Genomic DNA, 144,179 nt, shown 5'->3' with positions numbered 1-144,179 from the left:
CAAACATCCCTCTCACCTATTTTTAGGGATACTTTCAAGTGTTCTAAACTAGTTGAATAATTAAGGTTTTTTTCTTGGCTCCTGAGTTGCGCAATTTTTTTTTGTTCTGAAATACTTTCTTTCTCAAACCACAATCTCATCCTACACCAAGCAGGGAGCATTACCAAGGTGAGGGACAGGCTGTTTAGGAGCTGGCTTAGGACAGGCACTGGGCATCTCTAGAGCATCCCACCGATTTCTCACTGGCCAAGGGAAACATTCCCTAAGACGCTTGTTCTAGGAAGGCCAGGAAAGTTTTGACAGCTGGTCAAGGGGCAAAGGAGATATTTTGGTAGCTGAGAGACAGCTGGGTTGAAGGTTTTATCCTAGCACTCGCAGCATGCTTTTGAAAGCAGAGGAGGGCTGAGTAGCAAATGGGTGAACATAACCCCCATAGGGAAAGTTTCAACTCGCCCCCAGAACTGCCACTGCCGAAATTCTCCTGCAGTGGCCTCTGCCCCACACACTGAAACCTGGCCCCTCCATCGGGTGCTTTCCTGCCATGCACCAAGAAAACAGCCTAGAAAGCTGGCTGAGCAAATCTAACCCCTTGCTGCAACAGCTTCCAGGCCATGCAGTCCCTCCTCCTCTCACAGCTCAGCTCTGGGTCCTCACCTGGCTCCTCTGGGAGACAAGGCAGCTCACTAACCCAACAAAGAGTAAACAAAGCCCAAAATTCTACCTTCTTTTTTGCTGGATTAGCTCTCTGCTGGATTACTGGCCTGAATCAGTGCATCAAGGACTCAGACGAGTAACAGAGCTAAGGCAAAGGAGTGTGCAGAAGGACAGAGCCAGGAGCAGGGACACACTCTCAAGTGTGGGTTTGGCAAATTTTAGCCGGGTTTTTTGCCTTTTTTTTGTTCTAATATTACAGCTGGCCTTCTGACAGCTCTATCCAGCTTCTGTTGTACCAGAGGGCCAGCAAATTAAGGCTCACCATGTACTTAAGCTGTTCAGAAACAAAAGTGCTGAAAATGACCAGTCATAACCGATTTTTGTGGAACACTGTTCTAAGGGTGTAGTAGGGAAACTACATCCTTCCCACCACTGATCAGCTCCATAACTCATCCACCCATTCTCACAATGTACCTCCATCTTCCCATCGGTGAGACAGTGAATGCCTTGTAGGGATCAGGGAGGATAACAACTGTGTGTAAAAGATTAGTCCACAAAACCCCTCACAAGCTTCCCAGTATGAATCCAGATTGTATTGATGTAGAAAGTTAGCCTGACATTAACCTGTACTCGAGATTTTGCTGGTTTCGCTGGACAATTGCTCAGCACCTGGGATGATTTCAGCCCAAGAGTTGATTCGAATTGATGTGATGTTCTTTCTGGGTTTGTCCTATATTGGGCAGAGCATGTTGTGCTTGTTCTGTTGGCTATCTTCATCATGGGCAGCATCACCTACTAGTAGCTAGGAGGAGGCTGGTGTGAATTCACACATTGAAACTGTAAAGCATCTCAGTGAATTGGACTGCCTTCAATGCTATGATATCCTCAAAATGAGCTATCGTGCTGAAAAGCTTCCCAAACATACACTATAATTTCCAGGGGAAATAAAAGTTACCTGGGTCCAATTTTGGAGGCACAGCTCAAATACGCAGTGCACTGTCAAAGTAGTTTCCTTACAGAGGAGCTTCTTGGACTCAGATTTGGCAGCTTTACTGGCAATAGCCACGTAAGCTCCTCTGGTCTCTAGCATACACACTTGGAGATGTGCTGTTTCACCCAATTAGCCTTTATTTTCCAGTGCTGATAGCTGAATTCCTACCTTTTTATCCATCAGCTGATGCAGGTATCAGAAAGCCAAGAAAGCCTGCGGTGGCAGATGCAACGAGGTATTGGATACCAACACAGCATCAGTCCCTTTGCTCTTTACCCACCTTTGGAGTATGCTGAGCCTGTGACTGTGTGGTTAAATCAGAAGCATCTGCGCTGTTGTGCTCCTGACCATGGCACTGGGGTGTGTGGTGGGGAGAGCTTATTCAAGTCAAGGAGTACAGGAGACAAGAAATCTCACAGGGAAGCCTGGGACCATCTGCCTGCTGTCCTCCTGAGATAAGTAATTTTCTGAGGCCTTCTAAGCAACTGAAAGCCGTGGGTCACAGAAAAAATAGAAGTCTCCCAAGAAGAAACATTCTTGCTGTTCACAGAGTTAGGAAGTTCAGGAAAACATTTGTGATAAATATTCAGTTCTACCAGGTATGCAACTTGGTTCACAGGAGATGTTTTTTTCAAGCAACCTGAACATCCGACATCACCACGCTAAAGATGTGCTCACAGACCTGGCAGAAACGCCAGAGAAGGGGATACCCACTCTGTCACAAGGATTGGGCTACAGGGCAGGTACCAGCAGAAGGTGCACCCCACCAGCCCAATTCCCAGCCCTTTTCTAAGTTTGGCACTGCAGTGGACTTGGGGGGTTCACAGACCACAGACAGCTGAGCTCCAGCTCACCAGCCCTGTGAAACGGTCCTGGTGTGGACACAGCAGTCCCAGCACTTCACTGGATGTATCAAACCATCCTGCCCTCAGCAAAGCCAGTCATTCCATTGTGGTCGCTGAGCTGCAGTTCCAGCAGGATAATTACAGCTGCATTTGGCGCTTCCACTTCTGTCCTCATCGTATCTCCTCACAACCCGTACCCACTGGCAAAACTCTCTAGTGAAGACTTGACCCGAATGAAAAGGCTGATATAAATACATCCGTAGGGTTCTGCCAGCAATTAGGAAAGAGGGAGGGGGGAAATCCCTCCTAGGAATCTCACAAAGCCAGGAAACCTTTTTAAGCAGAACCAGCCTATCAGAGTGACAGAGTTGACATTTAAGGTTGGATGGACAATAGCGACATGAAAAGTGTTAAATGACCTGTTCATCTCACCAGCATATTCATTAGGTTAGTTAGGGGGCTGTTTCAAAAGCCTTCAGTGTGGACCTAGCTTCTCCCACCACTGACCTTCTGTGTTAACATGCAATGGAGATGAAGAGGCTCAATTAACCCTTCTCTAACTGGTATAGTCAAAAGCTCTTTGCAGAGGTTTGATTTACAAGTCCAAGAGCTGGGTTTTTTACTTTTAAATGAAGAGTTTGACTTCAGCAAGACAAGGAGGAATCCCTCCATACAAAACCCTCCCAGTCTTACAACATGTGGGATTTCCACACATGGATTTTCTGATGCCCACGGCCTGAGGCTGAATTCCAAATCCCGTAGCTATAATAAAATATTTGTAATTGCTCACTGGGATCTCAGCCAGTTAGAATATTTCCTCTTTAACCTATGAAACAAAAAGAGTTATCTTAAATACATGCTGAAAGTAGAAAATAACATTAGCAATGCTGTTTAAGGAGCTTGGCAGCATGCAAGTTCAGAGAGACAGAGGTTAATCTGGTACCAATTCAACTATGAGAAACCTAATGTTCCAACAATTAAAATATTAGTCCAGATGAACAGGTGACACCCCAAATTCCCTAGTGGGGTGGCACAGACTGTTATCCCCTGTAGCCATATCCCATTAAGCTGACACCTCTGCAGGAGTAGGATACGCTCCCAGTTGCACACACAAAATTAATTATTGTCAAACGCACTTCATGGGGACTGAGGTGAGAAATACAAGTTAAAATAATTGACAGCCATGCTAGGCAGCAGTTCAAAACCTCCTTGCAGTATAACCACAGGCAAGATAAACAGAAACTCACGGTTACCTTCACAGGTGGGCTCCCCCTGTGTTTTGTCATCTTGTCCACATTCCTCTTGGCTTTTTCCTGCCTTTCTCCTCTCCCTGTTTTTGCTTCCCTTCACACCTCGGCCCTGGCTTGTTCCCAGCACATGCTGCCAGGCTGCCCAGGGGGTGGCAGGCAGGCAGTTTGCCCCTGCACACCTGCTCCATGAGATTTGCCACCGCAGTACAGCACCTCCTACGCTACCAGGCTCCTGGAAATCGAGTACCCCCTGCATACTGCCTCCTTACATTCCTGGCTCGTCTCTGCTCCCTCATCTAACACATCCTTCCTGCCACAACACACTTTCTTCAGGCGTCTCCTTCCACGCTCAGCTGCCACAGGACCATCTGCTTTCACGTATCTTCTTTTTAAAGATGCACTATCCCGAACCTTGTAAACCCCAAACGACCTGGTGTAAGAGCAGTGAGCAACACTCAACTTCAGAAGAGCCTTTCTTCTTCCATTTTCAATGCAAAAAAATCACACACACACAAAAGAAAAGCTATTAATTGAATTTAAAAAAATAAAAAAATAAAACAGTGTATTTATCTACCTACCCCACCAAGCCAAAGACTAAAAGTAGGAAGACAGGACAACTGGAAACAATCTCTGCAAGTTTCCCACAGCTTTCAGAGGAGACAGAATCTAGATGTAATTTTAAAGGAGAAGATTGTAAGTGTTTCCCTTGCACTTTAATTGGCAAGTAATCAAGACCACATTCAATGCAACACAAGTTCTTGCAATCACGCTGTGACAGCAGACCAAGAAACTCTATTAAGAATCCAATGCAATTACAACCCAAGAGCAGTCCAGCAAAGGGCTGGATATAAAAGGAAGCATGACCCCACATTAGAGAGAAGCCAGTGATGATACAGGTAAAGTGTAGTTCAGACACCACTGATGTGACACTAACCAAAGCAATCAGAGCGTCTGGCACTGGGACAAGAAAGCTGCACTGGATACTTATTTCACAGTCCTGAAGTCTTGCTATAAGGACAGCTGCTTTCAGATCACCAAATAAGTGTTTCCAAAGCCATGAATACCTGCCCCTGCCCCCACCCCACACCCAAGCCCCGCACTCAGCAATATCTGAACTCCAGGGTGCATCCTTTCCTCTTTGGCCACTGACCACCCTTCCAAACAGGACCACGGCAGCGCCCGGCATACAGATGAGATGTTGTACTACAACCACTCACATGCAGATGAACGAGAGAGGAGAATGTTCTGCAGGAAGCGTAATCCTGGTGCTACGCTGTCTCACAACACATTTCTGAATGAAGCTTTGGGTCTGGCCACGGTTTGTAACTTTTCAAGACCAGCTGCCTGTCTCCAGACGCCCGTGTCACTGTGAGACAGGGAGTGACATGCAAAATCCTTGGCTGGAGAGGAGGAACAAGTTCTATCCGCAGGAGCTGTGAACTGAGTGCTTTGGTCTCTTCCCTGCCTGGGCAGGCTGCCGGGCAATCAGCTGCGGGGTTGCATTGCACAGTCCAGCTGCTCCAGCTGGTATCTTAAGTAGGTTGAAGGTCTGGGTGCTAAGAAAACAAGGAAAGCATTGGGTGATTCCAGACAGGTGGGGAAACATGCTGCCAGCACAACAGGGCTTTAGGAGGGGTTAAAAATCTAATTGTCAGAAATATAGGTCCTGCAAAGTGGAGAGTGAAGCAGGTTTCTTGGTCTGTGATCTGCACTACACTGCTGGGACATGAGATCTGAAAAACTGACTGTAAAGCTAAGACATTAATACATTCCCATATGCAAACTCCCAAAAAGCAAGGGGAAAATGTGAAGTTGTAAGTATTTACAATTTAGGAGAATATTAAATTGGTTGTAAAAAAAAACCCCACCAGGGTGACCCTGCACAGGATGATTCTTGGATTTTCTTCAAAGGGTGGGGTGGACCTTCAGTTAAAAAGCAAAGGAGAAACACTGGCTCAGGAAAGCCCTCAAAGTCCCTTAAGCTTCACCCAGTCTTTCCCATGACCTCTCTTTCCCCTATATGTTTTTTTTCTTCTTATAAATCTGCTCAGAAAATATCGCTTCCTTTTTGGTATCAGTTTTGTGCCATCACTTCACCATAGCAACAGACAGCAAACAGCAGCTCGAACAACTGGAAGTTGTTGGCTGACTCAGGTGGGCCCTCCTGCCGCAGCAGCCTTGAGCGACTCCCTGGAAAAATCAGCAGTCGGATAATTCTAGGTTTATTTCCACTAAAACAGAATATACACAATTAAGTAAATGCCACCGATTAAACTATCAGCAGAGACAGGAATGTTTTCAGTAGTGCACTTGTGTACAGCTACATTGTCACCAAGGTATGACAGCAGCTCCCATGGCATACTAAGCTGCTTTTGATGTAACTACCTCCTGGAGACACACCTGGATCACAGCTCCTGCAAGGGCAGCTGGGTCCATCTTAGGCAGTTCCCCTGCATCCACCTCTGTGCTGGCATGGGCCAAACTGCCAGCAATGCCAGAGCTACCAGAGCCTGGGGGTGACATTTTGGGAAAGACCAGAAGTCCAGGTGACTCCCAGGTGATGCCCAGCAGTGAGGATGGATCTGAGCAGAAACTGAGGCACGTGAGGCTCAATCCTGCTGCTGGACCACGCAGGTGTTCCTCTCAGCAGGGAGAGAAAGAGGTCAACAGGATGATAGAGCAATGAAGGAGAGGAAAGGGAATGTTGCAACACACAGTTGGGACTTACATGAATACCTTTACATCACAGAAAAGCTCAGGAGAGTCATAGACTCTGACAAGGTATCCAACTCAGGTTGCTACCAGCAAGTGCTTACATCGATCCTTGATGATGTTGAAGGAACAATTGATTTGGGAAAGGAATTTAATAATAAAGGGTGTAGATTTCTGCCAAGTTCTCCTGAATTCTTTCTGCTTTACATTCACTGAACATCTGTTTTGTTAATATGTTTAATCCCTGTTATGCATAGGAGTGTAGAAACATTACAGTGAGTGAATAGAAAATATATTTACAATGAAAATGTTTTTTAAATTGTTTAATTTATGCATGCACATATTCTTTATAGAGGCACACATATGTAAACACACACACATTAAGAATCACTTTACAGTTAAAGGAAGGTGAACTTCCCCCTAAAAAATTGCACTGTTTAAATTTTCTTTTAGGTTTGTTAGCCCATTTCAGGTTTAAAAGACATTGTCTATTGAGACTGGGGTGTGTATTGTATATCTATAATTAACCTTTTTAATTAATTACAAATTCTCATATCAAGACAAAGGTGGTTGATAAAATTGTTCCAAATGTCTCAGCTTTGTGCTTTTCCCCAACTAAAAGTAGACGCCTTTCAAAGAGAAACAGCTTCAATGACAAAAGAAAGACAAACATACTGAAAAGACTAAAGCAAAATAAAAAATCTGCCAAACTTCCTTCCTTGTATCATCAGAGACTTTTAGGATATCAGCAGCAGCCCAGTGTATATTTAAAAATATCCAAATAGTGTAGACCCTGCACAGGCCCTGCTGTTCTTTGATTTATAAACTAGTGTCCAAATCCTGACCTCTGGTTACAAAACCCCACTGAATTCAATGGAATTTCACAGATCAAATTCAGGACAGAATTCAACTTTGTGTTGCTTAAGCATAATTGGCCCATAGTATTTTTGCTGTTGGGAGATGTTTTTTTCCCACCACTGCATAAATTGGGGAGGTAAAAATGTTTTCCAGAATCCTGTTTTACTGGGGGGGGAAAAAAAAAAAAAGTGTAATTACATGTAAATGGCAGTTATTTGATCTTACTGTGAACATAGTAACTGTGGTGTCTGGGTTGTCTTGTGCTCTTTTTGTCCTTCAATCAGCTCATTTGTTTTCCATGTGGCTGCTTGTGTACATACAATTGTCTCTGGTTATCATATGCTGAACATGATTGTTTTGCACTCAGATTTATTCCCAGCATGAAAATTATTTGAAAACGGGTGGAACGAGAGAGAGAAACACAGCCATCATTTGAGGAACTCGCACAGTAGAGTGCTCAAGAGCTCCCTTTCAGATCTGCCTTCCCTGCCAAGAAAAGGCATTGTTACAGTGACAGCCCAGAGGCGTGTGTTACAACAGGAAAATCATATGGGATGCAAAATTAAAATCTCAATCACAGGTGAAGAATCAAGGCAGCAGATGAGTGTATACACAGAACAGCTCTTTTTTTCCTGCCTCCTAGAAGAAGGTGCAGATGCCTTGTCCTTACAGAGGTGACACTGTGAGATGGCCAACGCCTATCACAGGGTAGCCAAGTGCCGTGTCCCAGCACCGTGTCCCTTCTCAGCTCTGTTCAGAGCAGTGACTCTCTGGGCACCAGACACTGAGTCTTGCCTGTGTTCCCCCACCCTGGGTCCCTGCTCCTCTAGCCAAGCTATCACCCACCTCACCAAGTGCCTGTCTCCCAGCTCTTTGCGCTGCTCAGGAGGGGAGACTGCACCCACTGCAGGGGCAGCAAGCAGAACGGGTCACCCCTTCCACCAAGCTGGCAGCCCCTTCCAGCCCCCAGCTCACAGCTGGACCTGTGACAGGTCCTCACCAGTCAAACCCATCGAAGGCAGAGTGCGATTTTCCGATGCTCCAAACCAGCGTGGCCACGCCGGCGGGATTTGGCAGCACGTGTTGAGTGTCAGTGTGACTTGTACTCTGCGCTAGGGTTTCCACAGAGGAGCACAGGGCTAACACCTACACTCAGCTGAGGATTTGAATCGCGCCTGATGACAATTTAAGTCAAACTTGTCAAGCCTGTGTTGATCCAGACAGAAATCAGGTGGGATTTCTCCATGCACAGAGCACCGTATTTCTGAATGGAAGCTGCTTCTCAGCTTCCTCTACTTCCAGCTACTCAGTATTTCTCCCCTCTTGTAGTAATTTTGGCCAACAACCGTCACTACTACTTACCCTCTTTGGATAATCACACCCTTACAGTACCTCTCACAGCCTAATGTTTTACAATGAAACCCGAGAAGCTCTGAATAATCCTAATAGCAGTTCGGCAGCGGCGCTGGCACAATTATTGTATAAAAGGTAAGTGTGCTCCTACCAGCTCTCCATTTAAATTTATAGTGATTGATTCCATACAGTAACACGGCAAATGAAAAACATCCCCTAGCCTTTATGTAAGAGGTTTATAGTAAATAAATAAAATGCCGAGGGTTGCGTGTTGGCCCCCAGCCTGGCAGCTCTCCGTGCAGGAAGGGGATTCAGGCTCCCTTTCCTAGGCACACATAAAATGCCGGGTGATATATGGCTCTGCTCCCCGAGGAGTGTGGCTGCAGCAAAAGCCAGAGGAAGTCAGGCTGCTGGTCCTAAGGAAACCTTCTCTGCAAGCCTGGGCTGGGAGGGCCGAGGCAGAAATCACCCATGTTCTCCTGCAGCCTGCTTTCCAGAGATACTCCAGCATCCTTCCAGGCTTTGGTGATGCACTGTTTCCCAGGTATGAGGCAGCATGGAGTTGAATCCGTGATTAATTTGGTACACAGTGCCCTTATCGTATCGATCAAGGGCTGGCCACTGTCAGCTGGAGCAAGTACTGTCTGATTTTTTTTTTCTACAAGCAGCACAGACCTTGAGAAGGTTTTATATCGTCTCCTGAGACTAAAGGTTGCTCTGTTGTTCTGAGTTTAGACTGCAGGGAAGACAGGTCTTCACTCATGAGATTTTAATTTCAGTACCTGCACAAGTTCCTTTAGAAAATACACCTTGGCTCTGACCCTGACTCTTAGTGAAGTCAAAGGTCAAGATCCTGTGCAAGTTAATGGGAGGAAAGGTGTGATTCTTCTACACAAAGCCAAGCATGTGGGGCATGCTCAGCCCTATCCTGCTGCAAAGTTTGTCGCTCCTGGGTGAAAATACCAAGGTGCCGGTTGTTCTCCGTGCTCCTTCCCTCTGAAACCACCCTGGCAGCCTGCAGGTCCCCCCTTCTGCCCCTCACCACCTGACCTCACACCACAGCCTTGGGGGAAGAACAGCCAGTACAAGCCATACTGGCCCAAATTCTTTCCATATGTGGGAGACTTTGGAGGTACTGATGAGTGAGAAGGGACCATGGCTGCTCTCCTCTAACTGGCTCCAAGAAGGGTCCTGCAGCTGAGTCAGCCAGTACAGCAGGTACCAGAAGGGCCTTCATCACCTTTGCCCTCCCAACATCACCTGTGCATCACCCTTACGCTGCCCAGAATTTCCTCCCTTACCGTGCGCCTGCATTGCTTCTCCTGGTGAGGAAGGGCAGATGCTTCAGGTTTTCACACCTTCATCAAGCTGTTTCTCCACCAGCACTCAACATCCTTGCCCTGCTGTGGTGTCCTGACACTGTTTTCCCCTCATTCCTGCCCATCCATTTCCTCCTTAAAATAAATAAGCAAAGGAATGCTTTGCTGGCTGAGCCTCAACCCTACACAGCCCATACTATTGACAGGTCTCTGCTGCTTCATGGTGAGACCCCTCTTCCCCAGAGCTGCCAGACATAGCATACCCTGGCCTCTCTCCATCACCCTGGTGCAGACTTTCCCCTTGCACACGCACATTAGTGACATTGCCTGACTCCTTATTTGCTGAGATTCCTCACCAAGAAACAAATGCCAACATGTCTGTGACGTGGGAGAGAGTCACCAGCTGCGCAACATCCAGTGACAGATCCCAGCTCCCGGCCTAGCCGGTCATGGCTGGCATCTACCTTGCAATCACTTCATTATTACATTTCAAGACTCACTCCGTACTTAGAGAAATTCTCCCTTCTCTGCAAGAGGACACAAAGCAGAATTGACCAGTTTGCATCTCTCAAGGCATATGGGGCGGGGGGTGTCAGTGGCGAGTCTGAGCACAGGGAGGGGTCTGCAAAACTGCCTTTGTAAATCCCTCAGTGGAAAAAGTTACAGACCCCCCCTCCCCCAGCTCAGAGGCTTTACACTCCAGCGGCACACTCCCAGTCTGCCTTGCACATCTGCTGAACTAAGGTAAAACTGGACACTGCAGAGCTGTGATTGATGTCACCAGGCTGAGGCACTGCCGGAGAGATCCCTCCCTGCTGCAGGAGGAACACACACACACTTCTCTTTCTCTCCTCCGCATCTCGCCCTTGTGATCCTGGCACTGCTGCGGAGCCGAAGCCTGTTGTGAGATTGTCACTGCTCCTTCTCCTCCTCTTGCAGTGCCCAGATATTGCAAGGCACGTGGCTGCTGTGCCACCCTCCCAAGGCAGAGGAAAGGCTGGGCCAATCCCTGCTACAGACACTCCACACTGTACCCCCAGACCGCCGTGCTGTGGAGCAGCTTCGGAAGCTTCATCTTTCAGGAGCTCTAACTGGGACCTCGAAGAGCTCCAGCAGAGCTGGCAGCCAGCTTGGCCACAAGAAGAGTTAACTCAGTGGAAGAAGGCAGAGGAATAAAAGGCCTTCCTTTCTCTGTTTGTCAGGCAACAGGTCACACATGCTTGCAGACAGATCCCAAAGCCTGTCTCTACTCTCACATTTCCTCCCTTCCTTTCTCTGACGCTTTCCTGACACATCTTCTTGTGCACTTTGCTCAGCTTTTGAAGTAACACTCCTCCCTGCTTGTTCTCCTTCCCACTCCTTGTCACTGAAGTCCTGCTGCTGTCATCACACTCCCATCAGACTTCTCCTTTCAACTGTGCGTTTCCACGCTGTCTCTCCCAACTGTCACATACGCTTCTGGTTCAAACATCTGTTCCTCCCCCTCCCAGGGAAGTTACTCCAAAACAAGCTGCTTTCTGTCTGAATGGCAGGGAGGATAGATTTGGTTGTACGTGTGGCACCGTACAACCATCGTACTGCCAAGTGAAAGGCTCCTCTTTTGTGATTTGGTCACATCCATTCCCAGGGCTACAGGCTCAGGCCTTTCTGATTCTGCCAGGATGAAGAGAGAGAAGCCTGTTTCTTGCATTCTGGAGCCTGGTTACTTAGGGCTAAGCCTCTGGTGTGCAGGAAAGCAAAGGAAGGGGATGCTTGCTATCCTGCACAGAGGGAAGCTCTGCACGATCATTCTCTGTAACGAGAATGATCCTGATGCCATGGGGAGGGAGAACAACTGGTATCTGGCCTTTTCCTTGCTCTGTCCCCATGCACTGGCTGGAGGCAAGGCCATTGTGCAGGAGCAGGCTGCCTCAGCAGCATTACTTTGCCTCCGTGCCTGGACAGACAAAACCCCAGAACCCAGTTCTGTGTAAAACCTCAGGGTACAAACAACATTCCAGGCAGAGGGAGGACTGCAAGCCCACACTGTCCATCCACCATCACACCAGCCATGGCTCCTGTGACACCCCAGCTCAGCCATCCCTGTGAGCTGGGGATCAGTTCCCGGCACATTTTTGTTCACCACCTGTGAGCGCCCAAGGCCACTCCACATCCATGGCTAGCCTTGGAACAAATGGGGCAACTACCTGGGTTAAGGCAGGTGAAGCGTCTGTTCCTCTACCAGTGCAGTCACTGAGAGTCTCTCCTTTCACAGGGAAAATTGGTATTTCATGGGCTTCAGGCACATCACCAAACCAGGTGTCAGAACTTAGAGAAGAAGGTTCAGAGGGGTTTTATCAGCAGTAGGCTCTGCCCTCAGCTGCCCATAGTGAATCTCAGTGAAGAAACAGAAATGTAGTTTCTATTCTATTCCCTTTTCAGCTGCTTGTACATTTCTCTAACAGATTCCTATTCAGGGTGAAATGTTCAGTGCTTGGTCTCAGCTCAGAGATGATTTCTTTTATTTCCCCCTGCAGGAACTGTGAGCAAAATACTAAATGGAGTAGATTTGGAGTTTGGGGAGCGTGAGCAATCAGATATTTCCCCCTTGTTCCCTCTGATACCATATGTTCCAATTGGAAATTTTACACTTGCATACTGGTAACTCGTAAATGATGGAAATGATAGACTTCAAATGTTCTCATTGAGAGGCAGAAAACAAACCCAGATTTAACAAAATAATTGGTTCAATACTGTTAAGATGAGTTTAAAGAATTCTGATAATGCTTTCCCCTTCCCTGGTGTCCCAGGAGGGACAAGTACACACATTTTACTTTAATCTATGTGCTATAATTTTAAGGATAGCTGACACAAGGTGGTCTTTGTTAAGATGTATCTATTTGCTTTGAAATCTAAAGAAGTTCAGTGCTTACAGGCTGCCAGAAATCACAGACCTATTATTCACAGAACTTTTGAGCTGAGCTGTCAAACCCATCAGAAGTCTGTAAGCTGTACAGTTCCCATTCAATGCATTTTTGTTCTCATTTACAAACTCTACAGTGGGACTGCTTGAAGCTTTATTCCCCTCACTCCCAAACTCACTCACAACCAAAGGCAGAGAACCCCAGTGTTCTTGTAAGGCCATGTTTGGAAACCCAGCCTTCCAGAAGCGATGGCATCCCGATCATCCTCACCAATAGTGTCAGCTATGTCACCTTACACGTCAGAATCTAGCAAGTTTTTTACTTCGAAGTCAGTCCTGCAAATCCCATGCAAGCTTTGGATAACCTGTTAATACTCTGCATGTTGGTATAAATACAGAAGTTTCAAGACACAGACAATGAGCTTTAAGCACTGGTAGCTCCTGACCACAGGTGATCAAATTCATGTATGCACCTAGATGGTTATATACATTATCTATTCCAGGGGCAGGTTTACTAAGAGGATGTGGAGAGGCAATATCCCTGTTTCCTTCTCCCATTTCCACTGCACAGCATGGCTGTCCTTTCATCTGTGGCTGGGGAGACACCAACAGCTGCCCAGCCCATCCTGCTTCCCCTCCTCCACCCATGGTCCTGCTCCCATCACTTACAGCTCGCATGTATTTAACAGCTTGGGCAGCACATCACTACCATAACAGCCTAGCACATCGTGGCATAGTAAAACAGCCCACAAAATCACCCAGTTTGGGCAAGGAAGTCTCATGACCTGGAACTCACCACACACCAGGGCTGGCAGTCCGTCGAGGAGGCAGATGATGGCTCTCTTCCAACCCCACTGACCAAAGTGACCCAGCAGCCACCTGGAAAGCAGCAAGAGATGAAATCTCTTTGGCAAGCAGCTCCCAGCCTGTTCTCTGCCTCCACAGCATCTGGCACAAGCTAATTTCACCTCTCAAGCTGCTGATCTCTTTGATCTCCCAGATAGTTATGTACCTTAATGATTCATGATTGTTACTCGAGTCCCACCTGCAAGCAGGGAAGTCTCCACACCGGCCTAGAAAGCTTATGGGATAGCTGTGGGCTTGCTTCCCCAACCTCCTGGGAGCTACTTCCTTACACCAGCCTCAGAGCATGGTGATTCTATTAAGTGCTATGGAATTCATCATGATTTATGCCACTTGGAGGGAGAGAATAACCAAGTCCTGTGTCCTCACCTTCTGAGCTACTGGTACTGCTCTGATCTTGTTCGTACTTTGAAGTGCGTTATTCCGGCCAGGTTGTTAGAATTACTTTGTTCCTGTATCCTTAAGCTCTGGTCATTCTTTGCTGTAATTCCTTGCAGTGGTTTCTGGAAAGGTGTTTTTCCTCCCTCCACTCCCTGCAATAAATGAGTTTGTCACTTGAAATATACTGCCAATGTGTTACATGTCCCACAGTGTTTGTGGTTATATCAGAAGTGTTTGTTTATAGCACCATAATTCAGCAATATCTTGATTACGGGAGAGATGGTGTTGTAACTCACTGTGGCTAGAGAGAATATTATTTTTCTTTTCCTTTAATATAAAATGTTGATTTTCAGTCAATACACTGGAAGAAAAAAGTGCAGTTGTTGCCCTAGTAACCAGCTGTCTTGTAAACCATAAGATGTTAGGAGCACAAGGTGTTAATTGTTCCAAGTGCTGCTTGTGTCAGGGATAAAAGCTAGAAGGGGAGAGATCACAAGAAACATCTGGGAAGATAAAGTCAGCTGGTCCCTGGTTGGAGAAAGCCTAGACAACAGCAGGTAGAGACGAGGTGAGGAGAAATACCATGGCCACCAGAGAAGCAGAATGAACAGAAGTGGTCACATGTAAAAGCATCTCTGAGTAAAGCCCCTGTGAACACAACATGACTTGGCAGCCTGATGGGCTTTTACCTGGCACACTAAGGGTTCAGCATCTCCATCACCAGATGTAGCAGCTCTTCCTGACACTGCTCATTCCCTACTCTGGACCAGACCCATCTCCATTTCCCCTTCTGTTCCATATGCTCTATCCCAGGAGGTTCCTTCCTTCAGCAAGAACTGAGGCTTGTCCACCACCTCCTGCAGAACATCTCCACTAGTGCAGGCCTGGCCAGAGCACCCTTCCTGCCACAAACCTACCTGGGCTGCAACAGGCCTTCCTTGCCCTGCTGAGCAGCTCCTGGCATGGCCCAGCCCAGGACCCACACCTTCAGTGGGCAGCTGATGGCCAGGAGGACAAACTGAGCGCAAAGCATCTGTGCCTTTGCCCCAGCCCAAATCCAGCGGGCTGCACGCTGGGGCTGAGAAGCAGCGCCAGGAGGGCTCCTTCTGCAAGAGACCTCCAAGGGAGAAAGGCTGCACAGTGGCTTCTCTCCCATCTCTCCTCTCTCAGGCGAGGGCAAGCTGGCAAGGCAGCAGCCTCAAGCTCTGCAGCATCTGCCACCTCTCCGCTCTCTCCCCCTGCCCAGCCCCTGCAAACCGGAGAGCAAACAGGAATATTGTTAAATCTGGGCAGAAGTTTTCTACTTTCTAGCCATTTGTCTTCTCTGGATGCTCACTGAACCCGCCAGGACGCGCATTCCCTTAGGAAATAAAGGCAAGGAGCACAGAAAAAGCACCGTATTTGCAAGCTAAGCCCCTCCCCGGGGCAGGGTTATGCTAACCAGGAGTCTCTGCCCCAGCATGGGACGCGGATTACATCTACGAGACAGCAACATAAGGGGAGGAGGGCTCACGTCCTGCACACTGCTCTCCTCCCGCACGCGTGGCTGGGGGTTCTGCGCGACACCTTAGCCCGGCACACAAGAACAGGAGAGAAAAAGCATGGACCACCTTTCCCCCCTTAGACTCCATCTTCCAAGGATGTATTCCTGATGTCTCATTAATTTCGGGGGGGGGGGGGAAGGAAGGGGGAGGGCAGTTTTTCCCCCCTGTTGTTTTTATTTACTAACTCTTGGTGTTTACACTGGGTGATAAAGCTGTGTATCACAGTGAGCCACACCACAAAGCCCTGTGTGCAACCTGACGATGTGTCACACTGGTGATGAAGCCTACTTCTAACTAGAGGGTTATTTGCTTTCTCTCACTTCCCCTGATACAGTTTCCCACGATAATGCAGCGACCTTCACCTCAGCACAGCCAAACACAGACCTCTGCTGCTGACCAGGGCTGGGATTCCTGCCATTCATCCTTTACACTAAGAAAACACAGTTTGAGCGAATAAAGCTGAGAAACTGTGAATTTTTCCAAGCAGAGCGTGCCTGGGCAGCACTTCAGATAGCAGAGCTGCATTTAAACTGGGATCTGTGGGAAAGACTGAAAAATAAAGATGAATGAGTTTGGTTCGGTAATTAGATAATAAAATTGAAGGCTCTGGAGTTTAGCCCAGAAATATAATCCAGTATATGTGGCTGGCTTCCCTGCTCCCACTCCTACTTCTAGCAGCATCATTTTAACCCAGCAAGGAGATCTGACCTTCAGAGTCCAAAGACAGAAATGCATTTGGGTAGCACAGGATCAGTAGCACAGGATCAATCCTACCCTCTGTCAGTCTCCCAGCAGCTGGATTTATTCCCCACATGTGAAGCAGGGCTTCAGGACTCAAAGTGGGCTTCCCACTGCCCCAGCAGGGAACTGGACACAGCACCAAGCCTGGCAGAGTTCAAGGAGCATTTGGATCATGCTCCCAGGAACATGGTGGGGTCCAGGGGCTGTCCTGTGCAGGGCCAGGAGTTGGCCTTTGATGATGATCCTTGTGTTTGTGGGTCCCTTCCAATTCAGGAGATTCTGTGATTCTATGAAGTCTCATGCATATCTCATGCCAGTAAATACTACCATGGCTCTGTAGAGGGTGGTGTTTCAGGGTAAAAAGGGCAGCAAAGCCAGTCTGAAAGGAAAACTGAGAGTGGTTTCACTTTCTGGAGCGACTGCTTTCCTAAATTCAGCTTTCAAATTGCCACAGGGCTGAAAAGCAAAGCAGAGGCAAGTTCTCTTTAACTTGGGAAATCCTTCAAAAATAAAACAAACCCATTTTGAAAGGCAGACTTTGCAAGCTGCCCTATTTTTAGGATTGACTCCTACAGGTCCTTCCTTCAATGATAGCAGTTTTGCCTGAGCAATGACTAGGGACTGCAGGATTTAGGCTTTTAATAAAGCAATTGTGTAATTAAAAATAAATGGGTCTCTAGTGTCACTATTTAAAAGAAAAGAAAACTTAGATCAAATAAGGCATTTCTTTCTTTTTGGTTTAGTCTGCTTGGATCATGCAGAGCTTTAATGACGCAGTCACAAATGTTGTATTTAAAAGGCCTCTTAGTTGCTGAGAGGAGCCCCAGGAGAGGGCTATTAACTGGCCAAATTAGGCTATTTATTTTTGTGAGTTTTGCAAGTTTGAAAAAGAGAGGCACATTTTCACTTAGGAGAGTGATATTTCAAATAGGTCACAGGAAACTCTGGCAGGCGGGGAGCAAAGCAGAGCGTCAGTAGGAAAACATTAACCAGAGACATTTTGCAAGTGCAAGTCGACATTTGGGTTCCTAATGGCTTCTGAAGTCCATTCAAAAATCTTTCAGTGAATGTAAAATAGGGGCAAGGCTCTGCAGCTGTGCAGGAGCCCCAGCCTGATCATGAGAGCCTTTAAAATGGCTGAGCCCTGCCTGGGGTGCTGCTGCGACAGGGCCCAGGGCCATCAGCACCGCTGGCAAGCCCGTGGTTTGAAGGAGGTGGACTCTGCCTGTTGGTCAGGAGGCAGCTCCTGCTTGTAGGGGCAAATGGTCAGTCCTGAAACCTCACTGCACCTTTCCTGCCTTCAGCTTTGATTTGGATTCTTCAGACAATCCACGAGCTTCATTTTCCTCTCACTTAATCACAGCCCAGAGCAAATCAGGAGTGACTTCAGTAAATCCTGTAAAGCAAGCTGCATGTACACCTTCAGAATCAGGCACAATACTTTTTACAAGTGGGTTGGAAAACGCCCCTCCACACTACCTCAGTGGGCACAGCACATGCTTGCCAGTAGCATACCTCTTCCTCCTTTTCAGCCTTGCAAACAGGATCAGTCAACTTAAAGCCCACTCGGGAATGATTCATGAAAAGTTACTTTGAAGGACTGGTCCATCTCCCATTGCCCTCAGCAGCTCAGGATGAAGTTACTCAAGGGTTAAAGAAGTCTCTGGGGCAACACTGGGCTGTTGCTGGGTCCTGTCCTTGCTCCAGCAGGGCTGTGCTCCTTTGAGCTGCTGCCACACAAGCGAAAAGAGCACCACTGCATCTGGATGTAAAAGTTTTGCAGGATCAGGATGAGAAAATAAATGAAATATTAAGATAATAAAAAGCAGTGTTCCTAGAAAGTGAGGTCTAATGGGTTCCTCTTGGTGGACTATAAATCCCGCAGGCATACGTGTCATAAAACAAAACCAAAGTTAAAGTAACCACACACATATTAGAACAACCTTCCTCAAGTTTTTTTTTTTTCCTGTATAAACCAGGTAATTGAGGGCTCAGAGTAGTGGTATGTTGGAGGCTGTGCCTCGATCAGTGAACAACAAACCTCTACCAAAACACCTTTCCTTGGCTGTGGTGGCACAGGCTGTCACTACCATGTCCTCCTCTGACTGGATGACCATTCTGAAGCTGCAGGTGCTTTGTGCCCAACAGTTCCACAGCAGTGAGGGAGCCAGTGAAGGGAGCTGAAAGGGAAATAAGGAACGTGCAAATTCACTGAAAGCCTTGTCAGTCGATACACAAAATGTCAAAAGGGCCCGACCCACATCTTTACTCTTCTTGTAATCACAGTACTCTGTCACACTAACACAAAACAGCCCATCCCACCCCAGACAACCACAATCAAGAGCAGGAGGGCTTTCTGGCATGGTGAGGCCATAGGCTGGACTGTGAACACTTCTCAGCAAGAGAAAAGCAGGGGTAGAGAGGGTCCCTCCAGCCCTGCCACAGAAGAAACCCCTGTTCCAACCCACGTCACAGGTGGTGTGTGACAGGGTGGGCGTGTTTTTCAGAGGTGAGGAGGGAATTTATAGGTATGGGTAAAGAACAAACATATAGCTTGCCCATTTGGCATGAAAGGAGCTATAAATACTGTGACAATTGCCTCCAGGAACCCAGGACAACCTCTGCACTGACTCGCAACCACACACTGTCCCTTTGGACTTTACTGAAACCATGCAGGTTGCAAGTCTCCAACTCAGTTGGCTCACTTGTCTGTTAATTCCCATTAAAGACACTCCAGCAAAAACAGTCCTTTCCAAGGAGATAGAGAGGCTGGTTACCTGTCTCAGACTAACCTGCTGAAGTCCCAGTGTCAGTCATCACCCAGTTGAACAGTACAGCTCTCCAGCGGATCTTTTGTCTGTTCCACTGTGGTAATGCCTCCAGATCTGCTCTGTGTATTAGCTTAGCCCAGCAATATTTATTTAGCAGATAAAATTTTGATACTGCTCCTGTAGAAATAGTTTGCAATAAAAAACAAGGCCATAATATCAGTTGAAAGCATTTCTCATGTGCCCTCAAATGTTTGGTGTAAAAGAAGCAGCATATGCCAAAGGTCACAAAGCAAATTCAGTCCTTAAGAGAAGTTAACCATTAGATAAAGCAAGAGGATGAAGGTGATCTGGGGGAACCATAAACCACTCTTTCCTCCAAGACCTTGCTCATGCTGCGTATAATACACGCAAGGTTACTGCTTCAAATAATTAAATATGATCTAAGTCTGTCCAGACACAAAGAAATAATTCATCCTTTTCCCATGGACAGGCACAAAACAAACCATGCCACAGTGCCATGCCAGGACAAGTAAGTGTTTCTTGATCAATGTGCCTGCATGAACTCCCACTGCCCACCTGGCCAAGATGGGGCTTTCAGGAAGGCTTGCAAGGATTTGGGTCACTCTTGCTCTCCATAAACCCCCTCATCCCATCTCTCCCCTCCCAGGAACAGCCACAGGCATCAGCACCCAGCTGACATCAGTCATAAAGTGACACCTCCTGTCCCCACTGCCAGGGCTCTTTCCCCAGCAAAGGGCAGACACTTTCCTCGTGGTGATGGGGGGCTGGCAGTGCCCACTGCAAAAACCTCCCCTTGGCCTGTTTTCTTTTTGTCTCTGTTTCCCCATTCAGGAAAAAGCTTCTGTCACAACAGCTGCTGATTCATTTTCTGACTTGGTGCCGAGCGTGCCAGACATAACATTCGTTTGCTGCCAAAGTGGTAAAAACAATGACTTACCAGCTCATTTTTCTTCAGTTGATTATGTTGGAGAGAGAGATAGGAGCTTTAATTAAAATTAGATAAGGAATAGAATAAATCCACTGAGATGCAAAGAGCAAAGCTCTGCAAGGCAGGAAAGGAGAGAGCATCTGAGGCGGTGCAGGAATAGCCATCATCAAACAAAGGAAAACAAAGGAGCCCATGGTCACTGTTGAGGGACTTTGTGCTCTCTTGCTGCCCTTCACCAACTTCTCCTTCTCTCTACTCTTTCCACCATTCAGGTGCCAACAGCTTCCCAGGTCAGTACCTCTCAGATCCAACAGGATTGCCTTCTGAACTGAGAGGAAGGAAATCACCTAGGGATGGCTCGAGTTAAAGCAGAAGAATTTACTGGTCTTTGATAATTCCATCTTTCTTCCCTGATTTATTTTCCTGAGATGTAGTCCTGCCATCAACATTTATTTGCTTCTTGAAACACTGACTAATGATTTTCCCAGGAGATGGAATCCACATCCAACCCACATTTTGGAGGCGTTCAGGGCAGTGGTGACTGGAATGAGATTTTGACTTGTGTGTTATATGTTAAGAGACAAAAGAGCCAAGTCTGGACCCAGTGAGTAAAATCTGACCTGTTCACTGCCCAATATTTTTCCCAGCGTTTGACAGGGTGCTTTGGATACATGGGAATTAAGCTGATCCATATTCCCTGACCCCAGTCATGTTCCACAGGTTATATTTTGAAACAGCTCACCAGGTCACTAACTCTCACGGCAAACATCCAAGGGAAGTTTAGATGCCAAGAAAACAATGGCACAATGAAGCCTGACCACAGTATTGTCTTACCGATGTAAGTAAAAAAAGCTGTTCTCCTCCTCCAAGTGATTCATTCCCATGGGGTTTCCTTCAGCTCTTATTTGGAAAGGAATGGGAGTCAATCAGTGCAAGGACATGCAGAAGAGTCTTGGTAACCAGTGTCAGGGTGAGGACCAGCTGTGGAAGAACTATCCAAAGCCATTATCCCAACACTACCATCATCATCATCGCATCTGGTGATAAAGAAAAGGCTAAATCAGAGCACCAGAGGCTACAGGACAAATTTTTAAAGCAGCTGAGGAACAATCATTCCATGTTACAAGAACACCCACCAAGAAAGATTTCTCTCTCCCATTACCTTTTGCTGATTCAGATCCCATAGAATGCAATGCTGCACTGCAGAGCAATGCTCAGGATGTGGATCAACATATCTGACCACACAGTGACACCCTGCTGTCCCACCTGCCCTCCTTGGCTTCAGCTGGACCTGTAGTTTCTCAGCACCTTTGCAAATTAGGAACTAACACATTAAATTGTATTGCTGTATAAGGACCTTCATTTCCAGATATTGCCATTCTATACACCAGACCTGTTTTTGTAATACTATGGTTCATCAGAAGTTTTTATGTTAATACTGAATCAGAAATAATACACATGTGATTCATAATAATCTAGCTGAATAGCTGCACTGAATGTATTGTAAGAAATTTTGGTTAGGAAAGAAACTCATTAAAGAAATAGTGACTACTATTATCCCACTGCATATATTGTTCTACTGGAAAGTTTCCTTGAGTAGTTTCTTTAATTAGCAATTTGATATTTTGAAATAGTGTGATCTCCACCACACACAATTTGTAACACAGACTTGGCTGGCAATACAAAGGAAAACAAGCAATCTTTTCAGAGTTTGCATCTCTAGGGTATATCTTGTCATTTGCTGCTGTATATATGTGTATAACACAGTGACACTGTTCTTGTGGGATTTTGATTCTTAAAAGTTACATAGATAAAGAGCATTTTAAATTGGAACAGAATATATTGTCTTTTTCTTTTTTTTTTTTTTAAATCCACATAAAAATATTTGCATAACTTTGGGCTATTCAAATAGAAGATGTTGACCCCAGCTGTGTTCTAGTGAATGAATCATTTATGTAGGAGCTCATTGCACAGAACGTATGGTATTTTATCTTTGCTGGTTTTCTGCCAAATGCAGTCTGTAACAATTTTTCCCCTTTGCCACATTTACTGCTTGATATCTTTTAAAATATACCAGCTCCAAGTGTGAGAAAGCAAAACAGATTCTGGCTCGGTCTGGCTGAGAGTTGTTTGTATGGATACCCCTGCTCTGGCACTGAGGTGTCCTTGTTTTTGGAGAACATTCATTCCAGATCCGGGAATCTCCTTGCACTGACTGCTTTTAATCAACATTGATTCAAAGTTAATTTAAACCTGTAGGGAACTGCAGAAGCTCGGGAGCAAGGGAAAACAGGGATTCTCTTCATATTCAACATAGGAGTTGTCCCAGTGTAGAGTGACAAAATTCCACAGCCTCGAACATCTTAAGCTCTGCCTCCACAGGGAAAGCCTGGAGTAAGGGAGGATGTTTCTGCACAGCTCTGCTCAGTTACAACTATCCTCCAGGTATCACTTAAGTGGTATTTGGGCAAGACATATATCTACCCAGAAGGGCAGGGAACAAGATTATTTCATTAAGTGACTGAGGCACTGCATGGCCAAAGCCACTATTACACCAGGTTTGATTTGAAACGGTAAGCAAGAGGTCAGACTCTCTCAACAATGATCTCCCAGGGGAGAAGAGATAAGGCAGAGTGCTTAGATTTCTACGCTCCCACATGAGTAGATAAGGTCTGAATGAGCAGCCTCATCCATAGGCTGCTTCCCTAAGCGTTTTTCATAGCTTACACTGGAAACTCTCATACCTCTCTACGCTCAATCACATAATTACGGTTTCCACGAGAAATTCAGAGCAGGATCTCCTCCCACAAAATTTCCTCTCACCTGCACTCCTTTCATCACTGGAGATGACTGTTTGTCAGCACTACCTCTGCTGCCGAGAGAGTTCACATGCAGCTCAATTTAGCAGCTGATGGAGGTAAGGATATTCCCCGATGTGCAAGTTTCCCAAACTGTGTTTGTGTGGCACGAGCATCTCCACGAGGAACCGTTCATTCAGGACACACCTGCAACCTCGTTGTGTTGACCCTGCTAAGCAAGGAACTGCTTTAACAACAGACAACCTCCATCATCTGGAGGTTACCTTCCATTTTCCTGGGAAAGCCTTGCTCAGATGGAGATGTTGCAGGCGGAACGCAGCCCCATTAATCTCTGCCACCCCGGCTTCCTCACGTCTGAGCTGTTCCCCGTCACAGGAGGCTTCCTCCTCATTACACCCTTCCTCCCACGTGCAACAGGAACCTCATAGCCCCGTTAAACCTGACCCTGGGTAAACACTGAACACGGACAACACACTGCTCTGAAAGTCACCAGTTATTTCACCTTTAGAAGCAGATTATTTCTGATGCGGAACGTTTGCTCCCATGCCCTCAAAACGGCAAGCTGGGATTTATCACAGCTCTGCAAGAAAGTTCTTCCTGAGAGAGTCACCCAAGAACTTGCACTGACACTGATGACAGTGTTCCAGGCAGAGTTGAAAGTGCTGCTGTAATTACAGGTGACTGTTGAATACACTCCAGTTTTGGTTGCTCATAATTTCATCTATAATTAATTGTTTTGGTTGAAAATTCCTCCAGCTGGATTTGGCCTTGGGCTAAACCCTTTCATTTTGGCTGAAATGGCTTGAGTCTTTCCCAAGAATATGTTTAAGGAAAAAGACTCCTTTGCCCCCTGTTAAAAGGATCTTTTTGTAATTTACTGAAATGTTCTCACATCTCCGTGCTTCTAAAAGCAATACCTTGAAATACTGGCAGACTTGACTGCTGTGAAACACGTCTCTTCATATTCTCAGGGTGCAAAAAGGATCACAGTTTGGCTGTTTTCAGCCTCAGACATATATACATCCATACAACTTTGACTACCCTCAGTGCTGAGCGAGCTTGGTTCCCCACTGTGCCAGACACACTGCCAAGGCAACACACTCAGCATCCAGCAGTGGCTACAGGGTGTGGGGGGGCTTTCACTGCAAACTTTTGTTGCCCTTTGGTTGCAGGATCTCTGAGGTACCAGGCCAGAAGAGAGCTGGGAGGCAGGTCAAGCTGAGGGGACACGGACATCACATCTCAGCGAGCACCGGAGAAGGAGCTGCTGAAAAGAGCCTGTGATCAGCCTGGCTACAGAGCAAGGTCTGACCTGCAGACGATGAACACAACCCTGGGTGCACAGGGAGCAGCAAAGACAAGTCAAAATGTTCAAAAGTAGTTTAGTAAATAGCTTCTGGCTACTCTGAAAACAGATAGAGGCATCTCTACAGAGGTCTACTCTACAAAGAGACAGAGGTGGAGAAAATGAGTACGTGAACACTCATTAAAAAGAGCACAGCACAGTGCAAAGGGCCTGAATGCAATCTGCATGGACAACCTCAAGTTTCCTTCCTCTGAAATATCTGAACTTGAAACCTTGTAACAGGCTAAAGATGTTGTACCTACTTACAGAGGGGCCAGTGATGTCTGGCCATGCAGAAAACACGCAGAAAGCACATCTCTCTGTAGAGAACAAACCCCAGAAACATGGGAAGTCCTGAAAAATATGAATAGAAAAGCGAAAACTATTTCATTAAAATCTTTACAAATGCAATAGAGTCCAGAGATGTCATTAGGAAAAAGAAACCCCAGCAATCATCTGCCTCTGAAGTAACTGGAAAGCAAAATGGGCCCACTCTAACTAAGAAATTAAAACACTTACAGACAGTTCTTACTACTCTGTGAACATGAGTCAGTACAAGTGAAAATGGTGCACAGATGGGCCAGCACAGAAGCAACAGAAGTGCCGTGATATTTACAAGGGGAAAAAAAAAACCTCTTCCCTTACAAGTGTAAATATACCAGAGAAATCATCCACTCGCAGCACAAACCGGGCTTTGATGTAGCAAACACTCCCACCAGGGACAGCACCGGCTCCGCCGGGAGGAGTAGGGATGGTAGACGTTGCATCTGGAAGACAGTAGGCTGAAAGCACGGAGCTTTTCCAGGGAGTCACAACACACACAGACACACCAGATGACATGGGCCATTTTATAATCTTCATGCAACCAGCAGCAAGGGGCCAAGCACCATCCCAGGCCACGGAAAGATGCTAAGAAGGAAATAACTGCGGTGAGTGTTGGCTGCAAGAGCTGGGAACAGTATTGTGAGAGGCCCACCAACCTGGGCTCTGATGCCCACAGCCCGTGCACCTCAGCCCAATCCAGCCCACAGCCAGCCTAAAGACTCACGGATCTGTGTTCTGCACAGAGCCAAGTAAGTGGCACCTGAAGTATTGTGCCCAGCTCTGGGGTCCTCAGCACAGGAAGGACCTGCTGGAGCAGGACCAGAGGAGGGCCACGAACCTGGAACACCTCTCCTACAAAGACAGGCTGAGAAGGTTGGGGTTGTTCAGCCTGGAGAAGAGAAGAATCCAGGGAGACCTTACAGCACCTTTCGGTGCCTAAAGGGGCTACAAGAAAGTTGGGGACAGACTTTTTAGCAGGAGCTGTTGCGATTGGACAAGGGGTAAAGGTTTTAACTGAAAGAGAGCTGATTTCCTCAACTGTAAGGAAAAAGTTTTTTCACAATGAAGGTGCTGAAACATTGGCACAGGTTGCCCACAGAGGTGGTAGACGCCCCATCCCTGGCAACGTACAAGGTCAGGTTGGATGGGACTCTGAGAAACTTTATCTATTTGAAGGTGTCCCTGCTCCGTGCAGGGGGGTTGGACTAGATGACCTTTTAAAGCTCCCTTCCAACCTAAACCATTCTATGGTTTTGGGGTCCTCTAGCCTCTCCCAGAGCAGCAATAACACACAGGATCTCTTTCTCCAGCCTCTCACAGGTCACCCCATCAGTGCAAGCTGCTCAGTTCACAGCATGGCCACAATGCTGAGCTCTCTGGACTAATTACATTTCTCCCCACATGTCTTCCCCTCACCTGTAAAACTGCAATAACAATATTTACACTTCTGCAGTTGGCTCAAGATGCGGGAATGAAAACTTAATTATCATCAGTGCTATTTACCTGTGAGGAACAGCTCATGGATTGACCACAGCAGGAATGAACGGAGCCCAGGGACCAGTGGAGCTCCCAGTGTGGAGCCACAGGAGACAGCACAAATCTCATCCTAGCAGTTAAAAGGTCTGGCAGTTTTGAATAGGAAGAAACAGCTTCCCCATCACTTATGAACCAGCTTAGAGTGAATTATCACAGAATTTCATAATGGGTTTCCAAGCAGGTCAAGCAAACTCCTACCCATTCAGCTGCTCTGACCGCTGACTCCGCAGTGACACATGTAGTTGTGATCTACATGAAAACCATTTTTAAACAATAAATCCAGCTTTCCAAACCTCTCTGCTCCCCTGGGTCCCTCTAACAACTTTTGTGGGTTTGTGCTACATTGTCTCACTCTCCAAAACCTTTTTTTTTCCCCAGTGTTGTGTGAAAGACCCGAGCACAGCAGGAGAATTAATTAACTGAGCAGACAGCAACTCTGCCATCAAATGAACAAAATGAAAGAGTAACAGAGACTTACACTTATAGTCACCCCTAAGTGTTTCACATGACAACAGCAGGGAAAACACAGTCCAGACTGTTGTTTTAATGTTGATAATATTCCAAAATCCACAGCGCTTACCAGTTTCTCAGTGGAAATAAAACCTTTGACATCAGTGGGAATTCTGTCTGGGCATGAGAGTTGGTTGTTACATTATGATCCAGCAATAAGAGTCTGTTTTGATTGTAAGATCTTTAGCACCGTTCCTTGCTAAGCCTGCCCAGAGCACCTGGGCTGACAAGCAGAGGACAAAACTTCAGTCAAATTGCGTTAGACTCGAATAAATCCATGCGCTCACGAGCTTTCTGCCAAGGCTTGTGCTAGCAAAGGGTTGATTCTGTTCTCCGCCACGGGCAGGGTTTATACTTTGCAATCACCTCCCAGCAGCTGGAGGGCTGCCCGATGTGTCAGCCCGCTCTGCTGGAGAGCGCTGACTGTTTGCATCTCAGCGGGCTGGTTATTGCCACGTGCGTCCCGCACGGTCACAGACCTGGAGTGGACAGAATGAGGCTCGTAATTTCTCCCAGACCCATGAAGATGTTAAAGAATACGGGAGGAAAGTGTTATGATGGCAGCGACAGCAAGAGGGAAAAGAGTTAAAATGAAGACAGGAACAAAATCCAAAGCTACACGAGTGTAAGACAGCATCACTTCAGGCATGTGTCAAAATAGTGTCAGATTTTTCTCTGTTCATTAAGTCAGCAGTTAAACACCCACCAGCTCTGCTTTTTGTTAGCCCTGGGGTTTTACTACACCTGGAGATCCACTCTGTGGCATCAGCAGTAGAAACAATTGGGTTTGTCAGCAAATAAGCTCTTTCAAAAAGAGGTTGAGTGACCACTTCCACTCGTGTCACCTTGAGGGCCACCAGCAGGGTTCAGGTCACATACTCATTAGGGTGACCAGGCCAAGAACAATAAAAAACATGGAAAAAGGGCCTGAATTTTATAAATTTTTCCTAATTTTAAGTCACACATAGCAGCATTTCATATACAGCCCCAGATTTTGATAAAAAGAAAATTATCCCCATAATACTAAGTTAAAAACATCAAATTCATATCTATCCAGCTAACATGGTAGAAATCACTAGTCTGTGGTGAGCCTGAATGATCCCAACAAGTGAACATCTGTGCACTGGTCTGAGAAGAACTTGCCCATCTCCAGCACTTGGGGTTGTTAACTCTCCCATTTACAGAAGAGTCTCAGAGAAAAAAGCAGACACAAGAGCACTTTTCGATGGGGTTTTGAACCAGTAATAATATTTCATATGAAATCACTGCCAAATTACAAAATTTTATGACGCGGTTAAAGAAAACTCAAACAAACTACCTACACACAATAACTTAAGAATAATCCCAAACTTCTTGAGTTTTATAAGCATTAATTTCCTTTTCTGTATATAACTTCTGTTCTACTTAATGGAACTTTTCCATTACAGGTAGAAGGATGAGTAAACAAGCAAACCCTTATTTACAAAAGAGGAATAACATTGTCCAAGAGAGACATTAGACTGAGATGATGGTAATTTCCTAGGACTGTATTTAGATGAAAGAGTCTGGGTTTTTTAGTGGTTTTGGCCTCAAAAGCCTTCCCAAAGGACATGTACAATTTCGCTGTGCTAAAAGTCTCCTCTAGGTTTAGAAGCCAAGAAGACAGTCATCTCTCTTCTCCAAGAGCCAGCATTTGGCAACAAAACATCCAGAATTTGGCAACAAACACACTTTCCTCCCAAGCAGTATCAGCCCTGAGTCATACCTGCTCCATTATACCAGCCCAGCCACATAGATCACCCCTGTCCAGCCAGAGGGAAAAAATCCCAAGCAGACACCTTGATTGCCCTGACACTACCTGTTCTGCACTCCAATTTCCACGCTTCTCAGTCTGAATAAGGCAGCTTTTTATGCACTGTTTTATTACTGCAGGTAACACTGCACACTCTCAGCAACAGGAGCAAAGATTTTGGTGAAAGCAAGTTTGTTTGTCTGAGGGTTTGGTTTTTTTCCTCTTAAAAAAAAACAAAACCAAAAAAACCCTCCTCATTTGTAACTGCATATTCCTCGCCAGCCCTCACCTCAGTCAGCCAAAAATCACATGAGGTCTTTCTGAAAAACTAAGTTCTGTGCAACAAAGTTATTAACTGCTGGGAAAGGCAGGAAAGCTTTTTTACAGCTGTTCATTGATCCACTGAACCTCACCTGACACTCCGTAGCCCCTTTTGGATCCTGCAGACTTCTGGAGTAGGCTGAGTAAAAACAAAAACCTTGGCCAGAGCAGTTATGCTGCTTCTTGAGTCATGTTTTTTTTGGGTTCAGACCTCAGATTCTCAGCCAGCAACTTCTGTCCCTGGTGGAAAATTAAAAAGAAACAAAAAAAAAAAAAAAAAAAAGAAAAAAATCAAACCACCAGGTTTTTCTGCTTTTCAGGAATCGAGAGAACAAATATGAGTTTCTAAGGCCTTTGCAAATGATGCGGATTGATCCCAATGCCCCGGTGTGCTTCCATCCAAGAAGGGAGTTATTCTGATAAAGTCCCAACCATCTCTGCCTGCAAGTCCTGCCATCAGAAGGGCAGAGCAGCACCTGGCTCCGAGCGTGCTCCCAGCCACACGCTGCTGGGAAGCGGGAGAGGAGCAGCCTGGCCGTGCCAGCTCCCATTCGGCACCGGGGCCCCCCAGGCTCCCTGCAAGGCACATCCTTGTGCACACGCAAGTCGTGCTCCCACAAAATGGGAGAGCTTGGCCCACCTGATGCTGAAGTCTCCATCACCGATGCTTGAGCGTGTCCATGAGCCTTGGAAACCTTTTACAAGGGCACTACAGCTTGTGCCAGTTACTCCGGTTTCAAACGGGCACACGTAAGCCTTGGTTTAGGGAACTGGCTGTCATCCTGCAATGAGCAAGGCCAGAATTAATTTTCTCTATTTAATTTATGACTGGATAGTTTTATTCTAAAACTGTACGTGGATGCTTGAAGACCAGCAGGTGGATTTCATCTGTACATGAACCGTACAGAAGCAGTACTGTTCCTGTATGCTCTCACAGGAGCACACCATCCCTCACGCCCAGCCTGCTGCTTATCTTCCTTTCCTCTTTCCCTTCTAAATGGCACAGACAGCTGATGAAGAGCCAGGCACTCACCTTGACCCAGACTCGAAGCTCCATCAGACTTTCGCAGCAGGAACAGTGAGGTTTGAAATGAGAGGAAAAGCTTGGCAGGTGCTCCCGGGGGACTGGCCAAAAATAAATGCACTCTCCAGTTAATTTCCATCCGAGTACTACTAACATTTCTCCTGTAAGAGTGCCGCTAAAGCATTTGATTTATACAAGGCGATGCAGTTCTGTATTTGTTTGCAGTCACAGCGGCAGACCCAGCACGCAACAGGGAACATTCAGAAACATTTTAATCACCTGTGTAAGGTGTCCGTGCTCCCCATACAGACAAGGGATCTTTTAGGGTGTGATTCGCTGTAATTAGGAACCTAACTCTCACCTTTGATTATAGCAGGAGTCTAGACATCTAATGTTGGCTGAGAAGTGACAGACTTAAAATAAGCTTGTACAAATATTCCCCAGTGCATCGGTTCTGCAAGGAACCAGACCGGAGGCTCTCTGGGAAGAGGGTTATAGCGAGTAGTGCTCGGCACTTGGCAGCGATGAGCAGCAGGTAAGTCTGTTTACAGGGAGCTCTACTCAGGCGTGACTTGCACAAGGCAAGGCACTGCAGCCAGCACAGAGTGCTGGGGGGAACTGAGCCCCGAAGCCGCTTCCCTCCGCTCAGCTGCTGGCACTGAAGGAGGAAAAGTCTCCTGGATCTCAGCTCTGGCGCAGGACCAGAGCCGGCAGCGTGGCGACCCGCCAGCCCATTGCCCGGGAAAACACTCCTGCCTTCTCCACGGTGATGCAGCTGTGACAGAAGAGCCAGGGAATATCTCAGAGTCTGGTAGCCGTGGGCTACAGGGTGTACAGGGTGGTGCAGACTGAGGGCTGCTTGTAGCTCTGCCATCTCATAGTGCTGCTCGTTTTTTTTTTTCTTTTTCTTTTTTTCTTTTTAAAGGAACCACTTGGATCATATTAATCAAGACTTTAGAAAAAAAAAAAAAAGGCATCTAGAAGATTTGACCAGATGTGGTCTAGCTTCGTAAAGGAATTTAGAAGACCCCCAAATTAGCAATTTTTTTTTTTACTTAGAAAAGAATTGTATCTGGAAACAGGGCTATAAAACAACACCTTAGGCAGGAGACACTCACAGGTGGAAACGTAGTTCATCCTCTGAAATTGCTCACTTTAAATTGTGTATTTTTATTTTCCAGATAACTGTGTGGCAAGGCTGTACATTGCTACATGACAGCTCGTTCTGCTTTTAAAACAGCAGCACTTCAGTAGCAGCTAAATTGATGCTTTTTATGTGTCCATCACTTACCGAGGGTAATTGATTAGTGCCTGTGAGGGGCTCTGAGATCTAACGGTTTACACGTTCTGAGCCTGCTAAATTATTTGAACAGATTTAGGAAGAAAAAGATTCTAAATCAGATTTTTTGTGTGACCCAGCATTACCTTTCCTAATCAGTGCTCCCCCTGCCCATATATTTTGCTCGGATAGACAAAAGTGTGCTAAGCCCAGGGAGCAGATGTTCAAAGGCAGCAAAAAGAACTGAGCATGATACCTGTTAAAATATAACGGGGAGTAATATTGTCCCACTGAAAGTTTCTCCGATGGCTGTTTATTCTGCTCCTCAGAGATTACAGCTTTAATCTAGCTCAAGGGAAGAAAATGGAAAGGTCACAGCTCCGTGGAGCTTGGAGGAAAGCGATCCAACAGGAAGGCAGCAGTGCAGCCCTGGGAAACATGTTCGAGGCTCAGCCTCCCAGCACATCCTTTGTGGTGAAACTGGAAGCATTTAAGCCTCGGCTGCCTTAAACACCGCCCGAACCAAGAATAGCCTGGGCTCCTGGGCGCAGGTCAGGCGATGCTGAGTCACTTGCTGGCCAGGCCCCAGGCTCTCCAGCTGCCTTGGGCTCAGCCTCCCTTAAAGACACAACTTGTGCCTGCTGCACACAGCCCCAGCTCCAGCTGGGCACGGCCAGCCAGGGATGGCACCCTCGGATGCCAGGAAGTTTAGAGACAGAAGCATTATTCCGATACGAATTCCTGGTTCGTACCGCCCTATTTCCCTCCGGCTTCGAAGCGCAGCACTGCTGCTGCCTTCCTGCCCATTCAGTGCTACATTCATACATCTCTTTGTAATTATGAATCAACTCACAGGCAGCGGTGCACAGCCTGGGCTCACACAGAACGGCAAACAATATACTGTCACGGGTTGCATCAGCTGCACGATGCTCTCTCATGCCTTCAGGCTTGCTAAAGCTGATCCAACGCTAATATAATAATAGCCTTTTTACCCGCCTCCTCCCCCAACAACTACCAGAGGCTTGGAAAGCCATTGAAATGCAAATAGCACATGGAGAGGTTATTGGGGAACCAGGCTGGGAAGGTACAAATGCTGTCCTGCTACTTTAATTTGCCTTGAACGGGACTGAAATCCTGAGTTTCTCTTTGTATAAACAGGGAGAGAGGCAATATCGTGAATATACAAATGTCCTCGTGTAGCAGCTGAACTGCATCTCCTCCAGCATCCCTTCTCTGTATCTGGGACCCTTGTAACTCCCCTTAGTTCCTGCACCAGCAGAGAGAATTGCACAGCACAGAAGCAGCTGCGATGGCACGACACCAGCCTGCCCAGCTACATTAACTCACCGAAACCCGTACCCAGACCTTCCCCCGGAGCGTTGGTGGAAGGCAAGGCACTGGGGAGCCTGCAGTTTGCTGTGTGGCCATAAAGTCAGCAATAATCATCCCTCCCCGTTATCCCACCGCATGCTTCGACCCAGGCACTGCTAAGGAGGACAGTAACTCCCCCATGGTCATGGTCTGTTTGCCTACCATCTTTTCAGGTAATGTATCCGGTAAGGACAAAAATGGGCTTTCTGGACCCAAGGCAGCCCTGACACTTGGCTGGAGCAGCCGGGAACAGCGCTGTCTCCCAGCTGCTGTGAGGTGCCTTGGGACTAGGATAACCCAAACACTTCTTCAGGCTCTCAGTCCCCACTAAAGCTTCAGGAATTCCTCCATAAAATAGACTGCATCCTCACCCCCTATTCTGTAGCAAAACAAACTATAAATATCACAAAGAAGATATTTACCGTGCTATTAAAAAATTCCCTACCCCCGTTCAAAAGACCTAGAGAGAAGAGGGTCCAGCCCTTGGTGCACAAGGGGCAGCTTGCTTGCTTTGGCGAGGAAGCGGCTGAGGACAGATCTATTAGCAGTTTACAGCTACTCAAGGGCAGTTATTAAGATGACAGAGCCAGCACAGCTGGGGGTTATGATCAGTGGGAGGGGCAGACTGAACCCAGGAGAATCTTCTTCACAAGGCAATGGGGCAGCACAGCCGTCGGTCACCCAGGGAGGTGGGGCAGCGTTCAGCCCTCGAGGTTTTCGGCTACCCCCCCCCCCCCGAGATTTTCGGCTGATGTAACCTGGTGTCCGTGGGTCCCGCTCCGAGGGGGCCTTTGGGTTGGAGACCTCCAGAGGTCGCTTCCAGCCAACAATTCCATGGCTACGTAACCTCCATGTTAAACACTTGGCATTAAAGGGTGAAACTGCAACACCTCCTTTTCCCATATTTTCCCTGGAGCGGCGCAAAGCACCCACGCAAGCACCATTGCTCCATCCTCGGCGATCCCCCCGGGGAGAGAGGGGGGGGGCCGCGGGGACTCCGCGGGGCCGGCGGGAGGAGCGGGGGGCGGATGCGCCGAGCGCCCGCCCATCCCCGGCGCGTCCCGCCCCGGCGGAGTCGGGAGCCGAGCCCGCGGCAGACGCAGCCCCGCCGTGCCATGGCCGGTCGCCGCCTCCTGGGGCTGCTCCTGGCCCTGTCGGCGCTGCTGGGCGCAGGTAGGGCACGGCCCGGCCGCGGGCACCGCGGGGAGGGGGCGGCCCGGGGGGAAGGGGGGCCCCGGGGGGGCGCGGCGTCGGGCCCGGCCCAGGCTCGGCGGACCCCCCGCCCCTCCGCCCGGGGTACCCCCCGCGGGATGCACCCCGGGAGCGGGCGCGGGGGTCGCGCACACGCCCCCACGCCCCCATCGCCGCCGTGGGGGGCTTCTCGCGGGGGATGCTTTCCCCGCCAGCGCGCAGCCTCCCCCCGGGGGTCTCACGGGGCCGGGGAGATGCTCCCCGAGGGGCGTCGTGGGCTGGGAGGGTGCACCCCCGGGGGATCGCCCCGGGTACCCCCGGGGCCCCGCCTTGCGCAGGGCACCCCGACTCCGCAGCGGATGGCGGGGTGCCAGCCTGTGCATGGGGCCGGGCCGAAGACGATCCTTGTCCGCTCTCCTCCTTCCGACCCCCACCCTGGGGTCTGCCCGCCGCCGCCACCCCTGCGTCTGTCGCCCCTACTCGCTATGGGGCCGGTCCCGCACCGGTACCCACAGATAGGGCGGCTCCAGCCCGGCGTTAGGTGTCAGCGATGGTGACGAACTCATTCCGGAGCGTCTGCCTCCGGGTGACAGTGTCACAGCGGTGCTTAGAATGTGCGATGCTGCAGGTATAAAGCGCTGGAGCAGCCTGGGGCTCAGCTGATCCCAAGCAGAGGGATTCATGGAGTCATCGGGAAAGGAGTTTGGGTTTGTCTCTGTGCTCACTGAGCTGTTGGATTAGCGGATTCTCTGTGTGACCCAAATTTGTCGGGCTGCTGGTTGTATCCTCACTCGTTTTTAGTCCCACTGTTATTTCTGCAGAGCAGAATAGTCTAACCCAGAAATCAGTCCCAGCTGAACAGCAGCTAGGAAGATAGGGAAAAAAATACCCTTTATTTTGTGGGGGAGGGCGAGGAAGGAATTAAAATCAATGCAAAGCTCACCACAACTCTTTGTTTCCTTAAAAAAAAAAAAAGGTACTCTTAAAAAGCTGTTTGTGTGAATAGAAAAAAAAAAAAGCCCTTTTAAAGGTTATTCAGAGAAAATAGGCAGTTATGTAAAAGGCTTCGAGAAAGTTTTTCTAAAAAAAAAAAACCTCTGCTATTAGCCAGGAGGCACCTGGCAAACACAGAGTGGTTAGAGGACGTCATCATCAAAGTGAATAGTGAACTGAAACCCAAACAGCTTTTGCTGTTGGACTAGATTAGGTTTTCTATGAGTCAGCCTGGAATTAGTTTGTGTTCGGTACTTACCTGTTCGTGCACCTGGAAGGGTAACAGTGTAGTACAGAGTTGCTTATGCTGACCAGGTTAGCTGCTGCATTTTTAATTGGTGGATATCAGACTGACAGGCTGAGCTGAGACTGTGCATAAACTCCTGATTTTAGGTTAAAGTAGTAAAAAAATCTGCTTAGTCAACACTAAAGCTATTTGCATTCTGTGCCGTTTGCAATGTGAGCAAACAAAAATGCCATTCTGTTTCATTTAGGAGCTCTGGGCTGCAGGGTCCAGCTCTTAAATATCCTTGGCTGTGTTTGTATCAAAATGAATTTCACTGAAACGTCCATAAATCATTTCTGCCAGCGTGAGGCTTCACAGGTAATTGAACAACATTAAGTTCGTCTCCTCTCTGAGCTGCTTTTAATTGCCTCTCCGTGGCAATCACTATATAAGGGTAAGCGTCTCTGGGCTCTGCACTCTCTGCACTCTCCTGTGCAGAGCCCTGCCGACACGGGACACACGGAACAGAGGGGCTGGTGCGCGGCTTCAGCCTTTCCACGTGGCCTCTGGTTCCTCCCCCGGCGTGTCAATATCCCGGTAATGGCTCTCCCAACCCATGAGTGGGTGTCTGCTCCTCCCTCTGTCTCTCCCAAACGTGTTGGAGCAGCTTTGTAGCTTCCTGTCAGAGACTTGGGAGCCCTTACCCACCTCAGCACTTAAGTGGCCTTTCGGGTACCAGGCCAGACTCCCTGCCGTCATCCTGTACCCATGAGAAAGTACCAGGTGATGGGAAGGCAGTGGGTTTCTAAGATAGGGCTTTCTATCCCAGCTCCTCAGTACAGCATCAATAGAAACCACACTTCTTCATTGCCTTTATTCCTTGGCTTTTCTTTTTGCTGCTTGTTCTGAAACAGTTGCTTCAGCACTGCCCAAGGTGGGTGGTGGGCAGCCCAGTCTCTTGCAAGCTTGAAGGTTTACAAATTACCAAGAACTGAGGATAACAAACAACGAAATCGGTACTTAGTGTGATTCCTGCAGCTGGGGTCCGGATCCGCTGCTGACACAACACTGACGTGTCTTGTCTGTGGCTGTCCAGTAAAGCAGGAACAAACTCCACTTTTTAACTGAAAAAAGAAAAAAGAAAGGGTTTCTCTTTGATCACATTCCACTGCGTTTCCCTTCACTTGCATGCTTCAGCGCCGGGTGGACTGTTGGACACAGCCGCGCTGATCCGTCTGTACCCCCGAGCTCCTGTGCTCCCTCTGTTCCACAACCCATCTGGCTGCAGGTGCAGGGCTGGAAACAGGCATTGCTCACACGGCACCAGACTGTTTTCCAGTGCCACTTAACTCTGGCTTATTCCCACAGTGTGGCTGGGGCAGAAGCATTAAAGTACTTTGAGGTGGTGGAGGAAACCAAACACCCTGCAAAGCCTCTTTGCTGCAGCCAGAGGCAAACATTCCCTATTGCCAGCACGTTGCATGATGTTGTAAATGCACAGATCTTTGGCTTTTCCAGAAAGTAGTTATGTTTGAGTCATCCAAGGTTAACCACATACTTGTGCAAAACAGTAAGACAGTCAAGCAAGGAGCTTTCCACAGTTGTTTTTTCCCCTCCTCTCCTGTCCTCTCGTGATAAGCCAGTACAGGAGTGCACTGATGTGTTTTCATGGAAAGATGACAAATTAGACATCTGAGGTCAGTGTTCTTGCAGGGAGCACAAGGTTACCTCTGGCAGGCCAGGCAGAAGGGGCACGTGCAGGATTTTATGCTTTATGTTGTGTGAGAAAAGATTGGAGAAAAGCTTCACGTTACAAACCGACGATAAGAGCAGTTGGGCGCATCCTCCAAAGTTGCCGTCTCAGCAGTGACGAGCCACTCTTCATGTTGTCACCTGTGTCTTCACAGACAGCGTCTCACAGATCACCTCTCCTCCTGAGTGTGCCTACAATATCCCACCAGCAATTACAATAATCACTTAAATGTGAAAGTAATACCAGACAGTGTAGATAGCTATATATAACTGTTACACAGATGGCTGCAGTCACTGCAGGCGCCTCCTCTGCACCGGCTCGGCATGACACGGTGCCCAGCCGAGAGCACGGAGAAAGCAGAAAGGAGCCATCTCTTTCCCAGATGTTTTTTCAGGTGTCCAGACTCTGCAGTGGGCAGCCATGGATGCAGTTGGCAGAAAAGCGGGTGCCGGTGCCAAGTGAGCCTCCGTCTCTGTGCCCATGGCTTGCCAGGGTCACTCGCCATGGGTGTGCTGGGAGAGTTTCAGGGAACAATTACTTGGAGTAGAAGAGGAAGGTTTGGTTTGGCGTTGTTGTCGAAACTGAAGGAGATAGCAGTATTGTGTAAAGCTGCTAAAAATCTTTATTATAATAAATTATTATGTTATTAAAGTTATAATTACTAGGTATCAGCAACGAGTCAAAGTAATACATTTAAAGTATAATTTTTACTTTGATAGTGTCTTTAGCGCGTACGACAAAGCAGGAGAAGCCAAATTGGTTTTCTTACAAATTATCTCTGATCTGTGAACAAATACGCATTAATTAAATGTGCCGTGCCCAGATATTTGTGTACATAGCTGTGGAAATAATTAATTTTCATACTTCGGCTTGTATTTTGAAATTTTTTCTTCTATCAGCCTGATATCTGTGCTTGGAAACGGCCATTTAACTCTCGGGCTTCTTTTCCCCTCTACAAAAATGTGATTTTTTTCCTTACATCTGTTGCAACCATTTCAGCCCTTAAAGCACATAAAACAGAACTGTCTATTGATCTCCTGAGTTGACTGGAATAAACTTTTAGCACTGCTTGGTTTAAAAACAAATTTGTTTCTCCTTGGAAAAATATGTCTTGGAGGTTTAAGGCATTGACTTTACAATTAACTAAAGGAAAAACTGGGGTTTTATTAAACAGTGCTTCTGAAGCCACTCTAATAACAAAACATATGTTTAATAAACTACATAGCATTGATGGCAAGGAGAAAATCTTTGCAATAATTCCTTTGTAATCCGATTGAAATTCACAATCGGTGGAAGAGCTTGCATAGAGGAAAATGGGAGAAGATGAACGTGGCACATCAAAACGCAGAACATGAAAGGACTTTGAAAAGGAAACTTCAAAGTTGGGGATCCAGATGCTGGAGTCGCTAGCTGTGATTTGGGATGTGAGCACAGGAACGTGATTTCTAAAGGGAGCAGCGCTTTTGAGGAGAAAACAGAAAGTCCCGATACCAGCCCGTCAGCTGTGGCAAAGAGAGAGGTGAACGCTGCCTGTACACTCACAGGGATTTCAGCGGAGCTGCTCAGGGTCAGATTTGGGTTTGATCTGAGAGCTCAGCCTGCTGGCATGATGGGGATGAAGTTAATGCTAATGCAGATTTACAAAACTGCCTTGCAGTGACTCCAAAATCCTTTTCAAATGCTTTTCAACCTTGTCTAGGAAACACAGAAACTTAGTGTGGAAGGAGAACTGGGGCCACAGGCAGAAAGCTGATGCTGACTGCGAGCTCCTCTTCCCTGAGATACCCAACCACATGAGCGTCATCTTCAGAGAGGGAGGTGGCCAAGTTGCTGTGGGGATCCGGTGCTGTCACAGCACATGTGTGTAAAACAGCCAAAACAAGCAAAACCAGAGGCATTGGCAGGATTTTGGAGGCAGTGGCTCAGACAGGGAGCAGGGACGCTGAGAACAGCATCACTGCTGTTGGAAGGCTCTGCAGGCTGGCACAGGGTTGGCTCCAGCAAACAAAAGTGCTGGGAGAAGAATGCTGTTCAGCAGATTGCTTGCCCTTTGAAATGTGCTATTTGCCCATGTGCAAAGAAGTCTGGATGGAAGGAACTTGGCAAAGTTGGAAAAATCTTACTGAAATCCCCCTTCAGAAGGATGTGTTCCGGGTTGGGTGTTTTGGCGTAGCCACAGCCCTGGCTCTGGGAGGGCAGGAGGCAAACGCTAAACAATCAGAAGACGTTTCCAGCCCCAGCTGTGAGTGGCAAAGGAGGTGCTTGTGCTGCAGAAGAGATGTTAGATATGTGATAAGATTTTGAATAGCACAGTAATCTGTGACCATGAAGCATTGTCTGCTGTCAGAAGTAAGCTTTAGGAGCAAGAGCTTGGGGAAAATCTGTGTGTCAGGTTTCTGTATGATCTCCATGTGGGATGAAAGCAAGCAGCTTGGTGGAGCATGAATCTCTGTGGTGATCAGCCACCTCCATTCAAGTGTCCCTGCTACTGCAGGACTTGGGTCATCTTTCCAGACAATAAAATCTGATCTAAGCTAATACCAGACTAATGTAAAGTCCCTCTTCCTCATTTGGAGCAAAAACCTTCCCATCCTGCCGTCTGGCACATAGCCTTTCTCTTGGAGCTTTGCATAATTTCCATTACCGAGCCTGAAGAGGTAGAAAGACCTAGAATTGGTAAAACTTCCCCTTTGCCCAGCACATTTTCCCACCCTGGAAGTTATTTTGGCTAGAGAATCACAGAATCAATTAGATTGGAAAAGACCTCTGAGATCACTGAGTCCAGCCTTTCACCAAACATCACCGTGTCAATTAGACCGTGGCACTGAGTGCCACATCCAGTCTTTTCTTAAACACCTTCAGGGACTGTGACTCCAGCAGCTCTCGGAGGGGGTGGGGAGGGGGGGGCATGCCAGTGTTTAATCACCCTTTCTGTGAAGTAATTCCTCCTAATGCCTAACCTAAAATCCCCATGCACCTTGATGCCAGTGCAGCTCTGGGCATAAGAGGTTGCATCTCCCCACAGACACAAAGCATCCCAATCAGTGTGATCCTTCCAGCAGGTGCAAGCCTGCCCTGAGTCCCCACTCACCCCCAGGCAAATCCCTGCTTTGTGACCCAGCCACAGCCTGGGTTCTGCCCCAGGAGCTTCATCTGGGGTGGGTGTTCAGCCTGGCCCCGCTCACTGGGCACCAGCTACTGCTGCTGGTGACAGACTGTCTCACGCGCTGTCAAGAGACACTGAGCCCATGCCATGCAGTTTCTGTGCAATTATTTGCCAGGAAACTGGAATTTGTTACTTCCGCAGGACACCACTAAGCTTTGAGCTCATGGGTACTTTTAAAAACACCCACAGTTCCCCAAACGGGTCTTTGGCCTCTTGCAGAAAATAGAGTGTCTTTAAGTGAGGTTAAACATATATTTGAAAAGAAAGCGTGTTATTCCTTGTTTCTTTTTTATAGTGATGGTTTTAACTGACTGAATTATTTAGATACTTTCACAGAGAAAATCTGAGAGCCACAACGCTTGAATTAAAGTAACAGTTTACAGACAGTTGGGTTTGTAAGTGTTGGTGCTATTTCCTCCGCAAGTACAGTCAGAGAGAACAAGAGACCTGTTGGTGGATTTCTCTTTCAACTCAGTGAGCTCCTAGTTTTATGTTTAAATTATTTCATGCCCCATCAATGCCACAGAGTGCTCTGGTTGTACAGCACCTGTTCCCCTGGTGATGGGGACACAGCCTGTGCTATGCACAGGAGGTAGCAAAAGCTTGATACACACCCCAAACTCCACCTCTCAGGGGCTTCTCCAAACAGCTCTATGAAAGCAAGGAACCAAACTCACCTTATTGAAAATGAGCCGGTGCAGAAGGCTGGGGGATGTGGCACAGCTTCCCGCTCTGTGGGTGAGCCAAGAGGGGTGGTCTCACAGCTGCCTGCTGGGTGGTTAAAAATCACCACCAGTTCCTGCACCACCTGCTCAAAATTACCTCCAGCAGATCTCTGCTGCTGCCTCCTATTTGGCTGGTGCTGCTGTCTCTCCATGCTGGCTCCTTCCCATGGCAGCACTGCCTGGATCTGGGATGCTCCGGGAGCAGCAGAGCCGAATCACCCAGAACTGGGGGAGAGCGGGAGTGAGGGAGGAGGAGGAGGGTGCGGACGGCGAGCAGCAGGGGCTGGAGTCTCAACCACCCCCCACCCGACCTGGACACCCCGTGCTTGCACGGGAAGGTGCTGTGGGAAGGCAGGGATAGCAGCAGCCAGGTGGGAGCCCCGCAGTGCAGCTGCAGTGAGAGGGCAGACAGATGCCCTGAGCCGGAGGAGAAGGCTGAGCCCCCCATGCTCTCCCAGAGCCTCCCTCCATCTGTCAGCACTGCCCAAGTCTTCATTCCCACTACTGCTCTGCTTCTGGTTTTAAATAGCACAGTATGACAGGAGCATCACGTCCCAAGTGATGAACCAGCATTTTTACCACACAATTCCCTATTTACCTACTTTTAACTACAGCATCTTCTCTTGATCTTTATCTGATGAGAACAATCTTTTTCCATGGGGAATCAGGTGATAAGGATTTAATCTCTCGCTTCAGTTTTCTTTGGGCTCCTGCATCACAGACTTCTGTCATCAGTTGTTCTGCACTGGGTTATGAAGAAAATGCTTTCATGACAATTTTTTGTCTGGTTGATAAACAGGCATATTTGGCCCTAGGCAAATTCATAGACATTATTTAATGTGTAAGCAGAAATCAAGTGACTAATGTGAACGTACACTGTAGTCTTTCTGGGTGGACAGCAGGCAGGAAAACATGGAAGCAGCTGTTGTGGTTTAATCCCAGCTTGCAGCTCAGCCCCACACAGCCGCTCGTTCACTTTCCCCAAATTGGGATGGGGGAGAGAATCAGAAGGGCAAAAGTGAGAAAACTTGTGGGTTGACTTAAAGGCACTTCAATTGGTAAAGCAAAAGCCACATGCACAAGCAAAGCAAACAAGGTATTCATTCACCATTTCCCAAGGGCAGGCAGGTGTTCAGCCACCCCCAGGACATCAGGGCTCCATCACATGTAGTGATGACTTGGGAAGACAAACACCATCAGTCCAGGTGTACCCCACTTCCTTCTCCCCTGCTTTATATGCTGAGCACGACCCATATGTTCTGGGATATCCCGTGGGTAGTTGGGGTCAGCTCTCCCAGCCGTGTCCCCTCCCGATTCCTTGTGCACCCCCAGCCTCTTGCTGGGGTGAGGAGCAGGAAAGGCCTTGGCTCTGCACAGGGACTGTTCAGTGGTAATGAAAACAGCCCTGAGTTATCAGCAGTGTTCTCAGAACAAATCCAAACCATAGTCCCGTACTATCTGCTGTGAAGAAAATTGCCCCAGCACAAACCAGCGCACCCCGCAGTGTTCAGCCCTGCACTCACAGTTATAGGAGAAAAAGGAACTTGCTGAGTTTTTTGACCTTCGCCAAGAATCACAAACCAAGTGAGTTGGGATTTCCCACCCTACACCAGTAAGGCTGGGTAAAAGCTGGGGGCAGCACACCCAGGCACAGGGGGTGCCAAGGCTGCCCCCAAAGTGGTGTCAGCTCAGATCCTGCCTCGTGCTCCTGGCCTGTCCTTCCCAGGCAGGGCTGGTTCTCAGGAACACTGGACTGGATCAAGCCTCTCTGGTGGGAAAACAGGCTGGTGCCTGCTTAGCATCAGGGTCACAGCACCCCCACATCTCCCCTTCCCTTGCTGCCAGAGCAGTAATCCAGTTATCCAGCAGACACCTGCACACTGCATCTGGCAGGGAAAACCTGAGCCCAGAGTGACACTGTTGTTTTTTCCATCACTGAAAAAGTCACCTTTAACCATTCCCTAAGCTGTGCAGTGGGGTCAGTGCTAATTTCCCCTCTGCCACTTGCAAAGGGCTTGGGGTCTGGGAATAAAGAGATTATGCTGTCCACATCCTTTCCAAAATCAATTGTTCTTTCTTAAAAAAAAAAAAAAAAAAAAAAAAAAAAAGCAAGCAAACAGCAAGAAAGTGAAAAGGAAAAACAACTCCCTATCTTGTCAGATGCACCTTTGAGGTATTGAGAGTTACCTGGGGCATTTTCCCAGAGTCCCAGGGAGGGTTAGAGGTTTGCAGAGCTCCTGTGAGGGCTGGCACAGGCTAAGCTCCTTCTGCCCTCCTTAGTCCTTGTCCGCAATGTCTTGGTACCCAGCCTAGGCACAGAAAGCTGGGCATCATCCCATCCTCATCACAGGTACAGCTGGGCTCACACACTCCTCAGAAGGGGAGGAACCTTAAATATTGGTGCTCTAAACCTTTCAGCCTTCACCTCCTGATGCAATTCATCTGGGACTAACTGGAAGCAGGTTTTGGCAATGACTCTGATGTGGTAGAGCCCTCTGTGGCACAAACCTCAGTTATCATAATAAAGTTTCTTAGAAAACATCACCCGCTCTATGTGCAGAGATGGCAGAGAGCCCTGGAAACCTGGAAAGCTTTGAGTGCTGATACTGAGGAAAACTGTTTCAATTGGCACCTTGTGTTGCCAGAGCAAGGCTACCTGCTCTCTGACCATGGGATGGAAAAGATGGTGAAACATTTGTTTCATGTAGGGTTAGAGTGAGGATGATGCTGTGGAGCCAGAGATGGGGCAGACCTGGCCAGTGGCTGCTGGTCCAGGCATTTCAAGGGAAGCCCTCATGTGAAGCCTTTCCTGCTGTGGTTGTGCTGCCCTTGATGGGGCTTTGCTTTTCCCTCTGAGCTGTTGAGGGCTGCTGCCAGCTCCCAGAGCTGTTTGTCTGTCAGTGGTGGGGGTACTCCTCTGGCTGGTTGCTTTTGTGGGGTTCAAGGGCTTGCTGGTCTCCCTTGGAGCTGAGGGCTCCAGTCCAGCATCCTCCCAGGGATCAGACACCTTCATCCAGCAGATCAGTTCAGTGGTCCCCGCACAGAGCTTGCTGCTGGGGGTGATGTGATGCATCCAAACTCCTCCTTGGGATTGTCCCCAGAGAGTGAGGTGGGAATCACATTAAAGGTGATGCAAGAGCCCTTCGCTGTGCCACAAACGCCGGGGCTGCAGCCCGTGCCCAGCCAGCCTGCCGTGACAGGATGGTCCCCCAGGCATTGGGGCTCCTCCTTGGCCCTGCTGCTGCCACACCAACCCCTGTCACACTGCGTGGCAGTGGCTGATGGGACGTGACGTGTGGTGCAGGCCCTGGGATGGGCACCCCCCCCCAAGACAGATGTTGTGTGGCTGCCCACGGGCACTCAGGACGTCAGCCCAGGATTAGGGTGTCTCTAGCAGAGCCGCAGTGTCTCGTGGCCAGCTGGTGCCTGCAGGCCTCCCTGTGCTCGCAGCTTTAGCTCGGTGACACACCGACACAGAGTTTGATCTGTCACAGACTGGGATGTGGAGAGAGAGCTCTTTGCCACGCTCCTTCCTGCAGGCTCCAAGCTGGCAGCCCCACGCCGGCTGGAAAATCAAAATCGAGTGGCAGCAACTGAGCCACTCTGCTAATAGCTTTTCTTGTCTTGCCTTCTTAATAAAATGTGGAAATACAGTAATCACCACCAGTTTGAGTGGGACTGGAAGAATCAAGGGGAAACGCTGAGGTAAAGGAGTATGTTGGGATGAGAGTTCAGCATGAAGAAACACCTCTGGACTGAGGGTGCTTTCTGCCCCTTTGGGAGCCATCTGGGTGTTGGTGGAGGCTGCTGGGTTTGGTGGTGGGAGCTGCCATTGATCCAAGAAGGACAATGCTGGGGAATGAGCAGCCTGGTGACAAAGGTCATCCTCCTGCAGGCAGGTCTGGAGGACGGGGTCTGTTCACATGCCAGTATTCAGGAAGAAGAGGCTAGCACTGGTCCTTAGCCCTCAGCTTTCAAGATTTCCTTGCAGCCTCCATGGTACATACGGCAGGCTCTCTGTGAGCTGGTTACCAGATGCAGCTGTTGGGAGAGAGAAGTCGAGGGCGCTTCCCTCTGGGGTTTTAAATCTTGCTGTGGAGGAGCGAGAAAGGCTGTGCGAGATGGCAGCAGATGAGAAACTCCTCCCTGCTGTGTTTTTTTGTCTGGTCTCTGCAGAGGGACCTGCTGGCAGCTCCTGGTGTGGCGGCGGCAGCAGAGGCTGAGCCACCGGCTGCTCTCCCAGGGCTGTGGGACACAGCAGGGCATTCGGGGTGGTGCTGCTTCTTCGGGGGCTTTGGAAGAAGCCTGGAGGTCTGTCCTTTCACCCCAGGTGGGGAAAAAATGTGCTGAGACCTTCATGCAGCACTCAGCAAGGTGCAGGGTGGATGGGCACTGCGTCTCCTGAGGGTCCAGTGCCTGGCAGGGCAGCTCCCAGCAAGGGCTCATGTTCTGCTCATGGAGGAGGCCTTTTGGGCCCGGCCCCACATCATGGGGCTGCTGGTGTCCGCTGAGAAGGAGCCTGGAGCCCACCAGATGCAGGCTGGTTTTGCTGGTTGCACTTTCCTCACCGGCTCCATCCCTCCTGCTGGCTGTGGAGTGTATCGTGTGCTGCCACCGAATAATTTAAATTATTCCTGGTAAGCCTTGAAATCAAATTGCAACAGACACCTGCTCTTCGTCCGGCTGCCCCGGCGCACAGAACCTCAGCGTCGTCCTGTGGCTCAGAGCCCAGGCGAGGTGTATCGCCCCGAGCTGCAGCCAGCAGAGCTCACACTGGGGCCACACTGCCTGTCCTGCCCCATCCCAGAGGACGGGGCAGAACTGGGATTCTTGTGGAGCTGAGACTGCCGTGGGGATCTGTGAGCAGGGAGGGCAGCGTAGGCGACGGAGCCTGCACGGGTCAGGATGGCAGCGCCCTGGCTGTAGCAGAGGCTTTTAGGCATTTCTGTTAATAGGTTTCAAACACAACCACCATCAGTCCCTCCACAAAGAGAAAGTCTTCATTATGCAAATTCTCATCTTAAAGCTTTATTCATGTGCTTCCTGGCAGGCTTTCCTTTAATCTCAAGAGCGAGATTGCTTGGAATTACCATATACCCTTGTTAATTGCATTAAAAAAAAAAAATTCAGCAGAGGTTGTTTTTGCCATAATCAAGAGTGATTTTTGATTAGTACTTCTGGAAATCAACATGTTTCGCTGGGAAGAGAGAACAAGGACAGCAGCATTCCCTCATCCCCTACGGGTAGCAGGGGCCATCCCAGACAGGGGGCTGCATCTCCCTGCTCTTGCCTGGCCATGCCCCAGAGTGGGGTGATGTACCCCTGACATTAGATGTTGGTCCCACTGCTGTGGCAGATGCAGAAGCCTGAGTTTCTCCCCCTCTTTGCTTCCCAGCAGAGCCCTGCCACCCCCTTGCCCCAGCGGGCTGCCAACAGCTTGTTTGTGCAGGGCATGTCCCTGGGCAGCCACTCTTCCCTGGCAGCAGCTGGGGAGCTGGAGGAAGTTCAGTCTGCTTTTCAAGGCAAAGATACCTTGAGGAGGAGGTCTGTGCTGAGGAGGCAGCCTGGCCTGTCTCTAGAGAGCAGTGCAGCTGCAGTGAAGCTGCCCTTAGCCACCTGCCCCACCAGCACTGCTCCCAGGGACTGTGACACCCCAGCTCTGAGGAGCACTGCTCTCCCTACGCACATGGAACTGTGCTTTGGCCTTAGCAGTCAAGGATTTGGGATTTGCAAGCAGCTTGGCACTTGCAAGTAAATTTCCCACACACTGGCAGCAGCTGGGGCCGGCGCCGAGACAGCGGTGGTGGAGAGCGTTGGTGAGTCCAGAACTCTGCTCTCTGCTGACCAGGATCACTGTTCTGGCCGGTAATGTTCTGCCATCACCTGCACCAGGGGAGGTCCCTGGGGACCCCCAGTACTGCCAGAGATGGCTCAGCTGCTGCAGGGCAGACCTGTGCCTGCAGAGGAGCAGCCATTTACTCCCCACAGACCTTTGGGACCGTAGCTTTGCTGAGACAGCGGGAAAAATCCCCTGCGAGGATTCAGTCCAGCCCCAGTAACACAGCTCTGCACCCAAACCCCTCCGTCCCCAGCACCCTGCCCAGAGGTCCCAGTGCAGCTCTGGGTGCCCCCAGCATCAGGGAACCACCTGTGCCAACATCACAACTTGGAGCCAAAAAGGTCAGGCTGGTCACTGGAGAGACCCCTTTGGGCTACCTCAGCACGCACTTTCCCGCTTTCCTCCTGCTCTCCCACCTGCCACGTTGCTCCTCAGGTAGATGCATGAAAGTCAGGCAGTTGGAATTACTTTCTGCTGCCCTTGTACCTGCTTTGCATTCTCCCGTAATCTCCCGGGCTGTCAATCTCGTACCGTCGCAGGCTCTCAATTCCCAGGGAAGCTAAACACATATATATTGCACAAAGAGATCCGTGGGCTGGCGCTAAAAATGGAATACACCTCGCTCTGAGTGCTGCAGACGGCCTGGCAATATACTGGGTGTGAATTATGATACTGTAATTCAAGCTTTGTCAAACAGTGGGGCTTAATTAGAATATATATATAATTGTAAAAACTAAAAAGCTGACGAGTACAATTGTGCGTTTGAGCTGCCTGCTACAGAAAATAATGAGGAGAGAATACATTAAGGCACAAAACCCTTCTACCTTCAAAGAGCAGCTAGCTCTGATTAAAAATACCCCCGGCAAGGCGAGGGGACTCAGCAAGAGGCGGGAGAATCTGCAGCACTGGCTCAGCCATAACTCTCACCCCTGTTCTGCAGCTTCTGCCTGGCATAGCTGCAGCCTTGAGGTTCCCCCAGCTCCCCACGCTGGCATTGGGGGTTTCATATTAGGTACAATGAGATGTCCCAGCTTGGTCTCTTAGGACTGTCAGATTAAAGAACAATATGGTAAACATCTCATTTGCCTGTTTCCCCCCAGTGTAGAGCTGCAGTCCCATGGATGCTTCAGTGCCCTTGGCTGGGGGCACACAGGTGCCCCCTTGGGGGTGTGTGTTTTCTCCCAGAAGCCAGAGAGCAGAGTTCCTCCAAGGATCCATTGCAAAGGAGGGGGAAAAAAACCCCCAGACTAGCCTAGTCATTGACCCTGGTAAAGATCCCATGCTGCTCCCCAGCACTGAGCAAGCAGCAGAGGATGGGTTTGCATATCAGTGGTATTATGGCCCTGTAAGGGGTTGTAGGTGGCGGAGGGATGTCCTGTGGGAGAGGTGACACATCAGGGCATGCACAACCCTGACTGCTGTGTGGGCATTACAGACAAACTCCGCTGCAGCTCAGCAGCTTGTCAGTGCTGGTGTGTGGGAATGTGCCCTGGCTTCTCCTGAAAAGTATAAACCCCTAATGTAAAGGTACTCTGCGCTGTGCCTGGGTTCCCATCTGAGGATGGGTTTTGGGAACCCCACTCCTCCAGTGATGATGGAGCAGTGTCAGGGCCCTCGGGGAGCAAAGAGATTTGCAAAGGACAGCGGAGGGAGCAGCAGTGCTGCCTCCCAAAGAACTGCATGTGCAAGGTAAACATGTACCAAGAGCTGGTGGGGCTTTCAGCGTCTGGCTGTGAAGTGCCGGGTTTGTTACTGCTTAATAATGGAATAAAAGAACGAGGAGAGCATTCCCGTCTTATCTGTCGGAGCAAGCAGGGGAGTTTGTGTGCCTGTGACGGCAGCGCTCTGTTATTGATCCATAAAAGGTATAATATGTCTCTATAACACCCTTTGCATGAAACAGAGATGCTGTGAGCTTCAATTAACTGGCAATCTATTATTAATCCTTGCCAACGCCTATGGGAATCCTGGAAAAGGATGTCAGTCTGCCATGGACAGCGGTGGGAAAGCCCTGGGAACTGGGCAGTTCAGTGCCTCAGCAGTTTTCCCAACTCTCCCCTGGGTGGCATTCACATCTCTCCCACCAGTGTGGGAAAGCCCCCGGGATGCAGCTCCAGCCCAGGACATTATATCAGCCCTGAGCACCTTTCACCTCCCTGGGTCCTCTCACATGCCATTTGACTCTTCAGAGAGTGCTTTTGGAAGTGGCACCCTCCTTGTGTCCCGCAGGGAGAAATGCCAAGGGGAGCTGTCAGCAAACCCAGCGAGGTGTAAATGCTTCTCAGCCAGTGGGTCTGGTGAGACCCCCAAAGCCAGGTTGGAGGGGAGGCCATTTTTTGAGACCCTTTTATTCCCTTCAGGGCCCACAACCCCTACAGCCCTTCAGCAGGAGAATGGGTGAGCTGCACACACCCTACAGCTGTCCACTCCCCCCAGTTTGTATTCGAGCTCCTCCATGGGAGGTGAAGCTCAGGGAGGATGCGCTAACACAGGGCTTGGCGCGCAGCAAGTCAGCGCCTTAATATTTACTTAATCACGGAGAGCAGAGGGAGCGAGGGAAAGGATGGTTCCTGGCATACCAATGTGAGTTGGGGTTGCCACCACATCCCTCCTGCCGGCTATCACAGCGACGCTGCATTTCCCCCAGCCGGGTTTGTAATGCTTCTCATCCCACCAGAGACGCGACGTGGGCTTCCCCTTCCGCCTGTTTTTAAGCATGGTTTAAAACAGGAGAATGATGGGGCCCTGTTGGTTCCTGAAAATCCAGCAAAGACTGGGGAAAAAGCTGTGCAGGGAAAGGGAGACTGCATGAAGTTGTCAGACTGACAAGCCTGGGACAGTTGGCCACAGCAGTAATGATTGTGCTGGGTCTCAGCAGGGATGTTGGTGGTTCAGCAGTCCCCCCTTCCCCCCCCGTGCAAGCACTGGAGCTTGGCGGGTGTTTTTCAGTGCTGTGGATGGTCTTGTGTGTTCCTTACTTTGCTCCTTTGCACCGACAGACCACTTGTTAACCCCATGACTTGACCCTGTCAGAGCAGGAGAGCATTGCCGGCCTCACAGTACCGATATTTCACCAGCAATAAGGCCCGAGAGGGAAATGCTTTGGGAAGGGGGGAGCAGGGCACGGAGGGAGGCGGAGGGTGCCAGGCACAGCCCTGCTGCGCTGAGAAAGAGGCTCTTCCACGTGGCTCTCTCCGTGGATTTCACACGGGTTTCCCTGCATCGCCCGCTGCCGGCCATTCCTCCAGGCACACAGGGAAAGGTCGGCATCGCTCGGCTGGGTGAGAAACACCCCGTGGGCTGGGACACGCATTCCTTACACCCCCTCTCAGCAGTGCCTCATGCCGAGCCTTTTGGTGGGGGGGGAGAATCCCGCAGCGACTTCCCAGCCGCAGACCCTGCACATACATCACCCTCAGGTTTGCTGAGTGCACGGTTAACAGACGGCAAATGAGATGAGATGTGATGTGTGAGTAAGTGGAACCAGAGCTGCAGCTGTTGCAGTACTTAGTGACCACTCTCGGTAGAAGTTTTTCACCGAAATGCTGATACCTGCTTTCTGATGGACTGATGCCTTCCCGTTGTTATTGTCCTTGTCAGTAAAGCTTTAAATTTATTCATGAAGCGTGCTGGAGCTCAGGTGGCAATAGCTAAATCCATTTAGCAGTAGGAATAAGAGGAAAGCCATTTTAATGTTCTCTTGCAGTGCTGCAGTACTTAGCAAACCCAAAGGATATTAATTACTCAGCATGCTCTGAGATGTAAAAGCATGAATTTATCAAGACAAATACATTCAGAACTAGGGTAAGTCAACAGTAATTAATGCCATGGAAAAAAAGACAGAGAAAGGAAGGATTAGCTGGCCCTCTTGCAGGAGAACATGATGGAGCACCAAGTTATCCCTTGGATATGGAACTGGAGTTGTGGTGAGGCATCTCTACCAAAAAAATCTGCCTGTGCCTGTCAGGTGTATCCCTGGGATGGGGGTTTGGTCCTGGTTCACATTTCTGAGGCAGAATGATGCAGGCGGCCTCTGAAATGCTAAGTCGTGCTTGGAAGCCAGCAGCAGCATTTTCATACAAAGCCTTTGATGTTGGAAGGCACTTGAGAAGGGCTTTTTTGTTTTTCACTGAATTTGTCTGCGCTATCCCAGTGTTTTCATGGTGTTTGGCAAACATATAATCGTGAGCACAGCCACAGATGAGTGGCAGCTCGGGAGATGAATTGGTAGGCTCTCCTTGACAAATTTAAGCATAGCATGTGTCTTTATACTACATCCATTAGGGCAGACAAATGGAAAATCTCAAGATGACTGCTCTGCAATTTAACAGTCACAGCATTCGAAGAGGGCCGATGTCTTCCTCATCACCAGTGTTGGGTCAGGCTTGGAAAAAAACCAGCAAAAAACTAAAGCAATTTTAGCAAACGAGTCTAGCCATGCCTTATTTAAAGGTGGTTTACTTTGTGAGTACACCCAGTGCTGATTCTTTGTCTCCAGGTCATGGGGACGATGACGACTTCAACCTAGAAGACGCCCTGTTTGACCTCACCACCAAGCGACGTAAGTCACATTTATGTATTGTTTTAAAGAGGGGTAAACAAATAGATGTTAATAGATGCAAGTTGTTCTTTGGTATCTGAGGCAGGTGGGAGGGTGGTGGAGGATACAGCTATCTCATCATCTCTGCCTGGGAGACACAGGGTCTGGGTTTGTGGTGAGACGGGGGACAGTCCTGGAGAAACTGGCTGCTGACCAGGTGCCCTTCGCTTCCTGATTCCTGTGAGGAGCCACAGAGGCACAGTACACCTGTGCTCTGACATAGCAGTGGCACTGAACACGTCCCTCTGGCTTCCTTGCTTCTGTTAGTTACAAGCTGGTGAGGGCAGCTCACTGTGCCTGCCCAGGCAGGGGCAGCACCGGGTCCTTCCCCACTGCCACTGTAATGTGGTGTCCGGGAAAGCAAATGGCAATTTAGGTTGCTGCTTTGCTTCACTTAAGTTCCACTGTAGCCTATCAGTCAAAGGAAACTCCCTTCCAAAAGAGGTGCCTTGCTGCTGGCACGCTGAGATTCAGTATTTGGTGTTTTTTAAACCCATAAGAGAGAACCTAACAACACCTGAGGGGAGGAAGCTCATCTCCCTCCCTGAGATATGTCACACACCTCCTGCCAGCACCAAGAGCTGAGCCCAGACACATCTCTGGCTCCACTTTGCTGCCCAGCCATGGAGACTCTGTGGTGGAGCTGCAAACACCAGCACCCAGGACCCCTTGCTGGCCATTCCTCCCCACGTGGCTCAAGTTGACTGCCCCCAAACTCAGTGCCCGGCCAGGGAGTGCTCCATGAGCGAAGCTGGGCTCTGGGATCACACCCACATGCATTTAAGTGAAAGCTATAAGAGGGTTATAGCTTAACCTCCTGTGCTAGTCGAACAACACACAGGCACTTGTTCTGTGTTACATTGGAGATGACGTGGAACAGTGTCAGGACGCTCTGTGCAGCTCTCCTGTTGCATGCCGGGTTCAGTAGGAGGGGAACAGGATAGACCGTGGGGCTTCAGACTTGGTCACAGGGCTGACTCAACTCATCTAGGATTTTGCAAGCTCTTTAATACAGCATGTGAGAAGACCTGGTTAGAAATGACTAATGGACACCTCATGCAGAGGGAAAGTGGTGTTCCCCAGGCTGGAGTGCCAGCAGAGGCAAGAGGCAGCGCCATCCCTGCAGCCTCCCCAGCTGCTGCATCCCACTCTGGAGTCATTGTGTCAGCCCCAGAATAATAGCAAATCAAGGGTCTGGAGTTGGGTCACATCAAACCATACTGACACGCTGGAAATGAAACCCAGCAGCACCACTCCAGTCTAACAGAAATTGATGGGAATGGAGCAGCCACAGCTCTTGCTCATAATTTATTCATATACTTGGTAATGCCAGCCACTATTAATAGGTAGTGGTTTCCATATTGTCTCTTCCCTTCCCCCTCAAAGGCTGTCTGTATCTTGTTTTAGCCCAGGAGCAGTCGGGGGGCTGGGATCTGAGTATCAGGGTGTCACTGAAATCCCTCCAGCTGACAGGGAACCTCCTGAACATAACACGGCACTGGAAATTATCTGTCATTGAACTGACCGACCTGCCAGGGGACAACAAAACATTGGCAACTCGCTCCTGGTTTCCACGCTGTTCTGTACTGTGTCTGTCCCGTTTGCTGCTGTCTCCAGGAGCCTTAATCCAGAACAGATTGTCACAGCTCCCTGCCCTTCACCAGCTGGGATGGGATGGGATGGTGGCTGCCTGAGGCGGTGCTCACCCCAACACAGCAGTGCTCTGAGGAGCACTGGGCTCTGTCCTCATCCATGGGCAGTCCTGCTCCCTGTGGCTGTGCACTGTGTGTGGGGTGCTCGTGGCTCTGGGCCCCAAGTCCACAAATGCAGACGTTGGAAAGCTGTGGTGAAATCTTTGCCATTTATTCTCAATCCAGAGGTGACATTTTCACTGACGCCTACGATTAACATTTTTCCTCCCCATCTGTTTTGTCACAGCCACTCCCAAGGGCCCCAGAAAGCCTGCAGGTGGAACAGGTGAGACCTTCTTGCATGCGCATCATCTCAGCCCGGCACGGAGTTTGCTTCCCAGTGGGGTTTGAACTTTGTGAGCCCCCGCAGGTTCCTGTGTGTGGCTGGGTGGTGCTCTCAGCAGGTGCTTTTGGACCCTTTCACTTGCCCGTAGGGAAAGCTGGACCCAGCGTGTGCACATGCACTGCTCCTGTGCGGCCAGAGAAATGCAATATTGATATTTCTGTCCGTGCTGAAGGAAACTGGCAGCGGAGCATTTACAGCCAAGGCTGAATTTCGCACACTTTGCAGTATCCTAATGGAAAAGACACAAATCACTGCTCAGCTACACAAGGGCTTTTGTTCCTGGCTGCATGGCACCTGCTAGCTTTCCTTCCAGAAGGAAGCCCAGAGGATATTTTCTTTCCCTTTTTTTTTTTTTTTTCTTTTTTTTTTTACTCCAAGATATCACTGACCTCTGTGGAAAGTCCCAGCCTGGTGAGTGCCTGTCCGACTGTTTGTGCACATCAGATGTGCTGGCTGGCCAGCTCCCAGCAGTGCCACAGTTGAGGAAGCTCCCTTAAATTCACCCGAGTTCTGTTGCCAGCAGCTCCTCTGGCTCAGTCCTGGCCAAAGAGTGCTATTTAAATATAGCGCGGTCACAGGAGCCCCGGCGTTGCTCAACCCCGCCAGAGGAGCCTGAAATAAACTGCAGCAGGGGAAGTGAATCCGCTCATCCCTGCATGAGGATCTTGGCACAAATCTAAGCAAAATCAGCTGTCTGACTCCTTGGACAGCATGGTCTTTGCTAGGGAAAAGAAAAGCCAAGTGCCAGAAGCACGCGCAGGGCTTCAGCGTTTGGACTGCAGCCCGAACGAGAGGTTGTTCGATCCAGTAAACTCTCCCTGGGAAATGGACACATGCTGAGGCTTCTTCTCAGCCAGTTTCTTCTTCCCCAGGGGTCCTTTTTGGGTGAACGATGGCACTGAGGGGCTCCTGCAGTGGGTTTCCGTGCCCTGGCCCCTTTCCCATGCATGCCCTGTTCAGCTCGGGGTCACTCACGGGCGGCTGCACTGGGAGCAGAGCGTGTCCAGCCACAGCACCTTCTCATCTGCACCAGCTCTCAGCAGATGCTGCAGGATACTGGCAGGACTCTCCCACATTATTTTGGGGTTGCTGGGGCTGGGGGTGGGCAGCAGCCAGAGCCTGGATGGGGAGAGTGACACGGTGGCCAGGCTGGTGTGAAGGCTCTGCTATAGGTCCCAATTAAGCAGCAGAGTGGCTGGATGCCCTGTCCAGCTCCAGTAGCCCCTGACAGTGGTGCAGCACCTCGTGACAGCACCCACAGAGCTGCTGGGCAGGATGTGTGCCCACAGCCTCACACTGTCCCCACAGACAGCAGGGGTTTGACAGTCCCTTCTCTCCTGCAGACTTTGATTTGGCTGATTTCTTTGACACACCTCCGGAGACTACCACCAAACCAGCCAAGCCGACTTTAAAGCCCTACCCCAGGCCAGGGAATCCAGGTAATGCCCTGTGGGCTCGAGCATCCCCAAGGCACCCGTGGGCAGGGATGCCCCCTGTGTCAAGGCTGCCAAAGCTGTGGCTTTGAGAGCAGAGCACTGAACCAACCCAATGCAGCCTCAGTCTCCCTGCAGGGAGGGGCTTTCCCTTCCCAGCACTTACCCAAACCTGTGTTTTAGAAGGCAACGTAATTTTGGTCTATTTTCCTCCCCCCCCTCTTCAGACAACAGCTTTTGGGATGTCATCCGCACCACCACAACCAAGCAGCCAAAAACTACAAGAGCCCCTCCTAAGCGTAATCCAGGTAAGCATCAGCTCCACAGCCCCCACAGCTTTGCCCTGGCTCTGCTGCTGGCACAGGCAGAGGTTTTGGGATGTGCCATGACAGTGGCACTGCCCTTGTGTTCCAGCCTCTAGTCTGTTTGCTCACATGAGACACCTTGAGAAAATACCAAAACCCACACAGCCTACAGGGCATCTCAGCATTACCCTGCACTTCCCTGGGGGTCTCAGTGGTTCCTGGACCATTTTTCATTCCTGTGCCTGTTGGAAGGCTGTGAGCTCACCGTCCTCCCCATCACAGCACAGCCAGGCTGGGCTCCACCAGCACACCCACCCCACAGGCTCTGGGCACCCTGTCAGCCGGGTGTTTTGCCGCCTGCTCAGGCAGGCTTTTGGCAAAAGGCGCTTCCAGGCTTAAAAAAAACCCCAGTGTTGGATCGCAACAAACTCAGGTGAGCACTGGTGGGAGGGCTGAGGAGCTCAGTTGGCTCTGGGATGTGGTTTTTGATGCCATTTAGCGGAGGCAATAGCCTCTCTCAGAGCTGGGCTGCTCGGGGGACCATTTGTGGAAGAAAATAACTCCAAGAAATCAAGTCACAGGCTGTTCCAGCCAGCACATCAGGGTGGTGCAGCCACCTCATTCCCCTCCACTGGCTGGGGCCTTGGAGTGCCTGTTTGGCTCTGACCTTTCCTGCTGGCTTTATTTATCCAACTGCCTGGCAATCCAGCCATGGCGAGGCTGTTTCTGCAGGAAGGATATGACATTTCCCACTATAGGGGCATGGAATGGGATAGGTTTAGAAGATCTGCCACAAGGCTGCATAGTGGAACTGGGAGATGCTTTTGTCAGAGACTTCATCTCTTTACAGTGCCCTGGCAAAGCTGAACATTTCCTTGATTAATGAATTAACTGCAGAGCTCCTCAGCCTGTAGTCACACTGCTAACCCTAGCCTTGTTTTCTAGAAAAGAATCCTATGGACTTTGACTTGGCCGATGCCTTGGATGATAAGAACGATAGGAAAGATCCTGGGAGGCCAGATCTAAGGCCAGGTGAAGGTAATGCTGACCTCTCTTCTCTGTCCTGCTTGCCACCAGTCCTGCTATTCCCTGGAACCTGTGGGAGATCCTCCCCAGCCCTTCACTGCCAGACTCACCACCTCCACTAAGGGGTGGGATAAAGGGATACGGGCACTGCCTGGTCTGAGGTCCTGCCTCACCCATTGCCCCTGCCCTGCCTGGGGATTTTCCACAGGCAGCTCGGCCCTGAGGAGGGAAGGAGCCCCTGCCTCAAGAGTCCCTGGCAGAGAAGGGCTCTTCCTAATGACCTGCTGCCTCTCTGTCCACAGGTTTTTTTCCCAGGGTCTCTTTTGACCCATTAAATTGCAGTAATGTTGAGTTCCCCTGTCCCTGACAGCTCCTTAACCGAAGGCGTGTGCTTCTGGGGCTCACAGTCACTGCCAAGGTGTAAATCTAGAGCAGGCTGAAGCCCCGGCATAACACGTGCTATGGGCTGGGAGGGGTTTTTTTTCCATCTCTGAAATACTCCAGTGAATGAATCATTTGTCTATGAGGATTGTTCCCCTGAGCGCTTGGGCTGGGAAACAGACTTTGCACGGCTGGTTTATTGATGTCGGGATGGCCGTATACCCTGCTCAACACGCGTAATTAACAGTCAGGTATTTTATTACATTGTATTAACTAGGTGACTTGTCTGCACTTTGGTATTCTGGGCTTGCTGAGGTTTCAGGCTCCTGCAGGAAAGGTTGAGGTGTGGAACCGCTGGAACGTGGCACTGGCTGCAAACCAGCACACGCCTTCCCCCGGCACCACTGCTCCCTGGGCTGCCTGGGACCTCTCCAGCCTCTGGCATAGTCAGGGCTTTCATTCTTTTTACACTCATTACTAAGCCCATAAATCTGTTTTTTTTTGTGGTAAGCTGATGAATAAGGCAGTCTCTTCCAGGCTGTTAAGGCAAAGGAAACCCTTCCCAAGGCTTAGTATCAGAGAAGGTGCCTTCTGCTGGCTAAGTGTTGGGTCTCTTCTGCCATCACGTGCCTTGCTGCACACCAGGGCTCCCTCTGGGGCCAGAGCCGAGGTGTTCAACAGCACCACGCATTCAGCTGCAGATTCACAGACCATGTTTCTCTGTTCTTTTCCTCCATGGGTTAAACATGCCCACTTTCACCTCTGCCAAGACATGCTGCTTACTCAGTTCTGCCCCTGGACTGCTCTGTCCCTCCAGGAAGGATAAGGGTCAGCTCCTGCCTGCAGGACCCCAGGCCCAGCTGGTGCTGCCAGGGTCTCACCAGAGGCAGGGCAAGGGCACGCTGGTCCCTGGCATCATGGCAACTGCACTCACAAACCACTTCCTCCTGCCTACTCCACTGCCAGCCAAGCCCAAGTACCAAAATGTTTCATGAACTCTGAAATACATCAGTTATTTCAGTTAAAAAAATAAAACAGTAGCATTTAAACTTTGCTTTAGGGGTATTTCTTTTGAGCTAGACCTAAAGTCAGTTATTACCTCTTCTATGGCCTTTAAATAATCCGGGGTTAAACATTTTGTTAACGTCGGGTAATCGCGAGAGAAGCAGAACTGCACATTCCCCAGTCCCAGTTCTCAGTGGGGTCTGAGCAGCCCATGACATCAACCTCCAGCACAGCCACGGCTCCCACAGGTGCCAACCCCCATTTATTCCTGTTCCTTTTAAAGGGTTTTCAGATGATGACCTGGCCAGCATCGTGGACGGCGGATACAGCCCAGACAAGAAGAAGGGTAAGCGGTGACCTACGTGTGGTTGTTTGCTTTAGCAGTCGCAGCTCAGGCTCAGCAATCACTAAACTGGTAATTTGGCAGTAATCTGCCAAAGACCCCAGAAAAGAGCAGCACTCACCTCCGTGGCAGGGGCAAAAAGGGTCTCAGCCATGGAGCCAAGGGGAAAAGATTTTGGCCTCCACGGTCACACCTGGTGCTGCGGGTTGGAGGTGCTTGGTTTTGACCCTGTGGCGGGTCTGCAGCTCCAGCTGCCACCAGGGCAGATGGGGCCTGTATCTCCCCTATCACCTCGAGGGCAGACACCTTCGTTTGCCTTCCACCACACAACCACCACTGCCTGGAACGAGGGGGAAGACCATCAGCAGTTGGATAAGCCTGTGCGGTCGCGAGGATCCTCAGTATTAAATATTAAAAGCAGCCGCGTAAAGAGCTGAATGCCACAAGCCCAATCAACACTTAATGAATCCCTGTGCCAAGGACAAGACGCATCAGAGGCATTAATACAACACCGACCTGCTTCCATAAATTCAGGATGTGAGTGACTCGGCAAGGGCCGCGGCTTCCAGTGGGAGCAGCTTCTCCTCCCCTCCAGTTTCTTCAGGGAACGTGAAATACACTTCAAGCCAAGTGAGGGTTCCCTGACATGATGGAGCTCGGCCAGTCACCTCCCTGTGATGGCACCATGTGCTGTGTAGTGCTCTGACAGCCTCTCAGGTGTTGTCCTTACACTGAGAGCAGCAGAGGTGCAAAGGGCAGGGATGAGGGGAGCTGTCATGCCCGCTGACAGGCTTGTGTCTCTGCAGATACCAGTGACAACAGCGACAACAGCTACAGCGGAGGTAGGTGCTGCCGTGGATGGGGGGACAGCTGTGGGATGGGATAGGATGGGATGGGTGGTGTGGGTGCCCCCATCACACAGCACCCCCTCTCTCTGTGTCCCACAGTGGCAGAGCCGGGGACTATCGCGGGCATTGCCAGCGGCCTGGCCATGGCGCTCATCGGGGCCATCTCCAGCTACATCTCCTACCAGCAGAAGAAGTTCTGCTTCAGCATCCAGCGTAAGTCCCTCCCTGAGCACCCTGGGGACACAGAGCAAGCACGCTCCTTTTTTCCCCCTGAACCCCACTGCTGTTTTCCAGCCTGGAGATGGGATTTCAGGCACCCAGAGTGCGCAGGCTGGCAGAACAAAGCCCCAAGCACAGGTCATTATGAGCCCCCACCACATCAGGCTCTGCACAAGCAGGTACCCACCAGCAGTGACAGCCACAGGACCTGCTGCCACCCCAGGGGCTGCACATGGCCTCTCACACCCCAAACCGACAGTCACAGGCTAAGAACAAACTATCAACACCAAACACGGTAAATATGGAAAAACCCCCACCCCAAAATAAACCAAAAAACCCTCCAAAATCTCAGAGGCAGTAAAAACTCACCAGGCAGCAGGGGAGGAAGCAGTGGGAGTGTCTACAGTTGTGGCAGCCCGGGAGGGAGTTCAGCCACCACACCCTCAGCAGGTGCGTGGCAGTCGCTGCAGTTAAGTGCAAATTAAGCAGCAAAACTTCCTATTCACAGAAAACACTTTTTGCACGAGCTGCCCTGCAAAGCTGCTCAGTGCAAGCACTGCAGGAGTGTCCTGACAGCCTCAGCCTGCAGCACATACCTGGCCAGGGTGGGCTCCTGCAGCCCCTTATAGGAGAGGGGGGTTGCAAACAGCTGGAGAAAGCTCCCTTCTAAATTAATGAATTGAAATCTCCTGTGAGTCCCCTTTGCTCTAGGGAAAGGGTGTTTGGGGTTGGAAATTTCTGCTGGAGTCGTGCTATTTTCCCAGTTGTGCCTGAAACAAACAGCATTTTGGTAAATTAGATCAGCAGGAAAAGTCAAATGAATGTGATGGAATGAAACACCCTTATATATTCCCCCCACTTAAATGTTATTTTGGCAAGAATAAATAATAAAAAAAAAAGGAGTAAAGGCTTTGATGAGGGGGAAGCTGAGAGACACAAAGCCCCAGAAAGGCGGCAGGAAATTAAAGTTAATTATAAAGGAGGATTAATTTAAGCCATCAGACATGGCATGCTGGGCTAATGTCAGGCCTTAGACACATTGCAATGCATGACAGAAATCTAAGAGCCGTCAGCCGCTGCAAAAGTGGCTTTTTATTGAAAAACATAAATTGCATTTGGTGTTATCCCAGCAAAACACATGTCAGGGCGGAGGCAGTGGTGGTGTGCAGTGACCACTCGACCACTCTCTTGGCACAGGAGGAACAGGCTGGGCTGTTTCTCTTGCCCAGCCGTCCTGTGGGGCCGAGGCTGTGGCTCTGCTCCTCGGCTCTGAGTCACTTCTGAGGAGCTTTTGCTGATTCCTCTAAAGGACATTTACAGTGCTCCCTAGAATTCTTCATCCCATCTTTTTTTCTTACACCTCACCTGCCGGGTACCAGCTGTGCCCTGGGCTGTGGCGCTGCTTTGGCTTGGCCCTGGCACCGTTCTGTGCCTCCCCCCTGCACTGGGAGGTACCAGTGAACCCCATCCAGACCTGGTGATGAGGCACAGCCAGTCCCTGCCACACCTCGTGCTGCATTTAGATGGGCAGACAAGTTCAGATGCCTAAAAAGTGTGTGCTGCATGGCCTGATTGCCTGCAAGTGGCACTGCCCCCTCCCCTTCTCTGGTCCCTCCCTAATGGATGCAACAATTAGCACAGCACTCCGATCTCTGTCTCTCCCTTCACTCATCCCTCAGAGGGAGCTGCAGAGGAGAAGCCTCAGGTCCATGGCACACCCCAGACTGTCTTAATTCACCTGCAGCTCCGAGCCAGACCTTAGCGAGCAGTGCCACCCCCTTTGTCCTGCCCATCCTCCTGCAGCCACCCCTGTACCCAGCAGAGCTCAGCCTCGCTCCTTAGCCCAGGCTCCACTTGTTGCAAACGTTGGGAACTTCTTTGCATTTAAATAAGGGACTTATTCGGGATTTGACACCCCACTGGGATCCTGCTTCATCACCACAGCCCTGCTCTGAACTGCTGCTGGAAGCTCTGCATAACTTAGCTTTTAATGAGGCCATGCCACATCTCTGCGCTGTGGTGCTGCACAGCAGTCCTGGCCGTGAAACTTTCCTCCTCCTCCTCTTCCTCCTCCTCCTCCTCCTCCTCCTCCCTGCACTCCGAGCTGAGCGCCTTAGCACAGGAATTAGCTGTGCTGCCTCGCGTGATAAAGATGAAGCAGGAGCCTCAGACAAAAGAGCCGCTGCTGGGAGCTGTGTCTGCCAGGAGAGTCTGCGGGCACTTCGAAACCCAGCGAGTCTCTCAGCACTGGTTGTGGGTTGCTGAGGCTTCTGCGCTGCTGTCGCTGCAGAGGAGGTTGCAGAAAGGCATCCTGGCTTTTACAGCAACGCAGGCCCATCACCAGAGTTTTTAAGGCATCAAAGCAAATAATTTTTACTTTGTACCCTTCCCATCTCACTCTCTTTATTGTACTTCGCAGAGGGACTTAACGCGGAGTATGTGAAAGGAGAAAACATGGAAGCTGTTGTAAGCGAGGAGCCCCAAGGTGAGAGCCTTGCCCCCCTTACCCCTGCCTGCATCTGGCCACAAAACCTGCTTTACCCAGGGACTTCTTTATAAAGTCCCTGGTGCAGCACGGAGCTGCTGTGTCCCCTTGATGAAGGCACCGCTTAGGTGGTGCTGCAGCTTTTTGTGAAACACCCACCACAGCGATTTCCCCCCTTCATTGCTCACAAAGGAGAGCCATGGTAAGAGCCCAAGGAGCTCATGCTGCAGACGGTGGCAGTTAATATTTAGCTTTCATGTATCCAGCCATCAAGTGTCTTGCACAAGAGAAGCGTGATCCTCCTTTCAGTGACAGACAATCAAGGCTGCTGCAAAGGCTTTTCCAATGTCACATACAATCAGCGAGTGCCGGGCGCCCGTTGCTTGCGCCCTGGTTCCATCATGTGCTATTGTACTCATGGCTTTTTTTTTTCTTTCTCCCTAGTTAAATATTCAGTCCTGGAAACGCAGTCAGCAGAACCACCAAAACAAGACAGTGCGAAGATATAAAGCGTGACCCAGAGCTAGGGAATAATCAGTCAGCAGCAACGGAGATCTTAACATGCTTGTAATTTAGCTTTTTGTTTGATTTGACTCCAGAGCTATTTAATGTGTACTTAGGCTTGAACTGGCTTCTTATTGCTCTAGGCTTTAGGGTTAGACTGGTAGCATGTGTTTATTTTTTGTAAAGAGGTTTATGTTTACATCGAAGTAATATTGTAGGATTGGTGTGCAGCTGTAGGGAAGCCCACAGAAGGTACTTCAGTCGTGGTCAATGAAGAGCTTACAGGTATGAGGACAGTGAAGTGCCTGTAAATAGCAATCCAAAGCCAAACCACGCAAAGCCCTCTGCAAAGCGCCTCCAGCCAACTTCTGCCATCAGCTCTGGGCACGTCACTTCCAACGGCGGGGTTGAAAGCTGCACGTTTCCTGAGGGTGGATTGCAGTCCTTAGTGTAGCTCCACCTAAAAATGAAGTGCCTACGGTAGGTCCTCATGTGGGGCCTCGGGCTGAGCCAGGTGACTCCCTGCTCTGAAGTCAAGAGTTGAGGGTGCTTCACCACCACCACGCAGGGCTGGGCTTCTCAACCAAATCAAAGGACCTGATTTTCATGCCAAGTCACAAATCCAGGTAAAAGCAGCGTGTGCAGTGTTCACTCTTAGCAAATGCCATTTGAATGCTCCCCCGTGCTAGAGATCAGAGCGGAGCAGAAGCGGTACAGTTTGTCTTTGTGACATGAGATACCTTCAGTGCCACCACCATGAAAGCTGTGTGTGTTTGGATGTTTTCAGGGACAGGTTCAGATCTCAGTCACACAAGAACAAATGACAGATTTAACCCCAAAGAAAATAAACAAAGCAGGTATCTGTTAAGACCTGTAATGCTCAGTACCAGAACAGAAGCCAGGCGTAACAAGATGCAGTGCCCCCTTCTCCTTTTATCAGCAACTACTGAGAGTGCTCCCAGACACCCAGAGGCAGAAAAAGGATTTAAGCTTCACCCTTTGTGTCACTGACTAACCTTTAAAAAATAGCAGAATCTCCTGAGAGGACAGGTCCTCCATCACTGTCCTGCTTGTCTGGGAAGCACTGGGCTGTGCTCAGCAGGACACTGGGCTGCCCAGGACAGAGTGCACACACAGCCCTCTGCAGAGCTGCCAAACAGCTTCCAAAAATTTGTTTAGATTTCTCAATTTCTTCCCAGCCCTTTTTTATTGTTGCTAAAATGTGGACACTGCCACTTTCCAATACACTTGTCCAAATCAATGATTACTTAAAAAGCATGTTCTCAAGTGAAGGAGATTTCACTTTACGTGGTGTTAAGAGGTACTCACTATTTATATGTAAACTTGAAATGTGAGCATTTTGTATTGGTTTGCAAACCCCATATTTTGTGAATATGTATTAAAAAAAAAAAAAAAAAAAAAGCTTTTTCAGTTTGATGTACAAATTCACAGCTTTCAGGTAGACATGACTTCCATAAGGCCTTGCCAGGAGGTGAATCAGCCCAGGAGCATCGCTGCCTAACAGCTCCACTTGGAAGGAAAATTGCCTAGTAACTTGGTTAAGTATTTTGCAATAGCTGCACAATTCTTTATGCTCCTTTTAACACTTGCATTTTTAAAGCCTTACACTAGCTCTAGCAGAACAGCTACAGTGGTTTATAAAAGGTGCCTCGTGACTACTCAGAACACTTAGGCTAAAACAATACTACTCCAAACTGCTGCTGCTTTGTTTTATGGAGGCGTTTAGAATAGGAAAGAAAATTATTTAATTATTGTCTGCTCAGATAATGGAAGCAGAGGAAACAGAGATGGGAGATGCACTCTGTGCTTACTCCCAGAGCCAGGTTTTTGTGGAGGAAGTGTGGTCTGCAGGATTCGGATCATCACACGCAGGCGCTCGGATGCTGGCACAGCTGATTTGTGAATCTCCAGTCCCAAGCACCAGCACCTGTTTCTTGTTCTTACCCAAACACATTCGAAAGCTGTAGCATGAAATGTGTTTTCTGGAAGTTATTGCAGATGAAGTGTTACAGCAGGGCACTGATGATCACTCGAAGCCGCTTTCCCAGCTTAGATCCAGTGGCCACTATTCCATTCCTCCCTTTGCCCATGTCCACGTTCCTGTAGATGCATGTAAGGGCTTTTCCCCTGCTCTCCCTTGTGTGACCAGAGGAGAGTGCAACAGAGTGCAATGTGGCTCAAAGAACACAGCCCCTGCTGCTCCTTTGGGAACCTCTTACATCAGGACATAGAGGAAACACGAGTCTAACTCAAAAAACTGCAGTTCTGCGGTTAAAAAAAAAAAAAGGGGAAAAAAAAAAACCAAAAAACAAAGAAAAAACCAAAAAAACAGCAAGGGGTTTCACTGAAAAACCCAACCCAGTTTTTGGGACTCAGAAATTGCTCCTTTGCCCATGGCTTTTCTCTGACTTCGGTGCAATGTGCGGGCACAGTGAAGGAGAACACTCACAAAACTTAAAATTAACAGGATTGAAGATCCCTTTCTCTGGGATTTCAAACAGGAAAATATTGGCAAATGCTGCAGTAAGGAAATTAAACTTGGGTCTCTTCAAAACTGGACAAAAGTCAAAGTCTTAGTGCAAAATGTCAGCAAAGGCTCAAATTATTGCTGTCTGTCCCCTTCTCCATCTGAACTGCCAGACCAGTCTGTGAGAAACAGGGATTTTATACATCATCCATGTTTTAGGCATTATAGCAACTGAGAGGCTTCCTCTATATTTTCCTAGTAGTGATCTGAGTTCTGGAACAGCTGACCCAGCACTGACTTCTAGTTTAATTATTAATTGTTCTCTTTTAATCTGCATATGGAATTTTTAAAAATCCTGCATTTAAATTCTGTATATATGGTATGAACTTTAAAAACAAAAAGGCCACAAACCACTGAAAAACTGGGATTTTTTTCATGCGTCCAAAACCTCTATATACAGAGGTCCTGAGAATTTCTGTGCTACCTGTGCTTTTTTTATGACCTCTCTTCAGCTTAACTAAAGCTATTTTTAAAGGGCAATAAAATGATTCAGAAAAGGTTTGTCAATGACAGAGAAAAGGGAGAACTGAAAGAATTCAGCTGGCTCTTTTTCTGTTGTTTATTCTCTCAATTACTTGCATTTTCCTTTGGCAGTACTGTAGAACTTTCTTTGTTTTAGATTCCTCAGTTGAGAATACTCTGACATGAATTTCAGATTTTTGGCACTATAAACTGAGTCATTTTCATGCAACTCCACTAAGTAACCCTTACAAGTGCTCTATTGTCATCCTTAACTACTCATTTGTTGTGATAAAAGTGGAATTAGTCCATAATACCATTTCAGATTCTGAAAAAATAGGATGAGTCGACAGGCTGAGGCTTTAAAAATTGCTTCTGCAACATGTGAGGCTCAAGAACAAAGGAAGTTCAGAAACAACAGGATTGTGAAATTAGAGAATCCTTTTCTTCTGAGTGAAGTTCTTACTTTAAGGCAGGCAGATTGTTTGCTGCTGCAGAAGCGACCTGTACCAAATGGGGGTTGAATGTTACTCTCTAAGGAAAAATGATTCCTTTTGTTAATGTGCATGTAAGGGACATGGGGGGGGAAATCAGAATTTGACTACCTTTGGAAAACACCAAATAAACCAAGTTGACTAGTAAGATCTTTTAGGCTTGATTTTTTTCTGTTTTTCATGGTGGAAGTAAACTGCAAGTGGTGGGCCATATCCTTACAGTGCATCACCTCTTCTGTGACTACACCAAAGATGTTAAAAAACCACCCCAAATCGGACTTGGTGACAAAACAAATACCATTATGAAAACTTTCATGGTAAAAAATGAAGTATTTGCACACGTGCACACACACACATGCTCCCCTTGAGGTCACTTAGCAGCTCCACTTGAGGCAGTGCCCCGTGCCCCTGGCTGCACTCAGCATGGCTGGGTTTTGGTTTTTGGTCCTCTTTGCTGCCCTAGGTTTCCTGCAAAATTTAGGAAAGTTTTTTTTGGGATTTTCACACTCAGTAGATGAATCTCCCATGCAGTGCAAACTAAGCTTTTGACGTTTGTATAATGATGCAATGCTCAGTCTCACAGTCAAAACATGTGGTTTGTATTTCAAACTCGCTACTTCTGACTCGTGCTTCTTGCAGAGAGAAAATTTTTTCTTCCCAGTTGCACAAGATCTGGCAAGGTAAAAGCTCGCTACGATACCCACTTACTTCAGCAGATGTGATCTCTCAGCAAATGGACATTCCTTTTTGTTTTCTACCATAAATGCTTCACTTGGGGAATAATCTGAATTGCCCCTTTCACTGCGTCCTCTGCTGTGGGGCTTAATGCACATGAATGAGAGTTGTTGTCTCCTTATTTCCAGCTTATGGAGAACCAGCTGTTCTTGGTGTTACTACAATACAGCATATGAATTACTACAGCTTTTCTTGGAAAATGAAAGCAATGAAACACTTCTTGTTTAAAGCTTTAACTCCTTGAGAAGGCTGCCTCTGCAGGGAACAGAACCAGGCAGATAGGAGTGTTTACCAGCTTTAAAAGCCTTCTTCCATTTTAATGAAACAACAAAAAATTACTTTTATCTACAAAGGAGAAAGAAATGTAAATTCAGCTCTGAAACGACTATTATAGCAAAGTGTCTGATGCTGATGATTTACTTGACTTACTCTACCAGCAAAAAATGTGTCAGCTGGTTACCAAGGCTTCATCCCATTCTGGGACACTGGATTCAGGTTGTTCCCCCTCTCACACTGTCAATGACATCACTGACAACAGGAAAATGCTACGGGCCAAACACAACTGCCTGCTGTCTTTGCACATTCCCTTTATATCCAGCAGAGTCAAAACCAAAAACCAAAGCAAAAAGCTCCAGCTTTTGAACCAGAAATTGATAGTTCTGTCCAAAGTGCATCAGACTGGGAATAGGGTTCTGCTCTTTCCTTAACTAGTTCCATACTGCCTTATTAAACAATAAAAAAAGTAATGACAGAATTAGTTGTTAAATCAATAGGAAAAAAATCTGATTATCAGGAAGCAGACTGAGTATGGTGACAGCGACCTCTTCAATTAACTGGCACATATGAGCTATAGAACACCTTTGAGTATTTCCATGCTAAGTACATACAAACCCATCCATTGTGCTGACACAGAACACCAGGACCCTCCCCCAGTGCTCTCATGCAGATCAGAGACTCGCTGAGCTGTGTTGAAACTGGTGGATACGCAGCCAGTCAGCTGAAATAACTGGTGTTCTTCTGTGCAAAACCAAATTCTGAGTTTAGCTCTAGGAATCCAAGCTTTAAAAATCCCAGAATGCCCCAGCTAATCCAGTCGTCACTTTTGCAATAATTACAGAGAAAGTGTTGTGATTATTAGCACCAATAAAGAGAAAAAACTTCAAAAGATTTTCTTTAGCACTGCATTTTAGAGATAATGTGCTTTACTTTAATATACAGTTAAAATGTCAAGGAAATCCAAAGTATGGGAGAGTTTAATTCAATACCATCTCAACATATTTTGGCAATGTAAAATTCACTGCTGGCACACTGTTCAGCAGAACCATTTTTACAGGAAAACATCTTTCATGTCTTTATAAAAAGCCTGAGGTTCAAGAGATGCAACACTGCAAGCCTTCTTAAACTCCGTTCTTGTAGGTGAATATCTATTATAAAAAGCAATCACTACAGTAAAAAGGACACGCTGAAATACCCTGCACTGCACAGTAAACGTTTAAGACTGGATACAGCACTTCAGCCTTTCCAAGCTGAAGTCAGGAAAGTGCTCAGCAGCTCACCTTGCTCATTAACCACGTGCTGTGTGGAGTTATTGCAGAGAATGAGACAGGAAAGCGCCGTCGCGCATCGGGAACAAATGTGCAGCAACAAGTGAATATTCACAGTCACTAAACCCACAGTCAGCACAGGGAGTCGGCTGGCTCTTAAGAGTGGGGTTTGGTTTCCACCAGCACAACTCAAGAGCAAATACAAGCACGAGTCAAAAAGCAGAGCTGCAATATTTTAAGTGTCCTAAGGAGAAGAACCACATTTTCATGAAACACGGCAAAGAAAACAATCCAGGAAAAAATCTGCAGCATGCACCCATTTCTGGGCCTTCCAAGAAGGCCACTGAATAATTTTCTAGAATGTGGAATGTTACAGTAATCAAAGCTCTCTGATATGAGTATTTCTGGGGGGGAGATGAAAGCAAGTTGGGAATGTATATCTTACATGAAAACACAAATTATTCATTTACGGAAGAAATGCTAGTAGGAACTTAAAAAAACAAAAAAGCCAAGAGGCTTTATTTCAAGAAAACCAATTATTATCATATTACTCAAAAACTTTGTCAAACAAAGTCATTGCAAGTTAAGGTCCTCAAAGGATTTTGGACAGGCAGGATCCATTTTCTGAACACACAGCTTAAACCCACGGGAGGATGTATATGTTTAACATCACATACACATGGGTATAAACGCACACAGCTTTGCAATTTGTGTGTACACTCTGAAACAAAACACTCTTAACAATGTGGAGCTATACAGACTATACAATTTACACAGCTGGGTGTCGTTCCAACCCCAAATATTACCATTTGCTAGAAAACAAAGTTTTACTTTGTACAAGACCTTGACATGAGTAAGTTTACCCCTCGCCCAGGAGGCTTAAAACTGAACAATAAGCTAAACAGTCAAAAGACTTTATTTCAACTTGTACAAAAGGCATTAAAAAACCTAAAATACATGCTTTACCAAATATATTACATCATACAAGTCAGTGTGGTGTACTCGATAAATCCAGCTTAACTTCATCCACTTTTAATGGCATATTTAGTCAAAATATAAAACTGACTACACTGGAAAACATTTATTTTAAAATCAATTTCCAAGTGCATTACCCTAAAAAAAAATAAATCGCTCTAGCAAAAAAAAAATATATATATATATTACTGAGTGAAATAAGGAGCTCCCATTCAGAAAAACCTTCTGTGTAAGCATCATGTGGCATTTCATCTGATTCTCTCAACCAGGCATGGTACCCTAGGCAATGTGAGAGGCATTTTTCTGTCTGCTTGGCAGATGGATTCCTTTTTAGGATGGTTAAATTGTTAGTTGCTCAAAACAAAGTTTAATTTCACAATTGGTGATTTAGCTAGAATGTCAAAACACATGTGGGAACTGCCAACAAGAAAATACATCACATCTATTGAAGCTCTTTTTGGCCTCATCGTGATAATATCAGACACAGAATAAGGCATGTAGATCATAGCAATTACAAGTCACTCACGATCCTTTTGTGATGGGAAAAGCATTTCACCCTCCTCTCTGAATTACCTGATGCTGATTTTTTCACATGGCTTTTGTTCCACATCACACAGAGGTGTGCACTGGCGTGGCAGAATGGGAGGGAGATGAACCTCTGTCGGAGGAGGAAGAAATGGAACGTGTAGCAGCTTCCCGCTGCAAATCCTCAACCTTCTTCTGAAGCTCTGTCCGGATGGCCAGGAGCTCTTTAAGATTTTGGTGGATTGGAACCTGCCAGGTAAAGAAAGAAAAGGCTTACTTTGACTCTCATAGTGAGTTATCTTCTCCAGCAATGCTGCTGCTGTTGCCTTCAGCAATACAAGGAATCCAACATCTCTCAGTACCATCAGTATTTAGGAAAAGTGTTTCTTTAGTCATTTGAAATTAAGCATTTCAGGGAACTGTCCCCTTCTAACAACACAGCTCACAGGAAATCCGTTCAGAAGAGTGTTTGCAAATGGTCTTGATGGGATATCAAACATATTTCAATAAATGTACCTGTGTCCTTTATCAATACCATTGTCAGATGAAGCTTAAAATGCCTTTCCTGGGAACTATTTCCCCTGCCTGAGGGGGCAGGACTTATTATATAATGAGAGGAGAGTTCACAAAGCTGGCTCCATATGGAGCATCTTGTTACTCTTCTAACCAGGCATCTTTCCAAGAGCCTGACCCCTTCCAGTGAGAAAAGTGCAGCAGCCAAGTGAGTGGTGCTCGTGGTGGACCTCCCAGAGTCACACTCCAATAAACCTTTCACAGAAGTGGGTTGTGCAGGTTTCTGCCTCTGCTTCTGACAGTACCCAACCAACAGACACCAGAGATGCACCACTTGCACCAGAGTTCTCAGCATTTTTCGCATTCACCTGAAACACTCAACTGTATCACGGCCAAAGGAAGATTCAAGCCACACCGGGTTTTCACAGCTGGATTTTTTTATCTCAGACAAGCAAAGAGGGACCTCCCCCCTCTTCCAAATTCCACAGAAAGGCCAAAAAAGTTTGACTGTAAATTGCTTTTAATTTATTTTGTCCTGTATAAACTCTAATTGTTTATAGCTTTTGGAAAGAGCAAGACGGGAAAAGAATTTAATGGGGCTGGTGCAACAATCATGGGGAAAAACAGCACTGGGAAACCAATGGACTGCTGGATGTTGTATTTATACCCTGGGCTTCAGGAATGCCAGGTCCAGGGAACTGCATTCACCCATTGCTTCCTACTGCTTGGAAGTGATTACAGGGCTGGGATGAACATCTGAGTGTGCCACTTTCACATGGTGTTATGTGAAGGAGGTAGCAAACACCAGAAAGGGTTTCTCTTCCTGCCATCAACACACAACTGAGTCACAAGTGACATTTTTGTTAATTCTGGCTTTTTAGAGGAAGCCCAGGAAAATCCATGGATTTTCATTTTTTCAAAACCCAACACTCATGTTTCTGACACAGGAAAATACCATTTAATTTCTAACTCTGGCTCTAACTTAAAACAATAAAATAGTGCCAGCAGTCCTTTTAGGTCAACAATTTTTTGGCCACACACACTTCTTTCTTATTTGTGGCGTAGCCCACGAACAGAAACTTCAGTGTATTCAAAAAGTGCTGCTCCCAGTACCCTGGGAGTCATCAATTCATCCAGCATGTCATCTCCAGCAATTTTAAAAGCATAACTTTTTGAGTCTTCAGCAGAACAATCGCTGCACACCACCAAGTTCCCAGTGACCCTGGAGCCCTGCCCTCACTGTGCTATGAATTCCCTCTCTTGCAATTTTACCCTGCATCCACCACACAAACTCTGCAGAAAAGCCTCCTTCACCAATCAAACACAGAGCACACCCTCCAGAAAGCCAATCCCATTTCTGTGAGGCGGTCTACAGAAAGTGTGTACATTTAGAAAACATGGCAAAATTGAGTCTGGTGATGAAGTTCATCCAAGATCCTGTAATATACACTACGGAAAATTCAGATTTCAGTGAAGATTGAGACTTTCTGGAATTAGCACCCCCTGTATTCATTTTTTCCCCTGAATAAAAGATCCCGTCCTCACAGACTCCCACTTCACAATTCTTTATGAAGACATTTCCCCGAAACACTGAGGCCCCTAGCAGAGTGATTTACCATTGGTATCATTAGTCACACAAGCCCTGGGTCACGGGAGATCTGTACACCTGATTTCTGCACAGCTTAATCACGGCTCAGCAGAGCAGGCCAATTTCTCTCAGACAGCTTTCACAGGGGCATTAAGCTGCTGAGTTCCACTGCACAGGGCTCCAGCACTCACAGAGAGCAGTCCCATACAACCAGCTTTCGGGGAACCTGCTACAAACCCTTTCAGGATATGCCACACAAAGGCTGCTGCAGAATCTGGCACGCTCTGTGAAAGTGCTTCAAGGAGGAAAAGCGTGGCTGCACATCTCAATCCTCCTCCTGCATTCCCAGAACCTCATTCCACAGTCACACGCTCCAACTTTGACGCAAGTGCCGTTGTCCCCACAGGTCCCTCTCGAAGAGCAGAACTGCCTTTAAATAAATTAGCTAAATAACAATAATGACATTTAAAACGTCTGTGTCTAGTCAAGTCACACACACAACTCTTCAACATGGAGACTGCAAAATTATGCTCTCAAAAAATTAGGAGGTGTCAGAGTGAAGATGACTTCTCCAAACTCAATTCAGCCTCACCATACATCATTGGTTAAATAAACAATAAAATACTTCCTTCCCCATTGTATTCCTCATTTACTCAGTGCACAGTTTGATGCTACTTAATTAATGAGCAGTTATTCAATATTTAGTTTTCTTTGCAATGTCCGACCCCATCTTTTATTCATTCTTCTGAACTTTAGATGTTTATGTTTCCTCTTCTGTACTTTCATCTCATGTCAAAAACCAAATTTATTTCTGCAGCACCCTAATCAAGTATGGGAATACTAACACTCCACTTTTACAGACAATGATCTGAAGCTGGCAGCTCCCTAATTTTGTTGGATCTCCAACTGGTTTAACAGAGAACTTGGGAATTCTGCAGTTGGGCCAAGTGGGTATCAAACAGGACACCCAGTAAATAAGGAGCACACACAGAACGGTTTCTCTGCTCCAGGTGAGCTCCCTTACAACAGAGGAATCCTGTGGCAAAGGCAGGGAGAAACTTCCTTTCTGTAGAGCAGCATCATGCTCCCTCTCCCACGGGACAACTCTTCCTTCATCTGCAGGCATGTCCCCTCCAGCCTGCTTTCCCAGAGTGTATTCCATGGGCTGAACAGAAAGCAAACATCTCCAGCACTTGGAGTATAATTCAGTCCTAGTTCCTATTTCCAGTTAGTGACAACTCTCTCTCAGATTCTCTCTCTCAGTCCTTTTATTTATTCTCAGTCCTTGAGAATTCACTGAGATTGTTACAGCCTCAGACCTCTAAATTGGATGAATTTCTTCCAGGATATGAGCAGGCATGTTTCTGAAACACAATCTCTCTTACTAAAATCCCACGTTTGCCCTAGAGATGGAATATTTACAGAAAAACAGCCCCTCTCCCCGACAGAAGAAGTTCACAATACCATATTTTCATATGGGAAAACATTTTTTAAAATCACATTCCCATAAGCAACTGATCCTTCTTGGATGAAGTTTTACAAAACAATTCAGTCAGACACACATACTTGGTGACTTAACACAAATCATGAGAGCCCAGCAAAGCTGTGAGCAAGGCAGAGGAGGGTCTTATAATTGGGGGAAAAAAAAAAGAAAAAAAAAGGGTCACCTTTAAAATATTGGCCATGTTTTAATAAGGGCGTGTTAGATGTAAACACTCCAAGACGGTTCCACATAAATACCACCGTGCCATTTCACATGGAAGTGTAAACACGAGGGGTTTTCTATTTCAAGTCTTTCCCAGGAAAGATTCTTTTTGGTTGCCAGTAACACGGCATCATGTAGGTGCACACTGATGTAAAACAGTTCCAGAAATAGGTTTCACACACTGAACTTTCAACACATAGTTTAATTTCAGGAAGTAAGAAGTCAGATTCAGTCTAGAGAAGTCTTGAGCATTTTCTAGCAGCAGTGACTGATTTTTTTAGTGATAAAAGTTCATGCTAAAATTACATACTCATGGGGTAAGGAAAAAGTGGTAGAATCAGCTGAAGTATTATAGAAGTTCTTACAGTAAGACTTGAAAATCAGCCTGGCATGAGGAGCTGTCTTTTCTTCCCTGTTTAAAAAAAACAGCCTTACAAAATCAAAAGGGAAAAAATGAAAAGATAAGAGTGAAAATGGGGTAAAATGCCCAAAACAAAACTCCTAACCCTCAACCTCAAGTTACGTGTTTTGGGGGGTTTGTTTGTTTTTTAATTAAACCATTCAGGGACCCAAAGAGAACTGGAATGATGAAGCTTTCTGGAACCCTCTTTCCATCTTGGAAGGAGGAGGAAAAGTAAAAGGATGAAGCACCGTCAAATGAATTTTGTGACAAAAAACATTAAAATAATAATAATAAAAGAACTTTAGTTCATTTCTACATTTCTTAAAGACTTATTCCCAGGCAGACCTATTGCTGTCAGTGTCTCCTCTTATCACCCCATGCAAATTCTTACAGATGACTATCTCCATTTTTGTCACCTCACACCATTCTATATCAGCACATCGTTCCTCTCTCAAACAAAGCCTTCTTCAGAAGGAAATGGGTCCAACAACCTTCACAATAACACCTGTAATGGCTTGCTGTGAACGAGGCTCTCCTTCACTTCCCCACTGTCGGGAATAAAAGGAAGGGGAAGAGTGACAGATTCCGTAAGGAACAAGAAGTTTGGAGAAGATCGTTTTATTAAAAGATCTTGTTACCACCTTAACCCTAGAAGTGTGTGCTTGCACAGCACAAGTAGTGTCTCCAAGGCAAGCTTTTATTGCAGACTTGTTAAGAAATCCCGTAATTGATTTGCCTGACATGAATTTGTTGGGAAGCTGACAGCAGCTGTACTGTTTTCCACCCTCTCATCCTGCCTCTCAAATTAGGAGTGGAAGCTCAAAAGATGACTCTGGACCCATCACCCAGCCGCATTCAAGTTATTTGTGCTGCTCCACTCCACGCATTTCAGCAGAGTGTGCAGCCCTTCCTTTGTCACACCAGCATCCCCACAGCGATGCTGCCAGGCAACAAACACCTGGCTGCTACAGCCAGGTCCATTACTCCTCTCCATAAGCCAGGGAAAAAGCACAGACCCACTTCTGCTGCACGAGAGGAGCCCGCACAGATGAAACCTAACCCTGCAGCACATCTGTGGTTTGCCTGGGCTGGAAAACTGCCTGGCCATTGCTCTTGAGGGTGTTTTTCGTGTGCTATTCAAATTATTACCTCAATGTGCTGAAAAAACAATAAATTTCATTTCCGCGAATTAACAAAATATTCCTGTAAAACTGAAGTAGAAACGTAAAGGTGAACGCACTACATTAATTTTAACAGATTTTGGTGGGTTAACGGGCTAACCTCATCACAAAAATTCTGAACTATTTATTAGAAATAGATTTCTTTAATCACATAAAATTTACCAAAAACAGATTAGAAGTTTATCATTCCCAAACAAAATCTGCACTTGTATCTAAGACCCTTGGTATTGCAAGCAGCTCTGGATCCCCAGGGAGTTTCTCCTCTCTGGTACGTGTAGTTTCTTTCCCCTGTAAGATGTGAGCTCATTCTCCCACTGCTAATGATACTTGCAATACTTCAAACCACGTCCCCAGCCAGTAAGAAGCAGAAAAATGCTGCAAAATTGAGTGAGCCAAGTAACATTCCTCACTCCAAAAGAACAGGCCCTGCAATTTAACCAGTTAAAATGGGTGGGGTTTTACTTTCCTCATTAGCTACCTTTGCTGCCTCTGTCATTCCAAAGCAGATACTTTTCCTACATTTATTAAATATAAGGTATCTACTGCCTATAATGAGCTGAAAAATACTTCAGAATACTGCAAAAAACACTTTTTATTAATTAAAATGCCATTGATATGAAACTTTTTTTTAAACTGAACTACCCACATCAAAATCAGGACCTGGTGTAGTGTAACTCTCAGCACACATCATTTCACAGTTATAATAAATTATGCCTGCTGAGAAAAGATAATGTTGGGGTTTTTTTAATTATCTCCACACAGAAACTACACTGATGCTATAGAATGTACATGCTACATCCCATATAAAAACCATCTAGACAGAAGACAGCTGCATTTCCTCAAAAATTCAAACCTTTCTCTTCACAGAATTACTACAGTTCACTTTCAGTATTGATTTTCAGGTTTTTATTCCCAAGGAATCCTTCAGGATCCTCAAGTGCTTTTGGATAGCAAAATTTGTCAACACAAGGATACGTGTAAGAGAAATTATAATAGCTACTCACTTATAGTACTGCCAAGTCTTAATTGGATGGATATCTAGTGTGTGTATTACTGTACTAGCTCAAGGACAGTCATTCAGATGAAAATTGTTCAACAGTGAATGCATTTTGTCTTGTTCAGCGAGCACACTTTATCTATATTAGCAACATGGAAGAAAGGCTGCAGAGGAAAATGGTTATTTTAAATTCACTGCTTGACTTAGGACTGTCAGTTTTCCAAAAACCTACTCTGTGCATTGGAAAGACAACAATATCTTTCACTTGAGCTTTTTTGCTCATCTTCATGGAGAGCTGGAACTCTGACAGTCTTGCTTTTAAAGCCTAGTTAACAGGATACTTGCAGCAAAAGGCCATCTCAAACGATGAAGCCAGTGGTTTTCAATAATAATCAATACTTCCACACTTCTTGTAGGCGTGTGTGTTCCTGAGAAACCAAGCAAAACCTCCTGACCTTCTGCAAAAGCAAGGAGTAGCAAACAGAAATTATTAGGAATCCTACCAGGTGGGAATTGGAACAGAGATTTTTTGCAAACAAATGCTAGATTCAACCAGACTTGGGAAGCTGTACACGCTACACAAGCTGATGCCATTGCTTGTTAAAACCTACAGCCCATTTAGATTTAGACATTTGATAGATGAGAGCAATTATTTGAGTGCTTGCCCTTCAAAATATGTTAGAAACTCAGAAAAATTAAATTATTTGCACAGTACTAGTTCCTCTCATTCTGTGCATGTTCTGATGCTGTGCTCATTACAGGATACCAAATTTTTTCCCTTAAATAACTACAGAGTCTTTCAGCACTCAGGATAAGCAGTTAGTCCCTATTTTATTCCATATCCAGGCACTGTATGAAACTTTGCCCCATCTCACAAGAAACACTTCACTAACTGCAGGAACGAAATCTCCATTGTGAGGGAACACACAGCTATCTAATCTACAAGGTGGCTCCTTCTGACACCTCCTGCCTCATTCTTTCATGCAAAAAGATGGGACCAGCAATGCCAAGCAGTTCCTGAGCCATACAATGGCTCTGTCCTGCCACAAAATGGTGTTAAAATCAGATGTATGAACTTTTAATAATGTTACAACCACTGTCAACATACTCAGAGAGGAACACAGCAAGCAATGTCACTGAAGACAGGGACAAATAATATCAACACCCCACCTGCCAGGCAGTAAGTTCCATGCAGTAAGTTGTATGTTATCCTATTATATGCAGGATAAAGCATCTCAGTAATTATGTTTTCGAGTTTATTCTCAGCAATTTTCCCAGTGACACTCAGCATGTTACTTATTGTTTTCAGTATACAATATTTTGTGTTTATTGACACCGAAGTTCAGCTGACATCTGATCACTCAACTGTTCAACACATCAAATCCTTCTGCAATTCTATACATGGCATAAAATAAAACCAGCAATTGTAAGCTATTTATATGCTTTACAGTAATTTCTGTATATACTGAACAAACAGTTTTACTTATTCCTACTTCTTCCTTTCACTTCTGTAAGTGAGCTGCTAATCTACCAACAGACTTTCCCTGGATTTTCACAGAAGCTCCAGGACTGCCTTTAGCAGATGATTCAGTAGCTGAACTGGATTTCTAGGTTATAGATGCCTTTTACTCTGGATGACAGTCCACACAAAAAGAAAAGAATGAATTTGAAAAAATTATAGGGATTCCTGTGATATGATCACTAACACTGTGGCCAGATTTACAGAATAGAGCTTGAAGAAAAAATGAGCAGGCATAGAAGAATAAAAACCCCTACATAAAACCAAAACAAAACTAAGCCCTGACCTCCAAGGGTTAAAATGCCATTTCCCAGAAGGCATAAATACAACTAAACACATCCTAATGGACTGTGCAAAATTTGGTGACTAAAATACATTCTTTTCCTTGCCTCTCACATAGCAAGACATAGCTTGAATTGAAAGGACCAGAACTTTTACTCTTGCTCTGCATATCTGAATGATAAGGGTATATTATTCCAAAAACACTGCCCCTTCAGAAGTCATCCTCAGGAATATCACTGCTGTGCTCTCCCCACCTTCCAGAGCTGCCCAAGCAGATACCTAATGACATCTGGCAGCCAGAACTCCTCAAACCAGTGTCAAGAAGAGGTCAGAATGACTACATAGAAAAGGAAAGGGAAATATATATCAACAGAAAAAATTCAGAAGCGTCGTATTATCTTATGTATTCCAGACTAGTAGGGTCATCTGAAAGCCCAGGCAGGTACCCACAGGGCCCACACCTCTGTGTGAGAGAATGGAAGAACTTGTCTTCCAGATGTCATAAACAAACACACGTTTCTCCAACTGAAGGGAAGGACAAATATGAGAAAAGTCTTCTCAGTCAATGAACACAAGTAAGACAGAATTTAAATCTATCTAATTTTCTCGGGACAAGAAGTCAATAATGATGTAACACCTCCAAACTCAGACCACAGAACGTTTTATTTCACTGAAGAATTAGGATGACCTTGTTGAAGCCCAATTTAGCAAAAGGGGAGTCTACAAAAAATGTCCACATTTAACCTAGAATTTTCCACAGTGTTCACTTCTCAGGCTCCTGAGCTTTGAACCCTATGGAAGGAGGCTGTGTGTCACCTAAGTGCAAAATAAACGGGGTTCTTGATGCAAGTAAACACTACCAAAACCACCATCTCAGGCTCCACAAAACTCAGACTGAACTATATATATATCAGAAGATATATCATTCTAAGTAATCTTTTCTTTACAGAACATAAGAATGATCCTAAACTCTGTATGTCCTAGTGCAATTAAGAGTATGCTCAGACCTTACCACACTGGTAAAGGTCTGATGAGACACAGATATTTGAAGACAGAGTACAATAATGCAAAAATTAATGGTTATATCAAGTTAACATTCAGTAATTCTATAATTAAAAAAATTAAAGGTTATATCTGCTCATTTCCAATAGAAAAGGCAATGAAGTGCAATGATTAACTTTTCCCAGTCCATTTAAAGATTCAAGCTCACTAATCAAGCTGAAATTGTAAAACCTAAAATATTGCCTCAAACTAAAACCTGACCTTCTGTTCTTACGAGTTTTCTCTCCCCTAACACAAAGCTGGTCAAAAACAGGTATGAAAGATCCATTCTGATTATATTCATCTTCCTTTAAATTCACCTATCGGGCATTTCTCCTTTTTGGTGAGCTCCTAGAAAACAATGAACATTTCCTGGTTTTCTAAAGATGTTTTTGCAGCTGATGAAACAGCACGTGAGGTTGCCTTGAGCTGTTCATCAGAGAGCTCTTCATTCACATTAAATTTATTTCATCTTCTCTTAAATGTAGTTGAAAACCAAGAGAACACATTAAAAGGTATTCAACAAAATCACCTTTTATCAGTATGCAGGGATGCCCATTCTTTTAATAAATTCACTGATTAAGAAATTCTTTCACTGAAGATAAGTGAAGACCTGCTGGGTGTCACAAGGGTCATTGTCTTTTTTTCTGTCACTGAATGGGTCTGAATGTTACTAAATCAGTTAACAGGGTGTGACACCAGACAATGGAAACACAGAGGAAAGCACACTTAGTATATTGTGATTACAAAGACAGCTTATTTACTTGCTTGTATGAGTTTGTGCTTTAATAATTAGACTGGTGAACACAATGCTGCAACAAAAAGATTGTAATTTCCGTAGCAAATTTATCCAAGTAGATGGGAAACACTTCCAAATATTTGTCACAAATATCCCATAAATTCAGGCCAGGGACAAGAGGAGAGGGATGATCTATCTCCACAAGACAAAGCTTGTGTGGTATAACTAAAAAGTTGGAACAGTTGTATAAGCACTTCAAGAAAAGCAGGTGGCAGTGAAGCTAAGGCAGTTACCAGGACCATCACATTTTATTACCTTCAGCTGCTGATCTGAGGGCCCTGCTCTCACACACCAGTGAAGACCAATGGGCCCCACGTGCCAAGGTGCCTGCAGAGCGCTCTCCCACAGGGCAGTGAGCAGGGTTGTCACTAAGCAGATGAAAGCTCTGATATTTTCTCATGTTATCTCTCCCCCACCCTCCCCTCTTCCAGACCAGGACTGGCTTTCATGTGTGTTTATGACTGCTTGCTCTCAGGGCCTATGGATCTCAATCAAATACAAGCAATAAACTGACACCACTGCAGCCAATTACACTAAAATGCACATAAACCACCCAAAATGGTAATCAGCAAACAGGCTAAAGAAGTTATTTTGCTAAAAAGCAGTTGACAATTTTATTTTTAAAACGATAAAACTTAAAATACAAGATCTTTCAAAGTTTTAACGAGTTATGAGAAACAAAGCAGCTCAGACGAAACACCTCATTGAGAAGGCAACTATTCCAGACTTTTCCAGGACCTTACAGGGTACTTCTCAGGTACCTGGACTTCTACCAGTGTACTGTCCTTGAAATCTACCTTGGAACATCATCTTTTACAACAGCCTCTGACTTGTGGATGTCTAATAAATCTGAAACTCACATCTCATTCTAACTGCTCTAAGATGAAAGCAGCTTTCGAGCAGTCACTTAATACAGGTAATTTATCATAATATGCTGGGGGGTGCCTTGGAATGTTACCTTAATAAAGAGATGGTGTAGCACTCTCAGATATATTACGGCTGTGACACAATCTGAACGCTCTTCTTTCAGACTTCTAAGCATGAGAGCATATGGAGTATTTGTCTGACAAGATTTAGAGATTTATCTGCATAGCAGACGTTACTTTTAAGAACAAATACTGGATGAATCAAGGAGCATGTATAGCGAGTGTTTAATCTTTAGTGTGCCAGCTTGAAACCGTAAAGGTCAATTGAAAACAAGCATCTCTGTGGCGCTAAGTTTGGAGAGCCTGCAAAATGAGCTGGTATACAGTCCAGTTCTTCCAGAAACTGCTGCTATATTTCATATGCTCGTTGGTAAAGGGCAAAACATGATTAAAAACAAAGGTACACAAAACTCTACAAGAAGGTTAAGGGCAATAAAAGTATTAAAAAGGGTTACGAAGTATCATAGAAGTGGTAGAAAAGTAATCTTCTGACAACAAAGACTGTTAATCTGTTACCTTTCACAAGCCAATACAGTAATACTGTAACTCCCTATTTTACTGGTGACTTCAATGAAAACATTGTTTTTCCAAGTTTGAACACATCCCACATCTTTTTGGTACAACCACCTTTTCCCCTGCCAGCTGAAATACATGCAACAGACGAGCCCTTTTGAAATTAAATGCTGCATTCCACACTACAAAAACCCAGTAATTTCTCTTTATCTCTGTGATCCTCACTAAAACATAAAAGACACGTGGAAGCTCATACCTGGGGCCGCATCCTCGGGTTCCACCTGACGTAGTAGTTCACCCACAGCTCCAAATGGTTCAGGCTGGCAACAGGATACAGGACGTGGTTTTCATAGTTGACATAGAAAGGGTTTGTGAACTCCTCTAACTGGCTGTTTATGTAGGACCACAGTGATACAGTCTTTGTGCTCACCTCCTGATGGGAAAAAAAAATGGCAAAAAAATTAATTACAACTTGGACTGCTCATCATTTACAGCAGTGTTTACAGCTACTTAAAGATATGGCTACACACTCACCAACTAAACAAACAAACACAAAAATAAATTAGATTTGACAAGAAAAATCAGTGAAGAGATATGTAGTTTACAAGATCCCAAACAGCACCTGTGAAAAATAATTACTCAATTTTCCCACTCATAGTGCTTGCTCCTATCAGTTGCTACTATGCTTTAAATTGCCTATTTTACCTTTATTTGCACTTCTGAAAGTTGTATTACCCTAAATTTAATCAGCATAATAATGGTTAGATCAAAGATTGTAAACCTGAACTTGCATCAGAATCATCTTGCAATTTTACACTCCTTCAGCATTGTAAGGCATCTGTTTCTACTACCGCTGTGTCTCAAATTGCATCTCTTTATTGAGAATTACATCTGACCATTTATGAAAGAAAGCTGTCTGGAAACACTGCATTTGCTGAGAACATGTTATTCAGCTCCATCTTGTGGAATTTGCATGCAACTTTTCCCCTACAGAAGCAGCAGAGACAAACCAAAAGAAAACAGCAAAGCTAAATGTAGTACGGAATTGCAACTTGCTTTAGAAAACATGAAGTATTAAACCAACAAAGCCAGAAGTAAGCAACAGTGTACTTGGAATATTAACAAAATTTAAAAATTTTTTCCCCACAAACCTATAGTATTTCACTGAGTTCACTTCGTTTAGGTAATTTAAATTTCTACAGTCTTCAAGCATAACTCCTATGTCCTAAAGTGACCTGTAAAGTCAGCTCTAAGATTTCCTTTGGAAATAGTGAAAGAAATGTTAATATAATTTGATAATTATTATTATTCGAAAAATTGTGTATGTTGGCTAAAAATACCTGCAAGACAACTTACTAGACAACTCTTAACCCCCTGAACAGATAACAACTAAAGAAATGTAAGTGCCACCTCATTTAATAGCAGGGCATTCAGTATATATTTCTCACATCATGAAAATTTCATGTGCACATTGTCTTTTAAGGCTACGTAACAAATGTATCCCAACACCACAGCTCAAATGTTCTTAGCTCTTGTATTCTGAGCATTCTCGAATAAAAACAGCAAACTAAGAATGTGCGTAACACTAATTATTTACCTCTTTTAATCTCTCTTTTTCACAGTTGCATAAGAAAGTCCCAAAGAGACAACTGTACAGGTGATCCAGAATGGTGATCAAAAATAATTCATTGAATTCAAAGGCTGCAGGAAACTGAAATAAAAGAATTGGCAAAATTAAACCATATTTTAAGCAGTGTAGAAAGGATGAAACTCGGACATAAGAAATAACCACGAGATTAAAGTAAGATTGTTTTTTTTTTTCTCATTTAGGGATTATTTCAAGGAAAACTCAGGAATTTCAGTAACTCTTCCTGCAATACATTCCACCTACGTACTTCTTTATAAATAATTCTCAGAGACAAACTTTACATTTGTTATCCAAGTATGCTAGAGTACAAGCATTAGCTAATGTGAAGCTGGTGATACAAAGCAATCCATTTTAAGATGCTCTAAGAGTATTCTGTTCTCACTCCAAACCCTCTAAAACATATACTTTCTATCTCTTGTTACAAGAGAAGAGAACATTTTTGGGAAAAAAAAAAAAAAGGGCAAAAAAGAAAAAACAAGATGATGGCATTTAAGAGTTATTTCCTTTTCTAATATGAGATGAATTGGATAATAAAGACTACTGCACATACACTGTGCTAACACATATTTAAAATTTTTCTTCAACTTTCTACCCAAGTAAGTTACTTTTCTCCATTTCACCCCTTGAGTTTACCACCAGCCATACACAATAAGCCTTTAATCCCTCTTCTTTTGTACTGGAAAGTAAATCCTGTACATCTGAAGTGAAAGAACTGTTATTCCCCTGAGCACCATTAGGTATTTTACTCACAAGCAGAGGTTACCTGATACATTCTAGGAAAAAGAGCTGGAAATCTGAAAACACTCAAAATGTTTCTTTTAATCTGTAGTGCTCTAAGAATCATAAAGGAAGAAATCACTGCAAACTGCATGGGCTGTTAACCGTTCAGATGGAAAAAGTCCTTCTTCAATCAAATTTTATGATAGGACTACACGTGGCTTGATGTGTCAAAATAACTTTGTGTTCAATATGACAAGGGTTGCAAATACAGATATAAAATGATAGACATTTAGAATAAAAAAATTGAGAAGACTAAAGGAAAACTTAAGAAGTTGCACTTCTCTCATTAACATGAAAGAGAGTGTTATAAGAGACTAATTTTCAGGACAAATGAAACAAATTTTTTTCATTCCCACTAAAGGACTAAATCTTTATAGAAGACTAAAAGGCAAAGCTACAGATTCATGAGGCAGAATTTGTTGCTATATAGAGAAATGCAGAGGACTGGTTTCTGTTAGGTGACACTGCAGAATACTGAGCACCTTGGCAAGTGACTCAAGAGCTACTTTAAATAAAAGACAATAAGTATAACTAGGAGTAATAACGCAGCAATTGGGACTGTGGGTGAACTAGCTGATCCAGAAATTCCTCTTTAGTGTCATCTGTGATTTATGAAAGGAAAATGTTTATTCATGTTGAAAGTAAAGAGCTGAATAACACACAATGGGTGTACTTGTATTAAACCCAGAGAGATCTAAGTTTTAAACAATGTTCTATTAAAAGAAGATTTATTTAAGTCAAACATTGTTAAAACATTCTCTTTCCAAGACTTCTTGAGCTAATATATACCAACTTCTGACTGAAAATTTTGAGTAAGGAAATTATCAACATCATGACTCAGAAAGTGAATGGGAACCTTCCTTCTTCTGACTCTGCTACAGACTGCACACTGTTCACCAGCACAGCTCACACTGGGGGTTCTCTCACAAATCAGTGGTTGTTTTCACCTCCCAACAACTTGTTTTCAGAAAACACAGAGGAACTTAAGATTATCAATTTCTCTTTTTTGAGTCATGTTCAGAAGTTATTACTTACAGCAGCACTTCCTTCTCTCTAGGAAATTGTGCCAGAACTTAATTACAAAACAATGATGTTACCAAAAACAGCTATGATTTTAAATAAGCATGAACAGAACTTGACAAGCAGGTGTGCTAAACCAAGCCAGGATAAAATCTACTGGGTCTCAGACCTCAATCTGCTGGGTCCAGCCCAAAGCAGCAATCACATACAGAGAGCAAAAATGATTTGCAAAGCATCAAAATGATATTTGGAAAAAACTTTGAAGACAAAGCCTCCTCCTAAAGGGACCCTCTCTAACTGAAAGCATTTAATGAGCCTTGTCACATCAGGGTTCTGTGCTGTGACAGGTCCATACTAATCAGACGGATTCCGACATGGCCACTATTCCAATCCAGTGAAGCATATTCAAAATTCCATACATCAGTGGTTGCACTCCAACTAATTTATTAATAAGTGATAGCACTTTATTGAAGGCCTGTCTTTGGATACAAGAGTTGTACTGTTGGAGCTGATGTATCAAGACTGTAAAGCTTCTATTACTGCTGCTGAAAAATCACTGACCTAAAAATGCCTTCCTCTGTAGTTCCAAGCCCATTAGCGTCTGTTTGAAGATTCAGGTGGAAAAATTCCCCAAATGAAAATTTACTCCTTGTCAAATCCACTAATTGTGAGAAAACACACGGGTCATTAAAATCTGCCACTTGATGCTGCTGGAGTTGTTAGGGGTTTTTGTAAAGGAGGTACTTAAAAACGGAATTCTCTTGTTAAGTCTGATGATGCCAAGTGGCATTTGATTCAGAGACATGCAAAATAAACTTGCTTTTTAATCAATGAACTCGTTCTGTGCTACAGTAACATTTCACATTGGAACACTTTGCAGGACGGACTGGATCACGTTAGCTGAACGCAGAGTGCACTGCTGAATCCAGTGAAAAATGCAAGTAATGCATCTCCAGCACCAGCTGACACCCAGTTACAGACAGGATGAAACTGTCTGCCAACTTTAAACAGACCTTCCTCCTGTGAGGGTTCTGTGCATGAAAGGTAGAAAGTTACTACTGATGCTGCAGTGCTACATGCAAATTTTACAGTTCTGTTTCATTTTTAACAGGCCATCAGTATTTCATCAGCTCACATGTGGCCTTTCCAATTTGACATCTGCTATTCAAAATCACCAGAATTTACTAACAGAGGAGGGAAATCACTTCACCATATGTTTTTTTATTAAAATCCGATGTCAATGTACTTCTCTCAAGTTCTCTGTTATTGTATTTGTGTGTCACGAAGACCATAAAACCAAGGGAAAATATAAGGCTCTCAAGGATTAAATTTCATTGTCTGAAGCTGTCTGGAAATTTGTATCTTAGTGGGATGTTAGAGATTCTCTCACTGTGTTAAGTCGACTGTTTTAAGAATGTAACTCTTAGAACCCAAAAGGGCAAATTTGCTTGCTTTGAGCCCGTGCCCAAACCCGAGCCTTTACACCCTCATGCAGTCATTAACACTTACTTGAGCTTTGGAACATTTCACATATGTTTACCATGAATTCTAAAGCATGAAACTACCACTGTTTTATGAGCAATTGATCTATCTACACAAGGATAAAACAGAATCCTGCTTTCCTAAAGTCCATGTCAAGGTAATCACAGTCCTCACATCTACTCTCTAAGTGTTCAAGTCAACTAAAAAATAAAAATAAGCAGGTAGGAACTGTTATCTATCTTTCCCTGTGTAACATTAATGATTTTTCAATGCCACTGCTGTCCATGAATTTCAGAACAGTTTCTGGATTCAGGTTTTGAACAGATGTGGTATTGGTAAAATGTTTCACAGATTCTCCCCCTGCCCCCTTCCCCTTCTGGTTTTTAAACTAGAGGGAACTATACTGTTTATAGCAAGAAATAAGAGGCAGCAAGGGAGATCACAAAAATAGAAGAGGCTGCTCTCAATTAAGGAACTCCCCAGAGGACTTTTGTTCCTACCAGGTGTTTAGAACTGCTTCTCTTTGCTATTGTTATTAGCTTTCCTCTGAAAGTGTGTCAGAATTCAACATTTATTTTCTCCAGCCATACTAAACAGCACATTAATGCTAAAATATAGATACATAAAAAGAGAAAGTTTACACGACACTCTGGACAAAGGCCCAGTGTAACAGCAGGGAACTTTCACAAAGCACCAAAGATGACTGTTTTGAACACAAGTTTTGGAAACTGTGATGTAAGTTCTTAAGAACCATGTTCAGAACAACAAGACTGAGGTAAGAGATCTGGAAGTGGTAGGATCATACAGAACCAGATTGTTACCCTTCTCTCTTCAGAACAAATCACACACTTTACCATAACAGCAAGGATATATGTTAGGTTCTAGGAGGAAAAAAAAAGTAAAAAAACAAACAAACAAACAAACAAACAGAAGAGAAAGGGGGAAAGAAAAGTAAAAAGAAAAGGAGTCAAACCAAAAGAATTGCTGGTATTTTGGTTTCAAGACAATACTTCTGCTCTATCTCCTTGTAACCTCATTTTTGAGCAGAAATTTTCCCTCTGTGTGCACAGCGCAGCCACAGCACAACCAACTTGGGCAAACACGCTACTGCAACGGAATGTGTTCTCCTACATGAATTACATTTGCAAGATAAAGACTGAGACCACACAGAAATACCCTCTTAAGCATCTTACCTGCCTTGTCATTTGCCAAACACAGTCAATGAACTGAAGAAAAATCGGAGATCTGTCGGCATCCGCATGATCATCATCTCCGTGTCCTACTCGCTGGAAGTCAAAGCACACTTCAGTTCAGTCTGGGGTGTTTACAGTACCCTCCCAACACCGTAAAGCTCAGAAACTCCTAAATATGTTCCAGTGGTGAACAAGACAAGCAAATCTTCCATAACACTAACCTGTGTTTTCCAGCTACTAAAAATGCATCCCAATATTCACTTCTGGACATGCATCTGCTGCTGAGCAGAGCTGGAGAGACCCTTGGTCAACAAAGCTGTGCCAGGTGTTTCCCCATCTTCTACTGCACAGCCATGGACTTCTACCAGTGGGTAAAACTGGTAGACATTTACTTTAACTGTACTGAAACAGTGATTATTCCACATCCACCTGCCATAACCACGTCATTTCTCCTAAACCACATTAGAGTCTGAGCCCACAGAATGTCACAACAATTTATTCTAATTCCCCACTAGCCCATGTGTTAAATAAACACTTCAACCTTAAATCAGAGTAATGGTTCCAGCAGTTTTACCTTCTAGACACCTTAACTGTTTTCCTTGTTTCTCCATTCCTAAGCTGGTTGAAGATGAAGCAGTGTGTTACAATCCCTCTTCCTCATAAAAAAGCCACGTGACTTTTTTTAACCATTGTTAAAAAACAGCTTACCATAGCAAATCGGTGTCCGAAACTTATCCATTCTTTCTCTACAAGAACTTCAAACCCCTTGATGGTCCTGTAGTAGCTGTCCAGCATCAGCATGGCCAGGGCAGTGAGCTGTGCAGTCCTGTCCCAGCCGTCGCTGCAGTGAACAACTACAGAGGTTTTGCCAGATTCGATTTTATCCGCAATTCTCACTGCTCCAGCAAGCAACATCTGCAACAAACAAAATTCAAGAAACAAGCATGTCAAGTGCTAACCAAAACTCTACCCAAAAAAAAAAAAGTTATAATGTTATGCTTTTTGACATTGCTTTAAATTAGAGGTTTCCAAGTGGTGTCATGAATACTCCGGGAGATACAAAAGCTGTGGGCACTCTGTTGTCCAGGAGAGAGTTCTTACCAGCAGCTCTCCCTTATTAGCAGCACATAACAAAAGAACCTGGGAATCCCTTCTCTAAATTAATTGATATTCTGTATTATGATGAAAAGACAAAAAAGCTGTAATCTATTCTAAAGGCTGAAGGTTCAGTGTTTTCAAAGTTCATATTAATCAATCACTTTCTTCCTCCGTTTTCAGTTCTACTGAAACTACTGAGTTCAGAGAAAGGGACAAACCATCCAGCTAATCTGAATCAAAACACAACTCAAGCAAACCTAGAAACCCAGAAACAGGTTGGGAGTCTGTTCTGATTTGTTGGTGCATGGAGGATATGTCATATTCAGCCCCTGAACAGATCATCAATAGCCTGGATTCAGGAGCATGCTGGAGACCAAAAGACAGGACTGAGATCACCCGTTTGAACTTGTTATTCTTCTGCCCACTAAAAAACCCTCCTCTCTCGTTCTCTGATGCCACTCTCTAGGCTTTTTAAAAACTTAAATAAACTCTCTCCTGTGAAGATTTGTCTCTAACATGACCTATTGCAGCACTGAAAAATATGTGGGGAGAAAAAAAAAACCCTAAAAATAGGATCACAGGAGAAATTCCTATTCTGCATTCCAATGTCAGAAAATGGAATCTTGCTAAATACTTGCACTTTTCCCTTCCCAGGCATGCAAAACCATCTTCTGGGAAGTAGGAAAGCCAGCATCTGCTGGAGAAGATGTGCACAAGACCAGTCTTCAAAAGGACAGAACAGATAGAGGCAATAAGCAGGGAACAAGAGACAGAAAACAGAGTTACTATTAAGCAAATATATGTGGAGTAGGTGAAGCACTTTATTCAACTTTGGACAAAAGCCTTTAGAAAACAGCTTCCTCCACAAACTGTTATTATCCTTTATAGATGTTTCAAAACTTAGTAACCATTTCACTGAGGGCTCCTAATGAATAACTGGCTTTGGATTGGTTTAGAAAATGAGAATTGGTTTAAAAATAATTAAGCTCTATGCTGAAAGACAGAAAATATCCTGGAGGGCATAAGGAAACACCCTGGGTGTGCAAAAAGCAGCAAGTAACTCTACTCCTGTTTCTACTGCCTTCACACACAGAGACCGTTCCTGGTGCCTCCCCAGACACTCCTCAACCATCTTTGAAGTGCTGTGAGTGCCTGGGGGTAGGAAATTGAATTTCCAGTAATGTATTGCATTAAACTGGGACACAGTCACACTGGTCTGAGCCCAGAGAACAGCAGATGTGTTACAGTAAAGCTGTGGATTTGTTAATGCTATTACAAGCCAAGTCAAAAGGCAAGGAAGGCAAGGAATTCTTGGATAAAAGCCCAGGGAGATACTATCAGGACTGTTCACGAAGGAACGGCAGCTTTTAAGAAATCAGGCTGCAGTTTGTGCTGTTTGAAACAGTTCAAATTCAAGAGAACAAGAAAATTAAACTCTTCCCAAAATATTATTAAATTTGACTCTTAATTTTGTGTTTGCTCCCTCTACTGGCTCTCCTTCAGCTGTCAGCAGGCACGACTTAAGAGTGTAAAACTGATGAACAACCCCAAACATGTTTTGCATGAGTGACATTTCAGCCAGCTGCTAATAAAATAAATTACAATCCATCCATATTCATCATAAACAGGGGAGTGAATGCGGTAATGAAATAATCTACTCCAAAATAATTTCAAAGGTTAGTGAAACTGAGTGTGGTAGTGATTTATTTAAGTATTATGTTAAATAATAGAGCAGATGATAACTCGATAGAGCACTGACTATAAACAGCCCATGGAAATGTAGGTGCCCATCACCAGAACAGCAACATTGCACTGAAGGAGGGAGGGGTAAAAAAAGACTGCAGAATCCACAGTCAAGTCCTTTTGGCCATTGCTCAAATATAATCTGAAATTCCCAGGGCATTCTTCCAAAGAACAGGGATAACCCTGAACTGCTCACAAACATTCCTTCTCAAGAAAGTAAAACATTGTCCAACAGTAAATACGATACTGTGCTATCAGGAATTAACTCATTATCTACCAATACATAAAACTGGAAATACAAAGCCATTATGGAATGCTTAAAACGCTGCACTCAAAGTGACCATTTAGTAAGGTTTTCAGAAATGTAAGTCACAAAAAGATGGTTTAAAAAGGCAATCGATTTTTTTTCATCAAAAGCATCTTACCCTTATGTATTCCAGCCAATGTGTGGAGTCCACGTTTGATAACCACCGAGTGTCATCAATGGTGGGATAAACGATTTCTTTGAGTTTCCTCAGGGATTCTCTCATTACATGGATATTGTGAATTTCCAGGAAGACCAGCTCTGCATTTGGGTAGGCACTTTCACTTTCGTATCCCCCGCCTTTTGCCTGTCATCCAAAAAGTAAAAACAGACAAAGAAAAGAACACGTGCAGGACTTCAGTATAAGGCTGAGAGAGTTATTTTGGTCAGGTTTTAGCATTTGCTGAGAGAAGAGATTATGTCAGCCCTAACAAAAACATATAAACACATTTTTGGCTTTTGTTTTTCTAAGAAAAGCTAGAGTACTTTTTTCTTTAGGTCAAAGAAATTTTAACTGTAGTAGGTTAGAATCCATATATCTTCCCCTTTTTTACTAATGAAACCTTTGTTCTTCTGTGAGCTTTACTGCATAATTTCTCAGGTATATCTTCATGCTGCCTTCAAGTCCTGCACAGCCTTTCCAAAATGCTACAAGCAACTTACTTTCCTTCCCCTGCCTTTTCTTATCAGTTTTCAGCACCACATCCTCATCTCTTACTCAATCTCCAGCCCTGTAATAAAGATAGAACTACCAATGCTACTTATGCTCCCAACCTACCTTGTTTGTATCTGCAACACTATTCTGCCTGGCATCAAAGATGATAAGTTTATGAGACTGAGCATTGGCATCCATTATTGTCTGCAAGTATTTTTCATCTTCTTTGCAGCGCTTATCATTTGGGCCTACTGATGGCTGACTGCATCTTGTTATCGTTGCTTGGCTCTCAGGATGAATCCAGGACAACACCTGACATAAAAGAAAACTATTTTAGTTTACTACGTTACTACAAAAGCAGCAGGCTGAGAGAGCAATTAGACAATTCACACTCACCACATGGCTTTATTTCCTGGCAAATCAACGAATGCAAATTTAAGGACAGGCTGATGCAAAACCATATTGACAAGCACAGTAGCACTGACTGCTCATCCCAAATCTGAGCTTGAAATACAAAGTGGTTCCAAACATCTTAGCTTTTATTTCCAATAGCAACTAAGCTTACTACTGCATCTTACTAATTAGAAAAAAAACAAAACAAAACAAAACAACAAAAAAGCAATGGAGGAAGAAAAACTGTTTCCACGTGGAAGTCTGCTGCCTTTCTAAGCAGATCTACAGCATGAAAACATCACCATCCAACATATTTAAAGGGCTTCTTGTGCTACCTGCACATCTTGTCTATTCTCAAGCAAAGCATAATGGCTGTAACACATTTCACTTACTGGAACTCTGCCTTTTGCTCTAAATGCTGCCACTTTTGAGAGGTCGTCGTCCTTTACGCTGGTTGGCACAACAAGAACAGCAGGATATGTATCGCAAAGCTCATAGGTGCTGTTAATTTTGGATATTTTCCAACTCTCATTGGGCAATCCCTGTATGAAAGCAAAACAGTTTTGTATTTTTCACGTTAGAGCTTTACATATCTGGGGTAAGGGGCAATGAAAATTTTCATATGCCATGTACTTTTTAAAAAGAGGCATGCCCACATTTTTCTTCTAAATAAGCTATAAACTTAGGTCTTCATATTGAATCATAAATCAGTACCCTGAAAGTCTTTCCTACTTACACCTTTAAAACTGATGTGCAAAATAACCATTTGTTTAGGCAGCACACTCAGGTAAAAAGTGATCATATAGCGAAATAAAAACGCTTTTGCAACTAGGAAAATACAGATTTACAATGAAGAACCACATTTACTCTTCTACTTAATGCTTCTTATTCAAACTCAATTTTTTATAAAGTCTGTATTTTGTAGAAACAGCACTTGGAAAATGAGGATTTAAGAACCATGTTAAGTTAGAACAATTTGCTCAAGTACTCAGCACCTGTTATCTCCATCAGCTTTAGCAGGTGCTCAACACACTCAAAGTCAGACCACTTGCATTTTATTATCTATACATGAGATGTAGACAGTTTCTGTATGTAGCGAGAGCTGAAAATATTCAGTTTTCTCTAATTTTTTTTTTTATTGCTTAAATGGCTCTGGGGGAGATGTAGGAAAAAAATACACCAAGTACTTCTATAACTTACCTGCCTCTTATATTCTGCCATTGGATCATACACTTTCCAGCCATTAACAGCAAACTTTTCTTTGTAGCTGAATGCAAAAAGAGGCTAAAGACAACAAAGCAAAGGCATAAATTGCTGCCTGACAGGTTGTGTGCCCAATAAGCTCCAAAACAGTGAATATTCCAATATTGCAAATCTAACACTTCTGAAACACCTCAAACACCTTCAGTCAAGACTGGACAACAGTGAGCTAGTACAAAGATGACAAACACTTTCCTCCATCAGGTACAAGCCTAAAGTTAACAAAATCAAGATAGGAAACAGAGAGAGTTGAAGTTATTTGCCTCTGATGGCAGAACACATCAATGGCAATGCCAGGATGAGGAAATTGTTTTCTACCTCCCAATCAGTTCTTTATCCACTCGAGCAAATGAAATAGAATTCTGCACCTAAGTAATAATAAGACTAATTGTACCTATCTGTTGTTTCAGATAGAAGTTCTAGACTGATTTATCTACTGCAGAAAATAAAGAGTTAATACATATGTAATTTTAATCAGCAACAACAGGCAAATCTAGATCTCAAGGGCTATGTACAAAATAACAAACTTCACCAGTAGCAGAACACAGCATGATGTTTTACGCTTTAATGCAAAAAGGAAACACGGTCAGAGCACCCTGCCCACTCTGCAGCAGATTTTATGAATCAACATTTCAAACTTTGCTAGACAGGCCTTGCATTTCCTCCCCTGCACTTTCCACTAAGAGGCCAGTGACAGCCTCCTCTCCGTCTTCAGACTCACCAGCCCGTTGGAAACAGGAAATGCACGCGTTACAATGTTCTCAAAGATCTCCAATCTGTTCTGCTCTTCCTGTTTACAGGCCAGCCGCAAATTTCTCATATCCTGCCAACAGTAAGTTACACTATTTTATTCTGTGACAGATAAATGAATAAAAAAGGCAGTTACAAGAAATTTGATTGAAGGAAGGTATATATGCAGCGCTGCTATCACCTAACCCACACTGGAACAGAATTCTTTAAGCATTTATGTCAGATGAGCAGGACTGTCACTCCAGTTGCTAGGTATAAAAATAGCCACTTTTCCTTTGAATTCACTCTTGAGACAAAAGGCAGAAGTGTCTAAGACTGCAAGTATCCTAAGAGGAATTGAAATATATTATCTGAATGAAGCAGGGTTCAAATATAGGGAACTAATCAGACAGAAAACTAGCCTATGGGCTGGCAGATTCTTTCTACAGAAAAATTAAATGAAAATACTTTAATATTAATAAATCTCTAACATGCCTTACCTTGCAAACTATTTCTATACCACACGAGTAGTCTCCATGGCTCTGTACTCCAATTTTTTCTACCCTACTTATGACTCCAAGGGGAACATCGACAACAAAAGGTGGTTCCTGAAATTTGTATACAAAATAAATTAATTTCATCACATTAGAAATAATACAAATTTATATTATTCATATATGTTTCATTACAACCAACAATAATTCCCATTTAACAGACTGCTGGGAAACATCATTCTTCACTTACACTTCATATGTCACTTTCTGAAATCTACTTCAGCAACATTCCTACCTGAAACAACAGGCAGATGGATAGTGAAGTCTTACCCTCTCAACACTTTTGATAAACATTCTGAAGTCCGTCACTGTGAGCGTCCCACTGACTGCTCCCATAAATGGACAGATGTACATAACATCCTTAGCTGGAAAACAGATCAATTAATGCCTTGTTTTACAATTACAGACATTTCTTCCAAAACTACCTATTTCTATTAGTAAACAGCAACATTTTGGCAGGTCCGTAGGATTCTGATGCTCGACCTCTGTAGGAAAGCCTTCAGTTCCTTCAGAGGCTGTCAGGACTGAGAGTTGTCTTTATCTCAGCAATCCAATTCCCCAGTCCCACTGCAGCTCAGCAGCTTCTGAGCACCCGGGGCTGGGCTCAGCCAGCAGGGCCTGCAGTGAGGGCAGGCAGGTAACCAGCACCCTGCAGGCGTTCTCTGGTCCCTGCCCTGGGGTGTCAAGCACCCCCACCAACCCCAGGGAGAGCATCCAAAGGGGCAGTTACTGATCCATACACAACCAACCTCCAAATAATTCAGTTACATGCCCATGTGTTCATTTTCACTTTTATTTGCTAGTGGTGTTTGCTACACAAGTACTGCACAGCCTGTGCAGGGCATGCTGTCACAGGCCAAAATGAAATAAATTTCATTAAGAAATGGAAACCAAGTTTTCCACAACTTCATCTTCCTTGCTATCACGATTTTGAATCTACCAAGTATCCTTGCAATCCCCAAGCAGAAATACAATCCATCCACCTCTATGGAACAGACTATCCCTTGAAAAAGATTTATCTATATTGAGCAAGTCATCCTCTGGAACTGACTCCTCCTTCCTACATCTGAATTTAAAAGACAAAGAAAAGAAATCCACATCTAATCAGCTAATCTAAAGTGGCGTTAAACTAAATAAGGGAAGTCAAAAAGGAAATAATATTCTGTTTTTAAATAGATAAACTAGCAATTTAATAGTATTCAGTGCAGCACTCAGTAGTACTCTTACCGATAACTTTGATTGATTCTCCAGGAAAAAGTGGAGCCTCTTCCATCTGTGCCAGTTTGTTTCCATCCCGCAGTGCCTGGCAGAAATCCAAAGTCATGAGTAAATCTCACTTTCCATCTGTACCACATCGATACATTTTGATGCAAAGTGCTTTTACTACCAGATTACCGGAACACAACAAGTGTGTCTTTTTCTACAAGGTACAACTGTACCAAACACTACCACAGTTTAAAAAAAAAAAAAAAGGAACAAACACGAAACTTGGTATTTATAAATATTGCACAGACATGCACGTTAGCCACATATTAGTAACAAAGCATTTATGCAACAATTAGTTTCACATGCTAGCTACATATAGCATACAAAAATATGAACAATAAGATCAGCCCCAATTTGTAATTAATAATTTGTTAGTCTTTTGCTAAATGCAGGTATTATTTTGTGTATTTTATCTACTTGAGAATGTTTTAAAGCTCTTTTTTATTTTTTTTTTAATCTTAATGTTGTTTATTTAATATTTGAGTACCTTCATCTGAAAGAATTATATGGTAGAAACTTTATTTATTTAACATTTTAACTTTGTGTTTTAGATAGCAAAAAGTCAGAAGCACCCTATGATGCTCTATTTCAATCAACACCCTACTGAGAGTGCCACAGATTATGGAATGGGTTCATTATAGCAATTTTGGATCCAGAAGGTCAGATTAAGAGTGAATAACAAAATATAGCAATTAGCAATTTTAAAATAAGGGTTAGTTCCATAAATTTTCATTTAGGTAAATGGCTTCATTCCTGAATTATACAAGATTGATCTTTTGGGTCCTCTGTTGGCAGCTAAGATTTAAAATGTACTAAGGATTTTAATTAAGAATAAAAGGCTTTGTGGGACTTTTAAGGACCATGTGAGAAAGTGATCTCTCTCAGGTCAAAATTAGGAGACATTAAGGTTTCTATTTTCTACATCCTCAAAGGAGAATAAATATAATGGGCTATGTTAGAGCAAACAAGTAACTCTCCCTTTGTGTTGCAGCTCTGACCCACGTACACACAAATGTCTGCTTCCAAACTACCCCTAAACTACTTCTAAAGATACTTCAAATGATCTCTGGCTTTAGACTTCCTTGGAAACGAAAAGAATTTTACATTCAGCACCCAGTCATAAAAAATAATGTGTAGAGAATTAGCCATTGCTTACAAACTGAGGATGGATGTGCTCTGTGAGAGGGGGCCTACATGCAGTATTACATTTCAGACTACATGACTTTACCTAAAAACCCACTCTAGCACACAACCATTTACACACTGGACTTTTTTTTTAGGGATTCTCTTGCATGAGAAATGTAAGATTTGTATGCACTGTACAAGTACTAATATATAGTACCTTGCTACACAGTTAATGAATGAAAGATGAGTAAAACTTGCCACCTGATCAGGTTCTGCTTCAGAATGATAGCCATTGTGTCCATCCTGAATCTCCTGCTTTGCATGAGGCAGCAGTAGGGCAAGAGAGAAGTAACAGCAAAAAAAATGCAGACAACAGGTGAAAGGACAGAATCTTTTTTTTTTTGTTTTGTTTCCTTTTTTTTTTCAATTTCCTTAAAAAGACAGCACATACTTTAACTCCAAATTAGCTTTTCAAAATCTTCCACTCCTGGCACACACTACTTTCCACAGAAAGGAATCCAAGCTACTAGCACCATCCTTTGAGTGTTATTTGGCACAACACAAAATGAAAAATTCACTCCCTTTTTCACAAAAGACTCAGTGTTGGTAGATAAGAACATAAAAGTACGTGCTGTCTTTTTAAGACAAACAACCTTACAGTGAAGAAAATTAATTTCAAGTACGCCACATGCTTATCAATAGAAGAAATTGAGTAGAGCTTGCAATGGTAGCATTATGGGAAATCTCATGCAATCTTTCACAGAAAAAATAGGTCGACATCAAACAGATCTATCTAAACACTTTAAAAATGCTTTACTGTGTAAAACATGTTTTAACTGAACTCTCAGCTTTATGGTTTTACATATTTTTCCAGCAACTTCTATGGTGTTCCTTGAAACTTGGCCAGTAACTTTACAGAAGTTAAAATTACTCCTCCCAGCAAAATATGCGAACAATTCACACTTTCATGTTAATTTATTTTTGCATCACTTGGCAGCAGATCTTGAATATTAATTAAATTTCTTTAATAAACATAAAGGTCCCTATGCAGTCCAGAGAGGAGCACAAATGTCAGAAGGTTAGATGAAGGAATTGTTTTAATACGTTCAGCCAAAAATGTTCTTCCGTCTCCTTTTTTTTATTAACCGGAGAGAAGTTGTGCTCATGACAGTCTATTATTCCCAGTTCACATGCAAAGAACTTCTCACTTGTTCAGACTGTAAAATCAGTCTCAGTCTGAATTTACAAATCTTTGCTAAAGTCAAGTTTTCTTTTTACAGCATTTTTACAGAACCCTCGAGAAAGAACAGCTTAGGAGAAGGACTTCAGATCTCTTCAGATAATTTTAACTCTACATGAGTTTAAAAAGTTGTAAGTAATTAAAAAACTCCTTCAAATTATAAAGGACTACTAACATTTAGTTATGGGTGAAATTCTATTAAATAGCAATTACTTAAGTTTAAGGTCATAATTATGTTGTTTCTGAAATCAAAGTAAGTATTGTGATTTCTGGAAAAAAAACAGAAGGACAGTGAGCAAATACACCAAAAGATTTTAAATAAATGAAAGACAGAGAAGCAGAGCAGACCATTCAAAGATCAAAGCTTTTACAAAGAACTATGAACCACTGAACAAAACCAATTTTTGTTACTCAACTCAGACCAATTACTTCAAGAGCTATCTATTCAAAAGAAAAAAGAGATCAACTTGTGGATTTGTATGATTGGACTAAACACATAATTTTCAAATATGTAAACAACAGATGAGAAAAAGAAATCATTCAGACTTCATCTCTTGGTTTCAGACTGAACAAGAGGTCTTTGTTTGAATAAAAGTGCTCGACACGTTTCATGAACAATGTCAGAACACTACCCAGATCATTTCTCACTCCATAAATGATACTAAGAAAGAGGGGCAAGAAAACAAGGCATGCCCTTTTTATATCTTCAGTGAACAATGGGCAAGACCTAGTCTCAAAATTACCATTAAAAAAATGCAGGTCATTGCACTAGTGCCTAACTCCAAAACTAACTTTCAGTCCTACTACAGCTTGGTAACAAGTAAGGTAAAACACATACAAGGGCAAGCATGAATTTGGAACTTACTTAAATAGGACAGACACAGACGTAATGCTTTTATCACTGGTATTCTTTAGCATAGACATGTTAGAGCTGCTAACACAGTACTCTGCAGTCCAAAGCATGTAAACCTCAGTTTCAAGCATCCATTTTGTCAAAATTAATGTAATAAAACTGAAGTTAGTATTGCACATTCATAACATAATTTTAAAATACTGCTCTCTTACACACTGACTTTTATTGCTCACGAAAACGTTGTAACGTATATAAAGCACTTCTATGGCAAAGAAGCTGTTGCACTGCATAGCAAAATGGTCTGACTGGTTCATAAAACCCATTAATGAAGTAAAGAGGAACGCTTGACACACCAAGCTGTCACACAGCACAAAAGACAAACAGGTAGGAGGCCGTTTACTGCTCGCCGAAGGTAATCTTACCCGTATAACCGGCCTCCTGTACACCTGTTAGTTAAAATATAAAATGTTATCCACTGAAACACACAGATTTGATTTGATAAAGATATTACATCTTATTTCACCAGATCTTCAAGAGAACTCCACTCCCAAACATTACAGGCAGATTTTGGAAGAGCAAAACCATGCAGAACTAGCAACGCTCATCTGCAGGATTGTTTTGGTCTCAAAAAAATCTCAGACACTTCATTTCAGTGATGCAACAAATGCCAAGCTCTTTGGAAACATTCATTCCTTTTATGCAGCTACAATGTGCTATTGTGAGAAAAGAAGAGAAGAAAGAGCCTGGTAATCCTTCTAGGTGGAAGATAATAAGCCTGCATTAACAGCCATGAAGTATAACCACCATACCTTGTGGATTCGAATGGCAAAACAGGACAGTGACAACTCTTCTTAACTTACTTTCCAGGGTGTCTGTAGTCAGCCACTACAACCTAAGCCATTTTTATTTGTATGAGCCCTCAGCCAAGAACACTGTGCAGGCAGAGAGTGTATAGGAGAAGACACAGAGCAGAGCTCAAACTAAGAGCAAGAACGTGTTGCAGAAGGGTTTAATGAGCAAGAGCTCTTGCCCAGTGCTCTCCAGTTCTGATCATTCCATCAGCTGCCCCTCTGCTACACTTTGATTCCCCCCTCCCCTAAATTACATTCTGGTAAGTTGAGTCACACAGAGTAAGGTGAGTAACACCATTAGAAACAAGAATAGATATATTTACTGTTCTTGCAAACATATTCATTTAAACATTAAAAGAAAGGATGAAAGAAAGAATAAAGCAGGGAGTTCCTGGTAAATCCAGCAGAAAGCAACAGAACTTCCTGACCAGTTCCAGAAGCAAACACACACATTTGGTCAGAACTGAAGGTTCTGAGTTGTAAAATAGTCTCTAAATGCAACAATTCAAGGTAACCAAAGGTAATGAAGACCCAGGAAGGTGGTCAGTGTGCATCAAAAGGGAAACTGTTTCAAAGGAAATCCAAGTTACATACGGGCACTGAATTCCACAGCAATAAGGAATAAACTCAACCTGCTGGTGGTACTGACTAAGCAACTATTGGTATCGTTGAACTTCTGCAGAAGCGAAGTGCAAAAGAAACCCTCTCCTAAAGCACAGACACTGCTTCACAAGCAGTGAGCATAACTAAAGTCATTCCAGGATAAAGAATTCAGTGAAGTTATATACAAATAGGGGATTTCAAACCACAGGAATGCAATGATGCCAAATACAATTTATCCACAAAAAAAATCTGAATTTAAACCATCAGGCTTATATTCTTTTCTTTCATTCCTGGGAAACAGAGAATGAAGTAGAATTTTAATTAGGCCTTAAAAGATTTATTCCTGTCAAAAAATATCCAAGATGAGTTTAGTATAGAGAAGGTTACTGAGAATTAAAAAGCGCTCTTTATTCCAGAGGAATGCGTTCCAACTCAGATATAAACTGAACACCAAGCTTACACACTGGGGTTTTATTAAAATGAAGTCCTTAATTTACAGGGCAAATACAGCATCAACAGCCGCAATGCAAAGTTTCCGAGGGTGTTTTATCAAAGATGTCAGCCTTGACCTGGAGCAAGCATTTGCAGTTGAACTGCCCTAGCATGGAAGAGCTGTGCTCCATAAGCTGCTGGACTGTGCCAAGAGTCCCAAACTCTGTGAGGTAAACTTTTAAGCAGGCTATGGCCCAAGACATTTTGTGGATTTATCTTCAGGCTTGGGCTGAGTCTGTCCTGCTGTCATTGAATCCAAAATACGCTGTTTCCAGACAACCACCTTTGTAATCACAGAGAGCATTAGAATTAAAATCCAGCTAAAACAGAAAAAAAAAAAACCAGACGTAAAAAAAGATAGAATCTTTCTCTGGCCATTCTGCAAGAAGACCATAAAACTGTTTCAAATCTAGGAAGGAAAAGGGATCTAGACAGCAGCAGGTTGCTCTTCTTAAAGAGAATTGAAACATGAGGGACTTCTGTTGAGAGAAGAAGAACTGCCCCTGCTCCGCTCCTGACAGTTCAGCTGACTGGCTGCATGGGGGGAACGGCCAGTGAGCGTGAAAGAACAGGGGGCACAGCAGCATAATGGAACTGTCAGGTAAACCACACTGCAGTCATTACTTTAGTGACAGCAATGCTGCCGGCAGGGAATGAAAAAGGTGACTTGTTTGTTTGTTTGATGTTAAATTCTCTGTCTCTGGTGAAACCCCATGAAAAATGATAGTCATTTATGTTCTCTGCACAGCAGCAAAGACGTGCATTTGTTTTTTGCGAAATCTGGAGAGCTCAATTCTGTACTCTGAATGACACATACTAAAAATCATTTCAACCTCTAACTGTTAATCTACTCTACCAATTTTATTATACAGTAATCAAAAGAAACTCACTTTTGGCATTTTAGGCAAAGCACGGACTGTTTAATTTCCCTTTCACTTCTCTGTTAATTTTTGTTCTGAAGACTTCAATGCCACTATTCCAAATATGGAGAAAAACACAAAGCAGATTCAAAGGACTCCCACGCCATAATAAGATGTTTCTAGTTCTGAAACATTCAGTGATCACTCAAGTACTTACCACCTGCTAATCAAGATAGCAAGGACTTTCCTGATCATTCACTTTTTTTATCTTAAACAAATCAATGTATTCCTCAAGCCACTTACCCTGTAGTCTCTGGACACACCTTCTGATGGGACAGACCCTGAAATCTGACTCGAAATGGTTGCAGCTATCAGCTGCTTACACCATTCCACGTGGGATCCAGTCGGGCTAAAAAACCAGAAATTTTAAATTATTTAGCAGCAATTAAAAATGTATATTGAAAACAGCATAGCAACTGAACACATCCAGAAAGCAACACTGTAAGTGATCACTAACATCATAAAAAATTAGCTTGCTTTGTGGGCAGAATGCAAGTATTCTGCTGATCAAATTAGGAAAAAGAATTTTATTAGATCAAATCAGAGATGTAGAGCTGCCAGTAGGTTAAAACTGAGGTTAGGATCCTATGAACTTATAAAAATGTTATGTTCTGTATCCAATGTAATTTTTTTCATCATTCACAAATGTTTTTTCTTAAAGCCATCCATTGAATGAGTTTGGTCAAGTAACAGGAAACTCCTTTTACCGTCCTTATTAATATTTCCTGAGTATTCTGAAAATCCTCAGAATTAAATTACTCTATGCTAGTATTAAAGAATTTAAACTATGCTAGTGTTGCATTCCGCATTAACATTAAATGTCGAAAATAGGTGTTTTCTAAAGTGAAATTTCTAGTTAGCTGTATTTTTTTTTCTAATTCATAAAATAATCCCTGAACATTCAGGGCAGGCCTTTCCACATCACAACAAGGAATTGTGGTGTGGGTGTTTGAAAGAAACCTAAAGCATCTGAGCAGCAGAACTGCACTAAATCCCAGACAGTGCAATTTGAGCACAGACACCTGAACCAGTGCTGCTCTCAAATAAAGCAGTACTGAGAGTGAGAAGCAATGACAGTTTGAAGTGCACTGGGTCTGTTCAAACATGACAGTATCTGATGAAAAACTGGCAATGGCAGAGGGAACTGCTCCCTTACAGCCTCAGCTGACACCTTAGATAACTGCCATTTTAATTCAAACCATTTAGCTGGGCTCTTCTACAGATTGAATGATTATTCGTAAGCCAAATACAGCAATGTTAATTAATTTTTTTTTAATTCATCCACAAAATAGCTTTGGATTCTGTGAGTATCCTGTGACATGGAAGTGAATATACATACACACACCCAGGGGTGCACCAGACCTCCGACATTAGGAGGGTGGGGTAACAGCCTTAGATGACCAATTATTACTTAACTAGAGGTCCTTCCTTGCACTGACTCCGCCAGGTGACAACTTCACACACCTGAAATGAAAGCTCTTTCAAAACTTTCCTGATAAATTTTAGTAGCTTTCTTTCCATCTGCACATTCTATACAGTACTAGGTCTCACAATGTCGCTTTGCAACTAGAATAGATCTATGATAGTCCTGCTTTGAACAACGAAGATAACTCTTGGGTTAGTGCTGAGCTGGAGCCCAGATTCATTTAGAGAAACTTTTCACTAAGTTTTTCAATTAAAAGCACAGGGGCTAAATCCTACAATAATCCTTTTCTGATCTCATTTATTTCTCCTTTTCTCACATCTCTTTAGGGCTTGCCTATGTTTGTTTTCAAATAAGCGTTTACTTGTTAATTAAGAAAAGGATTATTTTTTCTATGGCTTATCTTCACCAGGGATCACTACATCAACAGAGTTAAAATAGTAGCAGGAAAACGCATGTGAATGCAGGACCATCCCCTAGGACCAGTGTCGGGAAGTGTCAGTGTGCCAGAGATCACACCGCTGCCTTCCCATCATCGGCCAAGTGGGGCACACGCCAGTACTGCCTTTCCACTCTGTCTCATCTGCAGTCACTCACATTAGCGTGGCCTGCTACAGACACACTGGCAACTAAATAAACCATATGGCCAATAGGCATTACACCTTCCCCAGAGCAGAACAGGATTAGGAGAAGAAAGCTGAGAATTAAGATAAGAAAGTACAATTAATAAGAAATACAAAGGTGCATGTTTCTGGTGATAGAAAATGGACATTGGATTTCCACCTTCACTAGAACAACATAAAAGTCCAGGTTTCTCCTAAGAGAGAAATAAGGGAATACAGTCTGGAACCTGGTGCTGATTTCTAAAGAGAGTTCGCTTATTTATTTTTCATAAATAAATGGTGGGATTTCTGTTAGTTTCAACTCCTTGTTTAAAGATTTTTAGGCTGAGCTCCTAAGTCAGCCTTCAGCTGGAAACTTCTAAATGAAGGAATGACTCTGCCAGCAGCTGCTGGAGAAGACCTGGCACCCAGCTCCTGGCACCGTCCCGGTGACATCCCGCGGGCAGCCGGGACACACCGCGCACACCTGCGGACACACGGACAGCACACCGGACACACCGCAGGGGGGGCAGGGGGAGGGGGGGGGCTGGTTCACAGCACACCGAGAGAGTGACAGCACAGCGCACAGCGGGGGCACACAGCGGTGCCGGGGACAGCCACCCCTCCGCAGATCCGACACACGCACAACACCCCTCGGGAGCAGGCTCGGTGTCCCCGCTGTCCGCACGGGCGCTGCCCCCACCGCGGGCCGAGCCCGGGCCCCGCCGGAGGCGGCACTGCCGGCACAGCGACCGCAGAGGAAACTTTGACAACAGCCGGTTCCCGCCGCGGGCCAGCGGCAGCAGCAGCCGCCCCCAGATTGCAGCTCCGCCGGGGCCGCCCCGAGGCCGGGGGGCCGCGCTCGGCCCGGCTCGGCCCGAGGGGCTCCCGCCGCCTCCCCTGCCCGGCGCCGCGGGGAGCGCAGGCCCCGCCGCCCCCCGTGCCGCCCTCCCGGCGGCCCCGGCCCCGCTCACCTGTCCAGGGTCTCCGTGCTGGGCTGCCGCGACCCCGCGCCCGCCGCCGCCGCCGCGCCCCCCGCCCGCACGGCTCGCCGGCTCCCGCCGCCGCCCTCCACCGCCGGCCCGGCCGCCGCCGCCGCCCGCTCCATGGCCCCGGGATGGCGGGCGGGCTCCCGGCCCTGCCCGGCGCTCCGGTCCGGCCCCGCCGCCTCAGCCCGGCCCGGTGGGGCCCCGGCGGCGCCGAGCGCTGTCACCTGGCGGAGCCGCTTTCCCAGAGGCCCTCGCGCCGCGAGGGAGGGCGGGCGGCGGGGCCGGGCCGGGCCGAGGGAGGGCAGGGCCGGGGTGAGGTGGGATGGAGGGGATGGGATGGGATGGGATGAACACCCCCGCCCGCCGCCCCTCCGGCCCCCGCACGGACACACGGGCTCACGGACGGCGCGCCAGTAAAAGGGCTGTCGGAGGCAGAGGGTTCGACACTGACATCTTTATTTTCCCCGCCCCGCACGTACACGGCAGACAGAGGATGTTCACTCCTCTCCCCCCGCCCCAACGCCGCCCGACACGCAGGGCCCGGCTCCGGAGGGGTCCCGCACTATCCAGGGAGGGCGGGCGACATGGTCACCGAGGAAGCAGTAGTACAGAGGAGATCCTGCTCTGTTATAAAACACGTCTTCTCATGCACGACAGGATGCTTGCTGTGAGACAACTCAAGGCAGAGGTTAACAATACGTCAGGAGGTAGCACACAAGTCATGTCTTGGGTACAGCCATAAGAGTGATGCTGGGAGGGGGAGGTAAGGCATGAGCAAATAAACAAGGCATTCGACAAACAACCTTTCTAATTAAGTAACTGAAGCCCTGCACATAAACTAGGTTATTTCCTCAGGTCCATGGAATTAAGAATACATTAAAAAAAAAGAAAAAAAAGTAGCATTCCAAGACAGGCATTTCTTATGGGATACTGGGCATTCATTGCTGGTGATGCTGACATCCCAGCTCTGCTTTTTCACCCCTCCTGGAAAAGGCACTCGGCACCTGGAACTCTCTTCTTCACCACCTCAGCAGCTTCCCCAGGTGTGTTCCTGGCAGGGAGCTGTTCCTGCAGCGTGCACAGGGCAGAAGGTGCCGCACAGACACAGCCTGTGTGCAGAACAACAGCCCAGATCACCCCGTTACAGGGAAAGCAGAGAGTTGTTAACACTGACCGCTTTGTCTGCCTACATTCACAAGTAGTATCTTCCACAATGTATTGGATTAAAACCACCGTTATATTGATGTAAAAACAGAATTAAAACAAGTATCTTAACTGCTGGCTTGAGAAAAATCCAAGCCCACACAGAGCCTTGTTAGGGAGCTTCAAAGATAAATTCGGCTGAACAGTAACATGAAAAATGGTATATATGTAATGAAGTAAGTGCAAAAAGATCCTTTCCATTATATTACACTTTCCCAAATGCAATAGGTTACCATGTAGTGTTTAAACACTAAAAGCTATTAGATTTTCAGAAATTCTTCACACCACTCAGAGATGTCACCATTATGTTCAACTCAAATACAGAAACGTTAAATATTCTAATAAAAATAGCGCCTTTTTTTTTTTAATAAACCAAGAGTAAGTAGAAGGCAAATATACCAGAGTATGCATAGCTTTTAAAATGAGAAGTACATCATGAACAATTGAGTATCCTCCTTCATTTACCTGAAGGTAAATTGTAATGCATCTTTTTACCTCATCAAGTCAAGATTTTGGGACAACATTATTATTTTGTATACACATACTGGAGAACACAGACGGGAGAGTGAAATTTAGAGGACAAAATAAGTCATATAATCCTGTGTATTTAGAACACACATGTTGTATGCTCTGAACGTCCCTGAAAAATATAGTGCAACTCAGTGCATATAATGAATTAAATCAAGAGGCGGCATACTTTTATTCCTTTGAAAAAATAGTTTTAAAAATATTCAATGTCCTCTAAACTTTGACTTATTTTATGGAACTATAGCTTTAAATTTAGTTTTCATATGCAAAATATTTACACTTCATAAACTTGCAGAACTTCTAATAAACTATATTATATATACTTACACAAAACAATTTATATATAATCCTATTATATCTTGCAGATCAAAACTCACCACATGTACAATAATTTACAATGACAGAAGCCTCAAGCATCAAAATATCTCCTTTAAAATAACAGTATTAGAGTCCTCTACAGATTCTGAACTGCAGTATTTCCTGGATTGCCTGAACATCATTAAACTTAAGAGAATATGCAAAATTTTAATTAAATATCACGAGCAAAGTTTGTGCTGTCATAAGAAATGCTTGCAGCTATTTAAAAAAATACCTGAAATGAACAAATTAAAGGTTTACAAAAAGCTTGTGAAAGGAAGGCTTGAAACTAGAGCTCACAGGAAGGTTCAACATAAGTGCACTCACTATATGCAAATCTTGGATACCAAAGCCCCTTAAATACTTAAGACTAAAATTTGCTGCACAGAAGTTAAATTAAACAGTAAACTATAAATGTACAAGTTTTCAAAATTATTTATAACAGAATTTTTGCCTACTTTGGTATAAAAGCTCCTTTAAATAGGCACATTAACAAGACAAACAGAAGCTTTAATACTATGGCTATTGCTGGATATTTAACTAATGACTCTGTAGGTCTGTTTTTAATTATATATACTGTCTTTAGAAACATTTTATTCTGCAATAATCCAAAGAACTAATACTGCCCACAGTGATAATTTGCAATATACTTTAGATCTGAAAAAATAGCCAAAACAGGACTTCTCAGAATCCAGTATAACTGGCATTTGTTTTTCTTTTTTAAAATAAAATCAATTTACAATAAAAAAGGGTTTTTTTTAGTTTTGATATCTACTGAGCTATTTGAACTTTTTAATTAGAAGCATAGCAGTGAAATGCCTTCCATATTTCTATTTCAAAAAGGAAAATTTGGAATTCTCTAGTAACCAGAAAGTTTCAGCACTTCTCTCTGAAATCTTACAACAGAAGTTATTTTTACCTCATGGACTCGCATGTATTCCTAACAGGAATACACACATACTTAATTTTACACCATGTGAATATTCCTATTGACATTAATGTGTTTATTCACGACATGTATTCAAGACTGAGCATGAACTTCCTTATAGGAGCATGACCTACAGTGTAATAAATTAAAGCATTCTTATGAAAACAACAAATCAATTTAATTTCAATTGTACCAGACTTTCCAAAGTAACTCTTAAAAAGCCCTCCGTAACTATGAGTTGATCGATAATGTTCCCGGTCCACAGGTTCTGAAAGGCACGTAATCAAAGAGCTGGTTTTGTCTGAAGTCCTCCTCAAATCAAGACAGTCTAAAATACTTTGTGTTAGGACAGTCTAACGTAAGGCATTAGAATATTCCTCCTTTGCTATAGATCTATGTGAAGCACCACTTGCTATTACAGCACAGAAAGAATCCAACATTTTCTTCAGAAATGCGTTTGTACGTGCGACATCATTTGTGAGGGAGATGTTGATGAGGCTGATGAATTGGGTATCTTAGAATTATTTGTGATCTGCAGCTCTTCAAGCCTCCTGATATAATCGTCACGTAACGCAAGGAGCTCCAGGTAACGCTGCTCCACGGGGTTGGGCTGCTAGAAAGAGATCCATGTTAGTCTTACCACTTCAGTCCAACTACTTCTACACAGTCAGGCTGCTGGAGCATCCGTGGTTCCCTAGCACATGTGGCAGGTTCCAGCTAAACAGAAATACTCGTTTCTGTGACCCAAGAGCCCACTGCCTTTCAGCTGTCTCCCCCAAAGAAAATCTTTGCACAGAAGAGTTTGTCCTAAGGCAGTAAAATCAGCCTCCTCTTCCTGGAGCATATGGATTTTATTTTCTTGTTATCTAACACTGTGTGCAAAGTAGCTATTCATATTGTCCAAAGCTTGCTTCTTGACTTATTAAAAGGTTTTAGATTGAAAAGGCAGATATCTCACCATCTTCCCTAAAAACCAGCATTTAGCCAGATTATCGAGATTATGAAGACATGAAATCCGTGTCTTCAGATTAAATAACTTCTCTCACTGATGAGATTTACTTGAGTTTTTAATAGTAAATTTGCAACTTAGTGTAAATAAACAAGTGAATTAGTGAATTCTGTAAGTAAACAAAGGTAATAAAAAAAATTTATTCAGCCAATTCAGCTGCTTAAGTGAAGATGAAGCATAAATTTCATGAGCAGAAAAATCTCCTTGCATTTTGTATATAAAAAATGGTGAAAATTAGGGACCAGCAGTAGCAGCATGGAATGTTATCACATGGGTTTGCATTTTTACTAAGAAACTCCTGCCAAAACCCTCTCCTGAATAACGGCAAAACGCATTTTTAAGTTGATCTACAACTAATTTGCATGTCTCAATCTCTCACTTTCTAAAATAATCTTTGGATTCACCTTTTGCAAAACACCCTCGTCTCTCACAGTAAGCGGAAAAAAATCTTTAAAACAAGAACTTCAAATTAAAAAAGGCAATGTACTTGTAAAAAGCCACAGCAAACTGCCTGGCTTCCCTGCAGCCTCTAAAGTGGTGTAAATAATGCAGGAGATCGGTTGCAGGAAAGGAAGTACATTGCTTCAAAACTCCTGACTCATTCCAGGGGATGAAGACTGCTTCTGTCAAAGAAATTGTTCCTCTATCTTCTCCTACTCAAACCTCCACAACTTCTTAAGTAGAGACAAGTAAGCCTCTGGGCACTACCTTTATCTGCCACATTGCTGAGATTTCTAGCAAGACTGTAACAAACATCCAGTGTCCATATACTAAACATTAAAAGCACAGAACTGAACTATGTATAACTTGATAAAAGCTTTTCTGGGCTTCCAATCTGAGCCACTTGTATAAATTTTCAATAACAGCCTTCCTTCACTACGTAAGTAACGTTGGGTCATCAGTTAAATAAAAAAAATTACATCTTACCATCAATAGAAGCCATCAATACAGATAGTTTTGAAAGAGAAAGGACTGAATAGGTAATTTAATTTCTAAAGAACTTCATACCCTCTCTCAGAAAAAGGAGAAAGACTAAGCAAGTGCAACTAAGCACGTTTGTGATGCTAATGCCCTCACTCTTCAGGGATCAGCAAGCCCTATTTCTAAGCATTGTCATTCAGCATTTAGTAGCACCAAACGCCCTTAAAAAATGTTCCCGCAGCCTGGTCTCCAAGAAAAGGGGCTAGAAAGAAGTGGAGGATGACTTGCTACTAAACAGTGAAATAAGATCAGTGTTCTGAGAAGAGCCGAGTTCAAACAAGAGAGAACTGAGTAATTACTTTTACCTTTTTTCTCCATCTTTACAAATATAACATTAAATCCCCAAACAGATTACAGATATTATCCTACAAGTCAGTTATAACTCAAAATCTTTCATATTTCCAAAGTCTAAAAGCATTTTTTTGTACATTTTAAAGGATTTACTTACTTGTTGCCGAATTCTTGGGTTCCACCTGATGTAGTAATTGACCCAGAGCTCTAAATGACGCATACTGGCTACTGGATAGAGTGCTCGGTTTAGCTCTTTACTATAAAAAGGATTGGTGTATTTAGATTTTTCACTGTTTATCAAAGACCATAACGATAACGTTTTCTCAGTCACTTTCTAAAATGAAATTGAAATAAGAACAGTAAATATTTGCAAAAAAAAATCAGGAAATCCATCACAGAAGCTATGGTTACATTGTAAAATTAATACACTTTTGGTTTACTTAGAAGCATAAGTTACTGTATTAGAAAGATTCCAAAATCAGTGCTTGACAAGTATTTCAGTGACTGCATACAACTACTGTACAAGAAGAATAAAGCCAAGGACTACAACCAAATATTTTTGTAATTACCTAGGCTCAAGACAACAATGCAATTAAACAAGCAGTGGTTTTACTAACCTCTTTTTCTCTGACAGACTCGCTGTTATACAAGAAAGTGCCAAACCGGCAGCTGTACAAGTGATCCAGGATTGTAATCAGGAACTGCTCATTGAATTCAAAGGCTGTAGGAAACTAAACCCAGAAAAGACAAATTCGTTCTTTACATGGAAAAAGCAGAGAGATATGCATGTGCCCTGGTTTAAAGGCTAAAAGTAGAGTTTAGAAGCCTGGATACATCTACAAATAATTTTTAAGGTAATACTTTCAGGTACTTCATAGCAGACAAAGTGTTCAGATGGCACAAGGTATTCAACTTTCTCAAACTAGCCACTGAAAGGAACTCTTCTCAAAATGCTGTAACTGCCTTTAATTTATAAAAATAATAAAAAGACAGATACAATTTTATATTTTATATCTATAGTGCACTCTTACAGTGCAGCACCATACAGGACAATAAAGGTTTACATCTTAATCCTTGGCCCTAAACAGACCAAGTTTGCTGCTTTGTCTCATTACTTATTGAACATACATTTCAATCACAGCACTCAGAAGCTCCAAAGCTTCCTTTTCAAGCTTTGACAAAACCACACGTCCCTGCAGTTCAAGGGAGAGCTTCACAAAATGGTGACATGAAACAACAGACTCCATTAAGCCAGTTGGATGCAATTCCTGTAAAAGCATTTTGCTGGGTACAAAACATCCCTCAGTCTGTTTCCAAGAATTGTCCAGGACACATCAGCCGTGTCTGCACAGCCAATGCCATGCCAAGCAACATAACTATAGCTTGTATATCACTTTCAGAAACAGGGTAGAGAGATGGCACAGTTTAAAAGTAAATACACTCTTTTTGACTTCAGGTCAGAGCAGAGGGGTACAGTCCTCTTCAAATACTTTTTTTAAAAACAAAGATCTATGGTTTTGATTCAGGTAATAGTGTGAAGAGATTACTGAAGAATAACACAACATACCTGTTTAGACATTTGCCACACACAATCAATAAACTGGAGGAAGATGGGTGATCTGTCTGCATCAGCGTGATTTTTATCACCATGGCCTATTCTCTGAAATGAAGCAACACAGCCGCCTGTTAACCAAAACAGGCATTTTATGGCAACAGACATTATTTCTTCTTTTGCACTAGAACATTCTAGAACATTGTAACAGAGCAGCCCAGTCTCACAATTTACAAATCAGTTACTGCACTATGGAGGAGAGATTCAGATATAGAGAAATACTGCAAAGTTGTTCCAAACATGTCTGAAAAAAATTCCAAAGGGATAACTGGTCCTGTTACAAAAACCTGTTAGTTACTGGACAAGCAGAACTCTTGAAGCATCCACTGCTTAGCAAATAATCAAAACATATTTTGAACTATATTTACACAGCAAGTCTGTCAAAAGCCAAGTTACATACTTTGTCTTCTTTTGTATTTTAAGCCACTGGAGAACCCAGATCAAACTACCCACACAGAATTCCCTCTTACCCCTCCACACTTGAACCTCAAGTAGTCAGCAAACATAAGCGAGCTCAAAGAAACGTTCTTGACACAAAGTTAACACAGATTTTTAAAGTCTGGGAGGAGCCTAAAGTAACAATCAAAGGAATTCCTCCCACAGACAGAAAAAAATTTACATTTGGTAAAAGCTGTTTAGTTCCTTTTAGCCTCTGATAGCTGAGAACAGGTAAGATTCAGGGGAAAGAGATTCAATTAACTCCACAATTCTGTTGGACTGTACTTGCCTGGAGGAGACAGGCAAGTCTTAATATGTTGAACTAAGATGTTGTCTATCTGCCTGTGAGATCACAAGCCTAATGTCTTAAGGACGCGAAAAATCATAAAACCCAGACACTACTCTGTACAGTGGCTTGCAAGATAGTTTAAAATAATAGAACTGAATGTCAGGAAATAGAGGGGGATGAGAGATTGCAGCTGAACTCAGTCAGCGGTAGCAAATTAATCGAAAAGCACTATAGAGAAGACAAACAAATTGGCCTCCTTGCACTTCAGTTTTCATGGTCTGAAATGCTTGCTATCTTTTAACAGTCATATATATGTGTTCAGTAAGGAGTAAAAGTCTGTCTACTTTCACAACTTTCACAGATCAAAAACTGCCACAGCCTACAAGCACACAAAAATGAAGGGATTCATGCCGAGTAGCTATACATGAATTTCCAAGTGACTAAGACACTCTTGCAAATGTAAAATGGGCATGAAACACATACATAGGTGTTTCTTGATTTTTTTTCCCCCCCAGACTGCCTAATTTCCCAATTTTGGCAATATTAAGTAACATGTTTTGAATATTCAATTAGGGACAAAATATCCATGCAAGTAACTTCTACTGAAGGTGTGGAAACTTCTTACTGGGAATTACAAGGTTCAGCATCAACAACTAACACTGTTGTAATGTTTACAGGAACAGCATGTTCTGTTTCTCCAGGTTGCTCATACAGGTTTCCTGGTTAAATTCAAATTCGGTAAAAGTTCCACTAATGCTTTGAAAAGTTTTCTAACACAAACGGTATAAACAGGTGGATATTAAGAACTTGCTATGGCCAATTTCTACTTAACCTTCTAAGCATACAGAAGACAACTGAAAAGAACAAGAGCCAGCATTACTGGTGACGGCCTCTTGAGAGGTATTATGACAAAGTTTAGAGCATTTTGGGAAGCAGCATTCAAAATATCACAACATGCATTGGCCAGACTCATTCATCTGCTTCTTGTGACATTAAAACAGTCCAAAGGGAGAGTGACCGAGAACCTCGTGTCCCAACTTCCTCTGATCTTTGGCAGAAAAGTTTCAGAGGATGTAATTTTTCTGCCTTCTTATTTTCTTTGCTCAATAACCACAGCAAGCCTAGCAATTCTGTGGTTTTGAAAAAAATGTAAAGCACAAAATACGAGTTTTCAGAGAAAGAACAGCAAGAAAAAACACTGACCAAACTGGTCCAAAACCAAAAGCTCTGCTCAGTTGAACTAGAAACGTTTTAAATCCACATTCCAAAAAAGTGAAATGAATTATCAAACCTTTACACAAAACAAGCAGCTCAACATTGAAACCTTTCTAGAAATTCCGCACCGCGCGGTCCTCTCGATTATCTTTTACATTCTTACCGACGCAAACTTGTGTCCAAAGCTTATCCACTCCTTTTGCACCAGGACTTCAAAGCCTTCGATGGTTCTGTAGTAGCTGTCCAGCATCAGCATGGCCAGGGACGTGAGCTGTGCCGTGCGGTCCCAGCCGTCGCTGCAGTGAACCAGCACCGAGCTCCGGCCCGATGACACCTTGTCCGCCACCTGAATGGCCCCTGTCAGGACAAGCTGGCAGGGAGGGACACACACCAAAGCAACACACATTGATTTCTGCTAAAATGAGAGTGCTACGCTGATTTATTTGTATCTCCAGCGCCTAAATTAATAGTGTTTCCCTTTAAAGGCCTTAAAAGTGCGGTGCAGTTAATTGGAAAAGAATCTTCTAGGAGATCAAGAAAATTTCTTGTATAAAAATAGAGAAACAGATTGGTTCCCTAATCCCTTAGTAAGATCAAATTCATCTCACAGCAAATTCTTAAAAAACGGGGCAGAAAAGAGTAACCTTGATAAACCAAAGAACATAAGCTGCTTTTTTAAAGAAAGGAAGGATTTACCATAGGATATACTCTCTAAAAATTTTGTATTATTTCATTTGGCTTCTTTCTTTGAACTAAATTACTGAATTATCTCACTTGTTGGAAAAAGGAACTTGTACCCTTCTAATATGCTTATTTTCCAAATATTAAATTAAATTGAAAATTTTATTAAATAGGATTCATTACATAATACTCTAAATACTTTCACACAGCTGTACTTGAAGCAAAAGACTCAAAGGTCAGCTAGTAAGAACATCAGTGAATTACCAGTTAAAGTATTTTACTTGTGCTATGAGATGGAAATTACAAAATTTACAACTAAATTTACAAGACTCATTTACAAATTCATAATTCACAAAATAAAGTCACATACATACTGACAACTAAAGTATTTACTAATCTTTCAGAATGACAGTTTTCTGTAGTCCTGTATTGCTACAAACCAAAATCAATCAGTTTCCACACACCTAAAGATAATTAGACTAAGAATTCGTTCCTCTATTAAAGACATTTAACTTCAGGCAGACAAACAGTGAATACTGTTGCTTAGTAATGATATCTCATAATACACTCTCAGATTAGTTGGCAAGAAAGTCAACACTCACTGGTTCTGGTTTTTTTGGTCCAAGTAGTTTGATGAGTTCCGTACCAGGACTGTCTCAAAGCTCAGCAAAGAAAGCAAGTCTGATATGACAGATCTGGACAAACATTCTTCAATCAAGGAAAAGTTACCTTTATATGTTCTAACCAGTGGGTAGATTCCAGACTTGACAACCAGTGTGATTCTTCCACGTTGGGATAAACAATGTCCTTCAGCTTCTTCAAAGATTCCCGCATGACGTGAATATTGTGAATGTCCAAGAAGAAAAGTTCTGCATTGGGATACGCATCCTCACCTTCATATCCTCCCCCAGTCGCCTACAAACAGCAGATCTGAAATTACCTTTAGTCATATGCACACTGTTACAGCAGCCTTTCAACAGACTGAGAAGGGAATGAATGTTATTTATACTTTATTTTGTAGTTGGGCAGTATATAATTTCAGTTGCTTGTTTAAAACAGCAGTCTTGGAGATAAGCTTTGGAGGGGCAAATGCTGGAAATGAATACTTGGGGGCTTTCCTTTGTCCAGAAGGATAAAGTGTATAAAGTATAGCACATGGTTAGAAAGACACTCAAGGTGCTCCAGCCAGCACAGTTCTTTTCAAAACCTCAAGGAATCAATGCTAAAGGGCAAAATTAATTATTTTAGACTAGCACTGAAAGGCTGTTTGTACTGTTGGACCCAGAAACGTTTGAAGAAGGTTGAACTAGCCAGGTAAGGGGCAGTGGGCCACCATCACCTCAGCCAGGACTCAACTGCTTTGGGAATAAAAAGGTATTTGTACCTGTCTCTTACTTTTGGGACCCATGGTGGAAACAGCTTTTCCTTGACCAACAGACATTACAATGTGTGTTTTAACTGCCAAGTTATTTAACTACTTAAATTGAACTGATATTGAAACAGATAAAAATGATAAAATGTTAGGCCAAGTAAAATGAATTTTAAGAGTTCAGTTAGGAATCAGCTACCTTTAATGTAAAAATACAGACAGAATCTGTATCTCCTGAACATAAAAGTAAGTTAGTTATAACATTAAAGCTTACTTTAACTTTTCTAACACTAAATTTTATTGCTGAAGACTAAACATACATTTAGACCATTAAGAAATCAAAGAGCCAAATAAGTAAAAAGTCTGTTCTACTGCTGCTCTCTCACCACCACCACAGCAGAGGATGTGCCTGGTCACAAAAGGGAGTGGAAAAACCACACATATTTTAGGGCACAATGCCACTGATGAGACTTTCAATAGACAGAGTCATGAAATCATTTAGGCTGGAAAAGATCTTTAAGATTGACTCCAACCATTAAACCAGCACTGCCAAGTCCACCACTAAACCATGTCCCTAAATGCCACATCTTTTAAATACCTCCAGGAATGGTGATAGACCCACTTCCCTGGACAGCTTGTTCCAAGCTTTTTGTGAATAAATTTTTCCTAATATCAAATTTAAATCTCCCCTGGCACAACTTGAGGCCATTTCCTCTTGCCCTATCAATTGTTATTTGGGAGAAGAGACCAACCCCCATCTCACTACATCCTCCTTTCTGGTGATAAGGTCCCCCTGAGCCTCCTTTTCTCCAGCATAAACATCCCCAGCTCCCTCAGCCTCAGAGGGCTGCAAAATTGCACCACTTCCTGCAGGCAGCAAAAACATGCCATGAATAGGGATAAATAAATTTTGCCTTTATAAGCCATTCCAGCCACCAACTACACATCAGACAACAGCCTAAAGCATGGTAGAGCCTTTCCCCATGAGTACCACCTACACTGCTGTACAGCAGCACAGTGTCTCTATCTTGTGCTATCTCCTTTCTCAGCTGTGGTGTTATTCTCAGAGCTATCAGGCTCTGCACTGAAAGAAGAAATGTCTGTATTTTTCTCTTCCCTTTGGGTATTATGAAGTCCTGGTGAGGAATGATTGTAATTTTAGCTTTAGGGCTGCTGCAACTCCTATTGACTGTGTGGTCTTGACCTATGGACAAGGAACACAGGAATACATGACTTTTTCCAGTGCTGATCAACACTGACTTGCATGTTTTAGATTGCCCCTCAGACCCAGAAATGCACTCTGTTTCTTCCACTGCTCTAACTGAGCATTTCATATTTAGACATATCGGGACTTAACTAAAACACATGGGTGAAATACATGGAACTTAAAAAACCACTGAAAACTGTGCTTCATGCTTCAATACACATCTGTGTACCAAGCTTGTCCATAACACATTAACTTAATTTTTTTCCCCAGTTCTCACAGTGCAGAGTGGAGTCATGCCTGATTTCAGTCACAGTAAAGCGTGTCTGGAAATCCACATATGGTCCCGAAACCCTGCTTACTTTAGGCACTGATGTCCTTTCACAGCCTCAAGCCTCAGTATTTCATTATGTACATATGTATTTGACTATGTAAACTTATATACATTAAGATTATACTACTCTCCAAAACCTTCTCACAGAAAACGTCAAACTAAGTGTCCTCCCCACTCCCTTCAGAATTAAAAGTATCCGTTTACCTTGTTTGCCACTGCGTTGACATTGGGCCTGGCATCGTAGATGGTCAGTTTGGAGATCTGCCCGTTGGCCTCCCTGATGATATCAAGATACCTTTCATCATCTTTATTCCGCTTGCCACTCATTCCAACAAGGGGCTGACTGCAGCGCATAATTACAGCCTGAGTCTCAGGATGAATCCACGAGAGGACCTGGGCACGTGTCACACACACATCAGGAAAAAAAAGCATTTTGTAAAAAAATCTTGACTTAAAATTTAAAGCTACGTTCTCTAAAATAAGTAACATGAAAAAACACCTTTTATTTTGTCAAAATACAATCTCAAGGCATCTCACCTGCTTTTACTTTAGTCTTGTAAAATTTAATAATAATCTTCAAGAGTTCATTCTCTTACATATTTAATGCTTACTGAAATCATACTTACCGATTGTAATACTTTCCTACAAGTCTTAGGTGACACAAATAATTTTGAAAAGCAAACTAGAAACAAACACAGCAATATCTGCTGAAACTAAGAAACAATTCAGAAGAATGAACTCATTGTTGAAAGAGTGACTAAGATGCTCCGGTTCTACAAGAACAACTTTTCCCTTTTCTTTTTTTTTTTTTTTTGGGTAAGGAAGGGAAGTTAAACCTTTCTGCAGTATCTTGAATGTTTTCTGTTCTCTTTAAAGCACATTCTGTTCCTCAGCCCTCTTTACAAAGAGGAGGCACTGGAGCAAAGCACACGCTGCCTTTGTTGTTGTTCTGAGCCGGAGAGGACTTGCCACAAAAGAGAGACAGGGAACTGCCTGGGGAACAGATGCTGTGCCAGAGATTAAAGATAAGCAAGACACCCAAGAAGTAGGCAAAAAAAAAAAAAAACCAAACCAAATTCACTGGTGAAAAAATATAAAGAAAGAGCATTCTCACCCAGTCTGAAAGTTGTGGGTTACAGAGTAAAAGAACATCAGAGTTCAAAAAAATCCCCAAAACAATCCTCAGAAAGTGTTCAGCCCTGACAGACACTCTGAGCTGAACATCAGAAACGAGACCTGCCAGTGTGTGTGCAGGTGAGCATGATTGGCTATTTCCTGACAAGAATAAAATTACTATTTAAAATTACTATTTTAATAAAATTACTACTCCCAAGGAAATTACTCTCACTGTACAGGCATACCAAAAGCCCTGTCATGAATTTTGAGATGACAGGGATGACACAGCTAGGTTATAAGGACTATATGCACACTCTATACATTACACATATATATTCTATCCATGTTACATATTATACAGATATGTGTGTGTGTGTATATATATAGTAAATTTTCAATTATAGGCCTAGTCTGTCAGTAAATACCATATGTAATAAATATTTATCATATTGAGCTGTACATCTGTTTGAAACTGAGATTCAAGGCAGCTTTCCAATACTGGCTAAAAATACAGCACATCTTCCAAGTTTGCAAATGGAAATATTAGTTAAAACACATATTAGGACAGAAATTACTATTTTCTATAGTGCTGTAAAGAGCTGACACATAAAAATTCTCTTACCTCCAAGAATTTTCAATACAGAAATATACTTAAGTCAAATGGGTTTTTCTTAAATTGCACAAACTAAAAAAGCCCAAGAATTCACTACAGAAATTATGCATGAGGTCTTATTTTAGGACTGACCACTGGAACTGTGTTTAAATGCCATGTGGTTTGCTGACAGGATAACATTATGGGCATCCAACAATAGTCAACCAACCAGTGGCCCATCCTTCATTAAGAGAAGGGAAACTGCACTGCTGGCTGTTGTTACTACAAAAGTCAAGCTCAAACCAGTGAAGCTGGAATGGGTGATTGCTGTGGGGGAAAACGGAAGCGTGGCTTCAAGGAGTGAAAAACACCAGCCAATCAAAACTACTTCGCTGTAATAACCATTTCCAAGAAAAGTATCCTGTGTGTCACGTTCAGCAGAAAGTTGCTCGGGTTCCTGCTTAAAACGAGCTGCGCCACAAGGTAAATTCCATCCCATAACACTCACCGGGATTCTGTTTCGGGACCTAAAGGCAGCAACTTTCTTGAGATCCTCATCTGTTGCGTTGTATGGCACAACCAGGAGCGACGGGTACGTGTCACACAGCCCGTAATGTTCGTTGATGAAAGTCACTCGCCACCGTTCGTTGGGCAGTCCCTGAAACGCAACGCACAGTTCTGCAGCGCAGGTTTTGGCTGCACAAAATGGTAATTCTGCTCTTGAATTTTACATGGCGTTGCGGCCACATGGTGGCAACAACCCACCAATTTAACCTGACTGAAGCGCTGTTTCAAAACAATAGAAGAGAAAGAAGATTACAGGGACACACAAACCGGATCGCTGCAGATGGATCTGCAGCCTTAAAACAGCTGCTCTGCCATCTCATTCCCTCCTGTACACAGTTCTAGTCTTACAGTAAATTACAAAACAATGACTGAAACTAGGAGATGTATTTCTTTAACTGTGGGATCGAGGAAGGAAAATAACCTTCTCTCCTTCCTTAAAGCCCTGCCTTTCCACTTTCTCTGCTGTGGTCCTAAGCTGCTATTAACCTTTCTTCCCTGTAGCCTAATACTACCTTCAGGTTAAAAATAAGATTCAGGGGTAACTTTCTGATTGAGAAAGAGCAACTCCTAGTTGCAGTCTGCCCAGTAAGGCATTTCCAGGAAACTGAGAAATACTGATAAGCCCTCCACACACACAGCATGGGGTTTGTGTGGGTGTTTGTATTTTCACTTTTTTGGGTCTTAGACTTGAACCATAAATCAGGAAAAAACTGCAGGGGAATAAAAAATAAGGAAGTTCTTATTGTCTGCTGTTTAATCTTTTTAAATTTTGTATTTAAAGCAAAAAGTAAATTATCTAAAAGACATTTTAAAATTAAATATAACATCCTCTTTCATTGACATTTTTCCCAAATCCCTTAAAGAGCAAGGCAGAATACTGATAGACATTAATAATTTCTGTGAAGCAATGCTGTTTCTAAAACAAGCTGCTTTTTTCCCCCCTCTTTACTTCAGGAAGAAGGAGACCAAATCAAACCTATGTTTAAGACACTCTAGTTACATATTTGGCACATTCTCTCCACCCCCTGTAGCCTTAGCAGTGGCACATTGTAAGGGGCATCAATAACTTCCTTCAAAGAGCAAAGACTACCTTCCTGTGACATTCTGGGATTTTTTTAAAGGTTCCAGTGTTTTATTTCTTTAATTTTTTTGAAGTTGCATTTCTATTCTCTCCAATTCTCAGCTCCCCCCGCCCCAAAAAAAAAAAAGCTTGTAAGTGCAATGTACAAACAGTAATTCCTCTGTGCAAGTTGTCAGCTGTGAAAGCACCAGGCAAAGGCAACTTTAATTAAACTCACTTGTCTCCTGTATTCGGACATCGGGTTGTACACCATCCATCCGTTTTCAGAAAACTTCTCTTCATTTACGAAGGCAAAAAAAAGCTGCAAGAGGTAAGAGAAGCTGATTACACCAAACTTGGACTGGAATTGGCAAATATGAGGGCTCATCATCAGTTATACCCTAATCCCCCACCACGAGACAGGACTGACTGCTCCATGCCAGCCCCACTCTCTCCACTTAAATCTGGTACGTCCAAGACTGTAAAGCAAAGAGCAAGAAGTAACAGAAGATGTAGATCAGCTAATGAAATAATGAAAATATGGGAATAGTTAGGAGGTGACAAAAATAATAAAAGCTATAAAGCTTAAATGGTTGGATCTTTTTCACTGTCAGGAGGTTTAAATATTTTAGAATGGTTTGTTTACTGTATTTCACATTACCACCAAGTAAACTACCATCTTCTCACCGAAGTTCCTCCAACAGGCACAGCTGCAGTTGCTACACACAATACTAAATACTAAATTCAAAGTGTGAAAAGGTTGCAGTTGCTATTCATTGCCATTAGGAAGCAGCTGCCTTTCTGCATCCCCTCCCCAACCGATCCTCACTAAGAGAAATCCTATTTACCCTGAAACTCCATGAAAATTTAAAAGTTGCCACTGAAAATTATGTGGTTACCCTATCGACTTTTCTCTTGCTTTGTTGCTCACTCTCACAACTCATTTATACAACACAGCATCCTCACCCAGCATTCCAACAAGTTCCTCATACCTTTTAGCTTCCTCCTCCTTTCAACCAATTCCAAGTGGGCTGTATTACCTAACTAACCGGGTTTTTTTTCTTGGTTTGTTTTTACAGTTTATGATGACAGCAAAAAAAATGTTTATTTTAAGAATCTCCTTCACTGAGGAAACTGATTTTGGTGGCCTAAAAATTCTTCAGATGCCAAAAGGAGCATGAAAAAAATTGTTTAAAAAAAAAAAAAAATACAGTAGAGAATGTGTTGTCCTGAGCTAACTGAGCAACAGCAGCCAGAGAAGAAAGTACTCTAGAGCCCATTATAGTTCATCTGCAACAAAAGAGCTGAAAGTCTCCTAGCTATTGAAAAACATTACAAGAAGAAACTGAATGTTAAACCGAACATCCCATCTGCATAATTTTCACAGGTGCACACTGGAACTGAGTAGGAGTGCAGAAAACACAGCAAGCAAGAAAAAAATATGTGGTCTAAGGTGCCATGAATGATTATGCCTGCAGAGGGACAGAGGTAAAGCAACGCTTCACACGGGCACCACAGCCCCAGAGGGAGAGGTTTTAGATCTTATGAAAGCAACCCCTAATGGCTCCAGGCAATTCTGTTCAGCCCAAAAGATTACACTGGTTTAAACACCTCTAATCAAAACACAAAACTGAATCCCTCAAAAAATTAGGAGCTTTTTCCTCATGCATTTCAAATTAACAGGTATTTCAAAAGGATGTTAGTGCTCACACAAGATACTTTGTCTCACTGGTTTTAGAAACTGGAACTTTAAATTAAATCACTATTTCTGAGCAAGTGCACTCACTTGCAGGTTTGCAGAAGTAAACAGTGCATTCCTAGTTTTTGTTTTCTGAATATCTTCACCATTTTTAAAGGGGTAGACTTGCAGTGCAAGTAAACTTACAATTTTAATTTACAACTTAAAATTACAAATTCTTCTGTCTGAGTAAACTGGTATCAAGTGGTATGGAGGGAAAGATGAAGGGAAGGAAAGAGGCGGATATAAACCATACAGAAAAAATACTTAGAAGTACATGCAAGTATCAAAAGTTAAGCAGAAAAACTGAAAGTGGTTGTTTATTTGCAAACTAGAAATACAGCAAAACACAAATATCACTATTTCAAGCCGTAGATCCAACTGATTTGCTTAACTATTAATAAACAGCTACACACCAGAACCATCCCCTCCTCCCAAAGGAATTTGCCAGATCTCAAAGAGCAACTATGCTAAGAATTCACCAGGGAACCAGAGACAAAGGAGAATCTTAGAACAGTAGGAAAAAGAAACACTGGAATCCTAACAGATCACTTAAAAAAAGTCTCAAAGGCAGGAATAAGTTATTTATTTAAGTTCCCACTTACTGCAAGTTTCCTCATGAGACCTTAAAAATTACCCAGCTCAAGCCATGATAAGTAAAACACATGAGTTTATTACAGGGCACTGTGACAGCTGTTACGCAGAACAGTTCTTTATTGACAAGAAAAGTTGTTGCTCCTAACTAAAAACAAATGGGAGCTACAGTGCTCGTCACTCCCAAAAATATTCACAATACATCAAGTGGAAAACTGTATTTTGTTTCCACCTTTTAAAAACCAGGGTTAAATTTACTATGCATGAGGAGGGGAAGGATTGAATCTTTTCTGAAAGAACAATGTCCTACTGTGTACAGCGTGATTCATTCAAAACCTTTGGCTACAGCAGCTTCTGCTACAAAAGATTTCACTAGCACAGTCCACAACTATTTAGGTGGACAACTATGCTTCATCAGTTCTGTTGACATTCCAGGTAGTGCAAATTCTAACCTATATTGTTCAATAAAAAAAAAAAAAAAATTCACTGGTAGAATGGATGAACCAGCGAAACTCTGAAGTCTAATAATGACTGACAGAACTCTACAATAAATGAGAAGGTGTATGGAGCAAAATCTGGACTTAGATTTTTATGTGAGCATTCAGATACTCTGCTTATATTTATATTCAATTCATATATTTCTATTTAATTACAAACTACAGTTTGAGTGTAACAAGCAACCCATATTTATAACCATTTTAATATCAGGAATCACATACTTAAGATCTGTGCTTGAATTCAATTGTATTTTATGAGCTGTGTCAGTACAAGGCATATTTAGCCATATTTGGACATTACTTTTATTTGTTAGAAACAAAATGTGATAATGACCAATATGAATAATTTCTATTGAATAATGTTTTTCGTTGAATGGGATATTTTCTTACTCTAAATGCACCAATCTGACAAACCCCATTACAGCAAAGAAGTCAAGGTGGTAAATACATATTTAGATGCCAGAACAGTTAGTTATAGTTCAGGGCAAGTTTCACATCTGCACTAATGACCTACATATTTCCACTTTTGTCCTAAATAACCCAAGATTATGAATTAAATGCACTATGCTTGTAGGTGTATGTCTTGATTAACTTTGCTGAAGCTTTTACCTCACAGTGCACCCAATCTGAAGGCAATTCTACAGCACAGCAAGCAAATGGGACAGAAAGAAATTACAGGAAGAAAAAATTATGCCACTTACAATATAATACGCATAGGTTCTCTTATCACTTGATGTAAGATCTGAGAGGTGCTATCTTAGTCAAATTACACGGCTGAGCTTTTTGTGGATGCAGGTTCCTTCCTAGAAGAGCCCCTCATCCACACATACCTCTCATGGAGGGATGAGAGCAGGGAGGTCACTTCACTGCCCACAGGCATTTAGAACAGGCCAGCTGGGTGCGTATTTATATCCTTCAGAGTGTGGAGGGCAGAGGAAGGTCAGAGAAGGGAACTACATGACCAGCTACTGGAATCACATGTCCCCACAAAGCAGAAAAGCCTTGCCAGCCTCTCTCAGAGCATCACAGGTAAGCCTTTCAAATACCAGAATAAAAAAAAAAAGCTGGCCAGTTCTACACCTTCTTCACAGATCTTTCCTTCCCTTCCCAGCTATGGTACATCCCTGCTAAACCCTCCTTCTCCTCAAACAATACTTTAGGTACTCTGAGTCTCCACCCTGCCCACCACTCATTTCCTTCTTCCCTCCACACACAAAGTTCCATTCCTTCTCTCATTGTCAATCCTGCCTCTCCAACAAAAAGCTGTTCTCCACAACTCCTACTGCACTGAGTCTGTTTCCCCAGGAATTAAATCAACTGCAGCTTCAGATGTGTCCAGCTTTGGCAAAAATTATTGTAAATTAACCCCCCCCCCCCACTACACACAAAAGATATTCAGGTTCAGAACAATACTGCAGTAAAATAGAAATGTGTTTCAGTGAGAGTTTTTTTAGATCATGAACAGGTTTTTCTAAATCAAGATGTAATCAAAAAGCAGAACTGTCATTTGTACAGGTGTACCTGAGCCAACTACATTTGTATTTTTATCTCACATCATGGGTTCAAAGTAGGACAGTTTTCAGTTACTTCCAGTGTATTGATAACATCTGTTGTAAGTTTGATCGAGATTAATGCTACATGTCTGATGCCAGTCCATCAATGCCAATTAGTCTATCAACCAATTAAAAATCAGTTTCAAATTCTTTTCAGCTGCCATGGGAAACAAAGAAGAAATCAAGGAAAGCATTAAAGAGGTAAGAAATAATAATAATAAAAAAGGATAGTAAATTAGTACTTAGAACACTTACAGCATGCAAGGCTGGTGACTTTTCAATACGTGCAGTTGGCAAAAACAAGCAAGACTCATCATACATCAGTTAAGGTTTCTGCAAAAGCAAATTAAAGCCTCTGCACAGAATGGAGGTAGGGATTTCATTGCAGATCCACAGTCAAAAGCAAACAACTACTGCTTCACTTGAAGCAGAAGGCTACTAATTCACCTCAGAAAAAAAAGCCTTTAAATCTTGTAACATTTTTGGTAAACTACTTCTTATGCTTCACTGTACAAATAAGTGTTTACTTCCTTGCAGGTGCTAACCCACAATTTCAACACACTCAGTCTCTTTTTCAGGTCTCCTACAGACAAAGCATCTGTCTTCAACATTCAATTTATCCTTATCATTTTGTACACAAAAATAATTTGTGATACACTGGTTGCTCACAATACAACATAGCCCCGTGAGATAAAGGAGAAAGCAGATGCAGTCTGACAGTACAGTTTGGCAAGCAGTCTATTTACCAGTATAAATATTATATAAATATATAAATATCAGTATAAATACAGTAGTTAAATGTTTACTGTTTATGGAATCACAGTAGGTAAATACACGTTATACTTGTAAATGAATATATAACATATACACAATTTATTATTTTACCAATCTTTGTGTGTATTTAAAAATAAAGGTATCGTTATCCTTGCCTTTAATATGCCATTACTACAGCTCAACCAGATACATCTTACCTGTTCATCTAAAAACTAAAATCAGGCACTGCAGTGTTTCTGTAACTAACTTCTGATCATTTGAGGTCTAAGTCAGACAGCATGACTACCAGTGTCTCATCAAAACTGGCATTCCCACAGAGCTATCATGGTTAGAAATAAACACACAGCATGTAGATATTACAGTGGCAAATAATCTTACAAAAATGATGATGTGTAGTTTCAAGGTAAGCTCAGGAAGTGAAGCAGTTGCTACGCAGAAGCTTAACTAGAGAGATTAAATATATCTCATCTTTCGTGGTGGGGCCAGGAGGTTTGGCTATTTTGCTTTTATTTTTTCAAACTTTTTTAAAAACACTTTCAGCAACAATTTTCTTTCAATTAGTACAAGTCTGCAAATGGAACAGAGGATTAGGAACAGCAGCTGTTTGTTCCCTACCACCTGAGCTGTCAGTCAGATGAGCTATCAGATTTTACTTTATGTTACTGATTCAAGTCGATCTGAACCCAACTGAAACTGGAGACAAACAAGAATTAGCTTCTGGAAGTAAGCACAAAGGACAATGGTGAGGCACTGGGGAACAGTTGTGAACAGACTGATTTATTATAGGCTCTCAAACACTCCTGTTGGGATGGTGATAGAGGCCAATCCTGAAAACACTAAGTACACTCCACTCCATCTTTTGGGCTGTATTTACCATCCATTTGTGCAAGAATGGTACAGCACGAAGAAAAAAGAGGCATCTCTACAAGTTCCTGTTTAAGATCGGCTCTAAGGATATGGTTCCACTTCAGTCACATAGAAATCTGACATAAAGTATAAAAATACAGATAAAAATCAGGACAATAAAGGGTTTGGTATTAGAGGAATAATGAACCACATGGCTGGAAAGTAGAGAGAAGGAGACCAGAGAAAAGCAAGAGCTCAGCATTTGAGTAGCAGAGGGCCACTATCTTCACCCAGCTATCATGTGGAGCCACAGCACATTCTTGACAGAAGATCTCCCTGGCTACATGGCCAGAGTGTCAGAGTACACCCAAAGGGAAAGGCAGGCATTGCACAGCCCATTCAGATACACTGCCACATTCAGACAGTGAAACCTTGTTCTAAACCAGCCATTGAGAAGGGCAGTGCCATCATTCCTCTTCATTCACATCCACCCATAGATGTCCTGGCCCCACTCTCACGTAAGACAGGAAATATCTTAGCATAAAGCTTCCATTTTTATCTCTTTGTTTAACTTTAGTTCCTTTCAGTTCCCTATCTGGCTCATCATGCAGCCTCAAATTCATGCAAGAAAAACCACAGCAGGAATGAAAAAACAGGCAGAAATGCCCACTTTTGGCAGGATTTTAAACTGCTCGTCAAAATAGGGTGAATGCACACCAAAAGAATCACACCCTTGCTCATGGTAAAGTTAAGGGCTCATCCACACTGTGCCATTAGAAAATAAGGACAGATTCAACTTCAGAATGTAACAGAGGCACACTTCATTTCACTCCAAAGTAATCATAATTTCTAATGGGTATATCCTGCTTCAGACACAGCTGAGACAAAGTACAGCCACACTCCACACTGTGTGTGTCTATCTTCCCAACTTTGGTGCCTTGCTGAATTCAAAGGGAAAACTACTACTGCCTTGACCAAGACTTTTGTTATTGACATTCATGCAGGCCATACAAAGATGAGCTTTACTTGGTTCAACAGGTCCAGCAAATAAAGCAGGAAGTGGACTACTCCCCACATTAGTCACTGCCATCACTAGAGATGATCATCAGGTCTTTTTGGGTGACAAAACCTAATAGTCCACATCTCATCACCATGTTATTTAAGCCCTATAATTGGATTGGACACCATAAAAAAAAATAATTCTACAAGGCACTCAGTCCCAAGTCAGTTACAACTTGATTTATCCATATTCACTACATGCAAGTCCACAACTGCTCAATGTAAGGAAAAACAAATTCTTCACCCTGAGAATGTGGATGAGATTGCCCAGAGACATGACAGAATCTACGTCGCAGAAAATATTCCAGAATTGTTGCCCACAAGCGCTGTCTTACTATGTCTTTTTGTCCTGACGTAAAACTCTTGGTGATCCACATTTATCACTGCCTTGGAGACTGCCTGGTAGTTTAACATTTTCAAGAAATCAAGTAAGGCATGTACTATATTCCCTAATTAGAGAGGATAACTTGCAGTTTCTAAGCAATGAAATCTGTATGGGGCAGAGGTGCTCAGTAGTTTACCTGAAGTACGGCACTTAGCATCCATAATTTTACAAAATATATAGATAGAAGTGTTGTAAATATACAAAATGGAAGCAATAATTCTTTTCAGTTTATGCTGACAGCAGATTCTGTGGTTACTCTTTTCAAGCAGCCGTGATGTAGCCATTAGTAGGTCAAACAGTTAAAGTTAATTGGCAAGAACTCTGCATTAAGAGACAACTCAGTAGCATAAATGATGTAACTTACCAAGTTATGAGACTGGGGAAAAGCATATTTTGTGAGGACTTCAAATATATCTCTTCTACTGTGCCCTTCTTGTTTTAATGCAAACCGTAAATTCCTCATATCCTAAAACAAAGCCGTTATCTTTTAGGTGAACCAAAGCAGTGAGATGCCTCTCTCTGTACAAATGCTATATTATACACTAAACATGATTTAGAATCTGCTTGCAACACACCTCAAACCCTTGTGAACGTTCAGTTTTATTTCTTACCCCATAAAACAGAAAAGAGCTTAAGAACTGTACAAATAAGGCAGTACCACGCTGCGTGGTGCAAATGCCACTTGGACATGAAACCACCAGAAAGCGCCGTATTTGATTCACTGAAGTCTCCCAAGCCATTGAATGTTTGCAGGATGGGAATTATGCTATGTTTTCAAAATGAAAATTTGTCAATATTCTGTGTAGAATACATTTCTAGTTATTTTCTCATCGCTACTGTCAAAAATAAGCTCTCTGCACATCAACTGCTAAGAATCAAATGTGCAAACACACTTGATCCAATAAAGGACCCTGAATTACCCACTGGGAACTCCCCTATGATCACATTTTTTCAATTTCCTATTGAATTACTGGAAAGTCTTACTTTACAGGTTATATCTAATCCGTAAGAGTTTTCTCCTCTGCTGGAAGCTCCTCCCATTTTTTCAATCCTTGAAATTACGCCCAGTGGAACGTTCAGTACCACGACTGGATCCTGCAAGGAAAGTTCTGGGTAAGGAAAAGATTAATCTGAAAAGAAGACTCAAGCAAAATGTTCTTATGCATTCCAGAATAGAAAGCAGACGTGAAATTCATACAGGAAGCACAAACATGTTTCTGCCTTGGAGTCTTCCCTCCCAACACGTTATGAAGTTTCTACCGTCACTCTACAGCATTGAGCATCATCCAATTTAACATGCAACAGAAATACTTCATGCCTGATACAGGATGCAGAGAAAATAGGTGGCAACAGCCTAAAAGATGCCTTCTGCTACATTCTACTGATTGCCTCTGCTTGCTAGTGCTGCTTTATTGATATACTGCATAAAGCAGAACTAATTAAAAAAGAGACATTACTAGTAGAGTTATCTACAACCACAAAAGACCTCAATTCTATGGTCCCAAACCCTTATTTAAAAAAAAAAAAAAACAAACCCAAACATATGAAACAGTTCACAAGCACATTTTATTCTCTTCCATATTGCTGCTTATCAAACAACTACCACTCCCCCCACCCACATGAGGTTCTATTGATCAAAGTATTTTTCTTTTCCTTTTCAAGGACAATCAAAGTCTTGGTTCACTGATGGCCATGTTAAGAACTATTGCACATCATGAGCTGCTGCCCTTTATCTATCATAGAATAAGTGTAAAGGGAACAGCTATCAAGAAAGCTCCAACAGGAAAAATATAAAGGTATCAGTTAAATGTGATTAAACTAATTTTACCAGGCAAAAATTACACTTTTACAACACATTTAACTTTGAAGAACTTCTGTTTTTATACAGATTTCTCAGTGGCACAAAGGCAATTACTATTTAGCCATTTAAGATATGGTTACTACAGACATCACAGGCCATTTCAAGCAAAACGCCTCCCATGCAATTCCACAAGCACATGTGTGCCAAAACTAAAACAAATTAACTGGCCACAAAATAATTCAAAGGCAGCGGGGGTGAACGGAAGGGAGTTTAAAGCCAACTCATCCCATGGAAGTAATTGTGGCATATTACTCACATTTTCCACACTTCTTAGGTACAGCCTGTAGTTTGTGATGTACACTCTTCCTTTAACCGGGCCATTAAATGGACACATATAAATAACATCCTTGTCTGTAAGAAATGCAACACTTCTTAAACATTGTGAGAAGACAAAAATGAGAGTTTAAGACAGCCTCAGTTAAGTAGCAGTGAAATAAAAAGAGAGCTGTACTCATATGAGCCACTCAGAGAATTTAAAAAGTAATAAATTTGAGTTTTATCCATGAGTTTTTTATTTGAGAATCATATACTAAACTTGTCCAAATTAAGTGCAGAGATTTCAGTAGCCTTCCCTAGTTACATTTGTGTTCTCCCTCTCAGCAGTACATGGGAGAGGGCGGGACATGGAACAGTGAGTACTGTGATTACTGTACCAGTCTATTCACTATCCCAAAAGAAATACATTGTTGATGCCATTACATCTTTCTGTAACCAATTTTGCATTGAAGTAGTAGTTCAAGTTGTGAAGTGTGTAGGGAATTCAGTATGCTGAAGAGAAACATTTCAATTTGAGGCAAATCAAATACAGCAGGGCCATCAGTAGTGTTTCAGCAAGGACAGTAACAAAACAAATACTAGAACATAACACTCAAAAAGAAGATTTAAGTGAAGCAATGCAAGCAGAATCACAGAATCACTAAGGCTGGAAAAGACCTCTGAGAGCATCGAGTCCAGCCATAACATTAAAGACTTCCCATCTATTTCTTCCTGTCCACTCATTCCTTTAGCCCAATCTACTTATCTGCCTTCCACAAGGAGCACCCTCCTTCCAGTGTGGTGCCCTGAAGCGCTGACAGTTTTCATAAGGATCATATCATACATCCATCTTAGTCCCACACCCTCTCCCCCATGCCTTCCTCATTAAAAACAAAACTGCTTCCTCTGAATCACCACTTTGCTTTCACCTCACCTTATTTACAAACCTACCTAACAAATCCTCAGCAGGGGGGAGGAGAAGCTCCACAAATAAAAGACAGACCTCAACAAAAAGAAGTCCACTTCAAGAAGATCCTCCATCAGGTAAGAAGACTGTACAAAATACATTAATCTCCCTTATGCTACAACATCACTGTATGTAAAGGCCAACAAGGGCAGAGTAGCCCTGTTCATGTCCTATAGTGTCAAGGATGCACAAGACAGTACTTTGGGAAGTCACACTTTGGGCTCAGGTTCCACACTACTGTACAAGGCATCAGGAATTCTCCTGACCTTGGAAAGCCTGGAGGAGCTCTCGTCACTAGACATGTGCTACTTAGTCTGTAAATACAATTATGACACAGCTTGGCTTGCAATTTCCTTCTATCAGAGGATCTGCTATGGGTGGAAATCCAAGAATTTAAAGGCTTAAAAAGTAATTTGTGGTAAGTGATAAAAAGTCCCTATCAGAATTGCTTGGAAAAATTCATGATATTTCAGCATGACTTACTCTGGCCCCCTGCCCAAACCAGTCCAAATTACAAAACAGTGCAGTAGGAGACATGTATCTGCCAGAGTGCTGAACACACTGCATCAGGCAGCTCGAGAGCTTACCTGTAACTCTGGTCTCTCCTGGCAGACGAGGTATTTCTTCATTTTGTTCCCAGTTAGTTCCATCTTTTAGAGTCTAGAGAAGAGAAGCACAACAGCACACCATATTTTATTTACAATTTCTCCAAGTTTCAGGTTAAAAAAAAAACCTCTTTAAAAGTAATTCCTGCATGGGAAAGAACAGGTTTTGCCACAGGAGGAACTGACAGACTGAACCAAAACAGGAACATACCACTATCTTAAACTGCAGCTATTAAACATTTAAAGGTTGAACAGATCTGAAACATAAGTATGTTTTAGTCTTTCTCCTAAAAGCACAGTCAATTATATTTGCATTAAATTGGAATTAAATTTCTATACTGTAAGTTCTCTGCAAACTTTGTGCATTTAATTTTCCAAGTACACTGGACTTGGAAGAACAAATCAACTGAAACTACTAAAGCAATGTACTCACAACTATCACACACAATCTACTCTTTTGTGACTTTCCCACGTTCAGTAGGTTCTGTTTTCTTGCACCCAGGTTACATTTTCTTCGGCTGCACAGCATCAAAAAGCAGAGGGGGATGACATTTAGATTGTTTTAATGTATTTTTCACTGCAGATGAACATTTTAAAACTGAGCCAAACAAACATAACAAGATTTAACTTAACAATTGCAATACAGAATCTTTCTAGGGCAACAAAGTGCCAAAAATTTCAGGGATAAGAGTACAGTAGAACTGATTTGAAGGAGGCTCTCATTAGCTGTGACAGAAAATACTTCACCCATCCATTCCAAAAGATATTTAAATCAACTCAGTTAACTGCATTAGAATTTTAGCGATAAAAATAAGTATATATATTCCAGAATTCATTTAAATACTCATTTTTCTAACCAAATATGCAAGACAATGATCTCTGGGAACTCTGAGGTAAAAAAAAATAAAAACATGAAGAAAATTACACTCACCCTTTTACTTGAAGAACTCTCCAAGGAGTTTGAATTATATTTAGGTGTTGATGATGAGGCCATACCAGGTATCTGACAAATAAGCACAAATTGGAGACTTAAACTTCCTCCTGTACTATATACTATTTACAAGAGAGATTTTTAGATTTTGGAGGTCCACAGGTAGACATCAGGAACTTACAAGAATGTTTTGCAAGTTACTGGTAATTAAAAACATTACACAATGCCTCATAATTGAAGGTCACTATTTAAAAGCATCTAAATCTAACAAATTCATTACTAGCTTTGCAATTGGTTCCTATAAGAAATATTCTGACTCAAGCTCTAGACTGGAATTCAGTTGTTGGAATACTATTATTAGTTCAGTCAACAGACATTAGAGTGCTTGTTTTAAGTGACTGGAAACACATATTATGAAATGCAACCTACTTGGAGTATTATTGCACAGCTCTCGAAGTCACAAGCATGTCAATACACTCCAGTGTTTCAAGTCGAAAAAACAACAACAACAAAAAAACCCAGCAGGAGTTCCACAGTACTTCTCCATTTAAAAACAATCCCCCATTTCCTAACTGGAGCTTCAGTTAGCACACCAGAAGAGGGAGTGTCCAGCCTTCTGGTCTGAACAACCTTCACGTATTTGAAGGAAAAGGATTTTATTTATTTTTTCAAATGGTACTTCTAAAAGACAAAATCATGACAGAGAATGCATCATCCTAATTTCCCAACAGTGCACAGGGGGGCTCTAGGAGTAACACTGGGAAAACACTCATACTTCACTCTCACTCGTCACACACCCTTCATCAACTCATCTGACATCCCACAGCAATCTTGGAGAGGTTCTGTTTGTCTGGGGGGGGAAAAGGCACTACACACTACACAATCTTTGTTCCTATTCCATAAATGTAACATTGTAGTCTTAAATAAGCACCGTCTCTCCCCTCTCAACACCGGAAAGTTTGCCCAGATCTCTCTGCACCTTGACAAGTCAGCCCATGCTCCTGAGTAACAGTGGGCTGACAGTGACACTGCAACAGTCCCACACAAGTGACAGCGACAGATCCGCCTGCAAGAGGCAAAGTGCTTTGACGGTAGCATAACAGCACAGCAATGTGTCTGTGCAGGAATAAAGTGGGAAACCACAACCTGAACTTCTACAGGTTTGTTGCCCAAGTCTTGCATATCTCATAAAGAACACAGGAAACCTGACACTGCGTTCAGAACTGTAATATTCAGTGATACAGCTTATCAGTAAAAAAATCAGATCCCTCCACAAAAAAAATACTTAACAGAGGAACACAGATTAAGCTGAAAAAGAAGAAAAACACCTTCTGAATGCCACAGTGCCTGTGTGTCCCTTCTGGGTCTCCAGCTATGTCAGCTTTCTCCCAACACTGAAACAGTGGTCCTGAACTGATGTTAGTGCAATGTCAACAGTTTAAATAAAAACCTGTTAGCAATTAAAATTAAATCATTGCCCTTTCAGTCTACCCTTTACAGAAGTACTACTGCAACACTGGAGTCTAATGTTTGGACAATAAAATTTAAAGGGAAGATACTTTCAGTTTTTCCTTTCTTGCAGTATCTTAAATACCACAAAACTTAAGGTAGATTTAACTTTTGCTATATTACTATGCTAACTTATGAACATCCAATATTTGTTCAGATGACTTCCCTTAATTGATAGAAATTGAAGGTTTTATAAAGGTAAAAGCCATATATTTACTCAGAAGCTTGTTTTAAAAAATTTTCCACTTGAAGTGTTGTTTATTTGTATTTTAAGTGAGAAGTGCCAGGTGAGACAGACAGAGGCACAGCAGCACCAGTTTTTCTATGTCAGCAGAGACTAAATGGTTTTAACTGGAGCTCACATAAACTTAAATTAAGGCTGCACTAACCACGAGAGACACAAGTGCACAAACAAGCCCTAGAAAAGTGACTTTTAAAAGGTGTGACAACCCTGAATAGATCTGCACTGCAAAATGGAAATTCTGACTGCAGCAGGTACCGGCACACCCGAGCTGGCTGTTCATCTTGGAACTACAGCCACTCCAGCAGCAGAGCCACAGGAAGGACCTCAGCAGAGGTCACACGAGCCCACCCAGGTTCCCAGACACTCACCTCGGAGCCAAAGCACTGCAGAACAAAAGCTCCTCTGGACGTTCCTTTATCCCTTCCAATCTCGAGCTACTCCTGCTGCTCACACAGGGAACAGCACCAAGTGTTTCAAAAGCCTTTCCGTTTCCTCCTTTGCTTTCTGTATTATTTCCTCCCCCTACTGCACACTCACTGAGCTTTGGCTGAGCTGTGGAATTACAGGAGGTGAGCTGAGGTTCAGAAATAATCCAGAACACTGACTACAATTTACACAGGGATGTATAAAAGTTAAAAGAAACAGGCACAGACCCTTTCAGGTTCTCAGAAAAATTTCTCTTTGAGGAACCTGACATCACAGAGGCCACAGCTCCCCTCCACGCTGCCACCCCACCAGGCCACTTCGAGCAAGCAAGGTGAGTGTGGCTATTGCAGCAATTTGTGTTTCTGCGTATGCAAGTTTACTTTGTGTAAAATTCCCCCAACTCTTCTTGAGACTCATTTCTTTCAATATACTTTACAGTGAGAATGAATTCACTGACTTTTATTCCCCAATATCACCCACATGTACTTTTACACTTGCACAAAAATTAAAAACCATATAAAGCTCATGCTTGTCAGCAGCTGAACAGAAGTACAACTACTCTGCAAATTTAAAACAAATCAGACAACTCTGTTTATGATATTCTGCAGTTACAAACAGCTGAACATTCTTCCCTGAATCTAGAATAGCAAGGAGACAAAGCAATTTTACTGGATTTAACTTGAACTAATAAACAGAGCTTTGTTAAAATTACCAGAACTTAATATAGTAACACTATCGAGAAATGTGGGCTCCAGTGATCTTACAACAACAATTAAACTGCTTGGGATCTGTATTTTCATTAAAGACGATATTTATACTTGTGCTTCCTAGGATTCATGGGAATGGAGGCACAACATTTGAAAGGGTGGGCACTGAGGGCCAGATTTTCGGAAGTCAGTTCAAGGACCCTACCTGCTTTTTGTGAATAAATGCCAACAGACACAAGCATATGTCCACACAAAAAAATCTAAATAAGCTTTAAAACACATAAAAAACCTTTTGAAGGTTGAGACATTTGAAACAATCAGCTCCTCTTCCCTTAAGGTTCTTCACTGACAACAGGTTAGAGAATGTGTGCAGTCTGTCCACCAAGACTCTTATTATGCCATGTTAAGATTGACAACAGTCTGGTGAAACTAGTTCTCATTGTTTATGATCTAGGAAAAAATTAAAGCTCATTTGACATTTTGCTGGTCCTTTTAAGGCTTCATCTTCACACCAGAGTCACAGTAAAAATATTTTAACCATTGCCTGAGCCATGCTTCCATCACCTTAAAATCTTTACATGAATAAAGTAGTTTGCAACCAAACAACATAATCTGCATCTGCCAAAGTATTACTAACACAAACGTCTGGACTCAGGTAAACTGCATCAAGCAAATTGTGAGAACCACTTTCCAGATATTTAATATTTTATCTTCCATCATTGGATTAAAACTTTGAAAGAAATACTTTCAAATTTGTACCTATATCAATCATTTGGAGCAACAGCAATTTCGACAACACAATGAAAAATGGAAGTTTTTCACATTGTATAGTCTATAATGTTCAGCATGTTAATGTAGAAAGATTAAGGAAAGTAAATTGCTAAATTACCATATACCAAAAATATAGAACATACAGAGAGGTAACTATGATGAAGAAACACCCGTGATTCATATTATTATAATTTAAACAGATATTTTGTGTGTTTATATATGAATATAAAATACAAAGGCATCTAGAAAAGCATGAGGATTATTTGCTTTTATCAGAGTCAGATTTATAAAAGAAATGAACAACAAGAAGTTCACCAGAACATCTTCCAGAATCATTTAGATTCCTGTCACACATTCATAACCACAGCACACAAAGTTCTCACAGTCCTGCTCCAGGTAATGGTTTGTGCAAGAATGAACAAAGTCTGTGCCTCTCCCAGGCCTCTCCTAAATAGTTACAAAACTTACTGTGTCCTTTCATTTGCTGACACAGTAATTCAGAAAAGAAGTGGAGCACTTCCAAAAATTACAACTGGACAATCATGTGACACCCAAAAGTGATCAGTGCATGGGGTTAACCGATGAAGATCTCCAAGGCATCTGCCAGTCTGGACAAAAATGAAGTTATTTTCATAGCTAGACCTGATACCAAATAAGCAATTATTTCAAACAGAAGAAAAATAGTACTGCACCAGTAAATAATTATTCACTGTGCTTGAGTACAGGGATACAAAAACAAGTCAGAATAAAAAAAACTACACCAACGAAGGCAGTTTTCCAGACATCAGCTGTCCCTAACCAAACAGTACCAATCAACCAAAATAAAACAGAGAGACTAAAGAGCCACAACCAACCGACCAAGTCCATAGAAATAAATGCATCTCTTTCAAGCTCGTTTAACCAGCTATATTTTAGCACAAAAGAAGTATACTCAGAAATAAAAATAAGGTAGCAGAAGTCCACCCGGCTTCTTGTCCCTAAGAAAGATGCACTCCAGAATCCCTCATGTAGCCAGTTCTCTACTAGACTGTGAACAGCAGCTGTACAACTCACCATGGACTGCTGAATTTGTTTGTGAAGAGCCAGAGACGCTCCACCTCCCAGAAAAAGCATTCTCTTGTTCCCTAATGTGCCCTGCATTTGACAGGGCAAGTCATTGTCCCCAAAGGATTCAACATGAACAAATGCAAACAAACAACAGTTCACAACAGTCAAGTGACTGTTAATTCACCAAACAAATTAGAAGCGCACCAGTTGCCTGCCCGCTCCTATTTCACACACTCACTGTACCAGGGAGTTTTGAAGATACTAGCAGGAAGCCCTCACACGAACAGAAGGTAGTATCCTGACAATGGAATTCTACAAATGGCACCAAGCAGCAACAGCCTGGCAGAAAGTTTGGCCCAAAAAAAAAATAATCTCAGTACCACCAAATCCCTATGCAATTCTGCGTACATGTTCCTTAAAAAAAATTCTTGTAGCCTCTTGGAGCCAGGTATTGAATAAATAATAGCTGGAGGGAGTAAAAAAATCCTGAGCTCTGCCTTGATTGATATTACTCCCGCCTCTGTTGAAGCTTTATGTTTTACTGTCTTAACTCCTCATGGAATTTAACTCCCACCCTATTTTCAAAGTATATCATGATTTCCAACAAGATCTAATGTAAAGGTTTGTAACATTACTTTTTTTCTAATTATCAACCCAGCTGCTTCCTCCTTTCAAATTATATTGAAAATATAGTTTAGGGTGGTATCTCTAGCTTCTATCTGGCAAGTTTTCCTGTAAGAGTTAGAAGTCCTCTCATAAGGACAGATGATACAGTAAGACACATACCATCATGGACACTAAATAACTTATCTGCTGATGGACTCTGATCTGTTAGGTAGATAATTTTCATGCTTTATATCACCATTACAAAGAAAAGCAGCACCTGGTTCAGTGATAATACACTTGCTAAGGCCTGTTTTCCAGCAATTTGTGGAGGTCTGTTTCTTGCAATTTACGGTAACAATTATTTCTGTCCACTTACACTCACCTATTGCTAATCTCGTATTTGTTCTACGTGTATTACCTTTCTCTTGGCATGATTACCTTTTTTCCCAGACTGCTCTTTAATATTCAGTCTGATAGCTGAGTTCTTAAATGAAAGTTCAGTCTTGTGAGCGGATCAAAGAAAGCAGTGGTTTTCCCTCTAACAGTTAAACCTATCTAGACTAGGTGCCATGACAGAAGTGAGCAGGGGTTTTTAAGGAACCATTTGTCAGATTACCTCTAGAATCAACATTACATCTGTAGGAAACCTCTGCCTGAAGGCTGATCTGTGGCTTTCTAAACCCACCCAGTCTATTTTCACCACTCTGCATCCCCTGCAGGGAATGCATACCTCCCACATTGTCAAAAGCTGATGCAGTTGACAGGAAAGCCTACGGGACAGCAAACACGGCTTCCAAGTTTTCTATTAAGAAAGCTTTCAGTTGTTCTCTGCTCATTCTTCTTGAAAGATATCCCCTTAGGCCACTGTAGTTCTATTGCTAAAGATTTAACTGATGATTCCACAAGAGAAATGGAAATTGTATCTGTTACACATCATATACTGTGTTAAAAAAATGCCACTAACAGTTAAAATTGCATTCCCTACTCAGACTTTCCTCCAACTTTCCTTTGAGAACGTGCACAACCGATGCATCAGACTCATCCTCTGTCATCTGCTGTTTAGTTCCTTCTTCCACTACATGAATACACACAATGCACAGAGAAAGTACCATTCTGAGCTGATCTGTGCTTTAAAAAGTAGACTAAACAGACTACGACTTAATAGACTATGATGAAGTCACCCACAAACGACCGTTTGCTTCCATCCCCAAGAAAGATTGAGACTACCCTGCCAAAGTCATTCACGGGGCAGCACCACACTTTTGGGTGCGCTCTCTTTCAGCCAACAGGCATAGAAAGTTTGACACTTCCCAAGCCTGCCTCTGTATGTTACACATTGATGGGTCCAGTCACATCCCAGCTTCTGGCACACGGCCCTTCCACTCACTACATGCAACAGCACAGCCAAGATGTTGCACACCAAGCTTTTGTCGAAAAACACACACCTCATCTTACACAGAGGTGTAATGCAGTCTACTTAAAGACACTTACCCTTTTGTTCTTTTGCTCAGAAGCCTCTGGATTTAATAAGTCATTTCAGCTGTATAAAACATAGATGCTGCTGCTTCAGTGGGACGAGAGGAAAACAGTGTGTTCATTCCTTCGACTTTCCAACAACTTCTGACTTTCGTGCTGTAGGTGGCCCCTGACAGGAATGGAACAGGTAGGAAAACATCATTAGCACTGCCAGAAAATTTCAATTGACATTACTTTTAATAAACTTCAGAAAGGAAGCAATACCCCAGAATAGTTCTATTAAAACATTTTGGAGAAAGGAAACATATAGTACTAGTACTTTTTATGTTTCACCTTGTGTCAGGAGTTTTGGCATCAAGTAATTGGAATTGAGAACATTTCCTTTGAAACCATTAAGATCTGGTTTTGAAATGTTTTAACATCAGTCTTATGCAGACCTTTAACCATGCTTATGCTCCCCATAAGTATTTGAGCATCTTTCTGCACACAGTTAAGCATTTCCTCTCTCAAGCCTTCCCAAAGAACGCTGCCATTTGTTTCTTTTCCCAAATACATTCAGGAGTGATTCTCATACGAAAGCTGCTATGTAACTTGGCTAAGGCAGAAACCACGAAACAAATCTTATTTCTACCTAACTCAAGTCCTTAGAGAAACTAGCATGTTGTCTCCTTTAAAAGAACACACGCAATATTTAGAGTTTTACAGATTTACAGTTGCATCTCATTAAATCAGTCTTGCACTCTAAATTAAGTACTGTTAGCTAACACTGTAACCCTACCTACAGGAATGCACTAACACCAGAGTTTGCTCAGCCTCAATGATGCTACAAGCCCCTCTCTTCGGCAAGTGCATCTTTTGCAAGTTTCCTTCTGACCAATCACAGAATGATAAACAGAAGTGTAAAAAGGGAAAATTCTGCATCTTATTGAATACAGCTCTATAACTCATCTCCTGTGACATCTGCCACACAATGAAGTCACATGCAGTGCCAGAAGTTCTTGCGTTAAGGCTCATTACCAGTCTTGTTAATAAGTCTACAGCCTAACTTTTTTTAACCACCTAAACCACAAATTAACATTAAAAAGAAAGCTACAGCAGGAAGGACAGTCTGGCTTTCTGTCCCACTGTTCCTGTACCGTGACATACCTTGTCTCTCAAATCTGGCTAATGATAAACAAACGCATGCCCACTGGCAAGCAATGAGCACAATACTGCAGAGAACAGGTGCTGTGCCATAGAGCCGAGGCATTTTTTAAACATCCCCAGTTTTGGTTAATGCCTAATGTGACAAGCCAATGTACAGGGCAACTACAGAACATTTACCATCTACAAATTTTTACTACTGAATTTGCTGCTTTTCATAGTACCAAGAAAAATGGAGGTTTCTGTGCAAAGAGCTAATACCTTTATTATGCTCCTAATAAACATACATCTGAAAAAACTCACACAGACAAACCAAACAAACCAAAACTCACCAACTACACAAAATAGAAAACATGCTTTTTGACTGCCACAGCACCAAACCCAGCAAGCAGAAACAGCCCGTCGTGTTCAAGAGCCATTTCTTGCTCTAAATCAACTGAAAAGTTTGCTCTGCGATGGAAGGTTTCAGCTTTTCGGCCGTGAACACCGAAGGAAGTCACACTGCCTCGAAGGAAATTCAAACCGGTCAGAAATGAACGCTACAGGGGCTTGAAAGCCTGAAAGCGAACCGAGAGCACTCGGGGTATTTTCGCGTCACAGGAGAGGGCTTCTTTTAGCAGGAAAGGTGGAAATCCCGCTCCGGGAGTGATGCTGCACAGCGGGGCGTGAGGGGCAGGAGAGGCCGGAGCTGAGGCCACGAACACCGCGGGCAGCGGCCGGGCCCACGGGCACCCACCGGGGCTCGCACCGACACTCACCGGGAGACCTCGCGGGCCCCACACCGACACTCAGCAGGCTCTCACGGGTCCCACACCGATACTCCCTGGGCTCTCAGGGATCACATACCGACACTAACCTGGCTCTCACGGGTCCCACACCGACACTCACCGGCCCCACACCGACACTCACCGGGCACTCACCGGCCCCACACCGACACTCCCGGAGCCCTCACGGCTCCCACACCGACACTCCCGGAGCCCTCACGGCTCCCACACCGACACTCACCGGACTCTTACGGCTCCCACACCGACACTCACCGGACTCTTACGGCTCCCACACCGACACTCACCGGGCTCTCACGGCTCCCACACCGACACTCCCGACGCCGCCGCCACCGCCGCGGGCCCCAGAGCAGCAGTCACGTGACGGGCCCGCGCCCGCCCCACCCCGCGGGGGCTGCCGGGAGCGGCGGGCGAGGGGCGGGGCCGGCCGGGGGGGCGGGGCCGGCCTCGGGGGGCGGGGTTAATTTGCGATCCACCCACCCACACGGGGGCGGGGCCGAGGGGAGGGGCGGGGCATTTTAACAGTCTTCATTACTTTCAGGTGTCTTCTTTGCTATCAGCAATTTACGTCTGGAATTCCAAAAACTTTGAAAAATCAAGACTGAAAAAACTGCAGCGGTACTGGGCTGGTGCCTCTTATGATGGAAAAAAATGATTCTGGGGCAAAAAATATTTTTGTATGATAAGCATTGAACTGTGTCTTTTATGTGGATAAGAAGCAGAAGAAAGAAGTGAACAAAAGGAGATGAAATGTCAGTTCAGTCTCCCTCACACACGCAGTTCTGTCTGTTGATTTCTGGTATGATGCACCGTTGCTTCTGGCATCATCCTCTCAGCAAAGATCAGCTGGAACATTCACTGATGCAGTTTTGAAGTCTTGGTTTGCTTGATTTCAGTGTGGTATTTTCAACTGTAAATCATAAATCATGTATGTGTATATATATATATATATATATACAGTTATATATGTGCAGGTCTATGCATATGTGTGTGTGTATACACAGAGAGGATCCCTCATAGCTGGTCATTCATTCAAGGTTTCATTCAAACAATGTTTTAAAGCTTTTCTCTGACATCAGGAAAACTAGAAAGACTTTTTTTCCCTTACTCATTTCTGACACTTCACGACTCAGCTCACTAAAAGTTCTCCCCACAAATGTTCTCATAAATTTGTTTCCATCAATTTTGTCCCAGATCTTTTCCAACTTGGCTTATACCCTTTGTTTTTCTTTCAAAAGATTAAGTCTCAAACAGCCTCTTGCTCATATAACCTCTAATGATCGCAGCTGTTATTCTACCTGAATCTGTGAAGTGAAATACTCTCTGCCCTTGCTCAGTGACCGACCTCTCACTTTTTTATCCTCCTACATTTCTAATGCACCTACTGGCACATTTCTGAGGGGCTGTTCCTTACATGCCTTCTGGCTTCCAGTAGACATTAACCAGGCCTTTCTCCCTGGGTCGCTGCTCTAGTTAATCCACATTTTATCCCCAGGTAATGTGTGCTACAACCACAGCCCAAGCAACATTTTCCACTCAATTTTTTCCCAGCTATGACTCTTCTGTGGGACTTCACCTTCTCCCTGCACACAGTCACAAACACCCTGAGCCCCACACCTGCATGGTCAGACACCTGAAGGTGGTGTGAATAGGAAGAAATGTGCTTTGAGTCCTCTGGCTGATGATTCCCCTGATAACTGTTTGGACCTGCAAGAGCACAGTTTATGAACGTTCAGCGTACGAGGATGGATCGGGATGTTTAGGCTGTCTCCGTGTTTCTGAGCCTCGTCCTTGCTCTGTTGTACTGCAGTATACGGTGCCTGGGTTGTAATCAGCCCAGACAGCACACAAATACTCCAGCCTCCAATCCCTGGACCATCTGGATAAAAACTGGTTAATTGACAATGCTAATGTCATTTTCAGCTCAGTACAGTTAAAATAGTGTCAAGCCTTCTCCCGCAAGTACTCTCTACTTTATCTATTATGCTATTATCTGTCTGTATGTAATCATCTTTGACTCAGACCTTTCCCTGGCCCTTTATGGTCAGACTATGTCTAAATCTGTCCATACAGCTAAACTCCCATCTTCTCAAAACTCAATTACTGCAACATCCTTTCCTTTGGCCTTGAAAAATATAACCTTGTCTTACTCATTGAGAATGCTGCTACAGCGACCATTTTTCTTAGTCTGTCATTTTTACCATGTTATTCCACTCTTTCCATCCGTGTGCTGGCTCAGCCTACTCTGTCACATGGATCCTTACCTGCGTCTTTACTTTGGAAGGTCTCAGTAGCCTGTCTTGCCAGTAGCCACTTGCCATTTCCATTCCCTGCTGACATCTAACTACAGCTTCATTCAGCTCACGATGCCACTCTTCACAGACTTTAATACCTTTAAACAGGTTCTTCTGTGCATTCTTTTGGCTGCCTTTTATTTGAAAAGATCCTGTAAACAGCCCAAAAGCTGCTGGCAATTTTTCTTCAAACCTATCCTTCCTGTAATGCCTACAATACAGGGTCACAGTTCGTTATGTTGCCTGTGTTGCCTGGATTCCTCGGTTCTCTCATTTCATCCTTTGTAAAGCTCTCAGTGCTGACCCCAATTCACACCAGGCTCTTGTAGCACTATGGTAATGCAAATAATAAATACACGTGTAGAACTGCCATGCCAGGGAGAACCAAGGTATTATGAGATTGATGATATCAAAGTGCAATTTGGGAGCGTAACCATACCTGATAATAATATTAGATAGTTTTCCTACTGTTGTGGAGAGTAAGGGGGCAAAACTAAGTGGAGTTGGGGAGTCTGCATCTTTAAATCAAGCCTGCAGGTCAAGTAAAAGTTGATTTATATCCATTTAATGCACAGTAATTTTCTCTTGGTTATAGTTGCCTGTGACAGATAAACTGGAAAAGACAATGCAGTGTTAAACTTATCATACATCCATAGGTATGTCCGTATGTTCACATGTGTACATTTTTTTTCCTTTTATGAGTTAGTTATTAGAAAAGATATCAGCATATCAGTGCATCTTTTCCTTTTCTAGCACGGTGCCACTTACACCCTTTGTTTCCTGACATTGTCCTTTGTTTTTAACCTGATGTTTATTTTTGTCCCTGCTAAATAAAGACCGCCAGATTTAATTCTTTTAAGCTGTACTTTAAGACCTCTTTAACCTATTTCTGTCTAGCTTTTCCCTCAATTAGCCTAATCGTTTCTTTATCAAGTAACATGTTACCAAATAAAACAACTAAAGCACCCTAAAAAAAAAAATTAAAAAAACCTGCCCCTTGCTGCTTGACTCACAATAGCAATAAGGTGAGTTATATAAGAGGCTTGTTGTATTTCTGGATTCTGCGGCTCCCAAGGGCTGGAAATAGCAATTGTATTTTGGGAAGCATTTTCAGAAACGCTGGCTGAATGTACATACTTGTTATTGTGACACCAGATGCTGGCTTGCTTTCAGATACCTGGGTTTGCATACACAGCACTGCTGTCACCAAAACCTGGCACTGACGCATGCAGATACCTATATATGTGTATGCACATAAATATACACATCTGCTGGGGCTAGTAGGCAGATACTTTCTATTAGATGCTGATTCTTTGCCTTTAAAGACAGAGAAAACTAGTATCAGGTCCTTCCCGATTCTATATTTGGGTAGAAAAAAACCCTATTATTTTCTCCATGCAAATATTAGAAGCAGTTAGTTTGTTTTATTTGAGAAATAGCTGCGTTTCACAGGAAGACAAACTCATTCTCACATGTATCATACCTAATTTGCATAGTAAGTAAAGATTTTAAGAGGACTGGAATGAATTTGGATTAGAAGAACCAAACAAAGGGAAGCCAGTAATATCCACTGAATTACCCGAACTGATAGTCGAATTAATTTTAGCAGAACAATGCCCCTAATTAAGAGAAATAGAAGAAAATCCTCTTAAATGAAGTAGCACACAAAGGCATAAGCTTCCAGTACACATAAATGTAAATTGCAATAGAAAGTTACCTGTTAAATGTGTAACTATAGCTCGTAAAACAGAAGGACCTTTCAGACTAATACCTGTTAAGTGCTTTGCTTTTGCTCTGTGCTCTGAGGTTCTCCAAAGGGCTGAGTTTTCATTCAGATTCTGAAAGAACTCTA

General features: G+C 43.8%; 3 protein-coding genes across 16 annotated transcripts; 1 reads left to right on the top strand and 2 right to left on the bottom strand.

The window, feature by feature from the left end:
- The first annotated feature begins 33,455 nt into the window (after positions 1–33,455).
- CD99L2 (CD99 molecule like 2) lies at positions 33,456–62,672 on the top strand. The gene is made up of 11 exons (XM_027888377.1): positions 33,456–33,607; positions 50,826–50,888; positions 52,866–52,904; positions 54,308–54,403; positions 54,625–54,705; positions 55,648–55,740; positions 57,398–57,467; positions 58,271–58,299; positions 58,405–58,518; positions 60,944–61,009; positions 61,454–62,672. The coding sequence occupies exons 1-11, from the start codon at positions 33,463–33,465 to the stop codon at positions 61,516–61,518; spliced, it is 861 nt and encodes a 286-aa protein (XP_027744178.1). The 5' UTR covers positions 33,456–33,462; the 3' UTR covers positions 61,519–62,672.
- Positions 62,673–66,916: 4,244 nt separating this feature from the next.
- Positions 66,917–103,534, bottom strand: MTMR1 (myotubularin related protein 1). Of its 4 annotated transcripts, XM_027888406.1 has the most exons (17): positions 103,469–103,534; positions 100,713–100,818; positions 98,026–98,049; positions 95,772–95,822; positions 94,347–94,422; positions 93,390–93,484; positions 93,066–93,173; positions 92,558–92,659; positions 91,777–91,860; positions 90,969–91,118; positions 90,307–90,495; positions 89,650–89,835; positions 87,092–87,298; positions 86,384–86,476; positions 81,858–81,971; positions 80,517–80,693; positions 66,917–69,042 (listed from the first exon to the last, which is right to left on the bottom strand). In XM_027888406.1, the coding sequence occupies exons 5-17, from the start codon at positions 94,390–94,392 to the stop codon at positions 68,878–68,880; spliced, it is 1,716 nt and encodes a 571-aa protein (XP_027744207.1). In that variant the 5' UTR covers positions 94,393–94,422; positions 95,772–95,822; positions 98,026–98,049; positions 100,713–100,818; positions 103,469–103,534; the 3' UTR covers positions 66,917–68,877. The 4 variants fall into 4 exon arrangements, with proteins under 4 accessions (XP_027744207.1, XP_027744208.1, XP_027744209.1 ...); XM_027888407.1 differs by lacking the exon at positions 95,772–95,822; XM_027888408.1 differs by lacking the exon at positions 98,026–98,049 and having other exon boundaries at positions 103,469–103,514.
- A 392-nt stretch (positions 103,535–103,926) lies between these two features.
- MTM1 (myotubularin 1) lies at positions 103,927–140,418 on the bottom strand. Of its 11 annotated transcripts, none has more exons than XM_027888402.1 (17): positions 140,140–140,174; positions 138,120–138,277; positions 133,444–133,622; positions 131,323–131,394; positions 130,374–130,446; positions 128,821–128,915; positions 127,688–127,798; positions 127,068–127,169; positions 119,496–119,579; positions 118,139–118,288; positions 116,127–116,315; positions 113,745–113,930; positions 112,498–112,704; positions 110,348–110,440; positions 109,398–109,511; positions 108,938–109,114; positions 103,927–107,112 (listed from the first exon to the last, which is right to left on the bottom strand). In XM_027888402.1, exons 4-17 carry the CDS (start codon positions 131,383–131,385, stop codon positions 106,945–106,947), a joined length of 1,812 nt encoding a protein of 603 aa, XP_027744203.1. In that variant the 5' UTR covers positions 131,386–131,394; positions 133,444–133,622; positions 138,120–138,277; positions 140,140–140,174; the 3' UTR covers positions 103,927–106,944. The 11 variants fall into 11 exon arrangements, with proteins under 11 accessions (XP_027744203.1, XP_027744204.1, XP_027744199.1 ...); XM_027888403.1 differs by having other exon boundaries at positions 133,444–133,627; positions 138,124–138,277; XM_027888398.1 differs by lacking the exons at positions 133,444–133,622; positions 140,140–140,174 and adding an exon at positions 140,311–140,418 and having other exon boundaries at positions 138,124–138,277.
- Positions 140,419–144,179: the final 3,761 nt, after the last annotated feature.

This window comes from Empidonax traillii, unplaced genomic scaffold (assembly GCF_003031625.1).
Source record: "Empidonax traillii isolate 1590-97213 ecotype Southwest subspecies unplaced genomic scaffold, ASM303162v1 scaffold237:size1322474, whole genome shotgun sequence".
Classification (NCBI taxonomy): Eukaryota; Metazoa; Chordata; class Aves; order Passeriformes; family Tyrannidae; genus Empidonax; species Empidonax traillii.
The sequence above is the reverse complement of the archived record's forward strand: the minus strand, read 5'-3'. Positions and strand labels throughout refer to the sequence as shown.

What these genes read in the sequence shown, in the direction of transcription:
- CD99L2 (XM_027888377.1), top strand. Translation starts at nt 33,463, where the DNA reads ATGCGCCGAGCGCCCGCCCATCCCCGGCGCGTCCCGCCCCGGCGGAGT. An exon ending in GACAAGAAGAAGGGTAAGCG is followed by an intron (nt 57,468 to 58,270) that starts GTGACCTACGTG and finishes TGCAGATACCAG; the next exon opens with TGACAACAGCGACAACAGCT. An exon ending in TGTAAGCGAGGAGCCCCAAG is followed by an intron (nt 61,010 to 61,453) that starts GTGAGAGCCTTG and finishes CTTTCTCCCTAG; the next exon opens with TTAAATATTCAGTCCTGGAA.
- MTMR1 (XM_027888406.1), bottom strand. Translation starts at nt 94,392, where the DNA reads ATGGAAGAGGCTCCACTTTTTCCTGGAGAATCAATCAAAGTTATCG. An exon ending in TTTGGCAAATGACAAGGCAG is followed by an intron (nt 81,972 to 86,383) that starts GTAAGATGCTTA and finishes CTTTTATTTCAG; the next exon opens with TTTCCTGCAGCCTTTGAATT. An exon ending in AAAAAGAGAGATTAAAAGAG is followed by an intron (nt 80,694 to 81,857) that starts GTAAATAATTAG and finishes TTTTCCCATCAG; the next exon opens with GAGGTGAGCACAAAGACTGT.
- MTM1 (XM_027888394.1), bottom strand. Translation starts at nt 130,920, where the DNA reads ATGCTGTGCAGCCGAAGAAAATGTAACCTGGGTGCAAGAAAACAGAAC. An exon ending in GATTAGATATAACCTGTAAA is followed by an intron (nt 127,170 to 127,687) that starts GTAAGACTTTCC and finishes GCTTTGTTTTAG; the next exon opens with GATATGAGGAATTTACGGTT. An exon ending in ACTGGTTAGAACATATAAAG is followed by an intron (nt 112,705 to 113,744) that starts GTAACTTTTCCT and finishes CCTCCCTGCCAG; the next exon opens with CTTGTCCTGACAGGGGCCAT.